The sequence below is a fragment of the Pholcus phalangioides genome, unplaced genomic scaffold, assembly GCF_987345545.1.
Source record: "Pholcus phalangioides strain wild (caught in Gottingen) unplaced genomic scaffold, Ppha-v1.0 ptg000011l_1, whole genome shotgun sequence".
NCBI lineage: Eukaryota > Metazoa > Arthropoda > Arachnida > Araneae > Pholcidae > Pholcus > Pholcus phalangioides.
In genome coordinates this window covers 21,997,836-22,142,014 of record NW_028301604.1, presented here as the reverse complement: position 1 = coordinate 22,142,014, position 144,179 = coordinate 21,997,836, and the positions used below count along the sequence as shown (strand labels likewise).

The 144,179-nt window shown below is 36.1% G+C and overlaps 4 protein-coding genes across 7 annotated transcripts; 2 read left to right on the top strand and 2 right to left on the bottom strand.

The window, feature by feature from the left end:
• Window positions 1-40,211: 40,211 nt before the first annotated feature.
• LOC149080225 (uncharacterized) lies at window positions 40,212-41,420 on the bottom strand. Its single transcript, XM_089238618.1, has one exon. It carries the CDS (start codon window positions 41,418-41,420, stop codon window positions 40,212-40,214), a length of 1,209 nt encoding a protein of 402 aa, XP_089094744.1.
• A 508-nt stretch (window positions 41,421-41,928) lies between these two features.
• Window positions 41,929-43,212, bottom strand: LOC149080224 (uncharacterized protein F54H12.2-like). Its single transcript, XM_089238617.1, has one exon. The coding sequence runs from the start codon at window positions 43,210-43,212 to the stop codon at window positions 41,929-41,931; it is 1,284 nt and encodes a 427-aa protein (XP_089094743.1).
• Window positions 43,213-45,609: 2,397 nt separating this feature from the next.
• Window positions 45,610-49,206, top strand: LOC149080223 (uncharacterized). Its single transcript, XM_089238616.1, has one exon. The coding sequence runs from the start codon at window positions 45,610-45,612 to the stop codon at window positions 49,204-49,206; it is 3,597 nt and encodes a 1,198-aa protein (XP_089094742.1).
• A 17,987-nt stretch (window positions 49,207-67,193) lies between these two features.
• On the top strand, window positions 67,194-138,290 carry LOC149080222 (homeobox protein Dlx6a-like). 4 transcript variants are annotated; one of them, XM_089239287.1, is made up of 4 exons: window positions 67,194-68,050; window positions 71,594-71,701; window positions 102,578-102,759; window positions 136,927-138,290. In XM_089239287.1, exons 1-4 carry the CDS (start codon window positions 67,702-67,704, stop codon window positions 137,338-137,340), a joined length of 1,053 nt encoding a protein of 350 aa, XP_089095413.1. In that variant the 5' UTR covers window positions 67,194-67,701; the 3' UTR covers window positions 137,341-138,290. The 4 variants fall into 4 exon arrangements, with proteins under 4 accessions (XP_089095413.1, XP_089095415.1, XP_089095416.1 ...); XM_089239288.1 differs by having other exon boundaries at window positions 67,424-68,050; window positions 71,594-71,695; XM_089239289.1 differs by lacking the exon at window positions 71,594-71,701 and having other exon boundaries at window positions 67,423-68,050.
• Window positions 138,291-144,179: the final 5,889 nt, after the last annotated feature.

The window sequence follows — 144,179 nt, the reverse complement described above, 5'->3', positions numbered from 1 at the left end:
TGCTCACGATTAGAAAAAAGTTGAAGGCTTCTGTGTTGCAGAATATTGCCAGATGTGAAATCGTAATTAGTCCTACTTATCTGTAATCACACATATCGCAAAATTTGTTCGCATCTGAAGAGGGGAAGATAGTTTAGTTGAGATTTATAATGCCAAATTAGAAGAAATATGTTTATTTTTCGTAGTTTTCAATAAACTTACGCAATAATAAACTAAGTAGATACAAGCAGGGTCGTAACTAGGAATTTTGCCGCCCCCACAACTTTAAAATTCGATAATTTTTATGATGTTCTTTGTTTCCACCTAAAATTGCTACCCCTAAATTTTGAAGCCCGAGGGGCAGTCTCCCTTCACCCTCTAGTTTCAGCCCTGGATACAAGGGGTGTATAATATTATGGTTTATTTCTATTCTACTATGGATGATCCATCAATTTTTATACAACATCCCTCAACAAAGGAAAAAATATCATTTAGAATAAATTTTCACTTGTTATTGCGCGTGAAAAATAATTTATCTCACGACATCTGAATAGAAAAATTCACCGGGATTTCTTACACTGTTCAAGTTCTGGATTTTTTTTATTTGATACATGTTGAAAGAAATACGGAAGTCTGAAAAAATAATAAAACTTCGAAAAGTGGCAGAATGTGGTGGCACAAAAAGTGGTGCTCGAAATGGGAAGAAATTGAATCACCGATATCTCACCGAATTTTTGTCCAAATGTTATGTATACAAATGTTATATAAATCTCTGCTATATAAAATATTATGCATATACTGTATGTTATACATAAATCTTTTTCTGTGAAATAAAAAGAGGTTCAAATTCTAATCATTGAAATTTTTCGATTAGGCTTCACCATAAATTGTTATTTTATGAAAATCAAAACGGAATATTGCTCTTTTGGCTGATAGATTTTTTTTTCATTTTAAAATTTGGTTTTATAATTTTGTTCCTTTCGAACACACTTCGTGCAACAGGATCATAACAAGACAAGGGCAGCCTAGGCAATGACCCGGGGCCCTGAGCTTTAGACATGGCCCCACATCCTGCAGAGGGGTCCCTAAGCTGGAACCTTTATCGGTCCCAGATGTTTCACGGACCATTCATAGTGAATTTAATGTGAAAAAACAAAAATGAAAAGAATCATTCGATGCCCCTCCTTCCGGGCTGAAACCCTGTCAGCTCCAACCTTGTGGAGGCAATGGCTTTAGGTCGCCCCATGTAAGCAAAGTAAAAGTAAAAATGTTAACATCAGAGCTTCAGATGTTAAATCTGTGTCGGAAACCCTACAGCCGTGGAGAAACCCCAAAAAATTCATGGATCGCTTTTTCTAATATTAACTAATGCAGTTACAGAAATGATGTGACGTATAGCTTTTATTATAAAAGTGTCCATTTTTTTTATTATTTTGATGAATCAAATAAAAAAATGTTTTAATCCGATTATATATCGGGTATTTTCCTTCTTACAAACAAGAAACAGCGGCGCTTTTCTCACTGCAATTTTCTTTTTTAATTTCGATGTTAAGTAAACGCTTGCAACGTGGCATTTTTCTTAATGATGCAAATAATATTTCTCTCCTTCAATGATCTCACAGAACCCCAAAATCTTAAAAATGCATAACCACTAAACAAATTTGATTTTGTTTCGGTCATACAAATTTTCACTTTTTAGCGATTAATCAACTTGACATTTTGAATCCTATGCAATGCACGAAACAAAGGAAAAAAAATGTCGTTTTTATTCGACTGCAAGCTCAGATTCAACGAGTAATTTTCATTTATAAGAAAAAAAATAGAACAATGCTTTTATAGTAGATTTGTCTTTTTGTTCGTGTACTTGGATGATAGGATTTTGATGTAGCCGGAATCTTGATGTTTTTGTTTCGAGATCAGACTTGACCCTCTCTCTCACCCACAGAAGAGGAGAACTTGGAATTCCTTTAAAGAAACGATTCACTGCGTCGAAATTGTTTCCACAACAATAACTTTCCCTCAGAATAGCCTCTGTTCTCTCTATTTTTTTTTTCTTTCTATGTTTTTTAGCCGATTTTTTTTTTCTTTTGTACGGAATATGTTTTTTCGGGGTGGGGGTGTCCTTATTCTTTCTTTATCAAAGAAGGGCCTCTTGCGTCACCTGATGTTGACTGAATCTTTTCTTGTGTAGTCGATGCAGAACTGAAAGCTACCATAAGTCTCTACTCCTCCCCGTGAGAAAAAAATGAAAACTTAGCTGCCATGGGGTGGAAGGAAGCCGAGTTTAAAGGAAAAGATCTTAGACAGAGGGTGGTTGGGCATTGCAATATACGTGCTCACGCAAGACCATCTCTCTGTCTTGTACTTTGGGCCACGGTAGGGCTGTCCTTTGCTGGCGCGCTTCGTTGACTTCGTTCGAAGTAAAGCTGCAACCATTTACTATCAGAAGTAGTGTCGGTGGAGAGGGTGGCACACATAGACCATCGTGGGAAAAACAGTCTCTTTTCTCGTCTATCTCTCTCCCGGAATTTATAAGTTCTGTGACATGATCTTTGTTTGCCTTCATGACGGACGGCAAAGTCGACTGAAAGCCGACGGGAAAAAAACTATCCAGCTTTGACAAGACGGTGGCTTTCCGTAGAAATCGTTAAACAATCCGCAAACCGCAATTCTTACGCATATCTTTAACAGTGAACTAAAACAATTTTGTTTCAATATATCTATATGTTGGAGGTAAAAGGCACTATGTTCATTTGTTTCAATATTGTATTAACGCTATTAATTTGCTGTACTTTTGTTTCACTACACAGAAATATAAGACATTAAGATCTATTTCAACAAATATAACAGAAATATTTTATTTATAAAGTAAACAAGATGTAAATAAAGATACACAAAAAACCTTTAAATTCTTTCCTCTTATATTCCACTTTTGTGACATTGTGCCCTTTACCTTAGGCAAAAGAGATATGTTATGCGTTAGTTGAGGAAGTGCAGAGAAGAGCTACGCGCGTGCTCTTGTTGGCACACAAGGCTTGAGCTATGAAGAAAGACTTGATCTCTTGAATATGTTTACATTGGAAGAACGCAGGTGTTGGCGGGGGGATAGGATCGAAGTGTTTAAAATTTTCAATGGGATGGATAGGATGGACCATGAGTTATTAATACACCGTCAATCAACTGCTTCGAAAAGGGAACACCAGTAGGCCTATCGTTTAGTAAGGAACAACTCCAGGTTGTGGTGTCGCAGAGAGTTTGTTTCTAATGGGGTTGTTAATAAATGGAATAGCTTACCTCCGGGGGAACGTGAATTCTAATACAATTGATACGTTTAAAAAGAAGTATGATAAACGAAGTGGGATAAATCGAGAAGCTATTCATACTCAGATAAGACAACCATAATCGTTTTTATGGGCAGTGAATTATATAGTATTAATTATTAGCTTTTTCTTTCGTGATATATGCTTTTATATTGGGTTACAGTATTTTAGTTATATTTTGCATCCATATTTTTATGAGCATCTTTTTCAGCCACCTCGTTAGGCAATTTGTCTGCTGTGGCCTTTGTGTTTGCATTTATATATGAAATAATTTGTCATTTCAATATAACATGATTTTTTCCCCTTTCGATCTGTGCATATTCCTACTATACATGCACATCGGCAATAGACTAAAAGATTCTCGAGTCTCTGTTTATGTCGATTCCCGATTTTCGATTTAAAAAAAATTATATTTATAATATTATTTCCTATATATTGTGGTAGTGAAGTGGCTAATGCGGACATTAACCAAACCAAACCTGCAAACGAAGTACGAGTTCCTCCAATACGATTTATAATGTGGCAGAGAGTGGTCGATCGAGAAGTTTGGGCGATTTTTTCAGGCAAAAAATATCACTGGTGAATGGCAAATGTAAGCGAAGTAGGTGTAAGTTTTGCGCACATTTCCCACAAAAATGAGCCGAAGACAAAAGGATGAGAAATAGACAGACGCACTTACGAAAAAAGCAGAAATGCATTCGCGGGTTTTGTAGACAGCCGTTATGTTCGAAAAGAATCTTCGCATTTTAGGTGTTTCCTGTAATGTCGGAGGGAAAAGCTTACCGAGCATTTTCCTTAGGCGTAAATGCATTCAAGAATGATGGAGAAGGGCTCGGTGCAAGAGAATAAGAACAAGATATGGAATCGAAAGAACAATCGAACGAATAAGTGGGAGAAAAGAGAAGCGATGAGGCGATTATGGAGCAGCAGAACCAATCGCAATGTGAATAAAGTAATAGCTAGCACCAGAAAAGAGACACACATTTTCTAAGCGTTACAAAAAAAAAAAAGAAATATGAGAGAGAGCGAGAGAGAGAGAGAGAGGAATAAATCTCTCTGTGACGGCGAAAGAGAAAAGATGGATTGGGAAAAGAGAGAGAGGGCTTTTGATCACTAATTTCGTGTCCTTTTGGACATCGGGTAATTTGGGCCATTTCGGGAGAAAATCGTAGCTCAGGAAGACAATCCTTCAGGCAAACGCCGGTAGTTAGAGCTTGTTTGGGTGACATCCCTTTGCTGCGCGCCCGGGGCCAATCATTCTCACATATTTCGGGAAATTGCTTAAAATTAGCTGAGATTAGAGAAAGAGAGGCGGATCGCGTTAACGACCGGCAATCACGTTTGTCTGCTGCTGCTGCTGCTCTCTAAGCTCTGTTCTGTCAGAGCAGTCGACGACCACGAACTCTTGCAGAGCCTTTGCCTTGGATAGACAGTCTTTTCGCCGGCTCTTACATACTTCTTGTTTGCTCTCTTTTCTATCTCTGTTGTGTGTGCGTGTGCTTTTCTTACACCCGGATAAGGATTATTTCTCGGACTCGGGAGTTAGTCCCACTTCTTTCCGACCGTTCGTTGCCTTACTTGCTCCGTAACGCTCTTCTTGATACGCCACGCGTCTTTGTTGTTGTTATCAGCTGTCACAGTACGATAACATCACATGTGTTATCTTCCGTTGTTTGAAGAATCAAGTTACTGTGCCCAGTGAAGTATAGCTCTATTTGCTTAGCGAATTATTCATTATAAGGCCGCTGATATATCCACGTGTTTTAGCCTGCATCGAGTGTAGCTGCCGGCAAACACTCTTTCGCTGCGTATCCTTGTACGTTTCTATTTTCCTGACCTAAAGTTACGAAGGTGTGTTTTTATTAACTTGCTTAAACTTTTTCGATGAGAGAAACTTAAATTATATGCCAAAAAACTTACTTCTACCGGAATGACTGATAGGGTGATGTAGTTGTTGGTATTCTCGACCGCGGTTCAAATGGATGTGCTACAGAATAAAACCACCTACTTTTTCTAGGGTTTATGCCTAATTCCAATGTAATACGTACTTTCATTTTTGTTCGAACGAAAATTTTATAACATGATACTATCTACATTTTTAGTATTGATTTTATTACGTATTTACAGGTTCCGAGGTATGTCGTTCACTTCTACGTTGCAATCTTTCCTATTGTTTCGATCTTCGAAATGCTTTTTTGTTTCGGCTCTCTTGATTTTTACAAAATGTTGCCGCTATCACGAAAACAGGATCGTCCATCGATTAAAAAAAACATTAATTTATATTTTAGATACTTGAAATCTCATATTAGATCTTATTGTTTTAGCATTTCTATTTATATTCTATTATTGATCAAACAGGCTTAATATTGCCTTATTTCACAACAAGTTACAGTTGCTGTATTTGCTAAAATACACTTTTTAATTGATGAAATCGTGAGATCTAACAATGTGTATGCAGAAACTCTAACTTTATTTTTGAAGTATTATTTGCAGGTAATATGGTACGAGAAAACCCCCTTCAAAATCATGTTCTATGAAATTGTTGCAAGGGAAAGACTAAGGCTAAAAATAAATTTATCAATGACTCTAAAACTGATATTTATACGTACGTCAAAGATCGAGCTGAAACGGAATAAATATAGTAATTAATCAAAAATAAATAAAAATTAATAAATTTTTTTTCTGAGCTGGTGGATCTTCGGTAATTCATATTGTAACATATCTTTTTTTTTTAATATTTCTACACCTAGTAGATCAATTTGTTTCAATGAACCAAAGAACTAGCATTTTTCAATGATTTGTGAAATTTTGAAACAAGGCATAGGCCTACAGCACAATTGAAATAGTATTTATTGATATAATACAAGTTCTTGTCTTTTGAAAGAAATGTTTGAAATTGTATAAGGCACGTGATGAATGATTATCGTCATTTTGAGAAACATTATAACAGAAATACGTATAGACAAATTTTATTTCAAAAATTTGTTCTTTATTTGAGATTTGCGTGTTTCTCTAAAAGTCATTTTGTGTTTTACAGACACAGGGTCAACTTTAAAACTACTAAAACTTAGTTTTTTTAACGCTTCCAAATTTTAAATTGCGAACACGGATATTTTGGTTGCAAAGTGGCTGTAGAGAAAATAATTTTAATACAGCTCAGCCTGAGCTAAAAGTCTAAGTTATATTTTAGGATTATGATTTGTTTACACAAGATGTACGTGAATTGAAATGCATAGCTGCTGAGTCCCAGCAACAAAGATCCGAAAAATTATAGTTACTTAAATAATATATATATTTTCGTCAGTCACAATAATTTATTTGTCATCAATTGTTGGAAGCTGATTTCAGTTATTGAATTTTGGTGAGTAAAAATATAATAATCATTTTAATGTTTTTAATTTACACAGGTTATTTTGAAATTGCCTATTTTTGAAACTGCCTACTCAGAAATTGCCTTGAAGTGCCATGTCTTGAAAACTACTTCAACATTATCTAAAAAGTTATATTTAGGGCGAGTTTTGTTTAAACTTCAGTGCACGAAATTGTATTTTTTGAATTTGAAATCTGCCATGTTTATAAACAATGGAAAGTTATATTTTTTACCATGTTTGTTAGTTTCAGATTTACCATTTGTTTCTTCTGACTAGAACACTAAAACATTAATTTTTTTTTGTCAATTAAGTGGAAAAAACTGATAATGCACACATCTATCGTCAATTATTAATCTATGCCTTATCATCATCGATCACAAATAATCACTCAATGCATTGAAGAGATAAAATATAGTCTCATGAGAACGCAAATTAGTTGAAACAAATAAGATATCAACAAATAAAAATGAAACAAATCGCAATTCCGTTTCCCTAAAAAACAGAAATTAGTTTTCGAAAAAATTTCAAGTTAATAAGGGAAAGTGCCCGAAATCCGTCCCTTGCCATTAATTCGATATCTTTAATTTGCATGTACAGAGCTGCTATCTTGCGAAAGTGGCAGGAAACTTTTCAGTGCCATTCAGTTGACTACTTGCAGTGACGCAATTGCTTTGCTCTCTTCGTTTACGCTTTAATTTTTCAAAAATAGTTTTTGTTATAACTTGTTACAGTGCAAAATTTTTTAACAGATATATTTACGCCTTACCGAAATTTTTTTATGAATTAGCGATTGATAATTATAGATCACTACTTGAATATTCCGTTGCATAGTTGTCATAGTATAGCTGTAGTCGTTTAGTCAAGAGCAGTCACAATTTTTGCTATAGCTGAATTTTTAAATCCGTCCCCTCTAAGTATCAGAGGGAAACCCATAATATTTATTTTTGTGATATATACAGGGTTCGTAACAAACAGGGGGTATGGCATTTTACTGGCAAACCGTCGATCCTAGAGGTATACTTGCAATTAGAAAAAGTTTTCAAACAACGTGTATTACTCAGATATGGCATTAATGTTGCAAGAGATTGTATAGTTATTAAATACAAAACTTAACATTTTTTACAGTCTCCGTGTGTCCCAAAATCCAGTTAAAAAGTTGTTGCTCCGTCTCTCCTGATGCCAACTAAAAAACATCATGTTTCTAAGTTCAATATTCACTGAGATATTCGAATTTGAAAAACGGATGAAAATTGGTAAAAAACCCAGTGTTAAATGCGGGTAAAACGGTTTCTCCGCATTTAGAGCTGTTCTTTCCCAAATTTCCTCCGTTTTTCGAAGTCGAATATATCAATGAATATTGCACTTAGGAACATGGAATCATTTTAGTTGGCATCAGAAGAGACAGGGCAACAACTTTCTTATTGGAATTTGGGGCACACGGGGACTGTGTAAAAAAATAATTTTTGTATTTTAATAACTATACAACCCGTTGAAACATGAATGACATATCTGAGTACTACCCGTTATTTGAAAACTCTTTCTTGTTGGAAGTATACCTCTAAGATCAAGGTCCGCCACTAAAATGTCATACCCGTGTTTGCTATATAGCCTGTGTATATTTTTTCCTGTGACTAATTAATATATATTATAAAACTAATAAATATAAGCAACTAAAATAAATGAGTAGATAATAACTGTAATGAGGGGGAAACGGAATTAGAACACCTTTGATGAAAATCCAAAATTTGTGTTGTTTTGATTATTTGTTTTATTTATTTATTTATTTTTTTTAGAAAAAATTATTTTAGCGCAATCACACTTGCAGTACCACTATTAGGTTTAGTTACTTAAATCCGTTTTTAAATTGTTTTAACTGTAAAGATGTTTTCAGAATTAACGATTTTGCTTGTGGGGGGGGGGGGGAATATATGGGCTGTCCCTTACAGCTTTTTATCACATCAGAGATAGGTTTTTCACAACAGTTTCACTATTTTCGTCATATTAATTCATAATTCATTTCTTTTCTCAGATGATGATCGAAAAAAGCACAATTCTTGTTTTTTTTTTCTAGCACATTAGCCTACCAATAATGGAATATGATTTATGAAGATCCACCCAGAGAAGAGAGACTACCACCAATCATTTTTTTTTTTATAAGAACAAAACATACGAAACATAAACGAACAAAATCATCTAAGATACAAAACAAATGATCGCCGGCTACAAAAAAAAAATTACGTTTGGGTTATCAACCCACACGGATGATATTTGATTCACCGTATTCCCCGCATCAGCCGGCATGCCGTAAAAATCAGGGGGCACCATGCCGGGAAATATGAGATTCAAAAAGATTCAGAAAGGGAATGCATTCAAAAGACCGATATCAATTCATATTAAGAAAACAGAATAAATAAACGAATCAAACAAAATAATAATTTTCACTGTGGCAAATGTGTTTTGCCAAGGAATTTGTTAACGATGATTAAAACTGATCATTTACTTATTGATCTAATTTAGTTATCGTCAACCTAATAGTACAGTGGCTCTCAAATGGGGGTGCCTGGATCTTCAGAGGTCCGCTGAGTTTTTACTAGGGGATCACGGCCCCCAATTGTAAAATTATAAAAAAAAATATTAATGACTAGTTGAAAAAGTAAATAATATAAATAAATTTCTTTTTAAAAGAAAGGTTTTAGTTAAATTTACTCACAAAAACACCGATGCAACGTTGGTAGACTGCAGTAGTAATATTGTTAGGATTTGACAAAAATTGTAACTTGTGGTGACAACTCTCCATAAGGGTATGAAACGTTGTTTTAGTTCTTTCGCACAGTCCAGTAGATTGCATTGCTATCGCATCACGTTTACTAGTAGGCCGGCCTACTGGATAAAATGCCCTCCATTGTTTCAGAACATTCTAACTGATAGATGGCTGTATTTTCTGCAGTTATAAATGAGGTTCCATGCCATGACAGACACCAATATTTCCGTTGGTCCACGACTAAAAGTGGGGATCCATGGCAGGCAAGATTTCTTAAGGGCTCCTCGACCAAAATTATTTGAGAATCCCTGCAATAGGAAATGGTGTTTCGGACTCTGCCACGAAGCTGGGTTGGAAGAGAACTCGGCAGACAAGTCCAGTTGCAAAGTTCTGGCGTTCATTAATCATGCAATAGGAAATGGTGTGTGATACAATGTTCTGCTCATTTTTCTTCCCGTTCGGAGATTGAAGAAATATGCTGTCTCTTTTGCATTAAAAAATCCTGTTTGTGCATTTTTTTGCGTTGCTTATTAGACACATAATCAAAAATTACAGAATACTTTGGGATCTATATAAATGTTTCCATTCCACTCGTCTAATCTACGCTAACGAATGTGCTTATAGTAAACGATACTTTTAATAAATTAAGATTTTTAATAGCAAAAGCAATATAAAGCTGAATATCTGAACGTAGTTCGTAAAACAGAAAGGATCCTAAAATCCAAAGAACTGATTTGGTCCTAATTAGCCAATTGGAACGATTCTTAGAATCCAGATATTCAAGAATTATCCGGAATCTGTGACTCGAATTTCCCGGCATGTCGGTTGTTGCTGGAGAATATGGTATTTATGAATCTCTGTATCTGTTTTTAACCCTCTATGGTTCACTAACTTTAAAAGATATTGAAGTTTTTTCTTTTACAGCAAAGGATGAGAGAAAATGGGTGCTGTTAACTTATTTTAATTGAAAAAATACATCAACACAGCAATTTAATTAGTTGGAGCTGATTTTTTATTCAGTTAAAATGGCCAATCAAGGATGACATGTACAGCTTGCCTACATTTTACTGTCATCTATAAACAGATAACATTTTGCTTAGCAAAGTTGAATAATTTGAACTGTTTGATTGATTATTTTAAATTAATCATTGTTTTCTCGAATTTTTTCTCCACTTTCCCCCAGAGGCGACGACATGAAAAAAATATTGAGGGGGACTGAAAGTTGTCAGTCGTCCCTTACATACGGGACTCAAGCCCGTATTTAAAAGGGGGAGGGTGAGTTGCATTATATATTCATTAATTATTGGGAGGTCATCCACATTCCTAAATTTATTCGAGGGGTTCTCATCCTTCTTCCAAAATTTATTGGGGAGGGGGCTGAAAAAGCCTCAGTTCCCCAGGCTGCAGCGCGCCTATGATTTCCTCATATTAATGCGAAATATCTGAACACGTAAAATTTCAGCAACTCTCAAAAAATGATACTGACAAGAAATCAACCCCATCTAGATAAAAAAAAGTATTGTACTTAATTTATATAACCACAATTTGGATCGAAATGGCACTAAAAGTTTACTTTCTAACTTGACAAAGAAATTGAAAAAAAGAAAGTGATATAATGGGGGTTTGAATTGTGACGGTAAATGTCACAATTCTGATGATATTTCGAGTGAAACACAGTCGAACTTGATTAATTTGAAGTCCAAAATCACTGGAAAAAAGTTCGAATTATCCAATTAATCTATCCTGGATCCGTAAAATGACAAATTGCAACTTAATCATCAACATTAGCATAAAATCATAATTATCAATTACTAAAATTTTATCATCGGTTACGAAACTGTTTCTCAAATTTTAATATTTTATAATTAGAATAATTGGTCGTCGGTGCTATATTTTTCCACTGATCTGGAATCAACATGACTGCAGTATTTCTTGACCATGTTCAAAGCTTGATTTACGGAAAGTAGTTAATGATCATCGGGTATGAAACTGATTCCCAAATTTTGTTTATCGTTCTTTTTTTTTTATGATATTAAGGAAATAAATATACTTTCACTAACGTATTACAATCTGAACTTTCCGATATTTTCCATACTCTTAATTACGACAAAAAGATTTAGATTTTAAATGTTAAACTTTGATCCCATAGGTTAAAATGCATATTCGGTATTAATTGGCACACAGTCTCGATGCACTGCATGGGCGGAGATAGAGGGGGGGGGGGCATGGGGAGGCATTGACCCCCCCCCCCCAGCGTCAAATGTGGAGTCGACGGATCTAATTTATATGAACTGACATCATTATCATCGTGCCCCCCCCCCAGCAATAATGACCGTGCTCCCCCCCCCAGACGTCTAAGTCTATCTCCGCCTATGATGCACCGTAGTTGAACAATGTTAAAATAGGCATCATCAAAAAAATCAAAAAAAGAAAAAAAGTAGAGAAAACCGAATTTTCAAACTTTCATTAGTCTTTAAAAATTTGTTGTTTAACAACTTGACCGAAAAAAGCAGTCTGGCTTCTTGTAGAATTTTTCCAAACTAAATTTGCTCATACGAAAATCATGATTTTTTTCCTCCAACTTCGAATTATCTAGAATATTAATTCGAATATTTATCTAGAATTAAAGAAGAAATTTTAACATTACCCAATTACCCAAAATTTCGAATTAACCAAGTTAAATTAACCACACTGTATATGAAAAAAGATAGAGAAAACAAAAGAAACACGCCGTTAAAAATTCTGAATAAAAATTTCAAGATAACCAGAAACGTCGAAAGAGATTCATATAGTATATGGCCCTATACTCTCCTGTAGAAGTTGACTCGGAGTATTTTCCAATATCATACCGGGGAAAAGTGATTCCACTTTTCTATACGTTCACATAACGGAGAAAGATGAGCGCTCACCACAGCCCACTTATTTGTGAAGCAGCAACAGAATAGGAGGTAAATTGCTTTTGAATCTCGGCCGGATAGCAGCCTGATTACTTCCGATTGTGGGCTATAAGGGAACGAACTTTAGGCTAATGGAAGCAAGGATTCGAGTAACATGCACGCGCGCGCCAAAGGGCCATGTATGCATGATGATACTCCCTCGTTTTAAGAGATAGATCACTCACTCCCTCTCTACTTCATTCAATCTCCACTCTTCTTTTTCATTTATCCTCTTTTCAGTAGCTCTCTTTCATGACGAGAGCTATGTGATAGCGCAGCGACGTTACGCCTCGGGTCTTTATATACGTACGATCCCGAAATACATATTTTTTAGGATCTTTTTTTCCGGATTTTTTTCCCGTTCTTTTCTAGCTTGACTCGAGTGGAATGTACGTAAAAAAAAATTTCAAACCATTTTGCCACCATTTTTTTTTATAAAACGTAGCAAAAAAAACTTCACAGTGGAAACACTGTTGTATACAATAAAAAAAACAATTGGATTCTCTCGAATCATGAATCCTGGACTGTAAACTCTATTTTTGCCGTTTAATTATCACTCGGAAGAAAAATCAAATAACCCAGTTGATCTCAAACTTTGGCCACCGACGGCTCTTTTTCGTCAGTCAACGTTTATTCGCGGCTATTCGGAATAGTCTACCATATTCCCTGCATCCCGAGATGAAGCAAAAATCGAGGAAGACTAGCTTTTTGAATGTTGGATCCGATATCAACCGCTCACCGCTATACCCCTGACAGGTTGGCATCGCTCCTGGGAACCTCGACTCACACTTCGAGAACCAATGAATTAACTGTTATTCACGATGAAAATGAACCTATCTTGAGAGTGAAAACGTCATATATTAACGCACAAAACAGTCGAAAAAAAATGTCTTAAATGCTCCAACGGATAATCACCAAGAGAATTTGAAGAAAAAACAGAATCTCGTGCTGGAAAAACAAAAGTAAGAACTGTTGTTAGTAAGCTTAATTATTACTTATGCTCAGCCGTAACTAGGATTTTTCCGCCCGGGTTAAACATTATTTTGGCACCCCACAAATTAAAAATTCGATAATTTTGTAATGATATTCTTTGTTCCCACCTAAAACTGCCGCCCCCTAAACTTTTTCGCCCGAGGCAGGCAGTTGCCCCCCCTCCCGATCCCCTGTAGTTACGGCCCTGACTTATGTAATAATCATTTCTTCATTCGATGTTCCCAAAGGCAAAATCCACCTTATGCAATAATAATTGGAAATGGTCGGAGAATATAAATAGAAATCACTCGCCACGTGTGTGTAAATACAAAATAATATTTATCACTCTTACCACGAAACAAGAAGATTACATATCTGACAAAAAATAAAGTATATCACTAGAAATACATAAAAAGATTGAAAAAAAATGTACCAATCATTTTAGAAATGGCTTTTTATAATGAAGAGTGATTGCCAATGTACTATTATCGACAGCAACAAAGTGCGAGGACAAACATTTTGACACTTTTTAGGGGTAATATTTGTCCTAGTTGTAGGTAAAATGTAACTGACAGGTTTCTAATCTGGTTTTTCGTTCAATCAGTCCCCGCATCAAAAATGCACTTGCATGTGAAGAAGACACTTTCTTAAACATGCATAATTCATAACACGCTCTGTTGTCAGACAAGGAAATATCTCCATCCGTCTATTGAAAGATTTCTAAACCTGACACCACTACTCTCGATTAACATGCGCATACATTCATCAATAGGCCGTCTTGCATATTACGTATATTACTATCAAAGTTACTCGAGTACACTGATGGAGAGAAAAGAATCATTCATCACTCATAAAGTATAATTTTTTTAATTAAAAAAAATGCGCAAATTAGTCTTACGCCAGAAGAAGAAATATCTTTTAATAGGTATGTATTATGTAGCGAAATATACGAGTAAAATTAAAAATAAATATCTGTTTCCATGTATGTGAGGAAAAAAAGTAATTTTAAATTAAAGTGTGAATACCGTTTTTCAAGGTTCAACTCATTCCGAAGTGAATGGATTTTTTTTACTCCATCATTCCTTTTTCCTCTTCATTTCCTGGTTTTTCATTCACAACATTAGTTGATAGTATTTCTTTTCTAATAATGTTCTGGATGCTATTATTATTATAAGGATCTAAGTAATGATGCATGAAGTTCAAATTGAAATTAACATTAATCAGTCTTATTCTCGTGGTTTTTGTTAACGCAGTAGGATTAACTCGGAACTGTTTGAAAAAATGAAAATTGAACCAACAAAAAAATTTTTATACGCACGTTATTTTATTGGAGTTCATGTAATTTTTTTAATCACGATTGTTAAATTTTGTGCTTGCGGATATCTGAGAAACGTTTTTGATCGCGGTAGGTTCTTGTTATTTTTTGTAAACAATAAATTTATTTCGCAATTAAGAAATACAGCCTATGCAAATATTAAAAATGAATTTAGTGAAATTTTAAGATAAAAACTCTCAGACTTGGACAAAAAAGAGTTTGCAAAATGATGTTCCGAAGTATATAACAGTGTCCCCTACTTCTTTTTGTGCGACTAATTTCGTGGTTATATATATATATAGTGCAAATATTTACAAAGCTGACTTGAAATGTAAAACACACTAATAAAGTTCTAATTATTTTCAAATTATTATGTTCTGTTCCGAGGACGATAATAAGGAATGAATTAGACCTACTTATTATTTATCTTTATCTTGGATAAATCAATAAACAGATAATAGGACCGAGGTAATAGGAACCAGGCCTATACATCGGTGCTGTTCAATCATATTGAGATTCATGAAAGCGCACGCGACAGAATTTCGCACGAGCAAAGTTATCTCATTCATCAATCTGTTAATACAATCATATTTTTGAAGAATCAACACTAATGATATTTAATTAATATTATCCCTCTATGGTTCACCCCTACAAAATGTATTGACATTTTTTCACGAATACGGATGAAACTAGTTTCTGTTAGCATATTTTTAATTGAAACAATACATCAACACAGAAGTTTAATTAATTGGAGTGAAATTTTAATTAACTAAAATGGTTAATTAAAGGCAAAATATACAGATTGCCTTGATTTTAATGTTATCTATAAGCAGATCTTTCTTAAATAAGTTGAACACTGGTTTCCTCGCATTTGATTTTTCTGATTTGATTCCCTCAAGAAAAGAGAGAGTTTATGCGATTTTATAAATCTCGAAACACGTAAAATTTCAGTAGCTCTCAAAAAATGACACCTATAAGGAATCAACTCTTTCCGGATAAAAAAAAGTATTGCACTTATTAAGCCGTATTTTGTACTGAAATGACACCAAAAATTTACTTTCTTCAACACCAAAAATATTGAGAAACGGAATGGGAATAACGTTTTTTTCACCATATATTTTCCATATATATTAAAATATACAAGGAACCATAGAAGGTTAAAATCTCTCTATGAATTATTTATTTTGAAGTGAGTTTTTTTTCATTTTAATTTCTTTTCATTTCAAAAATTTTTGTTGATATAAATTTAATATAAATTTCTTTTTAAATTTCTCTCGATTACTTTCCACGAAATATTTCACATTCTCGTTCCCGATAAAACCTAATAATTGAATATTATGAGCATGCATGTAATGTCTTGTTTCAATGTGATGATAATAACATGTTTTTGTTTAAACTGCGTTTTATTTCGTATTACAAGATTATATCACATGTTATGAGAAAAAAATTGCATCCAGATTTGAAGATGGGAGCAGGTAAGCCGATTAAGACTCGTGTTTTAGTAGACTATGGGAAAGAAATGCTCTCATGAAGAACGAAAGCTCGCCTTCAGGCTGCTCAGCGAAATAAATACGTAAAATAGCTTTTTCCTGCATAACCGCTACAATTTTCTCACGGCAAAAAGAAAACTTATTGAAATTTCTTACGGAAAATCTTTTCTTCTGACTTTTAAAAAACAAGGATGCCTTAAACGGTGTTCTACTGTCCGAGCCAGGGCCGTAACTAGGATTTTTGCCGCCCCCACAACTTTAAAATTCTGTTCTTTGTTCTCGCCTAAAACTGCCGCACTCTGAATTTTGCCGCCCGAGGCAGTTACCCCCGTCCTTCTCTTATTCTGGCCTGGTCCGGGTCACGTCTCACGATGATCTAGAAATAAATAACTTAGTAAGGCGCTGGAAGGTCATACAAGTGATGGAAGATCTATAGAAAGTGAGACATGATCCTACTCTGAGGCAGAGCCACAACTAGGGTGGTGCAGGTGGATCTGGCGTAATAAAGTATCAACTTATATTCGCACCAAGCCAGCTCATGACACTTGACTTATTTCATTAGCTAAACACAGTTGACACAGATGGTCACAATAATGTGACTCGGCTGTGTATGTAAAAATAATATAATTCTGTCAAATTTATGGATAAATTTAATTTTTTTATCAATTAAGGCCTATTTCTCCGTTTATTTCGTAGTTGATATGCTTTTAGCACGTACGTGTGAATTTTTTTCACGAGAGAGAGAGAGTTTAATATATATTTATTTAATTTCTTCTCACATATTCTAACTTAGCTAAAATTATTCCCCCCGACAGAATATACGGTAGGGTTCCGAGATTCTGTGTGATTTTCCCATTTTTTTTTTATTTCTTTTAAAAAACTTTCACGCTTTTTTTTGCGTGAAAAATATGATTCTACTGTTATATTCAATTTTATTCAAAACTTTGTCATGGTTGTGGAAATAATATAGTGCATTCCCGTTATCGATTACAACTTTTCAGACCATCATTTTTTTATACTTCTAAAGTTGCCGAAACAGTTCCATATTCTCCATTTCGAAGTGCAGTAAATACGCATATAATCTAATACTAACTATCGTCGGTAAAATTCAATAATGCCCCCCTATGTTGTTCTTTGGGAAGAACCCAAAGTGCAGCGCCCTAGGGCCAAAACTCTTGAGATTTTATGGATGGGAGGGAATGCGCGTGGAATCATCAGTATATTATCTTACCCATTAAAAGCTCATGGGATTCCTCTTACACTCCTAGCGTCGGAAAAAGCTTCTCTTCCATTATCATCTAATGCTCGAAAATTGCGGATCTCATATTTAAGGGTACTTCTTCATTACAACAGGAAATCTCATCACCAGGAGCCTCGGGATACTATTGAGACCAACCACCCACCGTTACATGCATATCATAGGTACACAGCACTTATGGTATTCTTGAAAGTGAGTATTCTGAAAAGCAACGAACAATGGCTTAAAAAGATGTAACAAACATGAAATATGTATCTTGAGGCTCGGGGAATATATCCTTGTTTTGATAAACAAAAGGAAATGCGTTCAGGGTAAGATGGATGATACGATAGCGTTATATTTGAACAGTCTCTCTCTCCCCATCTTTGTGTAATTTTTGTTGCAGAAAAATACGCTCATTCCATGGAAAGAAATTGTTTCGCAATATCGAAACAGGTGTAAAAGTTATATATATTTAAATATTAACCCTTTAAGTGGCAATGAGACGAAATATCCCGCTTCGGTAAAAGCCTCTTATTTTAGCATTGATAAGCCAAGATTTTTGTAAAGTTGATTTCTCAATGGAAAACTTTTCCCTACACCTCTTAGTTTGTCGAAGAAAGCTTAATTCATTGACAAAGATAGCGCGTTTTGAATGGGGGTTCAGTGATTTCTAATTGCCGCTTAAAGGGTTAAATTTCGAAAACTTCTTATTGAATTTGAGATTCTCCGTTCGTATCAAAAATGATTATCGTTGTTTACATGGATTAGATGCATAATATTTAAATTGCTTGGTACAATGCATACGCAAAATAAAGTTGAATAAATCAATTTCCGTCAAAATATTTTTTTTATTACATTCTTTTTCCTTATGACAGCATCGGCTAAAAAAATTCAGATTATGTGTATATTTTTTTGGAAAATGTTATCCTAGAGTGTCGTTTTGTGTAGTTATTCAAGTTAATCGTGACATATGATGAATTATAGTTGCATATCCTCAATTACGTCAACGGTACGTACAGGCATCGAATGTGGTTGATGTTCGGAGAAAAATAGAATTCGAACTTTTTTGTTTAAATTTCGCCACACAAAGATTATGAAAATTATTCAGGTGGGCCAGGACAGCCCAAATAAGAAAATGCAATGAAAAATTCAAAATAAGTATCGATATTAAGGAAATTTACGGAGCAACGTAATTTATTTACAGATAGCGAATCTTCGTCGATCATCATGACGCTTGACAGCATCAATAAGACGCTTGCTTGGTCTTGCTTGTGAGAAGCGTTTCCTTTTTTTGAATAATCGGAACACAATCGTCGACAATTTCACGCGGACGCATTTTCTAATCGAAAGTTTTATCCAAACAAAGAGATCAATCACACGTAATACGTCACATTCAAATTTAGTGTACATTTGTGATTCTGTGTATAGCTGTAACAGATAAACAAAGGGATAGCATAATTTTGGATTAATAGTTGCGTGATATTTTTTTTCTTTCTAGGAGGGTCGTTGACACGAATATTTGCAACTTGGCGATATCCCACCTATGTTATGTTGTTGCTGCATCTTATGGGTAGGTCAGCGCGCTCATGCTCGACTGATTCTCTCCCACACCCACCATCTTATGCCACTGTAAATGCCTTTAAGGCCCATATTCGTTCTTACTCCTTCGAAATAATTCAGCCGCAGCCACTCCACTCACTCGTCTTGACAAGAAATCACTGAAAAATGGTTTTTTCCCTCTTTCCCACGCAACACAAACATGACCTTCGCGTAATGTCACTGTAAATGTCAATTCAGATTTCATTCTACTTGTACAATACCTCAAAAGAAACTACGATACGTCCATTCTTTTTATTAAAGCCTCCAGTGCACACGCACATTCTGAATATTTTCTTACGCAATAACATTTTAAAAGCGCAGTCAGGGGGGCCTATTTAGTATTACCACTAACCTAATATTTAGCGGGACCATCTTTTGCTTTCGATATTGCTTCGATCATTCCTCTCTGGCATGTAGCGTATTCTAGGGGGTCTGATATGTGGCTTGAGAGGTCCGACATTTCTGGATTCAGCTAACAGTATCATTTTCGAGTAGGTCCAATAATTACTTATTTAGATCGAGATTTGTATGCGTAGTCTAATGGAGTATGGCAAACTATTCGTCATGCTCGTCAAACCATCTGCGAACTATGTAAGCAGGGATGTCGGAAGTGTTTGGAACTTGTGGATGCTCGTCTTGATCTTTACGTAGGAAAATTTGATTTCTGAATCAATTCAGTTTGTGCTCAGATTCATGCCATAAATTACCGTGAGTGCTCGAGCACCCACATCACCCACCCCACTGTATATAAGTAGTACTGTGGCATAGAGTAGACCAGCGTTTTTCAACCTTTCTGAATCTAAGAACCAATAAAATATCTGAAAAAATTCGATGGACCCCTCGTAATTTACAGAATATGGGAATCAGAATTAATTGTTCAGGTGTGTTGTGGACCAATCCGTGGACATCATAGATTGAGAAACTCTGGAGGATACCATTATCCTGCTGGAAATATCAACCTCCAATGCGCGGGAAAAACATAGACATCACTGGATGTACATGGACAGCGACAACACGTGAATATTATTGAACATTCAAATTTTGTTCTACTCGAATCAAATAGCCAGTCCAGTGGTTCTCAAAATGTTAGACCCGCCTCTTAGGGTTGTCGGAAACTTAAGTCATTGACGCTGTGGAGATATTGCCTGCTTACTGATGTTATATAGTGGTTCTTTTTTAGACTATTCTGGAGGGCTTCGAAAAAAAAATGATTAGGGTAAGAGACTCGCGATTGGTAAAAGTCTTAGATCCACTGGCCTCGTCAATGCCAAGTAAACGTTCCAACTCCCATATTCCCTTCGAACAATTTTTGCAAGTTTAGCCGTATCACTGATGCTCGTTCCACTGGTTCAAGCCCCTACAATCATTCCACATTCAAAAATTCACTTTTTTTCCCTACCAAAATAGAATTTGAAAGATTCTACTAACAATCTCGATAATTATAATTAAATTTAAAAGTTTTCGGGGTTTTTTGGCCGACGTGACGTACAGTTTTTCTTTTTTTTGTCTTTCGGTGGCCAAAAAACCCGAAAACTTTAAAATTTAATTCTAATTTACATGATGGTCACGAAAAAGCCTTTCTTGTTTCATAATATATACAATCTCTAAGAATAAACTATATATCTGAATTTTTACGAAGAACTTACAGAAGAAAATAATAAAAATATTCATTTATTTTCTATTGTGTACAATAGTAATGCAATTGTGTATAATACTGTTCTTATTAAAGTTTCATGTTATACTTCTGTATCATCCAAATTCTTAAAACTACGAAAAAGAAAGAGTAAAATTTTTGTATAAAAAGATATGTCATAGTTTTTTATGCACATTAAACTTAGGAATTCACGAGCTCTTTATTTCCAATATTTCTGAATGCAGAAAAAATGAATATAATGAATATGAATGAAATATAATGAATAATATTTTTTTCGGAAAATGACTTTTCTAGCAGTGATATCAAAACACAATTAAAATATTTGATGATATAATTGATGTATTTTATCAAAAATAAATCTTGGTTATTGGCTTGGTTATCATTGATTTTTTTCATGTATTTTTTTTCAACATGTAAACCTCTGGAAAGGATAAAACAAATTAATTTTTTTCTATTACATAACGACTGTGAAGGATGGAGGTAGCCTAGGTAATAAAATAGGTAAGCACGTTTCACAACGTCATCCATTCATTGTCCTTTCGTCAAAACAAATCATCGCGGAAGAGAAATTTTTTTTAGCGGTCTTTCTCTCTCGGTTTGATTTCGGTTGTTTGGCACAATTTGAATTTTTACGTTCAATTTCACGCCGAGATTACGTTTCTCACGGAGGTTTTTTTCTTTGCTTCCTCCTTTTTCTGGTTTTTGTGCCTGGTGCTGCTGATATTAGCTATTTACTCGATTTTCGTCAGGTCCGAATCCCTTGGATAATCGCTTCTCGGCAGTAACGGGAAAAATACTGCTACTACTCCAAATATCCTCGGGCTTTTTCTCATGCTCTCGACATTGTTTTTTGACTTTTACTCCGTACTGTGGGAAACTAAACAGACTTTATTTTCCTTTCCTAGAGTGATCCACATTCAAACCACATGGCCATGAGAAAAAACATAACTATGAAACGCTACTCGTTGAGGCTGATATCGGCAACTTATTCAATCGGACGAAGATGCGTGCATTAATTAGTGATCTCATGCACATAATTGATCAAAATAAATAAAATAATGGAAAAAAAAGTGATAAATGTTTTTGTTTAATAACTACGGTACACCGGAGTGAGTGAAACCCCGTAAATTACATTGGTTCAAATTCAACTTAACGTCTATGCTGAAGAATTCTTGAAAATATAGGTGCAAGAGTTTGTAAAATCATGTTCATTCTAGGGTTAGTGCTTAGAACATATTTTCTTCGGTGTCCCCTTCCCAAAATTTTTTAGCTGGCCGTGGGCTCTATTTAAATCGATGTGGGGTAAGTGGAACCAATGGCTAATTGTGCTTTACAATCACTCATAAAATAGTGATCACAAATGATTCACAAATGGAAGTGAAAACAAAGAAAAAAATTATTTGAATCATAAAAACAAGTTCTAACTCTTTACTATTCCTCAATTACAAAACTTATTTACAATCTTAGTATGTAGAAAACTCACAACATAAAAATCCTTCTAAACGTTGGTCGACATTATATGAGGCAAATAAAAAAGGAAATATGAATTTTTGCAGTCTGTCAAACTTGAGAGGATAAGATATAATAATAATAAATATGTCAGACCTTCATCAACTGTGATGATAGTCTTGACTTGGATGTTGGATCATTGAAAGGTAGATGTAGTAGCAATTCTTCCAAATTCTGCTTCCAGACGAGTCTTCGGTTATTCGCCCAACGAGCATTTTCACTGATTTTTCATTTGTGAGTTTGATAAGAACCCAGTCACCAACCTTCTTTGCCTCTGAAATGGTTTTTTTGTCACTAGGTCTACGAAATTCCGTTCTGTCTCTATTTCTCAACACTTATCTTTTAAGTCTATAGAAGAAGCCAGTGCTGGCATTCCTTTACTCAGTTTCGTATCGCTACATGGTAAGTGTAAATTCATTGGGTTCCTCTTGCCACAGTATATGAGAAACGCGAGGAAAAAAATAACCTCCTTAATTCATATTTTATCTTAACCTTTTAATTGACAAATATTGAAATATCCCGAGTCGAAAAATTTTAAGGAGTTATATTAAATAAATGAGGTAGGGACTATATATATCCTGAATGCTATTACGTGACAATAAAAAATTATAGTCAATATTTTAAAAAATATGGGTTGTTGCACTTCAGGGAAAACACTGTTTACCAACTTACTTTTCTATCATTGTTGAAGAATGTACAGACTGTGTGGAGGAGATATACAGCTGTTCAGCACAGCAATATGTGTCCTCCACACGTGGTAATTCCCTCCAAAATGAAAGGATCAAAAATTGTTCTTGCTTGGCTTGTCAGGAAATAGGAGACATGGATACCTTTGAGCCATTCTGCTGGTAATTATTGAAACTTAATGAACAGTTTACAAATAAAAATCGAATCTTTAGGAATTGTTAAGAAGTATCAATACCGAAACGAGCTCAAAATATACAATGTCTTTATTTGAAAATACAAGAAACTCATATTGCTTGAGAACACTACTGTCAATGATTAAGAAATGTTATAATTTTGTAATAATGATGCATTAAAAATAAGAAAGGCTGAACTTGACTATGAAATATCGATATTAGGCTGACTCTTACTTTTCAGGGGAAAAGTTAAAAAAAAAACAGGTAGTAACGCGATCAAAAACCTAACCTCTCCAAGTCCATAAGCTTAGTTCCAATTATGTCGAAGAGTGTCAATGATTCACTGTAGTAGGCCTTGTGTTTTTTCCAGAGATTATTAAAAGATAAATACATAAAACCACGAGCAGCTCAAATGAAAAGATTTTCTTAATAATCTTTAGATGTTTTTTTTTCTAAATGGCCTCACATGCATTATTTACACGGGGAAAAAAGAATTTCGTGCGTGGTTATTTCACGTTACTAATTCTTCAGCCTTTCAAGCTACATCGACAACGGCTGTCACTCTTTCATCGAACCTTTATTGTTCAATATGCATCTTTATCAAATGTGAAGCCAAATGACCATAGTAAAACGTACATGACGCCATTCATCATCGACATCATCTCTCTAGGTTTCATATACTTATATGTATGTAATTTTTTTTTGGATCTTTCTCCCATTTTTTTTCCTTGTTGAACTTACTTTAACTTCTTCTCATTCTTATTATAGTTTATCCTAGAAGCCTGGTTCATTTTATGTTTCTCAAGCAGGATTCCCACGAGCACAGTTGAGTTGTGAATTGAAGGCTGTTGTCAAAAATGAAAGAACGTGAAGAGTCGGCAGTTGTTTTACGCATATCCTGTACAAGTTGCATTTTTCGAAGAGAGAGAGAGAGAGAGACAGAAAAGTTTACTTAGGTTGGGTGAAGTCTCACTGAGTTAAGTGATGAGTAGACGACAGCTCATGAAAGAGTCAACCTTTCAATTTTCACGCCTGAATTCCACAACAAGCTTTATATGTTTTTTTTTTCGTTCCCGAAGACGCATTCATAGTACATATAGTGCTTCATTTCTCTCTGCCCCCCCCCCCCATTACTTGAGGCTAACCTTTCGTTGCCCTTCCTTATGCATTTACTTTCCACCTTTTATTTTGCCTACTTTTCTTTATTCTTTTTTTTAAGCATGTTTTCTTTTCTTCACATTTTCTATATCCTTGCATTTCCATCCCTCTCTCATTTCCCTCAACTCATCACATCACTTGTTGAGAACACACAATAGAGTTGGTTGCTGTTGCTGCTACACATCCTGGTGTAGCGATGTCCTTATTCAAACCCCCTCGTTCGTCTTCTTTTACGATATTTCATGCACACGAAAACACAACAAAGTTTATGTAAGCCGATCTTCTCGAAAATCTCACCTGAATAATGATGGAAAAAACATCACGTCAACTTCTATAAAACATACGAAGGATCCAAATCCAAAGTTTTTCATGAATTAAACATATAAATCTATATACAGTCATACCTCGGTTAACGAAGATTTTTTCGTGATTTTTCTGCCTCGGCTAACGAATGCGTATTCGGCTAACGAACATTTTCGTGGATATGGGTGCACGTGCTAACATAAAAGTTCTTGTGAGCTGAATTATCAATATTCATTAGAATTACTATCATTTAAGTCCGATTAACTCAGTCCACATCGGAATTTTTTTCCAGATGTGCCTACACTTCTCTTTATGAAATTTTTTGAACCATTTCATGTAAAATGAAGGATTCAGCTAATGCAAAATGCATTGAAAAAAAGGAGCCTATGTTTTCGGAGCGCGCTTTCTTTGAGTATAAGACTGAGCATCAAACTGAACAGCCTGGACACATTCTAGGAGCTTATCTTTCCTTCCTGCATGTATCAAACACAAAAATGATCTGATCAAATCACAAATGGATGGAGCACCTACGAACCCGACTGGGTTGTGTCAACACCAGACTAAAGCTGGTAATTGTTCAGTAGGCTACATAGAGTGAAAAATGAAAATATCTTCAATATCTCTCATCTTCCTGTAGATTCGCATTTATCCAATTTTGAAGCTGCCTGTTTTAGCCTCCAGTCAATTTTTTGCCTTTTTTACAGCGTCCCTCGGTATTTTAAAGAACTTATCTTTAAATTTTGGGCAGAACCTGGAACGAATCAAACGATTTTTCATAGAAACCAATGGGAAATCACGTTTCGACTTACGAAGATTTCAGCTAACGGATGCGATTCCGGAACGAATCATCTTCGCTAGCGAAGTATAACTCCGTACAGTGATACAAATACAAATAAATAGAAATACAACGCCACAACAGGCAAAATGCCCAACGAGGTGGCTGAGAAAAACCATTACAGTACTGGCTTACAAATTTATCGGCCAGCGAAGATTTTTTTCGTGATTTTTCTGCCTCGGCTAACGAACATTTTCGTGTGTACGTAGTATTCAAAAACTTACGGGCAAATTAAAATTTAAACCTTGAAACAAATTTTGGGCCGTTTCTGGAACGAATTAAACGATTTTGCGTAGCAACCTATGGGGAATCACGTTTCGGCTAACGAATAATTCTAACATAAATATTCCATTTATTAACATATAATATATACAATATTATAATTTTAACATAAATATTCTATTAAATATATTAGTATTCAAGTAAACAAAAATTATTTTCCTTCAGAAACAATTACAGTTTATTTCAGTGTTCGGTCGTGGGTAAAAAAAAAGGCACTAAACATGTATAGAATATAAAAATGAATCATCTTCGTTAGCCGAGATATCACTGTATTGTTCACCTTTCAACCGTGTTCAGAACTCCTTTTTTAGAGCATGAACTCTTGAAAAGCTTTGCTCAAAACCAATGTATCATAAAAATACCGCGAGACTGAATCTCTACAACGTAATAAAAGCTCTCACGGAACCCTTGATGGTTATGAGTAGGGTGGCCAGTTGTTCAGGTTTTCCAGGACAGTCCCAGTTTTGTGCTATTAAATTCACTGTCCCGAAAAAGGCTTTCGGGATGCCTGTTTGTCCCGGTTTTCCCTTGCGCAATAAAATAGAATTATTTTCAATAATTATTTAGGCAGAACCATTCATTCCAATTCAACCAATTTCATTCCTTAGTTTTTAATTTTAATTGATCATTTTTGTCGCAAAACGGTCATTTTCTGCACACGAGGGCTAATTAGACCGGGACCTACAATTTATTGCCGATTCCGAACGGCAGGCTTGTTTTTTATACTCATCGAGAGGTTGGTGCGCTAACCGCTCGATGGGGACGGCTCAGTAGATGACGATATGAGTCCCAATATGCACATATATTATGTATATACAGAGGAACTTCGGTTAACGAGCGAAAATTTTGAACAAATTTTGATTCGATTAACGAGCACTTTTATTTATTTTCACGTTATCAAAACTGAACTTATGGGTTTTTCGCTTTCGTCCACACACTACAGTCAAATTGTGGGTAATATTATCCCTTACAGTCTTCGGTCAGCGTGCCCAACTCGAAAAATGCACACACCCGTACAAACGTGACCGTTTACGGTACGAAACTAATACAAATATACAACGCCACAACAGGCAAATTGCCCAACGTGGTGGCTGACTTAAGAACACCATGGATCCCCGATCCATTTTTTGGAGGCCCTACCTACTACTGCTACACCACACATGCACCCCGCCCACACCCCCCCCCCCCGCAGAACCCCTAACGAATCGGTACATGCGGGAATGTGCGTGTACGTGTAGTGAAACCTGCCGTGAAGTTATTTTTTGTTTCTCTGTAATGCTTGTTATGTGTAGTGCTGCTATCTGCCACCAGTTTTTCTAACTATGAGTGAAGTGTATGATTGAATGATTTATCGTTGTAGGACTGTTGCTCTCTGTGGCGAGACATTTTAACGGGGAGATCGGCTCGCATTTGTGCCTTGTAGTTGGGAACCACAGAAAACCTACTTCAGCCGACCACCACTGTGGGGTTCGAACCCGGATCCTTGCAGCGCGAGTCCGTCACTAGATGTAGCATTGTGCATTGTGACCACACGTACGTGCACTTGAAGTTTTTTTAAATTCTGCTTGGGGAAAAAAATGTGGGCTGATTGCATTATATTGAACGTGACTTTGAGGGGCTAGCTCATTAACAAAGGTCACCATTTCTGAAGAGATTGTGTCCTTGTGGGAGACTATGGGACTGGAGGTACATGAGCCCGACATCCATGAACTAGTGGAGGAACATAGTCATATCCATAGACGAACAGATGGATTTCCATTGCACGCAACAGCAAAACCTTATGCAAAAGATCTCGTCTGAGAAAGACGAACAGAGAAATAAGGAGTCCCTCACTTCAAATGAGATTAAGAGATGTGTGGCACGTGGGAATCTTTGTAGAAGAGAACCACCCCAAATAAATCTGTAGCAGTGCGAGCAATAGATCTGTTCAACAATAGTGTGGTTTCTCATTTCCGAAAAAATAAAAAAAGAGACAAAAGCAAGTCATAGACAGGGTTCATAGACATAAGGCATATTATATTCTATGATAGAGGGTTCATTTTTAAAGTCACACACGCACATATACACAAAAAAGTTTACAGATTGTGAGAGCAGTTGCGTAAGTCGTCTTAAACGATAGGCTTTATTATTGATTATATTATCATTGTGTTGCATTATTGAATGAATGACGTTTTTATTAGGCATTTTCATGTGAATGAATTATTGTGGAACAATTATACAAGTTTCCATTATTTCCTATGAGGAAGTTTGATTCGAATAACGAGCAGGTTGGCAGAACGAATTAAGCTCGTTAACCGAAGTTCCACTACAGATATATTATTTTTTTTTACGTATATATTGGAACTCAAAATTATAAAAAATTTTATATGAATTGTGAAACAAATATTTTTAAGTTATTTCCTATTTCCAATTTAACATTTAGCTCGTTAGATATTTTGCTCAGAATTTATTATTTCACTGTCAAATTTGCTATGGTAACATTGTATGTAATTGAAGAATACCGAACCAATTGCAATCTATTGTATGTGAGAGTTTAGTTATACCATACGCAGAAGCACAGGCGGTGGAATATGAATATGGGACTTGGAGTAGGCTACTTGAGTTCCAACTCCCTCCCGCGAGCAAATTGTGAATTATAGGCTAATGTTGCGACTCCCCCCACTTCCTTCATACACCAGTGATTCTCAAAGTGTACATCGCAGTGAGCTGGTGATAATTATGTGTGCTTGTTCGATGCTTAGCAGTTCTTAGTTACTCTCCTGGCGCGCCGCGGATCAACGTTGACAGCGACTAGTACTAAACCGCACAGGCACCTCGTCCTGTACTTAGGCTTACACATATCGGAATGTGCGTGTATAGTGAACCTAACGTAAAGTTTGTTCCTATGAAATGCTTGTTATGTCTTGCTTGTCGACGGACGTCCGGTGACCATAGCCTCATCCTGATTTGTTACTCGTTTTGGTGCCTCTGTGTTGAAGTGTCATAATACACACGCACACAGTATTTTAGGATTGTAGGTTTGCAATTTTACTCTGTAGTTCCTATAAAATAAAGGTTTTGAAAATGTCCCAGTTTTTATTAATGGATTGTCAATAACGAATTCCGGGATTTGTCCGGGTTTCTGAGTTATGAGGCTGTTTCGCCTGAATTCGTTCGTTTTGAATATTTCTTTAATATAGGCGTACAGTGTGGCCCGTGAAGCCAGTGAGTCCAGTTTAAAAACTCAACATCCAAAAAAAAATCCAAAAGAATTATTCAGTAAAAAAAAATTGCAATGCAATGCTTCTAGAATTCCGTGGTTGAAAAGTCCACAGTGTTTGGGAGACGAGTTCGGGCGAAGAAACTACGGGTATTAGCTTTTCTCGGTTTTTATGTCCAGCCAAAATGGTCTGCATTTGGTTAAATAACACTGTTTTGTCAAAATTAGAAATTAAGAACAGCTGATCAGTAACAGTCATCAATAACAACAAAAAAAAAATTTTTATTTGCAAGTTCTCTGGGCTCCGGGATTTTTAAGGATTCCGTGTCGTTTGATTCCGCAGAACCTCAAAAAAAACTCTCGTGGAACACCCTGTGTTCCGCAGAACACCAGTTAGAAATCTATGTTCTCTAGAGTCCGGTGCCTGCTCCAAGTGGATTCGGGCTCTGGACAAACACGCGAATTTTAAGCCCCACCTTATATATAGCATTCTTTAGAGCAGTGGTGCGCAAACTATGCGTCGCGTCAATGAACTAAGGAGATCGCGAGAGATTCTCCAAAATAAAAAAACTTCCAAATAAAAAATTCATTTTTATTTAAAAATATATTAGAACTACAAAATGTCGCTATTCAGTTGAGCTAATTACCATGTATCGTACAATATGATTTTATCATATTCTACTTGTACAATAAATAATCAATATATCGGCTCCGTCATGCAGAATCACGAACGTGCAATGTCCTTGCAAAAAAAAGTACGCGGGAGAATCACCGGATTTCAAAATTGTATATTTCTTAAAAATTAAAAACACAGAATGGAATGATAAGTAATATGTGAATATATGGGGGAAATGTGTCTACGTTTTATGAATTTTTTTTAAATGATCTATTTCAAGTGTAGAATCATTTTGAAATTGGATGATTCTTTCTTAATCACCCTGTATACGAAAATCAAGGACCATACACCTCGCTACACTTCCATTTTACATAAGGGATATCAAGTACATCAAAAAACAAAGTATGTATTTATGATATTTAAAAAAGTGAATATCTTTGGAAGTGAACACCGCCTAATTAAAATCGGAACAACGTTCCGAAAAGGGCTTTCAGGACAGCACGTTTACTGGCAAAAAATCGAAATGTCAGCTTATGTAGGGCTCGCCTATAAATTTTTTGGTCAAGAGGGGGGTGTTGCTTTAAAAAGTTTGCGCTCCACTGCTTTAGAGCATAGCCATAGAATAGGCTTATTGTGTAATATTTACGTATAATAACTATCAAAACAAGCTCTAAAGTAGGCCCATACTATGGCCCTGACCTTTGCTTAGTTTGTACATTCATAAATTAAAAAAATAGAAAGGTAAAAAACGCGGCAATACTCTACAAAAAGGGGAAGGGGAAGACTAAAAGACAGCCAGTTTTGGGGCCGCTGAAAACTTGTGGGCTTTTGGCATATGCTCCGTTTGCCTATGCGAGAAACAGGCACCGGCTTGGGTGGACTATCGATAGTTGCATGTGCATTGGGTAGCTACTATTGAAAAAATAATTGTCTTACTCAGAAATAACGTTTGTCAGGTTTAAATGAATAACTGCAGATGTGCAATACTGTTTTCAAGGAATCGAAAACTTGAAACATTTAAAATTTTTAATGCGTTCAAATACACAAGCGTAAAAGAAAAATATATATTTGTGAACGGATGCATGGTTTGAAATAGGCTACATTTACGGCTATCGACAACTTGGAGCAGAAACAATTTGACCAAGTTGAAGAAAATTTGAAATTTTGAAAACTTTACTCGCAGCGAAAGAAGGGTCAACATCGTAGACGGAGTTGGAAAGAACCGCTTTTTCTAATAAAGAAGATCTCGACTAGATGTCGAAGGAACAAGTTGTATAAAAGGGCACAGTTTGTGTTCAGCTCCAAGATAAGAAAGGGCAATAAAAAAAGGGGGGGGGAGGGCAAAGGGAAGAAAGATCCCCCGTTGTATTTGCTTGATGCAAGGGTGGCTATTTGTAAATGGTCTTTCAAGAGAAACCAATAGATTGTCATTGAAATCTGATACACTCCACCTATGTTTGAATAGCTTACAAGACACTTTGAAAAGCTCCTCAGAAAGTGGAGTGGAGAGGATTTGTTTCTGTTTTGTTAGCTCCCGTGCTGTGAGTCCCCTCCCATAGTACGAGAGAAAGGAGTCCTTTGTACCGATGCTCAGGCGCGAAATATGGGCTCTTTGCAAACCTCACAATAGCTTTGGAGGGTAAGTCACAATGGGCGCTCCATCATTGCATTCAGTGGATCACTCCCACCGACGGTTAACCCACTTCATCATTGAACTGCCAAACATGCCAACATCACTTGAAATAGACGTTTAGCCGCTGGCGAACCTAAAACGACAACACAAGCAAACTGCGTATGATCCTTTTGCTACTGTTCGACGTGATTCTTTCGAGAAGTTTTATACAGATACTGTATATACAAGCATACTCCTTTCGACTTTTTTCGGTTTTTTAACAGTAAATAATAATAATCAAATCGCATCCAATGAAAACGATCACACAGATTGGACAACTGTTAGACAATTTTGTGCTCAACTTCATACCCATTTATTCATTTAAAAATTCAGTTCCTAAAAATTATAGGACGAAAAATAAGAAAAAAAAGATATTCTTTTTTTGTTAATTGAAGGAAACGCGAATCTTCAAGAAAGAAGGTAATCTTCAAGGTGATGGCACGTGACTGCTAAACAACCACGGCAAAGTAAGTTCAATCGCGAGGTGATGACCTTTGGTAATCTCCCCACCATCGGGTATATAAATTATGACTTCGTAACTCAGTCGCATTCGAGGTTCCTTTCCCTCCCCCTTCGTGTATTTACTTAAGAAGGTGACATGCCGATTAATTGCTCTGCAACACAGCGATTTTCTGGGGTCATCAGGATTAACTTCTCCCGTTGCTTCTATCAAAGCAGAAAAATCTCTTGTCTTCATGTTCCACGAGACTATTAGTAATAATAGAAGTCTTAAGACATACATACTTCGATCAAAGAATCCGTCTACTTATTTCTCTCTCACGTAGGAAAAATTAAAAAATCTTCAAAGCTCACGATCTCGGATCAAGGGGAAAAATACCCAACAATTATGTAAAATGTGATTTTTATCTTGAAGATTTTGTCGCTAGGAGCGATGACCATGCTTCTTTCTTCAATGAAATTCACAAAAAGTGAGAAGTCTGCCATCTGGTAATGTAAGATACCAATTCAAACTTTTTGTTTTTCTAAAATATTGTAACGTTAATTGTCATAGCGTTTTTAGGTCGATATAAAAATTTGATTCAAGAGTTCTTTTCAAAATTATCTCAAGTTTTACGAGTAATTTTTTTTTTGGGTTCTGCGAAACCAAAGAACTTACTGCGCCAGTAAAGAAGTTCGTGGATCGCTATAGAACTTCGCAAGATCAAGGTTGTGTTTTACAAATCGTTTTGCAATTATAGTGCTTAAAATAACGAACGTAGTCCGAAGCAAACACGGATACAGATCTTATAGGTCTTGGAATGAATAGGCGATGTATGTTAATACTTTAGAAGAAATCGAATTGTAAATATAATGGCGCCAAGTGTAATGCACCTGCCGGAAGCCTAGTTCCACTTCACCGACTATTCGTCCTAGTCTATGCGTGTGCATACGTTATGTGTAAGGATTGTATTTGTACGTGCTTTTGTTCTCGCCCAAGGTATTTTCTAGTTCTTGTGTCGGCGTAACAATCGCAGCTCACGCAACTGCACTTTCACTCTCGCCGTCACTTTCCCGACACACACAACATGCCTCTCTTCTTTATTTTTTCAGAGCAGCCAAAATATACTCTGCTGCGCATACACACACATATCAATTTGCGCGTGTACAGCGGGGTCAAATGTCATCATATTTCGTGGAAAGTGCAGCCCATCGCACATGCCGCTCGAGGTTGATATTTATGTCTATTTTAACCCTTATTTGTAGCTTTCTTAGAGCATACGCTCGCTGTTTTTCTCGAGTGTGAGAGCTAAACGTAATTATGACAAAATTTAATTGCAATATTATAAAGGAAGACCTCCTCGGTATAATGTCACCCTTGAGAACCGAATAAAAAGCATTTGAGTGTGGAGTGACGGTTGGAAAAACCTTTTTCTTCGCTATGAATTTACTGAAAAAAATCAAATTATTAATTAAAAAGGGCCTCTTAATTAAAAGGGAGAAGAAAGTGGGTTACAAATGGGTGCATGGGTAAAAAGGGTTGAGAAACACTCGTCTACAGAAGTGTTTCTCATTTTGGACTTCCGATTATTTACCGTTGGAGAAATTTCAAGGACTGTTCAAGAAATTAAAAATAAAATGTATATTACATATCATTTTTGTATTTAATACTTTTAAACTTATCAAACCTTTTCATGCTGCAAGACCATAATCAGATATAATCCTATATAATTAACCTATTCTCGCGTTTATACATTGACGTTTTATGAAACTGTTCTCAGTTGGAACAAAAATAAGCACAAATGTCTCTCTCATTTCAGAAAAGCAATTCAATTCACAAGGAAATATTAAAAGGATTTTGTTATATCATCTTTGTAGTTCACTAGGAGTGTGGTTCACAAACCTTTGTCAGCCGCGGCTCTCTTACCCATTTCATGGTTCAAGTGCGGCTCCCCAGAATAGTTTGATAGATATTTTTTCATATAAAGAACCACTTTAAAGCATCACACTTTGAGAAATGCACACAAATCAATATCTCCAGCTCACCGCAACGCCCTGGCAAAGGTTGACGATGCTCCTAAGAGCCGCGGTGCACACATTGAGAATCACTGCACTAGGGTTTGAATAATTTAAAAAAATGAAAATGTATGTCAGTCCAAGTCCACACGAGTAAAACTATATCATCAAAAAATCAGCAAAATTGTCGAACGAATCATCGAAAGACGTGATCTCGCAGGCACCGATTTTTATTTTTGATTTATTTATTTGATCTTTTTACTTTGGTTGTTACCGATTTACGGTTGGCTGCTTACATGTGTTATGGGCCAGAGAGTGAATACACTTCCATTTATCTATAGCTATGATCGTTGCTGATTTCATTGCCAGTATATACATGTTCGTCTCAAGATGGTGCATACGTCAGAGTGGAGAGACGACACGTCCCTCTTCCTTCCATTGTTATTTGATGGTTGAGAAGGGGCACAGTCCATCCAAGGCCAAGTTCTCGCTCGATACGAAATTCGTTGCTACAAGCATACGTGCGTACCTCACATCCGTGTGAGTTGTCTCAGATAAAGTTTTATCCACTTCCGTTCTCGCAAATATAAATGAAAGGAAACCCTTGCAAAGTCACGAATACTGTGTGTGAATCTCCCCAACACTGAGGACCCTCCATCGTCTTTTATAAAGAAGCTAATACAGTGCTTGCATAAACGAATCGCGAGTCATAAAGAAATCTCGCCAGAGTCCGTAAATAATAGATTTTTCCTCCTCAATCGTTTCAATGACAACTTTTGCCTAAGCTTTATTTTTCCGATGTCTCTCGAGAACAAAGTTGACTTTTAGTATCAAATGTTCCCGATTGGGAACACGTGTTTGATTGTTTAATGTAAAAAATACTTTTCTTTTCAAAGATTCGATCTTGACCTTTTACGGGCCGATTTCTATCAAATTGATTTTCATTATATTTTTGTTTTTATTTTCCTTTCTGATTTTTTTACTTTTGATATCAATCGGTAATATTAACGAAAAATATTTTCGTGAACTTTAATAAATACAGTGGTGCTCAAATGTTTTTCGACAAATGGCAATAATGTTTGTTGCACCAATTCATTTTTTCATGCACTGTCCTGACCTTGACATATGGTAAGGAAGATATTTATCAACACCTGTAGCTGAAATTTGTTTGTTTGGGGTTAATGAGCTTTTATTGTTAAACTTTTGTTTTTGGATCGATCGAAAATGTTTTAACAAATATAGTTTAATCAAATATGGAAGTAATTATTTCTTATTTAATATGAATTTAGTAGGATCATGCAGAATATACAAAATGAAAACTCTAAAACTTAAAAATATCCGGTGGATTTTTTTTCCGTAAGAAAGCGTAATTAAGGTTTTAAGTAAGAAGTGAAGTCAAGCTCAATGTGCAAGTATTTTTGGTATTTCAAGACAATTCATAATTTTTAGAACCGTGTTTAATAATCTCGGGAACCTATAGAAAGGTATTTACTTTCAATGCTACCAAAGAAGACAACAGATAGGATCGATAAAACAATAAAAATGCAAACAAAAAGATAGATCCCAAAATGTTCACTAGGCGAAGAACATGATGAATTTTACTCAAAACACGGACTGGATGCAAGTGTACCACTTGTAAAACGTTGGCTGAACATTATGGGTTTGTTTGGTTGTCTTCTCTCTCCAGGTGAAAAAAAAAATCGTTAACACTTATTTACAGAAGGGCAAAGGAAAGGGAAAATTATGCCAATCGTGTCTTATTGACGAGAGAAACAATCCTAGGTGAAAATAGATAATATATAATAGACCTATGAGGCCCTTATACAAATACAAACACCACAACACACAAAAATGCCCAACGGGGTGGCTGAAATAAGATGCCCATAAAAAATATGGATGTCGAATATATATCTAAATTACATCAAAAATACAGCAACCGAATAAGAGCAATAAAAAACCAATAATTATGATTAAATATAAATCTACATACTGCCCATAAAAAAAGTATGGTTGAAAATTCGAATTCAAATTTCGCAGACACATTTATGGTTGTCAAAAGATTTTTGAGCACTACTATATGAACAGTGTACATATTCCTATTCAAAAACAAAATATTGGATTTTTTCCCTGGAAAATGGGTGAGACTTCCGAAAAACAGATTTCTATCATAAAGAAAAATTAGAAATAAACCGCCAACATATCGACGATGATAACCCGATTTCTTGTTGGATCGAGTTTATTGCGATTTATCAGGTTGGGGAACAAATGGGAGATAACATGCCAACATTTACGGCGCGGCAAAATTTGTCCGATTTTGACCCTATTTTCCTGTTTGTCCACTTAACCCACGTCCAATTTTGCACCATTGCCAACTGAATGACATTTTTGTTTTCTAAATCAAGTTCGTAACCTTATACTTCGAAGAACAAAATTGATGACTTTTTTAATCAATAAAACATATATTCCCAATTAGAGACATTGGGGAAACAGACATGGGCTAATTTATAAAAAAAAACAACATTGTGTTGTCCTGATTTACTATTTATGCTTGAAACAAATAAATAAATAAGTTCTTAAAAAAATGTGACAAAACCATTAACGCAGAAAAAAATACTGCATCCCTGCTAGATGCAATGCTATGAGTTGAAATTGTTCAAAAGAGATGAGGTTTCACTGCTTGATCAAAGTGAAACATCACACTTGTCCAGAAACAACAGTCCAAAAATTACGCTGTTTCGAGATCTTTTTGTCACCCACAGACGCATAGAGGGCAGGGCACAAGATATCCGTGCTCCCCCGCTTCCAAGATGATCAAAAATTAGAAAAATGTTAAATAGTTATGTAAAACAATTAAAATATCGAAAAACAAGATATATGTACTTTTATATGTTATCTTAGCTACCTTCCATTAACTTAAAATGCTTTTTGAAGGTTAGTAGATCCTACGTACGCTCTGCTCACCCACCATACTCCTGAATTCAGAACAAGTTTTGGTAAAAGGTTCAACAATGCAGCAACCGTCACAAATGTCTGAGTTTCTTCAACTGCAAGACTTCTGTAACCTCTTCACACTTGAGCCAAAACTGACTATTAAAAGAAATTTTTTTTTATTGGTTTGTGATTATTGTGTGTCAAAACGCCCTTTGAAAAAACATTTTTTTAAATAAATTGATTAATCAATTAATTTGGGTCGATATCTTTACTAAAACCATTTGAGTTATTAAACATCTTAACTTGAAAAAATAATCATTAAAAACCATTTAAAACCGTTAAAAATAAAGTACACATATTTATACCGCTGGATCGAAGAGAATAATGAATGCTCTTATATCTAAGATGAAGCATATATATTATCTCTAATATGATCTATTTTTATTAACAAAAAATCTGTTTCCACAGAATTGATATTATTATTGGAAATTTCATCACAAAATTTTCATTAAAAAAATTCAATTACAATAATCTAAATATTACATAGGATATTATCCGAGTAATTTACACAAATTATCCAAACGGAAAAGCTATTCAAAAAAAGCACCCATTATCTCTATTTTATGCCACTAGAAATTTCATGTATTTTCCTTTTGTTATATATTTTTGCATGAACACACTTTTCGCCGTTTGCAATGACAAACTTTACTCACAGCTATTCAAATGAGCTATCGAAAATCGTGTGGCTCCAAAAGAATAATGGATTCACTCATAGACTAATTGCCGAAAACGCAACGCGTAAATCGCGCAACAACAGAAATCTAGTAAAAAGAAAAGTCTCTTTCATCATTCAATTGAATTAGAACTCGTCTCTCTCATTTTGATGAATGACGATAATTAGGAAATTTATTTAGGAAAAAACCATCTTAATCATGATCATCAACACGATCACTCGATCATCTCGACAGCTTGTAAATCGACGAAATGTGACATCTGTAACGGTTTCGCTTCACAGTGCAAAGAAAATGATGAGCGTTTACATTTGCAGTTTGCACGCGTGTCTCTTTCTCTCTCTCTCTCTCTCTCTGTATCACTCATATAAATTGTGCATAACTATTCACGAAGCAAATAAATGTATTTCGAATTTGAGATTAATTGTGTATAAGAGAAGAAAATCATTGACTTCTGTAGTGAAAACGAAAACTCAAATTTTTGAATTCATAAACAACGGTCATAAAAATAATGAAACTTAGTGACCATCGTAACCGTAAGGCAAAGAAGCAACATTCTCGATCTTCCACTACTGAGTAGCCTATTTAATTTATAGGAATTTTTTTAACCTCATGAAAGACATCCGACTGCTATTTTACAGATCCGTTTTCTGAGAGTAACTATTTTAATCCTTTATTAGCAAAGTTGAGTTGAGCAGTATGAGTTTCTTATATTTTTCAAATAAAGACATTTTATGTTTTGATCTCGTTTCGGCATTCATGCTTCTAAGCAACTCCTAAACATTCGATTTTTACTTGTATGTTGTCCATGAAGTTTTCACAATAACCAGCAGAATGGCTCAAATATACATGTTTCCTATTTCTTGACAAGCCAAAGCAAGAACGATTTTTGATATTTGCATGTTGGAGTGAAATGCCAAGTGTGGAGGAAAGATATTGCCCTGAATTCTTCAACAATGATATAAAAGTAAGTTGGCAGGTAATAAATGGCATTTTTGTACTATACTAATCTAGCTAAGTCATATAAATACAGTATGTTGCTAAAAATTCAAAACGCCCCATATTTTCGTAAATATTGACACAATTTTTTTTTTTGTCATGAAATGACATTCAGGGTAATGGCATTCAGGTTTTTTCACATTTGCTTTAATATAACCCCACAATTTTTTTCCCTGCAGGATAGATTTATGCTTGCCGATTAAAGGGTTAATAATAATAATAATTCCACTGCCATCAACAACGAAAGCCTTTCGCTTGACAAAAAATATAGCTGGCAAGACAAAATATGTAATTGTGGAAAATTCAATTTTTGGTACCCTTTGTGGTCCAAGGACGGAAATAATTTTTCTTGTCTCTCTCCGAAGCGAAACAACGAACGCAAACACGATTCATTTCAACCAGATTTAACTGGAAGGTACAGTATTAAATGTGTTAACACTTCAGTATGCAAAAAAATTATACTTTTAGGGAAAAAAAATCGCTCCCAAAACTTTAAAGTTCCGGCCTTCCCATACACACATTACATAGATGTTTTAAAATCAGAATCTCTCCAATATCGAAAATACCCTAACATACGGCACTCGTATGCGTCCGACAGTAGACTATCGATCTTGGACGATGATCAATACAATGATTAAAATCAGAAAAATTTGTCTCTAAATCATACATACTCAATTCATGGCCGCGGGCCAAACGTGACTCTCGGATTTAGAGGCGTACGCAGGATCGACTTTCGGAGGGGGCACAAAGAGCTTGGGGCAAAAAAAAAATTTCCCCAAGAAATTTCAAGTTACCACCCTTCAAAAAGCATTCAAATTAACAGAAATTTGTTTATATGGCATACAAAAGGCACATTTTCTTTCGATATTTAAATTTTTTCACCGAAATACTGGAGGGGTGCTCACAGGTTCTCTGAGCACCCCTCCTGCGTACGCTTCTTCTCGGAGTCATTTGATATGGTTCGCGACAAATAGCAAAATCATTCAAGTAGTCAACGAAATATCTCATCAATTAAGTGGCTCGTTGCGCATTTCGAGATTACTTCAATGTCTCACGATACATTTCCAGATCACTTAAACGGTCCCACGTACATTTCCAAATCTATCGAGAGACCCGCAGTACATCTCCAGTTCACTTAAGGTGCTCGTGGTATATTGGAAAGTAGGGGAGATTTAGCGGTTTTGGTGCACAATAGGACTGCGCATTTGCTGCGCATCAAACAATAGGGCTCCCCACTTGCTGCGCATCAAACAATAGGGCTCCCCACTTGCTGCGCATCAAACAAATGGGTGCTTCGCACTTGTTGAGGCTCGCTAGATGGCGCTTCCTATGACGTCATTCCTAAATTATCGTTCTTGCCTATGATGTCATTCCCAAATTATCGTTTTTCAGGGGGGTCATTCCTAAATTAAACTTTATTTCCCAAGTGATGATTTTTTTCAGGGAACATTCCTAAATTAAACTTTTGAATTCATTTTCTGACTTAGAAAAAATTTGCTCCTAAATTAAACTTTATTTCCTGACTTGTTTTTTTTTTTTTGGAGGGATGCTCCTAAATTTTTTTTTTCCATCCCAAGTGATGAGATTATTTCAAAGAGGGGTCATTCCTAAATTAATCTTTTCTTCCACAAATTATTGTTTTTTTACTGACTTAGTTATTTTTCTAATGATTTTTTTTTTTCATTCCTAAATTAAACTTTTTTTTTCACATATCAAGCTGTAAAATAAAATTCCCTCAAAAAGAAATGTTATTGACTTTTCATCATACTCAAGCTGAAAAAAAAAAATCACACGTAACTCAATTAATGACAGAAGCATTGATGATAAAGAAAATTAAATTTTAATGATACACAAAATAAATGAGAAAAAATATATATACAAGAATAAATGGAAAAAATATATATACAAAATAAATGGAAAAAAATATATACAAAATAAATGGAAAAAAATATATACAAAATAAATGGAAAAATATGTTAAAATAAATGGGAAAAAATATGTACATCAGTGTCCATGTAGCACTGTTCATCGAATGGCATAGTGGCCATACGCATATGTTTTAATGCCATCACCGAGAATATAGCGTTTATCGTCGCGAGGGCACAGCGACGTTTTGCGGAGGGCGACCGTTTGAAGTTTGTGGTTACTGGAGGAGATTTTTAGCATAGTATTTTTGATCGAGGAGTTGTTACGGAGGCAAGCCAGATAATCTTGATGTTTTAGTTGTTTTTTAACAACCGCACGAACGACCCCTTTGGCGGTCTTTTTCTCCGCGACTGCTGTGACCATGCTGTACATTTTTGATCTTAATCCGACGAATTCCACAACGGGTTCGCCGCCGTTCTCGTCCTTCATGACGCCCACCACTTTTTTATTCTGCAGGCTAAACAGAGGATGATCACCGGGGTAATTTGACGTGTCGAATCTGTGGAGCTCCTCCCTCATGTCTTTGTAAATGTCACCGGTTTTTATCTCGTAGAGGAATGAATCTGTATCTGTGAACAAAACTTCCACACTGGGTCCGTATTTTTTCTTCATAAAATTATAATGGAAGTCCGCCATCAAGTGTTTGGACAGGTCCAAAATCGTGACACCGGTATATATGGGCCTGTCCAGATGGATTTTCGTCTTCAACATCTTGATGACGGCTAACTCACCGGTGATTATCCTGAAGCATTCGAATGCCGGGGATGATATTAGCTTCCTCAAGCTCTTCTGATTGTTGGCGAGACGGATGTCGACGTGCTTCCTCAAATTTTCTAGCGATTTCCCGTACACAGCGTTGTTGAGGAGCTTATAGAAGTCCTTTTCGAATTCGCACCGGGCTTGCTTCCTCTTTTCCGTATTGAACGCTATGTACGGGCGTATCCAGGGCTCCTGTGTGAATTCGACTGCACGCCGAACACCCGTCAGCTTCATTCCCAGCGACGTGTATAACTTCAGGCACCGGTAATGGATCACATAGGAAGTTTTGTTCATCAGATTTGGTGAGAGCTTTTTGGATGGTTTATCACCGGGTCTTCTGATGAATGGAGAGAGCATGTCACCAGTAATTTCAATGTTTTCTGCCGCCAAGGGGAAACAATTGTGCTCGTCGTGCAACTTCACCGGGTATTCCATGTCCACTTCTAAAATATACCCCTTGACGGCGTTGTCATCGATGTTGAGAAAATCGATGCTCTCAAGTTCACTGGGGGACAACCATCTGAAGTCTCTCACCGGGAGGGGCTCCATCATACACTTTCCATATAAATTATTCACATCATAGTACATGATATATGATGTAGGTTCACTGGGGTTATAACCGGGTATTAACGGGTTGTTGGCTCGCGCATATCGTTTTGCATATTAAAACGCGATACAATATTATTCATACTTTTGCCGATACATCGAGAATAGATAAAAAAAATCACATAGTGACCGCACACGGTTGTCTTATCTGATTGTAACATGACGTCATTATAGTCGACGCGCGAGTAGCGTCGTAGAAATCTGTTTATGTGTCCCTTCTTGAAATAGGTGGGCGGGTTCCCGTAAGAGTCGAAGAAATCAGCTCTCGCTTCGTTTTCGATGTAAATAGCCAACCAGTGCGTTCCGGGTTCATTCTCTCTGTCCGTGTTCACAACCAGTGCAGCGGGATAAGCGATCACATTTTCGGGTAAATTGTCACTCGCAAAAACACCTAGGAAAGCCTTTCGAGTGTGGGGGTGTGTCGAGAGGGCGTGCTCTATCTGTTTAGTGTTCATCCCGCAAAGTCACACAAGACGCTTCTGGACTTTGTTATTTCCACCAACGATTCGAATTCGGCAAATATGATAACCGACACGGTCTTGGTCAAGGCTGAGGAAAACTTGAGTTCCACTCGCAGATTACCCTGCTTTTGTAGGTGCACGTGTCCGCAGTCACTCATGTCGGGTATCAGGTTGAAGGCGAAGAGGCTGTAACCGCCGGCTTCATATTCTTCTCTGCTCACGTCACATCCTTTATCTTCTCCGGGCCTTCCGGTGCCCACGAAGAGTGTGTTGTAGGCTCTGATGACGTGTCTGTTCCTAAAGTCTGGTTGTAGCGACGTGTGGGGGACGGGTCTTCCATCGATAGAAACAGAAACAAAGTTGACGTTGTTGTGCTTGAAGTCGAAGGGGTTCAAACCGAACGTTCCGTTGAATGCTTCCGTGTCCACCATGCCCATAACCAATCGCTTAGGCATGACACCCAGAAATACGTTATCTTGCACGAAACTCATGCTTCCCATGGATATCGAATAGACCTTGCATATCACGCGGTTAATGCAATATTTGGCTGTTGTTTTCTCGAGCGCCATGGCATGCGCTACAGCCACAGCAGGATTCATTCTTACTTTACGCACAAAAATACTCGCTTGCTCGATAACCACGTCGCAACCCTGAGCAGCAGTGATCAGAAAGAACTCGGGTTTCGATCGAACCAGTCTCATCTTCAAGTCCACGAGAGAGAGCATCAGCTTCGGTTGATAGAATATGTCGACGTGAGGCACGCCCATCATTTCAAAAGAATTTTCCGCGAGTTTAGCTCTCTTCTTGGCCCCTTCGTTCTTGGTGAGGTCAGACATGTGACCTGCAGTGTCCTTGTAGTAGCCCTCGGCTGTCAGGGGTCCTCTCTTTGCATCCGATCCGTAGTTAAGCAGTGTTTCCAGGTAAGCTCGATACGGATAAGTGTGTGATGAGTTTGTGAGCGTTCTTCCATTCAACGTGACGTCAATCTGAGAGAAAAGGGTATGCAAGAAATTATTCGCCGTCGATACGGCTTCGGCGGTTTCTGGTTTTGTCACCTTTACTCTGACATACAGCTGAGTGGCAGAAAGGTCTATGTATTCTTCGGCACTACCGGCCACGTGAAATTCGATGGGGGCCCCCGAATCACGCACTTGAGATATGGGATGGTACTGGACCCATTCGGCTGATTCTATAGAGGTTTCCGTGGGTGGCACCGTGAACAGATCGGCTTCGCTTTTCAAACATTCATGAGAATTTTCGTGGATTAAAGCCATCGCTGAATATATCGGATGTCGACAGCTTTCTAGCTCTCTTCTTACTGACGGTTTTCTTGACGAGTCTCTTCCTTTTATTCTTTCCTCCGAGCATGGACTTGATTTTATTGGCCCCCTTATCCGTGAGAGACCTTCCGGCTTCCTTGGCACGATCGCGAGCTGCGATCTTTGCGTCTTTTCCTTGAACGATGTCGTTGGCGAAATCCACACCAGAGCGCAACAGTTGAGAACCGACTGCCTTGGCACCGCGTTTCAACAGGGGCACGGCCGATCTGAAGAGAGAGCTGAATATAGATCCGAGGCCATAACCTCTTTGCAGAGCGCTACCCTGATAATATCCGAGTCCGTTTCCAGCCTGAGCGAGATAATAATCGTTGATGCTGTGGGCACAGCTCCGGTACGGTTTATAATGCATGTCGCAGTCTAAAGTGTAGTTTCACTATCACCTTTCCACGTTGAAATGTGAAAAACTTGCCCATGTGCGTCCTTAAATACATGTGAACGATGTCGAAACTCTTTCTGGCCAGCGGCACGTAATGGGCGCGTTCGAAAGACACGCTGACGATATCCCCGTCCTGACCGCTAGTTTTCACGATTCTCAGTAGCGGGGCGTAGGTGTTACCCACGACCTGAGGTTCGACCAGGTTGCAGTACACGTACAAGAGATGAAAGTCTAATTTAGGATCGGCTGTGAAAGGACCCTCGACTATGGTCGGACCCTCTATCAGGCCGGGTTCGAAACCCAGGTTTTCGGCTATACCGTGTCTGAGACTGAGCTTGGTGTCTTTCTTGAGGTTCACCTTAACTTTTTTCGTGATTTTATTGTACGTCACACCAATCTTGTCTTGAAAATTTTGAGTGGATATGGCTTTGATCAGTTCGGGGGTCGTCTCGTAGAAACCCGGGGCTATGCGACCGGTCTTCATTATCTTGTTTCCGACATCGAATTCGAAAGTGTTTGTCTCTTGAGTGATGTTGTGGAATGAATGGGGATAAATTATCTCCGACAGTGCGACTTCCATCTCGGATTCGAATTCCAGGGTGTTTGGAAGTTTAACCACGAAACTCGAGAGCGTGTTGTCGGGAAAAAAGTCTCTGGAAGCATCGCTGGGTAGAGTGAGATAGAAAGAAGCCATCTCTGAAATGACAGATGCGCGCACTGTTTCCGGGTTTTTATAGGACCACCCACGCGTTGAATTTTTTCGGATACCCCCGAAATTTCACGAGGTATTGAATAATTCCTTTTCTTCTCCTCTTCTTTAAAACTTTTTCAATCGGAAATTTTTCTCCCATCTTTACACCTACCATCTCTTCAGCGTAGAATGTGCCCTTGATTTCTTCCCCCATCAGGTCCTCGAGCTTGTAAACGGGAATTTCCCTTTTCACGCACTCGGTCACCACGAATATCTCTTCGGTGAAATTAGAATCGTACCCCCTCTCGAAGGTGTGTTTTGATCTTGTGATGCGCACGTGATCACCCACTTTAAACTTGCAATCTTGTTTCTTGGGTGTATCCCCATAGAGATTGTTCCACACCTCCGGCTCGTTTCCGGGGTTCACGTCCACGGGCCTCATTTTTATAGACCTGTGATACCTGTGATTGTAACTCCACACGAGGTCTTCGATCATGTCGATGTAGCGATACGTGTTCTTGGCAGTGAAGTACTTGTACATCCAGTTTCTGAGAGACCTGTTCCATCTTTCCACCACGCTGGCCTTTATCTGTTCGTTCTCCGTAGTGAAAAACTTTACACCTTGACGCTTGAGGTAGCGCTGGACTGGTGACGCTATAAATTCGCGCCCCTTATCGCTCTGTAGCGCCACTGGTTGACGTTGTTGAAAGATGCTTTCTAAAGCTTTGGCCACGCTGTCACCGGTTTTCCTTTTGAGAGGCACGACGAAACCGTACTTGGAAAAGACGTCGATGCACGTTAAAAGATAGTTGTAACCATCGTTGTGAATTGCTAGATTACGCATGTCCACCAAGTCGATTTGAAATTGACTGTTTAGACCGGCCACTATTGTTTTGTTGCGGGGAAACACTTTTTTAATGGATCTGTGTAACGTGTACGCTCTCTCGCCAGCCAACCAATCTCTGATTTCTTTTTTCTTTGATGACTTGAGCACGCGCTTGAGGGCGGATACGCCACCGAAACTAGCGGGAAGACGTGGGTTTCTATACCTCTCATCCATTGCTTGTGTTAGACTTACGTGTCCTACATTCCCTTTTTATTTGTTTTTCAGGAGCGACACCTATGCGAGACGTGCGGCAAGGAGTTTTCCTTGCGTAGGAATCTGAATCAGCACAGGCTAACGCATGGCGAGCGTCGCCACAAGTGTTTGGTGTGCGATGCAGCGTTTCACCGCAAGAGCGATTTGATGCGCCACCAGCGTGCCATGGGGCATGGTGCGCCACCCCAGCATGGTGTGCCCCCACAGTGGGCACAAGGAGCACCACCACAGAGGCCATCACCGAGCCATCACCGAGCAGGACCACCCCAGCATGATGCGTCCCCACAGTGGGCGCAAGGAGGAGCACCACCACAGCGGCCATCACCGAGCCATGGGGCACAGCAGCAGCTTGGAGCACCCCAAGGAGGAGCACAGCTAGGAGGAGGAGGGCAAGTCAGGCGCGCACTCGACATGTTGTCGACGCACGAATTGATCCCCACCCCAGACACCGAAATGGATATGACCACCTTCCTCGACAGCGTGAGAGAGGAGTTGACGCGGCTGTTGAGGGAGGACATGACCACCCACAGGTCCCTTAAATGGAACATCGTCGCGACTGCTGTTTTTTCCAGGAAAGGAAGTGACGGCGAGGACGAGTTCTGCAACGGGTATCTTCGAAGTAAAATGCTCACCACTTTAACCGCCGACCAGATAGAAGAGCACCTACAAATAGCCTTCGTAAAGGTAAAGCAGGCGACAGAGGATTTTGAAGGCAGCGGAAGTGGTTGGGTGCTCGAGCGCGTGCTCTTGCTTGAGCTAAACACGGCGCAATACCAACCACTAGCGGCCGCCACTTATATTCCGCTGCCAAAGGGGGTAGCCAGCAGAAGAGCAGTGGTAAATGTAAAGAACGATGATGAGAAATGCTTTCTCTGGTGTGTGTTGGCTGCCCTACACCCGGTGAAGCAAAACCCCGAAAGGGTGTTCAACTATATTCAGTATGAGAATGAATTGAATACCAGTGAATTAGTATACCCGGTGACACTTAAACAAATCCCACGGTTCGAAGCTGCGAATTCAGTGCGCATTAACGTCTTTGGGTTGGAGGGGGGAGAAGTCTTTCCTCTCAGGATTAGTGAGGTGGTGTCTGGTACACCAATCAACCTCTTGTTCATCAGCAACGAGACAACGTCGCACTACTGCCTCATCCAAAACATGTCTCGTTTGCTTTCCTACACGACCAAGTATGAAGGTGCATCCCACTTTTGCAATTATTGCTTGCAACGCTTCTCCTCCCTCGAGCAGCTGAATGCGCACGAACCACTTTGCCAGACACACGGTCTGCAACGAGTGACGTATCCCGGTGTAGACGACAACGTGATGTTCTTCAAGAACAACCATTACCAGCTGCACGTTCCATACGTCATATATGCGGACTTTGAGGCGATCTTGGAGAAGGTGGACAGCTGTAAGCCGAACCCGTCTCTCTCTAGCACAACCCAGAAGAGCCTTCACCGCCCCTGTGGATTCGCGTATACGGTCGTGGGGCCCGATGGTGTATACGTGAAAGAGCCCACAGTGTACAGGGGTGAAGATTGCGTGGACGTCTTCTTCCGGTGTCTCGTCGAAGAAGAACGAGTGGTTATGGGCAAGCTCGACAACCCGGTGCCTCTGCAGATGACAGCTGAAGATGAAGAGAGATTCGGGAATGCGACCACTTGTATGGTGTGCGACCGCCCACTCGGTGACGACAGGGTTCGTGACCACTGTCACATCACCGGTGGTTTTAGAGCGGCGCTGCATCAGAAGTGCAATCTCCAGCTCAGGTTAAGACGTCACATCCCGGTTATATTTCACAATTTACAAAACTACGACGCTCATTTCCTGATGCAAGGACTTTCCCGGTACCCCGATCGCAGGATCCAGGTGATCGGGAGGAATATGGAGAAATTTATCTCCTTTTCTCTCGGTCGCCTGCGATTCCTGGATTCCAACCAGTTCTTGGCGGCGTCGTTGGATTCGCTCGTGCAAGCGATGAACCCCGGTGACTTCAACAACATGAAGAAATGTTTTGGAGCTACGAGTCATCTTCTTCAACGTAAAGGATGTTATCCGTACGAGTACGTTGACTCGTTTGAGAAGTTCGAAGATCCGGTGCTGCCCCCACGAGAGGCCTTTTACACCTCTCTGGGGGATCAACATATAACCAGTGACGAGTATACATATGCGCATACCGTTTGGAGAGAATTTCGGTGTTCCAACCTCGGTGATTACCACAACCTCTACGTGAAGACTGACGTGCTGCTTCTCGGGGATGTGTTCGAGAGTTTTAGAAAACTCTGCGAAGAAAACTACAAGATCGACCCGGTGCATACGTTCACATCCCCGGGATTGGCCTGGAACGCATGTCTGCGAATGACCGGTGTCAAGCTCGAATTGATCAACGATCCGGACATGCATCTCTTCATGGAGAAAGGTATCCGAGGTGGGGTCTCAGTGATCTCCAAGCGGTATGCGCGAGCCAACAACCCGTTAATACCCGGTTATAACCCCAGTGAACCTACATCATATATCATGTACTATGATGTGAATAATTTATATGGAAAGTGTATGATGGAGCCCCTCCCGGTGAGAGACTTCAGATGGTTGTCCCCCAGTGAACTTGAGAGCATCGATTTTCTCAACATCGATGACAACGCCGTCAAGGGGTATATTTTAGAAGTGGACATGGAATACCCGGTGAAGTTGCACGACGAGCACAATTGTTTCCCCTTGGCGGCAGAAAACATTGAAATTACTGGTGACATGCTCTCTCCATTCATCAGAAGACCCGGTGATAAACCATCCAAAAAGCTCTCACCAAATCTGATGAACAAAACTTCCTATGTGATCCATTACCGGTGCCTGAAGTTATACACGTCGCTGGGAATGAAGCTGACGGGTGTTCGGCGTGCAGTCGAATTCACACAGGAGCCCTGGATACGCCCGTACATAGCGTTCAATACGGAAAAGAGGAAGCAAGCCCGGTGCGAATTCGAAAAGGACTTCTATAAGCTCCTCAACAACGCTGTGTACGGGAAATCGCTAGAAAATTTGAGGAAGCACGTCGACATCCGTCTCGCCAACAATCAGAAGAGCTTGAGGAAGCTAATATCATCCCCGGCATTCGAATGCTTCAGGATAATCACCGGTGAGTTAGCCGTCATCAAGATGTTGAAGACGAAAATCCATCTGGACAGGCCCATATATACCGGTGTCACGATTTTGGACCTGTCCAAACACTTGATGGCGGACTTCCATTATAATTTTATGAAGAAAAAATACGGACCCAGTGTGGAAGTTTTGTTCACAGATACAGATTCATTCCTCTACGAGATAAAAACCGGTGACATTTACAAAGACATGAGGGAGGAGCTCCACAGATTCGACACGTCAAATTACCCCGGTGATCATCCTCTGTTTAGCCTGCAGAATAAAAAAGTGGTGGGCGTCATGAAGGACGAGAACGGCGGCGAACCCGTTGTGGAATTCGTCGGATTAAGATCAAAAATGTACAGCATGGTCACAGCAGTCGCGGAGAAAAAGACCGCCAAAGGGGTCGTTCGTGCGGTTGTTAAAAAACAACTAAAACATCAAGATTATCTGGCTTGCCTCCGTAACAACTCCTCGATCAAAAATACTATGCTAAAAATCTCCTCCAGTAACCACAAACTTCAAACGGTCGCCCTCCGCAAAACGTCGCTGTGCCCTCGCGACGATAAACGCTATATTCTCGGTGATGGCATTAAAACATATGCGTATGGCCACTATGCCATTCGATGAACAGTGCTACATGGACACTGATGTACATATTTTTTCCCATTTATTTTAACATATTTTTCCATTTATTTTGTATATATTTTTTTCCATTTATTTTGTATATATTTTTTTCCATTTATTTTGTATATATATTTTTTCCATTTATTCTTGTATATATATTTTTTCTCATTTATTTTGTGTATCATTAAAATTTAATTTTCTTTATCATCAATGCTTCTGTCATTAATTGAGTTACGTGTGATTTTTTTTTTTCAGCTTGAGTATGATGAAAAGTCAATAACATTTCTTTTTGAGGGAATTTTATTTTACAGCTTGATATGTGAAAAAAAAAGTTTAATTTAGGAATGAAAAAAAAAAATCATTAGAAAAATAACTAAGTCAGTAAAAAAACAATAATTTGTGGAAGAAAAGATTAATTTAGGAATGACCCCTCTTTGAAATAATCTCATCACTTGGGATGGAAAAAAAAAATTTAGGAGCATCCCTCCAAAAAAAAAAAAACAAGTCAGGAAATAAAGTTTAATTTAGGAGCAAATTTTTTCTAAGTCAGAAAATGAATTCAAAAGTTTAATTTAGGAATGTTCCCTGAAAAAAATCATCACTTGGGAAATAAAGTTTAATTTAGGAATGACCCCCCTGAAAAACGATAATTTGGGAATGACATCATAGGCAAGAACGATAATTTAGGAATGACGTCATAGGAAGCGCCATCTAGCGAGCCTCAACAAGTGCGAAGCACCCATTTGTTTGATGCGCAGCAAGTGGGGAGCCCTATTGTTTGATGCGCAGCAAGTGGGGAGCCCTATTGTTTGATGCGCAGCAAATGCGCAGTCCTATTGTGCACCAAAACCGCTAAATCTCCCCTACTTTGGAAGATTACCAAAGTGACTGGAGGCACATTTCCAAATCACTCGAGGCCGCAACTAAGGGAGAGCTAATTGGATCTGGTGCCTCGGGCGCTAGGCCAGGAAGGGCACTGAGTTTACTCTTTTATTCAAATAACATAGGGAGGCGCCGAAATGAGTAGGTAGCCTGCTGGCCCCGAGTGAAAAAGCAAATTTTCGTTTTTAGTTGCGGCCCTGCTCGACTGGCCCGCGGCCACACTTCGCTTTCGGATCACTTGAGTGAATCTCAACACACTTACTGATCATTTAAGCTGTCCTCAACATATTTATAGATTAAGCCTACTTTAGTGGCTCTTGGTCCCTTTTATAGATCATTTAAGTGACTCGAAGCGCATTTCCAGGGCGCTTCAAGTCAGTGGGCGCTGACAACTCAAGCAGCCTAACTCGCGTCACATTTCAGATAACTCAGGTGGCCCGCGGCACATTTTCATATAATTGAAGTGGCGAAAGGTTGAGCACTTTTGCTTTAAATCAGTGTTTCCCAAAGTGTACAATATCGCCCATGGTGGGTGATGGGTCCGGGGGGCAATAGAAGCTACGAGTATAACATTGGATCCTATGGGTTCGCTGGAGTCGGGGGGCGATGAGAGAAAACGATTTCTGAAGAATGGGGCGATGGAACAAAAAGTTTGAGAAACTATGCTTTAAATCAGTGTTTCCCAAAATGGGCAATATCGCCCCCTGGTGGGTGATGGAATGGTCCAAGGGGGCGATAGAACCTACTGATTTAACATAGGTTCTTATGGGTTTACTTGAGTTGGGGGGCGATGAGAGGGAAAAATTTCTGATGAAGGGGGCGATGGAACAAAAAGTTTGGGAGACTATGCTTTAAATGAACAAAAGTCGTTGAATTTTTCTTGAATCCCACATATATGTAATATAATCGTGGCTATTTCGTATGCAATCTTGACAAGAGTAGGGGCCTAATCGTATTTAAATTTATAAATATATACTTAGTTTATTTTATATATATATATTCTTATATTCTTAGTTTATATTTAACCATATTTGAATATAAGGCAACCATAATTTTTTATATTAGTGTAATTCACTCTATATAATCATTAAATTTTATTAGTTTTATTTTAGTCTGTATAAGTCTTTCGTGATAATTGCTTTTATTTTCGGTTGCTGTATTTTAGTTAAAATATATTTAACAGCCATATTTTTTATAGGTATCTTTTTTCAGCCACCTCATTGGTTATTTTGCCTGTTGGGGTCTTTGTATTTGAATTTGTATAATGCATTTTTGGTTTACTTTAACTTTTTGAGTGAATACGGGAATGCCAGAAAAATCCCGAAAAACTAGAACCAAAGCCCTAAAATGCGTTTCTGGGCATTCGAACATATGTTGTTTTCTTTCGTGTGATTTATTGTCCAGCGAAATTACAACAATTTTCACCAGAAGAAAAAATGAAAATGTGTATGAACAAACAATATCATTCTCACTCCAAAAATGTGTGATCGATTTGTTTATCGCAGTTGATAATTTGAAATAGCATTAGTATATATAGTGGCATCTAGGACTTTTCTCGCTTTCGTCTAGGGGCAAAAAAAAATTATTTCACTATTCACAAGGTTTTGTAGATCGATGCTTCGAGCATTAGTAGATGTAGCGTTGTAGTAGTGGTGGTAGTAGTAGTAGGTAGTAGTTGTTGTATACGTGCGTGTGAGGAGCAGAACTTCTTATTCCTCTGCAACGATGAATAATCATCAACCCACCCAAACAACTCAGCCTCCCTTCGAAGCACTTTGCTGCTGCAAAGGAGGTTGTCGGTGTTATTCTATTTTGAGTGTCGGGTAAGGAAGGAGGGTTAAGGATGAGTCGCGCATCTCTTCTTGTTCTTTATGGATGAGCTTAACGCGTTGAGATGCTGGTCACGTCGTTACCATGCCAACTATACGTCCACTCCTCCTAGCATCCATACCACATGCATACATGCATGAAGGGTGGGCGGACGGACGAATGGATGCGCTTGCCATGATCGATGGCCACAGTCCGGAGAAGGGTGGGCTCCAAACACATCGCGAAAAAGACAAAGGACAACAACAAAAAAAACTCCCTCGCTCTCTCTTCTTGCACACCAACCAACCATTCCAGAAAAATATGGAAACAAGATACGGTGGAGAAGAAGGAAAAATCAAACGGAGCAATGAATGCTTCTTTCTGCTTTGTTTTTCGAGGCTAAGTACGAAATCTGATGGAACACGATGAGGAGGAAGCATTTCGTGGACGTGTTTCACACACTTGCCATTTTAGCATATACCTAAGTTTTGAATCAAAATGGCAGCGGCTCCATTATGTCTTGAAACTCCAAGAGAAAATGTGTTCTCTCTCTCTCATTGGTGTGATGGGCCGGAGAAGACCCTTGTAATTGGGATCGATATACACTGAAGGAGCTCTGGAGCCCTCGGAAAAATACTTTTTAGAGCTGTTGTTACATCTCGGAACAAAGATTAGCACTACGCAAATTGAAATAAATATCTCTGATTCGCAGAAATGAAATTAATTTTGTGTTAAAATTCCTTCGCGTCTGATAAAGTTTTGAGACAGTTATTTATTTCGTAAGTAAAACATAACAAAAATCAAGAACTTAAATCATCGATGTGCCGGCAAATTTTCATTCAAACGTCAACGGGCAAACGTTTCTTAGTATAATAAAGAGAGAAGCAAATGTTACTAGTTGACATTGTGTGAGGCAATAATGAGTCTGCTATAGGTTTTTAAAAAGAAATAGTCCTAAGCTTTCTCTTATTTATGTTGGGACGAATCGAGAAGCTATCCATAATTAGATAAGATAACCATAGTTTTTTATGGGCAGTGTATCATAATCCTCATAATAATTAGTTTTTTGCTTGATAAATTGTTCTCACTTTGAACTGCTGTATTTATAAGATATATTTGCCACCCATATTTTTTATTTCACCTCGTTCTTAATCGCATTATTAATCACCTCGTTAGGCTGCTATATTTGTATTGCATTTGTATTTGTTTCATTAAAGGTCCTGTCAAATTTAAATTTTTATATTTCCCCTAATTCTAATTTTACGCGGGTGAAACTATCACATCTAAATTTCCTTCACTCTTTGATATTTTTTTATTTTACTTCGATTCTTATATTCTCTCTCAACCATAGAATTTCCTTCCAAACACTTCATGAAACACCGTACGAGAGATGTGTAAATTAGATTATTGTCCCCCCCCCCATTCCGACGTACAAAGAAATATTGAATTATGATCAAGTTTTCTCTAGAAACTCCAAATGAGAGAAATACCTTTAACAAATTAAAAATGCGGAAACGTGTAGCCAGAAAAAGATCGATGTCAGATGTCAAATAACGTACAGTATATCCCTTTACCGTTGCTGATATAGATTATCGTTTTAATGTGAATAAAACGAGATAGGCTTACAATATGTATATATTATGAAATACAGGTAATATAAAATACGGTAATATGAAATACAGGGATTATTCTGCCTTCAGGTATGGCCACCAAGTAGAACAGTCACAAACTAAGCGCAATGTCATCAAAAGAATTGCATCTTATTATGTTGTGTTTATTTTTTTCTAGCGATTTTTTCTGGTTAGTTGAAACTCTATTTTTTTAAAGATAAAATGTCGGGTTGTATGGAATAGGCTACTATAAGAATCATCACCGGTCGGCTTTGTACCACATAAAGACTATGCAGAATATCTCTTCAAGACGGAAAGTCTCAGAAGACAGGAATAATGTGCGTCCTTTAGGCTGCTCCAAGGATTTTCAACCTGTGCTGCATATGCACATTCCAGAAGCTCCGCGTTCACTCCAGGACAATAAAATAAATAAGTTTGATAAGTAAAATACAAAAAAGAGGCCAACGGGGATCCACCATAAAAATTATCCTGATTTAATTTACCCGAAAGTATAAGGCTCCGCGATTAATGAAAGGTTAAGAATCGTTGCTATAGACCTACTCCGTGGATTCATCTTGACCATGGCCGCAACTAGATACTTTGTCACCAGGTGCAAGCCGGAATTTTGGCTCCCCTTACATGTAGAAAAAGCAGTTAAAGCGTAAATTCGGTGCCTATTCTGGTCCAGCACCGGAGCTTCAGACCCGCCTGCCCCCCACCCACAGTTGCGGAACTGATCTTGACTTTTCTGAGGCATGAAGGGAATATTGGATCTGTGACTTTTGTAAATAGATTATGACACAACCACATCATCAACTAATAAAAGATCTAAGAAATATTTATTCTTCAATGTCATAGACGCAATAAATCTTGTTTTTGATTGTTATCAACAGTGCCGTCTTAACCCTTTAAGCGATTATTAAAATTTTCCTGATCCACGTTATAACTGCCACATTGAAAATAAAAGCGTGTCAAGAACCAAAGATATTTCGGAGTGACCGAAATAAAGCAGATCCAGTTCGACGAGATATCTCGGGACTGCAGCTGTAAGGGTTAAGAGCATCATGAACTCCGTGCTAAGTAATTTTTCTGAGGCCGTACTAGGCAAGTTCTCAAAAATTTCATCCAGATCTCATTTTTGTGAGGGGCCCTCTCTTTTCTTAAGGCCCGTACCTCAAGACGGCACTGATTGTTAACCCTTTCCCTATTTTATATTAGCCGACTATCTCACATATTACCCATCAAATAAAATTTTTCTTAAATACATTTTTTTTTCAGACCAAGTAGGCTATTCATTTTTGATTACCAAACATTTGTCAATGAAGTGACGAAAATCCGATTTTTTTTTGACAAAAATACAGATTGCAAGTTCCTATCACCTTTTAAATTGAAACAATCAGAATAAAATAAAAATTACATTTCATAATACCCGCTCTTTCCCTCCCCCCTATAAATAGAATCGTACAATTTCTCATTCAGTTCAAAACACTAATAGAAATGAATAGTGCCGATAACGAACGCTATTGGTACGTAAATATTTCGCAAAGCTCTCCAACTACGCGGAAATCGTTCATCGCGAAATTAGATCAATTTGAGGCCGTTTGTGTAGGGTGACTCTTCCAAGGCGAAATAAATTTACATGTCCAGGAACTTGGAAGCTACTTATTTCTTTCTATTGAAAGCAAAAGAAAAACAGTTATCTCTCTTTCGTGTACAGAGCAAGAAGCAAAAATAACTTTCCTGGATTTTTCGGCTAACTTCAAGGTTCTTTAACCGTTTCAAAATCGCACCATCTTTTGTTTGTTAAAATAAATCGGATTTTAGTTGAATCAAGAATGACGCTAAACGCCTCTCGGTGAAATATTGTATTACCTGTTATGTAACACCCCTCGCAATATGCAAGCAGTCTTTCTCTCTCTTTTTTGTGCGTGTGTGTGTGTGTGTGTTTGGGTCGCCGCAGAGCGTGCGGCCTCCCGCAGGGTGAAGCTTGATTTTTGGATTTAGAACCAGCACTATCTATCCCCACTACCCGCTCTTTTTTCAGTTTTACTGCCAGACCGAGCTCAATTTCCCCCTGCTTCAACATATAATACAGAAAGATCTTCACCACCTCTCACCGGTAGCTATTTGTCATCAAGAGACGAAATATGAGGCGACGGCCGTCACTAATCTGCATAACCTGCTGATAGTGGTGGCGGCGGCAATTCAAGTGTTTGTAAAAGAAAAAAAAACACACACACACACAAAATGCTATACGGTCCATAATATAGGCTACTTTCTGCTGAAGGCCTTTCCTTTTTTTCGTTTATTACTTTACCACATCGTTATTTTTTGAAATGACGTCTTCGTCTAAATATCGCGTGTTAAAAAAACAATAAATTTCAAATTTTTCAGATGAAACTATAATTAGATCAAACCATAACTAAATCAAATTATTCAGTTTTTCGATCGAATTGTAAAAACTCCCCTCTAGAAAATTGATTAGTTTCGGCCTTTTTTTTCACTTTTAAACCTTATTGAGTGTCTACAGATTTTGGTCCTTTCAAATGACTAACAGTCATCTTCAATACGTTGCTTGCGAGCACCATGGTGCTCCCTTAAGGACCCAGAGTGCTCGATGCTCGTGCCCGATTTCGTGATCGGAAGCACTTGATTAACGTCCCAATTAAACATCTTCTACAAATTGCATTAAAATATATTAAAATCATATTGATTTCAGGCATATCCATGTCTAACTTGCTGTAAGGGTGCTTGCTCTTCTTTCGATGATGGATACTGGCAGTTCTCGCGACTAGAAAAATGGTGAAGACCTCTGCATTAGCTTGTCATAGAGATAATATACCTATATTCATAAGATTATCCTCAACTTATTCTCTTTGAATAACGAAAATATTTACCTTCACGTTGCCTACTGTGAATCAATATTAAAACTCGTTTTTAACTCGCGTTACGTTTGCGCAATTATAGTGAAATATGGGGGCCCACAAAAAAGTCGTACAAATCGGGAAAATATTCAAGTGAGAACGTTATAAGCGGGATCCACTATAAATGGTGATGACATACAGTGTTTTATACAGCTAGCCTTAATATCAGAACTAGGGGGGGTAGCAAATTTTAGGTGGAAACAAAGAACATCATTATAAAATTATCGAATTTTGAATTGGGGGTGGCAAAATCATGTTTGCATCGGGTGCCATATAACATAAAAATCCTAGTTACGATCCTGTTTAAGATAGATTAGTAGTGATTGAAATTGCAAGGTAGGCCTGCATACATTTTATATGGTGGTGGTTCTGGGATATGCGAGAGGTCCCGGGAAATTTTTCTTATGAGGCCACTAAAATAACAATTGACGAAAAGTGTACTTTCGCTCCAGTTGTACATTTGTTTGAACTCTTTCCTTCAACAGCTCACTTTCCGTAATTTTTTGCATACAATTGTTTCAATATTCTATCACTAGCTACCCTCACCTTTGTTAAGTTTCAAATTATACGCATACTCCTCGTTTGCGAATAAAAATTTTGGCCTCTTAGGTGTACGTTAGCGAGAGGTACCACTGCATAACTTTGCTTTCGGACGTGAAGATACTGCATCACAAGAACAACCGTGGCATCTGCGAGAGTTAAAGAAGGTTGTTACGTGACTCAAAATTGGAGTAAAAAATTTTGTTTTCTTTTATTTATATATTACATTTGCGATGACTCTCTCGAAGCACAGGGCCCAAGGCAGCACCAGGTTGCCCTCTAGGCAGAGCAGCTACTAATTTTATGAACCAACGAACGCGGCTATCATACGATTTATTACTGTTTTCTCCTTGATAAGTTGAGATCGGAAGAGAGAAAAAAAACCACTCTGTATATATATATATATATTCAGAGAGCAGTGTTTCTCAATCTATGGTCCGTGGACCAGAGGTAGTCTGTAGGTGCCAGAGTGGCGTGGTGGTAAGATGCTCGTCTACCACCGTGAAAAGGTTGCTGTCACGGTCTCAAGTTCAAACCCGAGGGAGGATGTAGATAAGATATTTTCCCTAACGAGCTTGAGGCGACCACCGATAGATAGCGCCTCCATTTTTGACCCATCTCATTAACAGTTTAAATTCGGAACTACGAACAAAGTCACTTATTGATTTGGAATTCAAGGCCTATTTACATGCCTACACATAGATCAACTTTGAAATTTGAAGAAAAAGTTTTTTACTTTGTTTTTCAGGTCCATAAATGGAACATTTGCAACTTGGTGAGGTGAAAACGGAAACTGGTATCACCTATATTCTCACGATTATTTGCTTCTGGAGTACAATTATCACACGAAATTTTCTATTTTCTACTACAAATTCAAATTCACAACACATACCGCTATTTTCAACACAAAAATGTGCACTGACAATGCAAATTTTTTTCTAATGTCCGGGAGAAAAGAAGGAAAACATCTTTGATGGACCCGTTTGTCACATTGGTCGTATTTATACATAGTGTTTTTTTGGCAAACCGCATACCGTCCTTGCATCGTAGACGCAATATAATGACCATCAGATGACCTAACATCTTTTTTTCAGTTGACAACGTGGACCTCGACGAATGGTTAACTCCTCCTTCGTTCGTAGAAGGGTGATAGTCACTTCTCTTCGGAATTCCAAATGCGAAATACGATCCGCTTCTAGCAACTCTACATGAATTATCCAACATGCTTAATATATGGGGTCTGTCTATACATATGTGGTCTATAATGGTCATATGGCAAATCTTTTTCCAGTTGAATCCACAGCCGTGGTTTTGATTGGGTTCTTGAAAGATTTTTTTTTATCCCATGCAATAGTTTTTTTTTGGATTGCTAAAAACCTTTTTGCCTTTTCTTGAAATTTTCACATGACTGTTGCAATTACTCTTACGTTTTGCAACTGGTTTCTGTTCCACACCTTTTGAAGAACTCGCTTCGAGAGTTTCTAACACCCCATCCTTGTTGTTGCAAAATTAACTACCATTTCACATACATCAGTTTTGGTACTGTTGTCATTAAATCATTTTCTACAATATTCTCTTGATCCATGATGTTCCCAGGTTCATTAGCAGGTAATTGGCATGTATCTACGTCCTCTGATTCGGAATCTGGAAGAGTTTCTAAATATCCTATAGCTTTTCTAATGGGAGGATGTATCTTTTTGGCATGGTTACACACAGCTGAACATAACAAGAATATCTAGGATTGTCGATTAAGGTTTGATTTGTCTGGGATTTCCAAAAACATGAATTTCTAACAATGCTAGAATAAAAAATTTACTACCAATATAAACAATCCACCCTAGAAAGCACATTCCTCTGTGTCATATTGCCCAGAATTCGCCCTTAAACACATGTCGAATGAACGCACATTTTTGAACGCACGTAGCTTGTTGATTTACTTTGAATGATATGTTAAGTGGTAGAAACAAACAAACTAATTTTTAGTTTACTTCAAAATTGAAATTTTGGTGAACTTTAGTCGAAATGGGGAAACAATACTCAAAAAATGTCAAATTTCAAATTTATGTAAAAAAAGTTTATATGAATGAACTTGAAGTCTCCAAATTTATTTCAGAAAATACTTCGAACTCTTCTCTATATACGATAAAAACCAGAAATTTTTGAATTAATTTTATCTGATATTTTTTGCAAATAAGAACTATGTTCCATTGGCTTTTAAATGGTTAATGGCAGTAAATTGCAATACAGGGATATGGCCCGAGTTGGTGTTTGGTGAAGTAGTAGAGGTGGTCTGTGAAGATGAGACAGGTGGTCCGAAAGCATTCAATATAAATGAAAATAACTCAATTCTATGCAACTACAGTAGATCCCACTTATAACGTTCTCACTTACAACGTTTTCCCGCTTAGTACGACTAATTTTCGTGGTCCCAGCTGTTACTATTACTGATTACGGATTTCCCGATTACAACGTTTTTCATAACGGTTTTTTCAAAAATGTCATAATTGGGATCTACTGTATCCTACTACTGATGACATTTTCACATGGGTTCAAATGAAAAAAATTAGGTTCATATAACTGTAAATTAGCGGTCCGTCGACTTTCAGATAAGGCCCCTTTCACACGGAGCGGATGCGGATGCGGAAGCGGGTCCGCATACCCTTTCACACGAGCACTGAAGATGCGGGTGTTTCGCCCGCATCTTTAGGTTGAAATTCGTGCATAAAAACTATTTTTTCGCAATTTTTGTAATTATTTTTCTCCTTCACCCCTGATTCAGTGGCCATAGGCAGCCTAGAGGCATTCTTTGGTGGTTTAGTCTAGAGCCACATAGAATATGGGAATAAAGATGTCTTAATTCCGATCCTCACAAGTAGTCGATGGGAGAAAATGTCTTCAAATATTTTCAAAACATTTTGAAAAAAAAAATCCGTCTTTCCGGAAAAATATGAAAGAAAAATTCCAAAAACATCCAAAACTAATATGTTCCTAAAAAAAAAATTCAGGAGATATCAAAGAATTTGCAAGTACAAAAAAAGGGGAGGGGTGGGAACGTTCAAAATGTCTGTGCTTAGAAATATTCACATCACAATTCTGTCTTAGGCCGGGATTACAGTATAAAAGTTTTATAAAAGTTAGTTTATAAAACTTGAAAAATGCAACCGATAGGCCGATCAGTTAAGTTCGCTCGAATGTAACAGATGTGTTTATTGGTTACATTTTTCAAGTTTTATAGTGTAATACCAGCCTTAGGCCGGGATTACACTATAAAAGTTTTGTAAAAGCTCTTTGATAAAACGTGAAAAATTCAACCAATATTATCTTATTGGTTGAATTTTTTTAATACAAAATGTGTGTGTGTATGTGTGTGCACCGGTTGCATTTTCTTGAATGCAACCGATGCGCCTATTGGTTGAATTTTTCAACTTTCATAAAAGTTCTTTTATAAAACTTTATAGTATAATCCCGGCCGGATTACACTATAAAAATTTTATAACAATTATTTAAAAAAAAGCAACTAATAAATTTATCGGTTGCATTAGAGCAAATGCAACCGATAAATTTATTAGTTGCTTTTTTCAAGTTTTATAAAATAACTTTCATAAACCTTTTATAGTGAAATCCCATCCTTAGATTAGTCATTTCTGAAATATAAAATTTCATTTTTTAAGTTTATAGACTGAATATCGAGTAAAATATACTTGTAGGTATGGGGGGAACCACCAAAAATATTCAAGTGCTAGGGTCTTCAAACGTCTTAATCCGGCCCTGAGTGAACACCGTACGTGGATAACGTTGTTTAATAAAAGTATTTTTTTTTTAAGTTTGAAAAAATTAAAAGATTGAAAATTTAAAAAAATAATAAATATTTAAAAAAATAACAAATATTTAAAAAAATAACAAATATTTAAAAAAATAACAAATATTTAAAAAAATAACAAATATTTATAATTTTTTAAATAATTTTAAAAATTTAAAAAGAAAAAAATTAATATTTTTAAATTAAATTTAAAAGTTATTAAAGTATGTAGTCAATTAAATATTCGTAATGAACAGAACGGCTTATAATTTTGGTCCCGTCAGTGGCCCTTGTTGGCAGGTTTTATTGTATAAAATTGTGAAATATGGACAAAAGGCAGTTAAAGTTGCTATATCTCCATCTCAGAAGGAAACGAAGGGATACACGTATGTGGGTACATCGTATTTGATGAACAGGGACCCTCACATGGTGTTTTTAAGGGTATTTATGGCAAATAATTAAAAGAATTCCGTGCAAAATCACCTTCAAAAAATAGCCAACGATGCGGACGAATTCGCTCCGCATCCGCATCGTCTGAATAGCTCCGAATAAACCTATTGTCAAAACTTCTATGTGCGGATGCGGAGCCCGCACTTAGGTTTTGACACATGCGGACGACGTCCGGACCCGCATGAACATTTCCTAGGTGCGGAGATTTTTCGGCTCGTCTGAAAGGCGCAGTATATTCCAATTGTTAAAACTTCTTCCGGACCCGCATCCGCATCCGCTCCGTGTGAAAGGGCCCTAATTTAGTGATCCTCAGTCTCAGAAAGGTTGAGAAACACTGATATAGAGTGAAATCGCGTAAGATTAATTTTTTCAACTTAGACATTTTTTTTTTTTTCATTTCATACCGTGCACCGCCCAGCTCTCTCGACCATTGTCAATTTTAGCCATTTCAACTTAGGCAATATATGTTAAATAAGAATGCCTTAGAACAGCGGTTCTCAACCTTTTTTTAACTCCCGGAGCCCTTTTTGATATTTAATTTCTATGGCGGAGCCCTGCGTACAGGCCTATTTTCTTATTCATTCATCAAAGTTACTCATTTATTATTATAATTTAAAAATATTTATAATTATTTTTTTTCACATTAACTGTTTTTTTTATATTTTCTTCGAGCGATCGCGGAGCCCCTGGGGAGTGCACACGGAGCCCTAATTATTACGAAAAGAGTAAAAAACCATAATAATCTCCTGAAAATAATCCCTATCTTCGAAAAAAAAACTTTTTTCAGGTAGAATGTTTTTCGCACGCGAAAGATTATCGTGGATTCAGAGATCCATCATAAACAACCAGTACTAAGAATCGGGGTCTTAATATAAATAGTTATTACAGCATGCCTTTTCATAACTGTACCAGTGGTAACGAGAGTCGAAAGTATTTTGGGGATGAATAGTATTACCTATTAGGATTTATTCCATTTTACCCTTGTCTCATCAATGTCTAAAGAGTGGATATGTATATCTGGCAAAGGAAAGTGCCTTAATTCTTAGACCTTTATTCAACATTCAACGTGAAATGAGATGGAAGATAAGAACGGGCTATAATGAATCGGATTCATTAGTTTGCCACGAGATGTGGGAGGAGATTCGGGAACAGGGTGATTTGTCATGAAATGTATCTAACAGCAACGTTCAGAAATTCTGGTTCTGAGAAAAAACACGTCTATATTAGGAAATATCTGTTACGTATATAGAACTACTGTAGCTTGAGGGGAGAAGTTTCGGTTTCTTCATTGATTTTGTAACTTATTACAGAGCAACCCCGTTTATACGACTTTTCATATTTATACGAAACTTATCTTCGGCCTTGACTCCTCTGTATATGGCCCCCGCAAGGGTGGGGCTGACAGGGTTCCAGCCTTGATTATACTTTCTTCTTTTTTACGCAAAAAATTCACTATAAAGGGGTCCATTAAAAATCCTGCTTGATGTTCCGTCAAAATTCCCAGCCTAGAACCCTGCTGCAGGATGTGGGGTCATGCATTTTTAAACACACACACACACACGTACGCACACATATTTTAATATTGAAATATTTAGTTTATGTACATCGCGCAACTGTGATTGCACGACATTTTAATTTCGAATCGAACGTCAAGTTTTGCTAGAAATATCTTTTCTATGAATCAAATTTCAATATTTTTTTGTATATATATATATATATATATATATATATAGGTGGCATAAACACGTCATGTCATTGGATAAATCTTCTAGGAATATTATCTGCGTAAAATCCATAATGATTATCAACAGTTAAGAAGATACATAAGCATTCATCAGTCTGATGACAACTTTAAAGTGGGCCCTAAAATGATTTGTTTATTGTCTCTGTCCAAGAATTCTAAAAATGTGGTGAGCCAAAGCAAACTAATTAAATCTTTTTTGAAAGGTGACCATACTAGGTGTCCCTTTTGAGTTTTTTCTTGCATATGTTTGTGCTTTGTATCCCAGCGTTTTTCCTGGAGTGTTAGAAAACCCATCTGTACCTTTACAAAGGTACATGTTATTATGAATGCTGTGATAAGAAACATGTGCAGTCAGAGTCCATATTCTTTCATTTTCAGTAGAATTTTCTTCGATCGTGTTATCTTTCATTCACCGGTTAAACCATAGTTTCCCAAACTTTTTATTCCATCTCGCCCCCTTCTTCAGAAATGTTTATCTCTCATCGCCCCCTGACTCAAACGAACCCATAGGAGCCAATGTTATACTCGTAGCTTCTATCGCTCCCCTGGACCATTCCATCGTCCACCAGGATGCGATATTGCCCACGCACTTTGGTAAATACTGATTTAAACTATAGTCACAGTTTTTCGATAGAAGATCGACACGGATTGGTTAAAAATCTGAATTTAACCAATTCGTGTCGATTCAAAAATTGTGACTATATCTTAAACCAGCGGTTCTCAACCTTTTTTGACTCGCGGAGCCCTTTTCAGTAAAAAATTGTTTATGGCGGAGCCCCGTAGGCCAATTTTTTAATTATTCATCAAAATTACTAATTTATATTTTTACTATTTAAAAATATTTATAATTATTTTCTTAAATTTTACTGTATTTTTTATTTTCCTCGAGCGGCCGCGGAGCCCCTGGGGAGCGCACAAGGAGCCCCAAGAGCTCCGCGGAGCACCGGTTGAGAACCGCTGGCTTAAACCATAGTTTCCCAACCTTTTTTTGTCTCATCTCTTCTTCTTCAGAAATTTTTTCTCCCATCGCCCCCCAACGCGATCTAACCCATAGAATCCTATGTTATACCCGTAGCTTCTACCCCCCCCCCCCGGAACATTCCATCGCCCCCAGGGGGTGTTAACGCCCACGTTGGGAATCACTGGCTTAAACCATGTCGGTGAATAAACCCTAAGCAAAATATACAATAGGCTTGTAAAAAAATCTTCGGAAAAAAAAAGTTTGTATATATTTTTTTACTTTTATCTTAAAAAAATATATCAGAATCTTCAGGAAGCAAAAAGTAAAGGTAATAATGTATTGCTTCAATTATGATATTTTGGAAAAATTCAATTCTCAATTTCACATGATTTCTCCCCAATTATTCTTTATATGCGGATCATTTTAAAGCAGAATCCGAAAATTAAAAAGAAATTTAATTTTTGAGAATTTGGAGGTGCTTATTTTTTTTAAACTAATTTTCAGTTGTGCGTGTTTCGCATTTATTTGACGTTTTGGCGTGGTCTCTTGAACTTCGTATAAACACGTTCTCTCTACTGTAATTTGAAATAGTTATAATTTACTCTGAAGTTTTTTGCAAAGCGAGAAAGAGCTATAAACCTTACGATGTTCGTCTATATGACATGAATTCGAAACCATTTTTAGAAGCAACACGTGAGTTTAATTCAAAACCATATAAGCAGGGAAATGGATTATTAATATTTGGAAAAGAAAAGTCTAACAGTGCATCATGGTTTTATTTCGAAGAACAAGTCGTTTTACGATCAACGGTTGTTGAATTTATTTGAAATCCTTGCCACATAAATCTATGCAAATTAGCTGGATCTTACGATTGAAGATTATTTTAATGGAGCTTGTAAATATAACTCACAAATATTCATTTAAACTAGTTTCCCAAACTTTTTCTTCCATCATCCCTTCCTCAGAAATTTCTTTCTCTCATCCCCCCCCCCCCAACTCAAGTGAACCCAATAGGATCCTATGTTATACCCGTAGCTTCTATCGCCCCCGGAACATTCCATCGCCCAACAGGGGGTGATATTTAATACACTGATTTAAACCAAACATATTGGTTAACCGTCGACTAATTTTCATCTCTAAAAAATCCAATATCAAATTTTCACCCTAACCCGCTATGGTACCGTATATAGCTTATTTGAATATATATGGCAAGTACATGGTCACAAAAAAAACAGCTTTTTATATATATTTCTCTTTTATTTTATTTAAAAAAAAATTCTCAATTCATTTTCCCAATTTTTTAGTTTGAAAGCACATTTTAGTGTCATTTCAATACAAAAAAAATGGCTATATGGGTACAAAAACATTTTTTCATCTAAAAAAAGTTGATTTCTTGATGATGTCATTTTTTAAAACCTACAGAAATTTTATGTGTTCAGAGATTTATGAAATGGCACCAAATTGAGGAAACGAAAATAAAATTCAAGCAAACAACTATCAACTTTTCTAAGAAAAATTTTATCTCTTCATAGATAACATCAAAATCAAAGCAAAAAAAACTGGATATTTTACTCTTAATTAACCATTTCAGCTATTCAAAAATCAACTGTTATCAATGAAATTGCTGATTGATGTACTTTTTAAATTAAAAATGTTCTAACTGTACCAATTTACATCCGTTTTTGTGAAAAAAAAAAATCTTCAGTACGTTTTTATGGGAGTGAACCATAGAGGAGTACAATATTTGAATCAAAAAAAAAAATATGTCTAATAAAAATTAGAAAAATGCGATGATGTTTTATAGAAATCATCGAATATGAATGACCACAACCACTCTTTTCAAACACAGTCAAACTGTTATAACGACATCAAAGATTCTTTGAAATTTTGTCGTTATAACGAGGTGGATGTTTCCAAGGACGCGTGGAAAATATACACTGATAAAATCAAATACAAACAAAAATTTAGTTATTCCACTATGATTAGTTTGACCATATATTATAAAGAAATATACGGAAAATTGAGGTCGTAAACACGGTGGGACCTTTCCTTGCAAAAACTTGTCAATTTTCGGAGATATTGTCAGTTATTGCATATACAACTATTGGCTGGAAATGAAGTGCTACAGCAATTGTGCAAGAAATTGAAAATTATTTTCTGGGGGAGGGGTTACTTATGATATAATTTAGAAATTATGCAAATTATTGTCATCTCTGATCTCAATATGCATTTAAATTAAAGCAAGCTTCTTTGAAACGGGGCATTTTTATAGGAATTTCTTGGGAAACTGTAGCAAAGTGAGGAAGAATGTGTCCTTGTATCTGAAGTCGTTACATTTTCATCGACGTTGTAAGCAAGGTTCATTAACATTATTCCCAGAGCCGCTGTTCTGGTAGGGATGTGTGACAGGTGCGGTCACACCGGATCCTGCACTTACAGTATTTATTTATAATAATACCTTCTCCCATAAATTCTGAATTTTCATCAATTTTATTCTGGAATTATTTCTTTCATCAGTTACAAATTTTCTTCAGTTAAAAATGTTCATTTATTATTATTATTGTTAATTAACATTAAAGCGTGTCTATGTATTTTTTTTTTGTTCGGATATTTTTAAACTTTCCTGAATATTTTATAATAACGTATGAATTTCTGGATTCTGATTCCCCTCTCCCACAGAATATATAAAATCGGGGCTAACAGGCCCCAGAATTATTAACACACCCCAGGCCCTGCGTCTGGTAAGGGTGGCCCTAATTATTCCCAATGGGAATCAGAAGAGGTCGCAAATTATGGACGTTATAACCGAGGTGTCGCTAGAACCGAAATCGTTATAACCGAGTTTGACTGTAGTATTGAGACATACACGACATGAGAAAAAACTTCACTTCTAAAATTTTCTCGCAAATATGCTTTAAACCATTGTCTAATCGAGGAAATCGGTTAATAGCGAATCTCGAACAATATTTGTAACTGCGCCGTTGGAATATTGGAATGCAACAACGCACCATTAGATAACGCCACGTGCCTCATACATATAATTTTAGCCTCGCGATGAAAAGGTTGTTTTTTGAGATGCGACGAATAGCTAGGAAGAGAGAGAGAGAGATGATGATGCTCCATCATGATGATGAACCCTGTCGATGCCCACCCCCGGTCGAATGCACCCACTAAATAGATTCCAGAGAAGTGGCGCCTCGATTTGAAGGCGCTGACAGCTAGCGCACGACTTTTTCGCGCTATCAAGCGTGCGTGTGCGCCAAGTCTCCTTTCAGTCTACGAAGCAAAGTTCTGTGTTTCGCCTGCACAACTTTAGCTTTCGGCAATGGAAGAGGAGGAGCCGAGAAGTTTGAGTGACGCTTCAGGAGCTACCCTGCCATGACGTGTGAGTGACGTCGCGCTGCATTTCGGACCAATAGTTTTGCTGTTTGTGAGCTGGCATCAGTGGGCGGGGACGGAGGAGAAGGGTAGGGTGGTGGGGCGAGCGAGTTCATCCATATGCAGTGGGGCGAGGGGTTGTGTCGGGTGGGACAGCAGCAGCAGTGCTTGAACGAGCGAGCGTCGTCGTCCACTGCAAGCAAGCAAAAAGAGCTCGGCTGCCGCACTTAGTACTCGACCGTTGATAGTCAAGCAGGCCGGACGGCTTCGGACCGTTTTCTCTACTTAGATCTTTTTGCTTTCTTTTTTCTATTTCGTCACGACTCTCTTCTCGGATCCGCGTGTTCAGCCAAACCGCCACCACGTTGAATTTCACGGAGATCTCGGCCCCCTACCCCAGCATGGCTGGCACAGCGGACGGCCTGGAACAGGACGGTGGCGGCGGCGGTATAACGACTAATAAGTCGGCCTTCATGGAAATCCAGCAACAGGGCTTAAGTGGTATGCCACATGCCCAGCCCTATCCCATCCGATCGACCTACTCATCACAGCCATCACAACACGAAGCCGTGTTCGCAACGGCAGCGGCTCAACATCCGAGGCCCCTTGGAGCCTATCCGTTCCCTATGAACAACGCACCACTGAACAGCAGCCTGCACAACACCTACTCACACGCGAGTCACCATTATCTGAGTACCTACCCGGCGAACGTTCCTGGTGTTCCACCATGCTCCTCACCACCCAGAGAAGGTAAGTTGACGTTCATTATTGTATGCCAAGCACATGATAATTACCCAATGTCGTAATTGATACCCAAGTGTTTATGCACGTTAAACATCAATATCACGTTCAGTGCGAGAGAATTTATTTTGTCACGTGCGTCTAAATTTAAAAAAGTGGGCCTACAATGTTTAATTACATTCGATAATGATAAATAATCTATTAAAGCATGTGAAGCATTAGTTATAAAATGTGAAGAATTATTTATAAAATGTGAAGAATTATTTATAAAATGTGAAGAATTATTTATAAAATATGAAGCATTATTTACAAAATGTAAGCATGGTTTTTCATGCATCATATTTTCAAATATTTTCGAGATTAATTACATTTTTATATAATTGGAATTAACATATCCTGATTAATTAGAATCAAGTCTAAAATTAGTTCTATACATCAATATGAAGATATAATTTAATTTATTCGTGTGACATGAAGGATTTATGAAAAATTATCGGAGTTATATACTTTTTGTACGTGTCACGTGGATTGATATATTATGTGACACCACTTTGTATCAGGTAAAACAGAATAAAATAAACCTTCATACTTGTACAAGGATTAATATATTTCGTTTTGTTTTACTTAAATGTAAAGTGAGTATGTGATTTTTCTCCACTGGTGTTGCAATTCATTTTTTAGCGTTAAAATCCTTTTGCTCATAAAAACACATATCAAAAATTAACAAATTATTTACCGGATGAGAAAAGAATTAATATGCAAATATAGAGAAATTTATGTTATTTATTTTATTTGTTCATTAAATGCTCCTATCACAAAATCAATCTAATTACAATTGAGAAAAAAATGTGAGATAATAGTTTACCAAAAGATTGTGTGTACAGTAGTAAGCCTGATAAAAATTCAAAAAACTAAAGAATGAAGCGGAAGAACAAAATAAAATAAAAAAATTGGGAAACGTGAAAAAATTCACAGTTTGAACAGATTATCTTTAAAGGCGCATGAATTACACAACGATTACATAATCTGCAATCATAATTTGAAATATTTATTCTATAGCCTACTTCATTTGCATAGGATATTGTATAATAAAAATAAATATTTTGTTCAGATCTTCCAAAAATCATTTATTATAGTAAAATTCTATGTCATATGTGAAACTTCGAACTAGACAATAAATTATTTTATTTCGAGGAATTTAAATAAATATTTTCTGTATAATTGTTTTTATTCATCTATGTATACGATATTTATGTAGCAGAGGTATATTTAGGAAATGATTTCTTTTCTTCTTTTCATATTACCTATTGTTCTCCTTTCTTCTTCGTTTCTTTTTTTTTTTTCATTTGTTAAAAGTTTAAAATTTTGTATCTTTATTAACTTCCATGTGAAGCAGTCGATATGCACAAGGTTTGTACTGTAGGCTATATCACCCGTTTTTCAATTTGTGTTATAAGCTCTTGTGCATTTCTATAGTCGTGCATACAAGTGAATTTCTGTCATTTTATTTCTGGATCAATGGATGTGAATCTTCAAGTCTGTCATCATTATAGGAGATTGTTCATTGTGGATGACAACCACGTTTTTTTTTTTCTTTCACCACGTGCCCTAAGTCATTTGAGTTTCAACTGCTCCCTAGGGTTCACATTTACTACCACATTAGGAGTACGATTGTACAAACACAGCTACAGCTTTCCCCAGAGTACTGTTGCTCCCATAGATCACCCCTCCACCGTTGCCCTCCCATCACATTATAGCTTTCAATTCTTCTAAAGAATAACTACTTCCCACTGCATATTTACAATTGACTTTTCCGGAGGAAAAGGACTCATAAATTTTCCTTAATGTTTAGCTGATAAGTGTTGTATATTATTTGTCAGTCTAGAAGTATTCATACTGTTTATTCCACTTCCACGCTCATTCACACCATTGTGAGCGAATGTTCACCGAGTCTTGTGATAGTTAACGCCTTAGAAACAATCACAGAAGCGTAAGCAGAAAATTCGGTTGACATGTAACATTGATGAGCTTCAAATATTTTTTTTCTTTTTTGCCAAATTCTAGTTTTAAATTAATCAAGTTAGATTATTTTGAATTAATAATTAAATTATTTTGCAACTTATCACGAATTAATTCTCGTTTTGAATTCTTGTTCAAATTATTATGAGTTTAATCATACTGAGATTTCGAATATTCAAAGTGGAAATTATTTGAAATGAAAATATAATGAGTGTGTAACACAAAATAAAGTAAAAAAAAAAAAAATTTTTTGAGAGCGATTCGCGATTCGATCTAATTGATGTAAAATATTTATCTAAAAGGATTAGTTATTTTTGTTTATTTTTATCTCACAAATCCATTGAATTTCAATTTAATAATAATTTTTTAGAAGAGCAAAAGTATGAAGTTTATGTGAATTTATTTCAAATTACACAAATTGTCTTATTTCTCACATCCATTGTATATCATAAGAGCCATAATAACTTATATATATGCAGCTCAAATAGGCTACAGTATACATGTATGTACATGGATAAAGCATTAGGACCTACTTGTAAGACGTCACCTACTTACCTTTCTCACAAACATCACCTGCAACTGACCTCCTTACAACAACAAAAAAACGCACATTTATTTTATTTTTAACTTTATTTAAAGTGTTTGGAAGAGAGAGATAGATATTCTGGGAAACTATCTTTATCTAAAATTCCCATTGAACTTCAGAACATTTTTAATGCATATAACAATTGGTATGACATTATATCATTCATGGTAATATGTTGCTAATCAGCAAATTAGTTACACAGCTTCGAATACCAGGGGTACAATTTAACGATAGATCTACTAAATAATGATAAACGTGAAACATTTTCGCATAAAAATGTGATTTATTTCATAATGTGAAAATTCCATTACGTAAGCTAACCGAATAAAAAATAAAATAAAACTAGATTTGCTCGTTACTAACAAGTTGACTTAACTCAGCGTTTTTAAAACAAGATAGAATCTGTTTTCATATAAAACCACTTTTTGAGCGTACGTTAATATATCCGTTTCACTTGGCTTGTTGTTTCTAAACCTTTAAACTTTAGAGTAAGTCAAAATTTTACTATCATAATAACTTTACATTTTGTCAATTTACCGAAAATCTCGGTTGATTTCCATCAGAAGATAAAGTGGATTCGAAAAGCAAACTACATTAAATTCACCACAATTTTGTTAAGGAATATAAGCCTTACTTATCAACACTTATTTCTAATATAACTTAATTGATTTCATGAAGTTTGGCGTGATATCTTTTGTGTTTCAGTTTATGAATAACGTAACATCTGTCATTGAAACGTAACATCCTTTTTTTAAAGTCATTTAGAACTTCTTATACAAACGATAGAGATTGTTACGGTTAATTGCAATCGATGTTCTTAAAGTGCTTAACTGTACAGATATTTTTGCGTGTAATGATATGTGTTGCCAAGATGGTAACAGTGTTTGTATATATCATTTCGTATCGCAATTTTCACGACAGTAAAATCACGCCACTCTCAATTACAGCTGCCCTAGCCGCACTCCAGAGCCGCATGATGGGCAATACGCCTTACAACTCCCGGTCTATAAAAGACGAGCCGCAGTGGGACCTCTGTTACCATGAAATGGGTGTAGGTAGGACTTAACCTCCATCATTCATATATTATATATATGTATATATATTTTTTATTTCATTATGATGATTTGTATATTTGTCCTCAACCGTTATTGCTCACAATAGAAAACTCATTATTGCTGCTGTTGCACCTTTTTAATACAGCAGTCCAAATAGTTTTAGCCGTTTGATTCCCATAGTCTTGTCTGAGATCCGAATAGCAAAACTCATTATTGGCTCACCGATAAACTTACATTGACCTGGAATATTATTTCAACTTTCATTTTATTTTCACAATGAAATGATATATACAACCTGATCATCTGAAGATTATTTTAAGAAGGATTTCTAACTCATTTTGTTTTGCACTTAGGTTTGACTGTAATAAATATATTGAATAATATTTAAATTCTCAGAAAGTAATATTCTGGTAACTCTCACATAAACTGTTTTGTAGCGTTCCATAAATTTTTCATTAAATTTTCAGTATTTAATTTCAGACAATCTACCAATCCCATTAAATATATGCAATGCTTTCATGAATTTTTTTATTTCATTTTTCCAACTTGTCTATGCTTTCAATGATCTTGAATCGCCATATAAATGTTTCAAAATTATTCGAAAAAAAGATGTGAAGCCGAACTCTTAAGTTGCTACAGACGCTAAACATATGCGATAAGAGCTTGTATCGCTTAGTAGAATAATGCATTATTGAAACATCACTCAATTCAAGCATCAAGGTATTTACGAATATACACATAACGTGTTAAAAACTCGCCACAATAATTACTGCGTGATGTACCAAAGACTGATTTTCACTATTTTCACTTTCACTGGCATCAGCTTGTGTCTTTTTGATAATTTCTTGCCCTAATGATCGTCACTCCAAACAGAGTGTGACGCCTAATTTACGTGCGAATGCTGATTGATCTGTAATTACTTTTTCTTTTCTTCTCTCTCAATTGCTTTGCTCACTGCTTTGTTTCGGAAATTCATTTTTCCGGCTGTTTTGGCCATTTCGCTAGCTTTTCTCTGAATGACCACTGCCAATAATAATGAAGATTTTTCGATTGCACTCAAGGAAAGTAATCCAGCGCAGGGAGTAGGGCCTATATATTAGTACTCTATATTTTCTCTCTTCATTTCCATCCAATCACAAGGTCATTTTATCTATCTCGAATGAAAAGAAAATTTTATCACACGCTTTACCAGATCACCGTATATCTCGTAGACATTAAAAATCATAATCATAAATCGTTAATGTTAAAGTTTTATAATCGCTTTTTATAATGAACTAAACAGAAATATTTTGTATGAACTATTTTATTTGAATAGCAAAAATTATTATGCAATCAGGTTATTTATATTGTCTGTTATAACAAGAAGAGTATGAACATATTTTATGATAGAACGCGAATGCTTGAAAAATATTTCTGAAACATTTAAATTCTGAGAAATTATACAAAACACGGTAGCAGTTGTGAGCAGTAACGTTTGAAACAAATCTTGAAACAAATTGCTGAAATCTTGCACTTTTTACGAATATGTTTTATATTTTCTTCATTATACGCAATACATAATCATAAATATGCTATATATGTCAATATGTGATGAAAAACCCGTACCTCAATTTCTTTCGAGTTTCTTTTAAGGAAATTTCTGTCAAGTTTCTTTTTAAGAAATTTCTATCAAGTTTCTTTTAAGGAAATTTCTATCAAGTTTCTTTTTAGGAAAGTTCTATCAAGTTTTGAATGCTAATCCGAATCACTAATAATCGTAAACATATTAGAGCTATTTCATGCCGTGATATCCATGTTTATTTATTTCGTTCTTATTTATGACAAAATACATTCGTTTTAGAGTTTTGAAATCTATGGGAAAGAAAATCATCGACAGTTAGGCCTACTACTTGCAATAAAATGTATTAATAAATATAATGGAAAATTTTAAATTGTTAAATACTTTTAACGAAATTATTATGAGGAGTATATATAGAAAATAATTTTACCCTTTTCTGTCACCCAAGCTTACGATATAGAACTCGTGATCCAAACGAATATGAAATTGATTTCCCGGCCTGAAGAAAGTGCCACGGAATAAAGTGTTGCAGGCGATGTAAAAAGAAAATTCAACCGTAAATGTTTTGAAAGAACAAATGTCTTGGAAAACATTTGGCGTAGCCAGCAAAAAAAATTAAAATATTGATACTATTATAATAAAGAAAATAATTTTTTTAACTAAAAGGTGCAAGACAATATGCCTACTGATTTTCATTAATCGAAACTCGTAAATGGCTCAATGATTTTTAGCAATTGCATAATTTCACTTAGGAATATTCACTTTTTCCTCGGTATTTCATAGCTAAAGTGTTCTACTTTGATTTAAAGAAGATGAAACTATATTTCTCTTAAGTTTTCAGTCATTAGGCCTACTGTAGAACGACCATAGCAAAAGCTACTCAAAATAACGTTGATGATTGGTTATCGATGAAGCTTAATGCACTGATGTAAATTCAGATTTTTCAAAAAATTGTAGCAAAACGTACTTATGTATAATCTAAACAATGAATAATTATTCAACCAATTTTAAATTTACCAACATTCAAATTGGCGGGAAATAAACAATAGTTTTTTTACTCTCACACACAATTCATTCACGATCAAATATTTTTCACTTATTCTTCAAAAATATGGAATCAATACTATTAAAAAATTGCATAAATGCATCTTTATATTATGCCAGTGATTCTTAAACAGTGTGTTAGGGCATTTTTGGGGGCCGCCGAATTGCCCCGAGATCAAGTCGCACAGCGCCCCCCCCCCCATCATGCATTTAAAATTCTTTTCTCTTTCCAATGGTGCCGCGAACGAAAAAGATTAGGAATTCCTGTGTTATGCTAAAGCAGACTGCCGTAAAAAATGAGTATTTTTTAAATTAAAAAATGCGTGTCTAACTGCGTTTTTGTTTAGCCGGATGGCAAGCGAGATTCGTCTTCTACCAATCACAAAGGTTACTATGATCAGCCCTTATTATTGCCAATGAAAAGCTGTTTCTACTCTATATTATACTCTCTACGCTATTTCTACAATAAAAAGATACTGTATTTTCTTTTCCTTTAATGCAAGACAATGCGTATGTTGGAAGATAAGGAAGAAATAAGCCTTTTATTAATAGTAAATGGGAAAAAAACATCGAGATGATCAGAAAGCTGCATAAGTCGCCGTGATGCCACTGCATCCGATTTCGTCCTATCCCAAAGGTCATCTAAACGGAGAAGGGACAAAGCCTGGCAAATTCATGCACATATGTCGCCACTAGGGCAATCATAGTAACCCCACCTTGTAGCTAAAAACCTTTACTTTTATCTCTGCATAAAGAATAATGTTTTCTTTGAAAATATACAAAAGAATATGTTGCAGATATTTAATTATAAATAATATTGTTACACATAACAATGGTTTTTTTCCCGGGCAAAATACTCTAGGAATTTTGAAATTCGGGTTTGCTGTAAACATCCGTTACGTTGAGACTGTTGTGAGAAAGAAAAACACGCATATACATTTTGAGGCATGAAATTTTAGAGCAATGAGATTAGTATATACAGAGTAATTACTTAATTCCCCTTGCCGCATTTTACTGGCGAATCGTTGATCCTAGAGGCTATTTCCAATTAGGAAGTATCAAAGTATCTGAACAACTTGTGTAACTCATATACATCATTCAAAAATCGGAGGAAAGTTGTAAAAGAACAACATAAATAAGGGAAATAATTTTTTTCTGTTAATTTTTGCTGTTCTTTTACAACTTTCCACCGACTTTTGAAGTCAAATATCTCTGCGAATATTGCACTTAGAAACGGGGATTTTTTGTTGTCTTCAGAAAAGACAGGGCAACACCTTTCTAATTTGGTTTTTGTGGAAAGGGTGCCCACATAAATTATTGAGTTTTGTATTTTAATAACTAAACAACCCCTTGCAACATGAATGACGTATCTGAGTTCCACACGTTATTTGGATACTTTTTCTGATTGGAAGCATGCCTTTGGGATCAGCGTTTCGCTGGTAAGTTGTGGCAAGGGGAATTAAGTAATCACCCTGTATAAGTTGTCACAGTATATGCGATATTGTAATACAAATGTAATACTGTACAATTTTTTAGAAGTTAGTTCCCAAAATTAAAATTTTTACAGCTAGAAAGTTAGAAATACGTTCCGAAGTAGGCCTATATCTCAAATACTTCCGATCCAAATGACCTAGGATCAACAGGATTATAAAAAAACCCATAATCTGTCGACGATGGAAACCACTTGTGCGTTAGAGACTATGCATGCAAAAACGTGTCATATATTTCTAAAATACAGCAACCCAATTAAAAATGCAATTATGAAAAAACTAAAGACTATATATATATTCTTTAGTTTTCATAATTGCACTTATATATATATAATACAATGCCCATAAAAATATTTATGCTTGTCTTATTCTAAGGATGGATAGCTTCTCGATTTACCCCAACATGTATTTTTTTCATATCTTAATTTTTTTCATTGTGTTAGAATTTACTACTCCCAGGGCTAAGCTATTCCATTTATTTAACAACCCTCTAGAGAAAACTCTCTGCTATACCACAACCTGGAGATGTCCTTTATTAAACGATACTGGTGTCCCCTCGTTGAAGCAGTTGATTGACGGTGTATTAATAACTCATGGTCCATCCTATCCACCCCGTTGAAAATTTTGAACACTTGGATCATATCCCCCAACACCTGCGTTCTCCCAATGTAAACATATTGAAAAATGAAGTCTCTCTTCATAACTCAATCCCCGTATGCCAACATGGACACCCATAGCTCTTCTCTCTATTCCTTTAACTAAGTCCATGTAGGTATATTCTCCAAAACCTTACAGCATGCTCTAGTCCAGGTTGAACTAAGTCTTGGAAAAGCAGAATAATTACTTTAGGAGAACGCGCAGAAACCTTTTTGAAAATGAAACCGAGCATTCTATTCACTTTTTTGGCCACCGCTGAATAATGTTCAGAAAACATCATCAATGAGAATTCCCATATCTTTCAAGAAGAATGGTTGAAAAAAAATATATATTATGTATATATATTTTTATATGTATAACGCATTTTTTTTTCCTTTTTTGTCATCCTATTCATTCCTTGTGTGGTGTAAAATGCCAGAATTCTCAATCTCTTACTGACCTTTTCCTGATTTTTGAATCTTCACTCTAATTTTTTATTTGGTTTCTCTATTCTTTGTAATAAAATAGTTGCTACATACAAGTGCAACACCAATTACTAACATTTGGACTTTCAAATTCAATGGTGTTTGTGCAAGTTACGATATTAGATATGTTATCAGTTATATAGTTTTTAAAAGCTAGCTTCTGACTCCCAAAGCAGAATATGACAAAATCTGCGACGTACGTCGCAGACAATTAGCGCTACTGCAGAACAATCTGGAAGTATTTCAAAAAAAAGTACAAGAAAACACTATTATGGGAATTTTTACCGCAGAACATTGCCAGTCAGCCGAGGGTTCGTTGCAGAACAATGCAAAACATTCTGCTTTCGGGACTTCTGATACATACTAGGGCATGCTTCAGCGTATATTCCAAATACAGCATGGAAGAAAATGTTAAGCTACTGTTTTTTTGTTACAGGTATATCGATTTAGTTAACCCCCAAACTTTTATCAAATAGAATAAAAAATTTAATTCCAGAAATTACCAAAAGACGGAAATGAATTAAACATCAGAGAACACACATGGATAGCTTAATATTCCAGGTTCAAAAATGTTGGATAAGTGCTTATATTTTTCAAATATCCAGTTACAGTTAGGAGTTAAATTTTTTTCATTGAAGCGTTCAATTCTGCATAAAAATCTGGATTGTTTCTATTGCAATGACTAAAAATAATATGGGATAGATTATTTTCGTGGTGTATTATAGCGTTCGTGAAATATTGGAATACGAGCGTTATCCTGACCCAAATAGAAATTTCTTAGTTTGAATTTTTTATTAATTTAAGCTTTTTTCTAAGTTTCAAACAGCAACAAAATCAAATCTAAAAAAATATCAATGAAACATTAATAGATGTGTTCACTTAGGTCGATAAAACACTGTACGATGAACATACAATGACTACAATAAACATACATTACAGACATATTTATTTGTTTAAATATTACAATTTTTCATCGACTACAAATTTTGTCTTTTATTGTGTGGTAACCAAAATTCTTGAAATCGGTATATCATAGCTTAGAACAGTTTATCGTAGCAAATTTTCCAGTTGGATTCGAATGAAAAAGGAAGTCATAATCTTGAAGGGATTCGATGTAACAAATGATTTATTAATCACTAGTATAGATAATTGTTGGCATTATGCTCTGAGACAAAAACTCGAAATCAAATCAAAATTGCTGCTTAAAATTAAATCTTGAAACGGGAGTCGACGTTAAGCTGGATGACACTGTGCTATGATCACTAAGATACCTCGAAAAAATATGTCACTGTTGAAATTTCCCAATTTTACTTCCAAGCTTATAAAAAAGGATGTAAATTTTCTCTTGCTATTCATTTTCTCACTTCGTAATCAATTGTTATTACCTACAAAATCTTGAGCTTTCATTACATTCACGACAGACAAAGTTAGTCTGTTCACACGTGTTCAACCAAAAATAAATTTGGAAAATAATGTAGTTCACCTGACCATGTTTCTGAAATTCGATTCGATTTGGATAAGTAATTATATTATCTACCTATCTGTTAGAGTAAGCACAATTGGTTTCGTGAGTCAATAATTTCTGTCTTCATTTTGCAAAAGTGGTTGTTAGACTCATATTTATAAGAGCTAAATCAGAAGTTGCACATTCTCATATCCTTGGACATTGTAGCAAATTTAATGTTCCACAATGTTACAAAGTTTTTGAACCTATCAGTTAAAGTTTCTGATTTATTCAATTGGTTCTTTGCTTTTCATTCTTGGGAAAATATCCTGTTTAAAACGTTTTTGGCACTTTTTCGTTGATTCCAAAGTTATTTGAGGGTTTTTGTTTCGTTAGAAAATGATATGAATTGTGATGAAAGGTTTCTTCTGTCGGACAAAAAATTGTCTCTCCGTTACAATAGCTTTGATAATTGAAAGCAGCGCAATAATCTAGATTAATGGTTTCAAACCGGGGGCTACGTCGCCCCCCCCCCTCTTGTGGCCCTGGAATATTCTGAGGAGGTCACGGGTGAAGATCAAGTAAAAAAAGAGCTATGGCAGGTTATTGAAGGGGTCACAGAGACCTCTAAAACAGGCATCTTCAACACGTAGCTCACGAGCACCACGATGCTCCCTGAAGCAGCCAGACTGCTCTATTTTCGGGACCCATTTCGTGCTCGCGAGCACTTTAACTTTCCAATCAAACACCTTGTACAAATTGCAGTCAAGGACTGAAATCATCCTGATTTCATGCAATTGTATGTCAAACTTGCCGTATGAGTGCTCTTCTTTTGATAATGAGATAAAGGCAGTGCTCGCGACTGGAAAAAGGTTGAAGACCTCTGCTCTAAAACAAAATGCATTTAGATAAGCGGTTCTCAACCGGTGCTCCGCGGAGCCGTTCGGGCTCAAGGAAAATAAAATAAATAAGTGAATTTGATAGATAAATGAAAAAAGGCCTACAGGGTTCCACCATAAAATTATATACTGAAAATATGTCCGCGAGTCAAAAAAAGGTTGAGAACCACTGATTTAGATGAAATATGGTGAGATAAAGTGTGACAACTTTTAGAATCCAGAACACTCGCAACAGGGAGATTTTTTGGGTATCTGGCCCGGGGTTCTGAAGATCATTTGATCGTTTTTGTCGCACCACGGTCATTTTCTGCACACGAGGGCTAATTAGACCTATAAATTCACTCAGATCAAGTTACCAATTTATTAAGCAGACTTACTCTTTGATGTGGAAGCTCTGGTTAAGAGAGGGGCCAAAAGAAAAACTTCTGGTCATGAAAATGCGCCACGTGGGGAAAAAATTTAAGGAATTTATTTATATATAGAATATAGGCAAAAAGAGATGAATTCAAGCATAGTTCCCCAAGGGTGGGGCTGACAGCGCTCCAGCCCAGGGAGGCCGAGAAATTTCTTATCATTTTTTGTTTTTTCAAGCCGCAAATTCACTAAGGGGCCCGCCAAAGATCTCAGCCAAGGGGCCCTCATGCAGGAGGTGAGGGCCCTGAATCCAAGTGTCCGGCGCAGAGAGTTTCTGTGTCTAAAAGAACGATACAGCTGTCGTTCACGTACTCGAGCGCGCGATATCTTTCAAAATATTATTTTTTATCACAGCTACCATACGATGTTTATTACCATCGCTATAGTTCAGGTATTTTCAATCAGGTGCAACCAAGAGTTTTTGATGTTTTGCCTGATTAGCCCCCCCAAGTATTCATCAACATTCCTACGAAATCATTCTGTCTGAGGACTGTTTTAGCGTTGAGCAAGTCTAATTTTCAGCAAATGTAGACTTTGACCTGTCATCCGTCTTTTATTACTTTAACATACAACTGTTAGGACTAGTTTTTCATTGCTAGGGCCGTCTGAAAAACATCATGTCCCCGGGAAGGGTGATTTTTCTGAGGACCCTACCTTGCCAGAAATGACTGCTTACCAGTTTACATCACGCTAATTCTCGAAAATTTTAAGTAGATCTCTAGATCTCATTTCAATGAAGACCTCAGTGCACTTTAGTTCCCCCCCCCCCGGGTTATGCTCGGGTGGGCTCTTGTGTTGAGACTGTACTGTCTTGAAGACTGAAAATTTATTCTACAGATTTATCTGATGCTTGAATTTTTGGTTTGTATTCCATTAGCAAGTGATTTTACTATTTTAGGCGTACCTTCTTTAAGGTTATAGCTCCGTTTAAAAGCACGAGGCTGAAAAAAGTATCTATATGCACTTACTTACACTAATCTAATTATAAATAATATACCATTAACTAACTTTAAAAAATTGTGATGCATTTTTATGCAACCCAAATATTTGTATTAAAATTCTCGCAACTGTAGAAACTGTGAAAGAAATTTAAGGAAATTAAGGTGTTTGAAAATTATTATTTGATATATCACATACCTATCTATCGCAATTTTTGAACGAAAAGTAAAATGTGCAGAAACACTGTCCAATTTGAAAAGAAAGCATGATAAATGGTTGGGGAAAATAGTAAAATCGTTTATTTTTTTAAAATGAAATCTGAATTCATACTACAAATTATATTTGTAGTATGAATTCAGATTATAGATTTTTTTAAAACTAAAGTATAACATTGGGTTTCAGTAGCAGCAAAGTTTGATGCAAAAATTGAACACAATCAACGTAGACTTTAGAGAAGCCATTTAAACTGAAAGAGTTTAACATTTCTTTCTGATTTGCTACCCAACTTCCCACGTTTCATCCGAAAAATAGCGCTATAGAGTAATTCCGTTATTATAAGCTAAGTGAAATTTAACAATGGAGATCGACCTCAATAAAAGAAAATTCTGCTATAAATTCATTCAGAAATCCATTTGATGAGTAGAAAGGAGCTGACTCTTGGATTTGGGTGTAGAGAGTAAAATTTCCGCCTGATTAAGACAGGGAGGCAAAAGAAGGAAGCATGATTGAAAGAGAGCCATGAGCGAAAAAGGGGTTAAGAAACAGTAGTTCTATTGCAATATTTTTTCAAGCACATTCAGATTTATAAACAGTACGATTTTAAAATCAATTTTAATTTGCTTTGGAGCTCTTCAATTGAAAATTTCAATCAAAAATCATCTCGGAACATTTATAAGTTTAGTGATTTTCCGGAAGATAACTGGAAAGAATTCAAAAGAACATGACATATTTCATCAAAAGTAGAGCTTTATTGGGATTTCAAGTAGAAATAGAATAAGGTTCTGAATTCGAATCCCAGTATCATGCTTTAGAGTAGAACTCTTCAAATTTTCAGAAATTGTGGGCCAAATTAAAACTTTCCGTGAAACCCGTGGGTCACCAGCTAGGATTGTAAGATTCACGAGGTCTTGATGACATGTACGGTGGCGTCTTAAAGGGTAGGCTAACGAGCCTCAGAATAAATAATTGAAGTCTTATTTATTCTGAAATTACTTCTTTTTCATTCAACACGAATTATTCTAAAAATTCATTTTCGTAAATGTGAATTTTCTTTAATTCTGAAATCGTATCTATCAGTAATTCTCAAATTATTTTTTCCATTAATTATGAATTTTCATCAATAATGAAATAGTTCATTTAAAAAGCTCTGAAATTATTTTTTTCATTAAGATGCAGTGTATTCAAGAATTTTTGTGAAGAAATTATATTCTCTCCTTCTATGGATGCCTACATTTCTTTTCCGAAATATATGAAATCAGAGGGACCCAAAAAATTGTTTGGGCCCTCACACCTGTTTGGACTGCCCTGGGAGAGTGTATGAAATACACAGCATTATATATATACTGTATATACTGGTGAATCTGAAAAAAACATCTCGTATTTCTTTCCAAATACTACAGTATAACCTCTCAGTGACGTGTTTCTTATTGAATAATTTGTATTTATTTGTTCGTCTTTCATTGTTATTTTCAATATTTTCTCAAAATGGACGATGGGCCAGGGCAAAGCGCTCCGAGGACCACATTTAGCCCGCGGGCCATGTGTTGAAGACCACTTCTCTAGAATATCGGAACAGAAATAATATCAAACAATAACTCAACATCTGTTTGAATATCGAAAAATTATACATTTATAACTACTTAATGACACAAAAATATGAGCTGAGCATTTCTGTTTTTTTAATAATAAATGAGTATTACAGTAATTCTATAAATCTTCATTGTAGCGATTGTTTGAGTCCCCTTGATAAATTTTGTGAGAGGGCAGAGGGCCCCCAATTATAAACGAATATGCAAGTTGGGTCCCATACATAGCCTACTGTAGGAATAACAACTTCCAGCCACCTTCATTCTCTGTCAGTCCCTTTGCATCTGAGACCCTCGGGCCGTGCCCGGGTAGTCCTATGGGTTAACCTCTTCGTTTCAGTCTGTCATAACGATTTTAAATGGTTTGAAATGATTTATTTAATAACTGGGGTTTTTTTTTCAAGTTAAGACTTGAAGTACACATATACAGCCGATCTCGCTCATAACGTTCTCACTTATAATGTTTACCCACTTAGCACGCCTTATTTTCGTGGTCCCAACTCTATATATAATTCTTATTAAGATTTCCCGTTTAAAGCGTTTTCCGGCTTACAAAATTTTTCATGATAGTTTTTTTATCACTGTATCACACGGGATCCACTGTATGTGCCTAACTCCAATAGTCCTAGTAAAGATATCGTCCCAAATTAATTAATTAATTAAATTTAAAAAAATGAATTTTTTTTTTTCAAGAGGCATTTTGACATAATTGTAATAAACACAAATCAATCAAAAAAAGTTTTTTAATAGCCAACTTTTGGTCCAGGGCAGAAAAAACTAAGACGGCATCAAGTGAAACCGCTCATCCGGCGTTATTGAGACCGAGATGGTTTAAAGAAAATTCGGATAAATTAGGGAGATATTGATTATGTATGTAAATGTACTCTACATCGACTGTATATTCTGATTCAATTCTGTAACAATTAGTGTACATTCATGATTATTGTTATAGAATCACTTATATCATCAGGTGAGAATCCGGATTTTTAAGGCCGGTTTAAGCGGGTCTCGTGCTTTTAACATGGATGAAAATCCTCAAACGCTATGCTTTAGTAATTTGATTAAATTTGTTATTTAGCCACACTGATTCATTTCAAATTTGGTGCTCATACTCACTATTGTATATGCTGTGCCAATTCGATGTTCTGCATATCTCCAATACTTATTTTTTGCAAATTTTCACTTTAACCGCTTGACTACCGGGCTATATTTCGGGGTTGTGCGGCTATATACCAGGCTGTGTGAAAGAAAATGTTTGTGTCTAATTTTTTTAAACACTGAAATTTTTTTAAATCATACCTATACATCAATGTATTTTACTCTGACCAGAACCGTGTTATTTCAGCTTCATATCACCGACTAATCAGGTTTAAACACTCAGGTTTTCTATTAAACATTAAAGGCGACGCACCTCCTGATCACTAAATATATAAATCAGAGTACGTCGTGGGAGTTAAGAGAAAAAAAAATGTATTGCTAACACCAGCGAGCATGATATCCATGTAATTGAATAAAAATTGATTCAAAGCAAAATATCGATATTTCATTGACTCAACCTTATTCAGAATTTGACATTTTCGAAATTTAAAATAATTGTTTCATAAATCAAATATTTATGAATGGATATTTACACGGTGGTTCAGAAAAGGGTGGAAAACTTTAAGAGGTGGTAGTACACACCAATACAAACAATTGTCATCAAAGAATGCATGGTCTAACATGAAACGCGAACGGCCGCTCCGCAAACGTTAAAACGGCATTCCTGTTGAAATTTATCGGGAGAAAAAAGAACACCGTGCATGCAAATGTAATCTGGGGAACAAAAAGAAACCTTATGCAAATCTGCGTCACAGTGAATAAAAGGCGAGGACGCCAGCCCTGTAAAGTTATTCCAGCGTGCAACCGTCCTAACAGTTGTAACGTACGAGATAATGGCGCACTTTAATAATACTGAAAACAGACGGAGCTGAAAGCAAACGGAAGTACCACAGAGGCAACACGAATGTACGGTGAGCGTTTTACCCTCAGGTGGTTGCCCAATCCAAAAACATTTGCGCGCTTGCATCGGTAGCTGTGCTGTGCGAAACGGGATCTTTTCTGGTCTGATGCAGGTTATACAAGGACTGCCAGAACAGCAGGTGTGGAAGACGAGATTTTGAAAATGGTGGTGGCAGACCAGCCAACTACAAGCACGCGAGCTGTGGACCGTAGCCTTGGTGTGCCACAGTCCACTATGTTGCGCCCTGTAGTACGTTCATTTCATTTTGGGCAATACATTCTTTGATAAAAATTGTTTGTTTTTGTGTGTACTACCACCTCTTGAAGTTTTCCCATATCACCCTGTATGTAGATTATATATAGAGAATATTTTGCCCAATTTGATGAACCAAACAGTTTATATTATTTCGAATCAATTTTTGTTCAGTTCAATTTATTTCATGCTATTTTATCATGCGCAAGGTGTTGACATTTAATTTTTTTTCCGTAGTGTTTGAAGATTTGCAAAGAAATAAGTATTAGAGATTACGTGAAACATTATGTTGGCATAACATATATGACAGGCTATACAATCGTATCAAAATAAAAATCAGTGCTTATATAATATATTTTTTAATATTTTTCTAGAGTGCAGTTTTTGAGTTTTTTTGACTGTATTGGTTAAAAGGTATGAGGCCCCCTTAGTTCACAAATCGAAATCTCTAACAGAGAGTTCGATGTGAGCACTCTCAAATTTAAAACATTTCCCAGTCCCCTTGACCCCCCCCCCCCCCAGTGGCATTGACGAAATATCTCACTTTTTTAAAACCTATTTTAACAATGAAAATCCCAGATGTTTTTGCAACTCTGATTTTTCTCAATGAAATACATTTTCCTACCCGCCCCCATTTATTTTGCCCTTGCTTAAACATAATAGAAAGCTTATTTGGTAAAAAGAAAAAGATCTGCTATTTTATAGGGGGTTTAGGTATTTCTGTTATGCCGGTTGAAAGGAAGATCTGGAGAAGCAAATAAATACTTCGTTCTATTGCATTTACTTATCTTTGTACAGTAATACCAGAATTTGGAAATCAAGTATTGCATGTTTGGATGGAATTGCTAGTCCCACACACAACAAAAAAACTTAACTCACGATGCCCCAAGTTAAAATTTTGCTCGAATCATTATTTTTCCTCCATAAACAGATTTGAAATCACTTATTATTACCTAGCTGTCACCCTCGACATCCCTCGCGTAGATTTCTTAATCTGAAAATTCTTAATGTATAAAAACAACCTAAAAATTGAGTTTCATTTACCCCAGTACCTCTTTGTAAAACCTCATTTGAGGTATTGCCTTTTGGGGCTAAGATGACCAGGCTACACTGGCAGCTCTGGCAACTGGCTACGCTCTGGAACATGCGACGTACAACTTTCCATGTAGGAAACAATCCTCTGTCGGATTTTCCATGTTGGTCATTTCCAGCGACTGTGCTCGAGATTTATTTGTTGTCATGGCAAAGCACTCCCCTTGAGAGGGAACTCTTAAACTCGAACAGATATTTCGTTGGGATTAACAGTATTCTTAGAATGAAAACTATCTCTTCCCGAGCACACCCAGTGATCACTCTGTGGATCTACATTGTTTTTATGCAGAGCTTTTTCTTGTAGTCTAGTTATATTGAACTATTTGGGGGGAATTAAGGTATTTCTTAGTAATGTTGCCGGTGTTCCGATTTTTAAAATGAGTTTATGTGATAGAAGACAAGAAGGATTCAGAGTATTAAGAAATTCTGCGGGGAAGTGGACGACGTCCCCCGTTTGGACCACCACTAGTTTCGTTTAACATACTACAAATTATATTTGTAGTATGAATTCAGATTATAGATTTTTTTAAAACTAAAGTATAACATTGGGTTTCAGTAGCAGCAAAGTTTGATGCAAAAATTGAACACAATCAACGTAGACTTTAGAGAAGCCATTTAAACTGAAAGAGTTTAACATTTCTTTCTGATTTGCTACCCAACTTCCCACGTTTCATCCGAAAAATAGCGCTATAGAGTAATTCCGTTATTATAAGCTAAGTGAAATTTAACAATGGAGATCGACCTCAATAAAAGAAAATTCTGCTATAAATTCATTCAGAAATCCATTTGATGAGTAGAAAGGAGCTGACTCTTGGATTTGGGTGTAGAGAGTAAAATTTCCGCCTGATTAAGACAGGGAGGCAAAAGAAGGAAGTCAACGTTCACCACTAGTTTCTGGTGAACCGTTGATACTAGAGTCTTACTTTCAGTTAGAAAAAGTATCCAAATCACGGGTGGACCTCAGACAGGCATACGTAAAGTTAAATTAACTTATTATACGGACGCCCTGTGCTTGAAAGCTCAATTAGAAAGATGTTGTCCAATCTCACCTGAGGCCAACGAAAAAAATCAGCGTTTCTACAAGCAATATTCGCTGAAATATTTTAATTCAAAAATCAGAGAAAACTTGGGGGGGGGGCATAAAATGAGGGGAAAAACTTTTTTCCCGTTAGTTTATTCTGTTTTTCTCAACTATTCTCCGATATTTTAATTAAAATATCTCAATGAGTATTGTACTTATAAACGTGGAATTATTATTATTATTATTTTTTTTTTGCTGGTTTCAGGAGAGACAGGGCAACAACTTTCCAACTGGGATTTTGAACACAGGGTGTCCATATAAAAGTTAATTTTTTTATTTTGATAACCATGCAACCCTTTGCAATATGACGTATCTGATGTGCACACGTTACATGGATACTTTCTCTAATTTGACGTATGCCTCTAGGATCAACCGTTCTCCAATAAATTCGAGGTGTTAGCTGTGCACCCTATATATAGATAACAGTTGGTTAATTATTTTTTTCCCTTGTGACCCATTGTTGCAGCTCAAATGATAATTAGTGATAAAGTTTTATTAATGAATATCATAAATTCAAAATCACAATTTTAAATGCTTTTTTTTCTACTCACTGTACATATATTTTTTTCATAAAAAATATCGTGTTCACAATCGTTTCGTGTGAGCGCGTGTCTCAGCAACATTTTTTGTGAGCATCATTTATCGATTTCTTCGTTTCTTTCTTTTCTTCGAGAGCTTTATTTATTTATTTATTTACTTCTCACGGTTTTTACACGTTGTAACGAGATTTCCTGTCCATTCGTCCCGCTCCGTTCACGAATGCATCACCAATCTCTTCTTTTCTACGCTATTGTACGCTTGCCTTCGCGTATAACGACGGCATTTTCATCGAAAGAGTTCGGCTTGACAGTCGAAGCATGTAAAATCTCGTTTCGTTTCCATGGGCTTATTCAGGAATTCGCGTGTGGCGGAATCTCTTTTTATTTTTATTTTCACATAATGACACGTGCCTCTTCTTTATATTTTTCTATACCTGACCAGTGCAATGCCGCTATTTAATTTGTCCACTCGCTATCATAATGATGTTCATTTTGTGAGTGAGCAGCTCGTTCACGCAAACGAGCTTCGCTAGCCGCACTCACGCACTTTCTGTTAGCTGTACCTTATCCGTGTACTACGAGCTGGACATTTAGACCCGCTTTTTTTCGCATCGTTGGAGCAAACGAAAATATACACACATCGCTTCGACAAATATTTGCCCTCTAAATACATCAATGCAAGTATGACGACGTCTTAATAAATTTCACTTTTCACGCGAGCTATGTTTATTTACTACTTTTTTGTGGTTCATTAACTTCGCAATACTCTTGAAGATTAAACAAAATAAATTTTCTTTTCGTGAAATCACGTAGTATCTTGTTTCCAAAACACGCGTCATTATATTATAAGTAATATTACAGTATTATGTACCCATCCCACTCAGATATTCTTCTCATATTTACCTTAAGCATCGAAATGCTCATGCAGCGAAGAAAAGAGAAAAATCTCAAACAACTGAAATGATGACAGTTTGAAAGTTACTTCTATATTTTGACCCATTTATGGTGGATGTGAAGCATGTTGAAATGCAGAGACACATTTCTAACATTTACTTCAATCCAAATTATATAATTTTTTTCACACAGGCACATCAGTACTTACTCGCATTATATTTTCCTAGTTTGTACAACTTTAAGCACACTGTATTATAATTTTGATTTTAATATGATGAAGGGCTACTCCAATAATTCTCATATTATACCACATCTTTTGTTTTGATGTTCTAAAAGCTTTTCTTCAGAATTTTCTAAGGCTTTTACAGAATAAATCATCCACACGAAAGTAACACGGATTATTAAAGAAATTATATAATAGATTAAACGTGAAGAACTAAAATATATGATTCGAACGACAGAAAATTCAAATTGGCTTGGAAAAAATTATTTTCAAACATGATATTGTTTAATATTCCCAAATTTCAAAATTTTGTGTTCGAGAGCAATAATTACGTAATTTTTTTGTAACATATTGTCACTTTAATGTTTCATTACACTCGTATTTGGATTATTACTGACGAATTTTAGTGAGAAACGCGTGCCCATGCATGAATTTGTGCAAATACGTCACAGCTTGACATGATTGAGTGAAACGGTATAATAAGACCAAACAACTTTAAGTCTATGATAATAATTGGAACATATTCTTAGAGAATCATTGTATACATACATATATTAAGATATTGTGTTATAAAAAAATCCTAATAGTAATAACTGTGACTCGTATAGTTATACTAACCAAAATACATCTGTTATATAAGAATTGCCTATCAATAACGTTGTTAGTCTTGAAAGAAATATGCTTGACTTCAATATTTTTCTATCTATGTATCAAAGTTTGCTGACAACAGATGCCATTCAGAGCAACTTTAGGGTATAAATAGTGATTTATACACACACAAGCCATTTCTAGTTAACCCAAAACACGGTTAATCCGCTCTTCATAACTTAGTTTGGAATTGTTTCACATTTTCAGATAAATATCGGTGATTTGGGTTGAACATTGATAAGTTTCCAAACCGAATTTTCTAATTAGTAAAAAAACTTTAATGGAGAAACATCGATGTTTGCTTGGGTTCTCTTAATCAGTCTCGCAACTATCAACTATTCTCGTGGACTGAAAGGTTGGAAGCTTCGGCCTTCGATTGTGTTATTACATAACATTGCTAAAAAGCCTACTTTAAATGAACGAAACATGATAAATATTTTCGATACCTCAAAATATGTACGGCAGAATATTTAAAGCAGTATAAGTTGTTAGCATTATAAATTAAAAATAAAAGAAACATCACAGTATAATGTTTGATACATGAAAATTAAATTCGAATTAAATTAACTTGGATTATCGATATTTTCGCAGTAACCACTATGCGTATATATTATAATTTCAGCGTTTTAAACAGTTTAAATGCATCTAAATATTGGTATTTGGTGTGGTATTCCGAAGTTTCCTTATCAGATTGAAAATAAGAAAAAAAATTAAAACTAAAAAATAAACTAACTTAATCTAGAATTAAACTTTTTATTGAACAAATTATGGTTGAAATTTCCACCGTGATTACTTTCATCTTTGTTATCATCATGGTTAATTGAACATGGACATAGTTAAAATATTTTGTTTTTAATCTCATATATATTAATAAAACAAACTAAATTTAATTTTGGTACTAAAACTTGAGTTAAATATACATATTCGAGGTGTTCGTTGATGCTGGCATCCCCAAAGCAGAATACGCTAAAATTTGTGATGTACGAGGCAAGAAGAATTTTAAGAAAAGTGTAGTGAAGAAACACTATTATATGGGAATTTTTACTGACAGAATATTTCCAGTCAGCCGAGGGTTCGTTGCAGAAGAATTCAAGACATTCTGCTTTGGGGCATGGCATATGATTAAGCTTATTCTATTTTATTTTTATGTCTGACGAAAATCATTTCAATCTATGTAGAGATATTACGACATTAAGGAAATTATTGAGTCTTTACAAGTTGTAAAAAAACTCTGTGAAATTAAAATCAGTCTTGATTAAAACAAAAAAATATATAATTTTTCAATAAAGTTGAAGCAGTCTGCTGTTTGACAGTGATACCTTGACTTGAGAGTTAATTCATTACTGGCATCAAAAAATCTTGTGTCACGAACCAATCTTAATAATTTAAAATAATGGAAATCGCGTTGATTCACATCCTACACATCAGAAATGTCATTACTTATATAAACAGCAATCTCAGCATGGTACAGAGCAGTGTTAAAAGTTATTTTCAGATTAAAAGTCATTTTGCGTCTGATATAAATACGGTATACACAGCACAGTCCGACAGCGATAGACTGTGAATTTTTTGAACGTCGATTGAGCATTTACTCGTACGTTTCAAGCTCGTAAGTCAGATATTTGCATCGTAAATTGAAGCATTTTTAGCGGATTTGTTTCCACTCGTAATATGGATTAAAAAGAGACGCGTAGGTCGAGGTATTACTGTGTATTTCTATTTCGTTTATTTAATTATTAAATAGTCAAGCCACTTAGATGTGTTGACTAGAATATCTCTCTTCATGTTACACCGTGAGCTGTAGTAGCCTACCTAATACTGAATGATAAGGATCGTGTTCAGATGTACGTGATACGTTTTAAATCGGTTTTTAATTATGATATATGTATATGTATTCCACACATATGCAGCCTCTATTCTCTCTCACAACCCGATTACTGTGTAATGCTACTGATGCTGCTTTAGATCAAAATTCGGACCTAATAGTACAAGTTAGACGTTACTTGGATGTGTTGTATTTTAGCAGGATTTCAATTGTCCACTAGTATTTTGTAAATGATTAGACAACGATCAACTGAATTTAAAAGTATACACAGATATTTAAAATATCTAACTATTTACAGATAGATAGACAACATTGGAAGGGGATTCACTGGTTTAACACTAATTTTTCCCATTATTGTTGTTCAAAATGGAAAACTAAATCTACATTCTATTCAGCTACCGTGAGCCCCCTTTTTATAATTTGAGTCCGGATTATATGCATTTGCATATTTTGGCCTTTTTTAGCATTAACGCATGTGAAGGCATAAAATCAAAGAATTTTCAGTATAAGTGCATATTTTTGAAGGTTTATTTAAGCTCACTCAATTTTTTTTATAATTTTTCAAATAAATATTGTTCATAATATTTTCATAACATCGGTTTTTCCCGCAGGTGATATTTAGTGAATTAATACGTATATTTATAAAGTATTTTACGAATATTAACCGTTTTATTGTAAGGCTATTTCTAATAAAGTGTTAATTTTTTTTAGAAACAGTATAGAAATTCTTTTGTTACTGGTATTTTCGTTATTGAGAAGCTGCAACAAACTGAAAATTAAAAAATGCCTGAATAAAAAATATGTAGACGTTATTTGCATATGCGGTATATATATATATGAGGGGATATTTTTTTTGTAAATGAATACGCATGCACTAAGAAATAGAAAAGACGCCTTTTAAAACACATTCTGCTCTACACATCTTCTTTTTTGCATGGTGATTTTTTTAATGCATATTTTCTCGTTTTTTGTACATATTTCGGAATTTTTGGCTTTTTCAAGATTTCTAGTGCATATTCTAGGGTGAATGCATATTTTGGAATTTCAGTGCATATTTTGTCATTTTAAGTGCACATTTTGTATTTTAAGTACATATTTTTGCATTTTTAAGGACATGTTTTTGCATTTTTAAGTGCATATTTGCATATTTTTAGAGTATTTTGCCACTTTTTAGTGCATATAATCCGGACTCTAATGATTACTAATAAAAATGTAAATATTTTAATTGATCAATTGTAAGAATTGTTCAATTGGAAAATCGACAAAATATTTATCATTGCTAAAATAGAAAGCTTTTAAGAACGCGAGATATTTCGTCAGTGCCAGTGAGAGGATTAAATTATATTTCTTATCGTGGAAGCTGCTAAATTATGACATGGTTGAAAAAAAAATCAAAATTTTGAAAAATTTTTTACTCTGAGATATGTTACAAAATCACTAGTGGCCCTCGCTCTATAAAAATTTGAACAGCACCCTTGCATTAGATATTCAACGTCAATTTATATTAATTAAATCAAATAATTTGCACCAAAATTAATCAAGTGATATAATTTATTGGTTAGTTTTCAAAACATTGGAAAACCTTAGCAAATCTCATCTCCATAGATTTTCATCGCAAATGAAGATAAATTCATATGAGTCGAAATTGTTAGTCTTCAACTTGTACGGGGAGGTATGGATATTTTCTATTTTACTAATAGGAAAGAATTTCTTTGGAAAGAATACACTAAAATATAGATTTCATTTTGAAACTTTTTTAAAACAATTACATGAGCTGTTGTTTCAAGTTTATTTGTAATTTTTCCACAATTAAAAAAGAGATAAAACCTCCGAGTTCACAGGTATTCGGTATGTCACGAGAAAAAGGTAGGGAAAAAAAGTCATAAAATGTACACCATAAAATGAAATACCTTCCAGTTGTTAGTTTTTGAATATTTGCTCATTCTTGAGAACGATTTTCTTTTTCGATTCACTTTCAATTTTTATAGTGCAAAATGAAAAAATCAAATGTTCATGATTATAGCTTTATGCTTTTTCGGAGTTTTCTGAACTATAGGCCAGAAAACTGGAAAAACATACTACAGGCTCTCTATAACATTCAAAATCCAAGAAAGTTCAATCACAAGTTAGAAGTTTTTTTCCGCTTTCTCTCTCTCTCAAAGTTCTTTCCTTTTTTATCTATTATTTTCATCGAACTTTATATGTCTAGTGCACCGGTAACTTGACATATTTGTGGAAATGACCTTTGCAACAGTTGTGCATAATGCATAGAAATGCAAAAGTATCTAGATCAGATGATGTTGAAATATATTTTGTACATCAGATCGTCATTTTCATATTCTAGAAAAGTGAATTTACGGTATCGAAAATCACACATTCGTGGCTATTGCCGTGTTTATTAGCATTATTTCAGCCACGCCTTGTTTATTCCGTACAGAAAATATCTGGACAAAATCACATTCTATTCCATTGTTTAGATATTGTTTTCGTTTCGGTAAATGTTTAATTAGTGGCTTTCCTCCACAGTCAAGACTCATTTTTGAAAACATCTTGAATTTTTGCTGTTAGTTTTGTAAAAATCTCAACATTGCATTTCTACCCACTTGTCTCTATTTTTTCAACTCATATTTTGATATTGTCTTGCATTCAACAAGACAAATTGGAGCATATGATTGAGGACGTCATAAGCTAACTATTGCATGCTATAGGTAAGCCACAAGGCGAGGGGAGAATTTTAACAAAAATTACATTTAAATTTTATTTTAAATACTTGAAGATAAGTTTTCGATTGGAACAATTTATCCCAAATAAGGGATTGCAATATTTTTAATCGAAAGTTAAGTATTCCAAATGTGTTCTATTTGAAAACTAATTTCCCTATGGTTATAATTTTTTGCCTGCTCAATCGCTGGAGATTCAAGCACAGACAAATAAAGTAAATATTATCTTTCATTAAAAACATGGAATGACGTTTATACTTGGCGACATCATCTTTTTATTGAATTTGTCTTTATACGAGGTAGGTCTACCAGACATTCACTGCTAACTTCACTGTGATACCAGTTTGTTTCGTAAAGAGGCTATAATGGAAATACGGTAGTGTATATCCTTGGTTTTAAAAGTCTGTTATGTTATCTCTGTACCTATCTCTTTTTTACTTCTAAACAACTCGTTGATTTTCAGGCCCGTGACTATGACTAGGGTTTTGGTATCATCTCTGGCATATTTTTCTCACAATTACGTTGTATCATTAGAGAAAATAGAAAAGATATAAATGCTGAATTCATATTCTTGAATGAAATGGTTACGTTATTGTTCATAGGAATTAGATGTGTGCGACTAGAAAGAGACTTTATTGACCACTACCTTTTTCGAAAGAAACGCAACACAGCAAATTCAAAATGCATTATAGATGAAACTCGTGTCATTGTATGAAATTTCACTTGTACATCCATGTTCTTTGAGAAAATATTTTGTAGTTCCGGTAGGTCATTGCAGTCTAAGAAGATCAGACAGTTTTGTAATTTTTTATGTGTATTTATACAGCAAATGCTGTGTCTGAACGATTCCAGTAAATTACAATGCACCTCAAAAGAGCCGAAAAAAATTTCGTTTATATTTATCTTCCGTTAGGGTTTATCCTTCCATGACTAACTGTGGTCACGGATCTTTACAAATGCTGAGATCACGTTTTCAGACCTCGTAAATTCACCTGACAAAATAAAAAAAGAAAGATTTTATTTTCAACTCATGAAAAAAAAAATTTTTTCTTCATGTCGTGTTTGGCTACGAATTTTGAATGTATGTATAACTTACGAATGAAAAATGCCTTCAAGATTATTTCTAATTTTAATAATGTATTAGCCCATTTCAGTACATAACTTCCTCTTTTTATCTTCCTAATAACTCCTTACTTTCCCTTTTTACATTGGACAATAATATCTAGAAAGATCTTGTATATAATGGCGTTTCAGGTTTGTATAAAAGAGTATAGTAGCCTATATGCCTTCCAGAACCCTCTTTATTTCTAAGTATTGCAGTAAATATACACAAGTATTAAAGTTGATCAAACGAAACCCTTTCGAGTGGATTTATCAAAACGGATGAGAATGTGAGATGGTGTGGTTGAATTTATAAGAAAGCGGGAATGAATTTTTGTTCGTTAGAAGAAATCACCATAGGCATTCAGACAGTGATCCAGCTACTTGATAAGAAAGCGGGTAATGTCCGTGAATAAAGACATTGGTCGATCCGTTGAAATGACGCATTGAGTGAGTTGAATAAAGCTATGAAGAATATACAACACAGCAAGCGTACGCGAAATGTAACTTTATTGGATAACACAGTTCGTCCTCACTCCGAACAATAAAAATCACATTTTGTAACTAGGTTTTCTCTCGTGAAATCTCACACCAAAAATGCATCCAAGAATTTCCTGGTATCCTGGAAACCTGAAATAATACAAGATAGAACTAAATGATCAACAAGATGCTTATGCTTATAAGACTTGTAAGTAAAAATTATTTTCGTTAGGGGAATGCCTTTTGAAAGCTATGATTGATTATTTCAAAGAAAAATTTAAATACGGGTATTTCAGAAAGAAAATAATTTGTGGTTAATTTCAACATATAGGGATCCAGTCGAGGTAGCAGTGTACGACAATTATCCGCTGAACACTTAACACTAAAGACACTTAAAGCACTTCACTTCTACTGTTACTTGAGATTACCATTACGCTATAGACCACCCATTTCAAAAATCGTGGCACCTCTGGGAATGCGAGTAGAACTTCAAATATCTCACGGCACCCGTGTTCAATCTTGGGGGCATTGCGGTGGCACGCTAAAGTGCCGTAGCACACAGGTTGGGAATCATAACCTTACTACTACTCTCAATATAATTTCCCTGAAATACAGTAAAACCTGTCTTCAACGGAAAAAAATCGTGGTTCGGTGATTTCAATGCCAAAATACACATTAAAAACCTGGATTAAACGGAACCTGTCTAAAACGAAACGGAAAGGAATATTGTACCCTTTAACGGAAAATTTCACACACACAATGTGAGTGTTTGGCGACCAGTAGACCAAAGGATCATACAAAATGTTAAAATGTTCCATCAAAATTTTTTACGCAATATATGCTTGCAAATGTGAGTTCGTTTCTGTACTTAATATTGCGGTTTTGATAAGCCATATGTATGTGAAGTAGTGGTTCTCAGCCTTTTCGAGCCCGCGGTCCGGTTTCATTCATTTTTGTGTGTCGAAGCCCCGCTTAAATACATGACCAACGGAAAATGAATAAGGGAAAATGGAACGCTAATACTCGCGGCCCGGTATGAATGGGGTCAGGGCCCGGTATCGGGCCGCGACCCGGCGGTTGAGAAACACTGGTGTAAAGCAATTGCTTTCTGAAATTGTAACAAAAATTTTTGGGAAAGCAAGCTCTCCTACGGTAGAAATCAGTGTAAGGGTTGAATTTCCAAATGATATGCAAGACTTACAAAATTGTATGCAAGCTGAGTACATTCCGTGATCGTAAGGCTGAGCAGGGCCGGAATTAATTAAAAAGAGGCAAAGGGCACACACACACAACTGCCCTGGCAGCAAAATTCGGGGGTGTAAAATTTTAGGTAGTGTCAAAAACAACATTTTTTATAAAATCATTGAATTTTACAATGGTAGGGCGCAAAATCACGTTGCTCTTCCGTCGCAAAATTCCTAGTTAAAGCCTTGAGGCTCAGGATTACATAAACATAGACGATAACCGAACCTGACACGACAGATATTGACACCCTAATTGAAAATTTTTGAGGAAGTTGAAAAGAACGAAAATGTCGTTATTTTAGAAGAAACACAGTGTGCGTCGGAATTTTATACAGATGCTACCAAAATCTAAATACACTACAGTATCTGATAATTATAGACTAATTATTTATTTATTTATTTTACCTATATTTAAATTATAACATACATATTTACTTCATTTCCGATTAATTTATTTTTATTTTATTTCAATCGCACACGAAATCGTAACACAATTTTTAACATTATATCAATTGAACCTTTATTAAGCGGAAAACTGTTCAACAGAGAAAATTGGTCCCTCGGTCCCTTGCGATTCCGTTGAAGACAGGTTTTACTGTATCTTGTTGTACGCGAACTCACGGCACTCTGGAGTGCTGCGGCAACCGTTTGGAAATCACTGCTTTACCCTGAGCGGCCACTTTTGTAATAATATTTTGATTCAAATTCCGTATTCATTTACCATGCGATGTTATTTCTGGTTAATAGGTAAATTAAAAGGTATTAGTTCGAAAATAAATCTAAATGATATAGATAGATAGATTCGCTCACAACCCCGGACTGATGCGAAACCCCTTACTTCCGTTAAGAGGCAGAGTTGTGTCGGAAAAGTTAGCAAATATTTATAGTGGTGGATCCCATTGCCCCGTGCTCGCAAGTATCGAATCACTCGCATCGTTCTCCCCATGAAGACAGCCATCAACTCGATGCAACGTACAAGCCATTTTACTAAAACGGATAGCTGAACCCAATGACTAGGGAGAAAAATTGCACGTGCACCCAGTGACACATAAGGGCCGGAAACCGCAGCCTGGGATTTCAAAAGAAGTGTGGAAAAGTTTTGAAGTGGGAGAGATTTGAGAATGGTCTAAATACACAATGTATATAGAATATATATACAGCGCCTCCACTGCGACGGGAAACGAAGAAACAAAGCCTCCTTCCACTGTGCTGGGCGGTTTTGTTTCCCTTTCCTTTTACGGTACATGCAATATATATACACACACAGAAAATACACAGAACCTCCACTGCGACAGGAATAATCAAACAGAACCTCCGTTGACAGTGCTGGGCATTCACATTTGAATTACTAACATATATTATTTACATTACAAAAAAATTTCCCTTTTTCATACTATTGGGAATGCACACATAAACATTACTATAAAAGTAATACATATTGGGAACAAATATCACCATGATCATATAAATATTCAAGGTTACTCTAAATGATATATGGCAACCTGTGTGTGCCAATTGCTACAATCATTTTTGTTTCTTAAAGTGGCATCAGCAATCCGTACAGTAACCCCCCCCCCCCCCGTCACAAGACACTAGGCCTGTTCTGGGGTGGAACCCCGCGCGGTTTGAAGAAAGCAAATCCTTTCATTAACTAGTATATCGGTTACAACTCGTGTATTTAATCTAGCATTTATTATTATATATATAATTATTATATATATTAATTTTTTCATATTACTTAATATTAAATATGTTTTCATGAAGACATTATAATAGTTCCTTATTAAATTGCTTCTGTTTTTACAAGAACTGAATCTTTAGAACCGTCGAATATGGAATTCCACGAATGGATCGCTTTAAATCCCATTAATCCCTAGTGGTGTTAGATCGGGACTATACAATGGGTAGTACAGAAGCCGATAGTACAGAACCTCGTACCGTTTCCGCGTAAAATTATCCTGCATAATGTTCACCACATGAAAACAAGAATTGCCGTGCAACAAAATCACATCACGTGAAAATATGCTGGGTCGCTCAATGTTGATAGCTTCGTGCAACTTGCCCAATGTGTCTTTGTAGCGGACCGACCATTTCTTATTTGTGGACGTGACCCATAATTCTTCTCAAAAAATTGGATGACTGCCTATATGCCTATGGTGACTTCTAATGAACACAAATGCATCCTGGCTTCTCTTCTCATAGATTTCTTTGTTTCGATCTACCACACCATCAGATATAATACTTTTTCATTGGTCTTGATAAATTTTCTCGAATGAGTTTCATTTGATCGATTTGCACATTACTGATATACAGAAAGTGCAACTCATTTTTTATTCCACAAAAACTTTCCGCTGAAAATGATTTGACCTAACTTTTAAAGATATGACATGCCGGTAATTATAATTTTAATGGAACCGACACATAATCATTTTTTAAGCCGCGATATGTAAATGAATCAATTTTATTGGAGCCTCATGCAAATACACTTCTCTATTCTAACCTAACTAATCAATCAAATGGTCTTTGAATTCCCTAAGCTGTTCGTAATCTTATTTATGTCATAATTTTTTTATCCATTTCTGATCCAATATCAATTTCATAGTCCTCGAGATGTTCTTTATACGCATTATTTCTTTTTGGTATCTCTATTGTGTTTCCTTTACTCGATTCGAAAACTCTTATAAAAACAGATTTTTCACAATTTCACACACAAAGATTATTACAAAGGCAGATTTTTCATGTGTGTGTTTATTTCATCTCTCTCATCTTTACTTAAAGCTTCAAAAGAAACATATTGAGACGTATTTTCAGTACATTTCTATAAATGCGGGCTCTTAGATGCTGATCCATGAGTCTTGGTAAAATTATACACGTTTTCTTTCATTATTAAACCGCCAAAATAACGATCCCATCCGATGTCAAACACAGCAGAAATACAGTACACTCAACGACATATTTAAAATTCCTCTTGAAATCCTTACGTAAATACCTCAAGTTTCATGGGCATTCTCTCAAAGTTTTCATCGTTTATGTACCTGTTGGATTATCATGTTTCACTATCCCGGGCACATATAAGTTTTCATGAAATTATTCTCATTTTTCAGATTCACTAGACCACGATTGAAATCGAACGATTATTACTTCGCCGTTTAGTAATACATCATAGTGAGCTCGGACGCGATCTGTTTGATTTAGAACAGTGGTTCCCAAAGTGGACAATATCGCCCCCAAGGGGCGATGGAATGGTCCAAGAGGGCTGTAAAAGCTATTGGTTTAGTATAGGATCCTTTGGACTGACTTGAGTTGCGGGGGAAAGATGGGAATAAACATTTTCTAAAGAAGGGAGCGATGGAACAAAAAGTTTGGGACACTATGATCTAGATTCCAGAACAGCTGTTCTCAACTTTTTTCGACTCGCGGAGCACTTTCTGGTCTATAATTTCTATGGCGGAGCCCCTAGGTCTATTTTTTTATTTATTCATCAAAGTTATTGATTTATTTATATTATTTAAAAACATTTTTTTCACATTTACTGGGTTTTTTATTTCCCTCGAGCTGCCGCGGAGCCCCTGGAGAGTGCCCAAGGAGCCCCTCGGGTTCCACGAACATAGTTTCCCGAACTTTTTGTTCCATCGCCCTCTTCTTCAGAAATTTTTTTCTCTAATCGCCCCCCCCCCCCCGCGACTAAAGCAAACCCATAGGATCCTATGTTATACTCTCAGCGTCTATCGCCCCCTGGACTATTCGATCACCAACAAGGGGACGATATTGCTCGCTTTGGGAAACACTGATCTAGAACATTTGGAACCTGTGGGAAGCGTATCATATCAAGGTGCGTTACGGGCTGCTTGGGAGTACACAAAACACAGTCAGTAGGCCTAAGAGCGGAAAATCAAGTAAAATAATGATGAAAAGCAAAGCATTAGTTGATATATCGTACGAAAACTACTAACATGCTTACTCTACTAACATAAGTATTCGCAAAAGGATACTTGAAGTATTTAACTGATATGATCTAATATAAAGTTATGTAAACGGATGCGCAGATCTTTGGTGTTGCTTACAACTATCAAGTGGTATTGCGGTATCTGTTCCTTACACAGAAAATATTGATGTCGGAACACTGGGGGGGGGGGGGATCATTTCTTTTGGAATCAAAGGATCGTCGGATAGGATAAAATCAAAGGATAGTGTTTATGATTGTAGTGAAATGAAAGATATCAGCGAGTTCCAACCACAGTATTTACCATGAGAATTTGTGGAGGATATCAGTTAAGGAAAATCATGGAACTTGAAAGTAAATTTCATTTCACTGGGGTCCCGAAAAGAGCTGTGTTCAAATACGCCACTGACTCAGTTTAGAGACGGAAGGTTGAAATCTCCAATTGTCATGCACTCAGGGTCGTAGAACTGAAACGAAACACGAACAATAAAACTCCATGGAAGGGGCAAGAGAAACGTTATATCACGCCAATGATGACACGCAAAGGTGCCGACGTAAAAAAAACTTTGAGGGGCTAAAAGTTGCTAGTCGTCCCACATATACGGGACTCAAGCTTGTACACAAGGGAGGAAGGGGTGTGTTGCATTGTGTATTCGTTAATTATTGGTGGGGGGGGGGAGGTCAGCCCCTTCCCAAAATGTATTGGAGAGGGGCTGAAATAGCCTCAGCCCCCAGGTTCCGGTGCCTATGATCACACAGTAATTGATATTTCAGATTTCCACAAAGATACACTATTCAGAATCCTCGTCATGAGTTTTATTCTTTTTATAAGGAAATCCCTCTTCTATACTAGTTATTTGTCAGCAAAAAGTTTTGTCTTGCCTAAACACTATTACCAGAAAATTCGAATTAGAAATGTAGTCTTGGAGCCATGTTTCATTCAGACAGAGGATGTCATAATCATTTGATAAAACATAGTAAATCATGCGTTTTTGCTTCATAAACCGCACACATTCTGACAATATAAATCACATACACGATAATATGTCCTCTATACTTCAGCCGTTAAAATGATCTTGAGAGTTCTCTATCGTAATCCCCCCTTCAGTAGCTTCGGCAGACAAACCGTGCGTGTGGAGATCATTCTCCTGCACAATATAGTGGAGTATAAAATTTAATTATAATTGCTTGTAATACAATCAAACTCAGTTATAACGACCTCGGATATAACGACACATTTTTCTTTTCGTCCGTGTTTATGGTGTTTTCTCAAGAAATTTATAGAGTTAGAGCTCATCACATTGAGGCAATGTGATGGATGTGGCAATATTAGTGCATAAATGTTAAAAAAAAGAGATTTATTACATGTTTGGCGCTTCTCATTGGCATGACTCGTACAGGAACATTATTGTATTTCCCCCATTATTTTTGCCCTCAGATTTCCCTGTAGCACGCACACACAATGTTTTCCTCGATTTTTTCAACGTACTGCATTTTAATTCCTGATCTTTACTAGAAACGTGGATGGAGGTGATTCGCCCAATTTATATATTATGCTGTATTGAACATGACTATAACAATTTCATCTCACATATTTGCCATGTTCAATTTTTCTCCTCATGAAGTATATTTGAAATCACTGCAAATTACTGCATCACTATATTTCTCGCCAAGGGTTGTTTAAAAGCAATATTTGGGGTGATTTCGCCTATAATTGGCAGCAAGTTTGGCGATATCTCGTATTCATGTTATCCTAATTTCCCTAACTTTTCTTGATCAAATACGGTCATACAAATGAAATAATAACTTTATGCACAGCATTCGATTATTTTGCGTCAAAAAAATTCTTGAAAACGTCAACCTCGGTTGTAATGGCAAAATCTCGTGGAATCCTCGATGTCGTTACAACCGAGTTTGACTGTATAAAGAGAATTATTATCGTTAAAACCGAAAGGAGGGGACAAGCCTGTTTGTCACAGTTTCAGCCGGCGAATTGAAGTTTTGTTATAAAAATATTTGAAAAGTTAGAAAATCATGTTGATTTGATCACAATTGAAGATAATGTTATTTACTTTGTACATGGCATGGGATAGTAAAAGCTTGTTCCCCTCCTTTCTACAGAAAAGTCACAATTAGAGGAGAACCTGCGGGTGAACGGCAAGGGCAAGAAGATGAGGAAGCCCCGAACCATCTATTCCAGTCTTCAACTACAACAACTCAACCGGAGGTTTCAAAGGACGCAGTACCTGGCGCTTCCGGAAAGAGCCGAACTCGCCGCATCACTGGGTCTCACCCAGACCCAGGTAAGAAACGAAAGTCAAAACCACACACAAACAGTGGCGTCGGAGCCGACGGTGCTGTGGGTGCTCGTAGCATGGGTTTGAGTACTCGGAGAATTAATTTAAAAAAAATCAAAATTTCCTACATAAAGCTCAATACGAACATCCTCAGTTCTAAAAACGTTTCCGACGCCTCTGTACAAAAATCACTAAATTGTATGTTCACTAAATGACGATTCTAACGGATTCATGATAACGGGTAAGTTTTCATCATTCCTATAGAAAACAATTCTATTCGGCGATTGGCAGGTAAGTGTCTGAAGGCGGTACATTTTAAGTGACAAATATAGATGGTGAGAATACCACTGAGTATAACTTGAATCATTATACTTCTGAAAATTTTCATTATTTGTACTTTTTTACATGCAAATTTTATAATAGATTTTTAAAAAAATGTATTTCCTTGTCTTTTTGACACTTTTCCTAATTACTGCAGTTCCATGAAACTTTAAACAATGTTTTAAAATGTGTTCAAATTTATTTACTTTTTTTTGAAAGAAATCACATTGTTTTTTCCTCAGCAGCTTAAATAGTGGATTTTTAATTCACCGCCCGTTGTTTCGAAGGATAATCAACTTTGCTGCCAGTCGTTTTCGCTATATTTTTTGTTTTTTCTATACTTACCCTTGCATGACAGGTAAGGTTCGGTTTTCTTGGCCGGTTTCACTAGAGAAAAAAAATAGCTAGTGTTACACCTAACCTAATAGAAACACGTTATATACAGTACCACCGACCAAACTGTCCGCAGTAACAAAAAAAAAGAAAAAACGAAAAAAAAAAAACTGATGAAAAAAATAAGAAAAGATAAGAAACCAGACCTGTTCTCCAGGGTTACTGCAGTTGGTGTAATCGTTCGTTTTCTATATCTCGCCAACACATTTATTTTATCTAGTCCGAGATATATGTATGTGTTTAGGTTAGCGGATATTATATAAAAAAAAAAACAACAGTCACAGTTATCGTCAGTTACAATAATAAAATATTCTTACTGGAGTTGGTCGTAATTATACAAGACTCGCGTTGTATTACGATATCTTTTTGAGATAAGATATAAGAACCGCCAAAACATGCTTCACGAGATAAGTTTCCAAATTCAGCAAAGTATTTTATTTTTTATTTTTTGTGATTTTTCTCGTGCATCCGAAGGACAACTTGAGAGACGGAAGAGGAGGGACTCTACTGTCTTCTGACTCACGTCGGCTAAGATAGGCAATGCGTAGTATGTAGTAGCCCCTAGTCTATGTATGTCCCCGTCTCTTTTTGAAACTTGCGGACGGCAAAAGGAACGCCCCTCTCTCTCTCTCTCTCTCAAACCCGCCATCATGTGCATGGGAGAGAAATAATACTAAATGAAAAAAAAAATAGAAGAAGAAAATCAGCGCTACATGAAAAGAGAGAGGATGTAAAAACCGAATTCAGTCGCCTGTGACACAAATTAGTGCTTGTTAGGTGGTCGTTTCCCCTTGAGACAGTAGAAAGATCTTTTGAACAATGGGTTGGACCGAACAAACCGAAATGCCCCCCCCCCCCAACCAACGAATTAACAGTAACAAAAAACTAAATTTATTATATATATTTATATATACGGTTATAAATATTTGAGCCGAAAAACACCAAAATATTATATATAATTTCAAATGCAAATACAGAATCGGAGGCCACAATAGGCAGATTGCCCAAAATGTTGGCTGGGGAAAAAAAAATACTTATTTTGTTTTTTAATTACTTACACTACGTCATGCGGCAAAAAATGAGACAGTTCTCAACTCATTTGCAAGATTCATGCAAAATTATAAAAACAAAACAAAAAAAAACTATTGAACAATTGTAGTAAATATGTTATAGGGAGCAAAATTTTTCCGCTTGGTTAGGGTAAGGTGCTGTACTTATTATTAATTTTAAAAAATTAATAATAAATCAACCAATATATTGACATGAAAAGGTGCGGTTTGCACTAAAACACTTGTTATGAATTTTTTTTTTCTTTGATAAGTTTGAAAAAAGTTAAAACTTCACTCACAGGTGGTGCTGTAAAACGAAAAACTCGACGTAACATATTATGCAACATAAACAGTATATAATTAACGTTTGTGACAATTTGCGTTACATAAAACTACCATATAGAAGAGGCGCGGTAGCTCGCCTAAAGTACCAAAGGATGTTTAGAGGTGTCGCGAGTCCGATATCCGGTTCGTCCTTGTCAGAAAACTTTCCTGACACAAGAGTGCAAGAAAAAACGGCGACTTGACCGCAGCAAAAAATTGATACCGCAGGGAGTCCCCCATCGAGGGGTTAGTGCACCAAACTCTCGATGAGTATAAAAAATAAGCCTGCCCCGTTCGGAATCGGCAATAAATTGTAGGTCCCGGTCTAATTAGCCCTCGTGTGCCGAAAATGACCGTGGTGCGACAAAATGACCAAATGACCATATAGAATCATGAGCATCCTCACCCCATCACATTTCAATATCAGAACCTGGGCTAAAAATGGCTCTGATATTGAAATGTGATAGTTTCATGTAACGCAAATTGTCATAAACATTAATTATGCACTGTGTTGCATTTTATGTGTTATGTCGAGTTTCTCGTTTTGCAGTGGCACCTAGGAGTGAAATTTAAACTTTTTTCCTTTAATTTGTGAAAATAAAAAGCTCTAACGTATAAGTATTTTAGTGGAAACCGCACCTTTTATGTAAATTGGTTGATTTGGCATTAATTTCTAAAATGTGTGCAGGACTTCATATCCACCGTGTTTTTTCTTGCGATAGCAGTTTATAAATCCATAGATCCAAAAATGCTTACGATTCGTAATAAAAGTCAACACCAAATCATATGTGCCGAATCCTCCCTCACGTTATGAAAATCGGCAAAGCGAAACAACGGAGAGAATTCTGACGTGACATTGATGGAATGGGATCGCTTGCAAATAGTTTCTAGAATGATTTGGTTGCATAACCAACAAAAATAGAGAACGTAAAGGGGAAAAAAGCTAGAAAAAAGAGAAAAAAACAATTACGCTGTGAACGGAGGAGTGAAATAGTTGAAGTGTCTTACGAAACGACTTGATATGTTAGGAACGAATAAAACGTGTTGTTGAAGTGTAGTTGCATGTGCCCTACATAATCCAAGGAATAGTGTCTTGGTTTAGCCTTAGTCACAAGACAAGTCATCTCCAATCATTTTTCTTTTCTATTTCATTACTTCTCTTTATTTCATCTGCACATCAATACAGAAAACTGACCGACCCGTCACCCTTTATCCGAGCTTATCTCCTTAGAGATGACGAGAAAATAATAGTCGAAGGCAATCCTTTTCTAGACCGCTTCATGATAACTATCTCACGATTACGCCAAACTCGTGTGAATTTATTACTTACGCTAATATCATTATTTTATAGATACAGCCTACTCGATAGACTCGGTTTTAATTAAAATTATTTTTAGCGATCTTCATATGTTCTCCTTCGAATATTTATTCCCCCCATACGCCGTGAGTATTTTGAGTAGAAATGACAAAACTGTGTATATTAATTTATTTGTATCGAGTTAAAGAATGTTTCTATTATTTTAAGAAGATCGGGTGTTGAAAAAAAAAGAAAAATATTCAAGTCGTGAAACTCAAATAGAAGAGTCATATTTATACAAAGAGAATAAAGATGAAAGATAGAGATAGATACAGAAGCGAAGGCCATGAAAGCACTAAAAGTCAACTGATAGATCGTTCATCCGTGTTTATCTTTGTTCAGGTAAAGAAAAAAAGTGCCCTTAACGCTAAAGCAAACACCAAGACATACTCTAATAACACAAAGAGAAACATACACGATAGTGAATTATGAGTCATAATGGGGTTCGTTTTCCAAAAGACAATTTGCTGAAACACTTTGGACGTTTACACATCACAAACTAAATCAAGAGCTTCATTTCTTTTTCTTTTTGTGGTTATTGGCGATCCCTGAATAAGAAAATAACACCTAATGTTGATATTAGTACTGTTATATGCTGAAAAAAAACACCTTTGTGATTACAATCACCCCGGAAAGATGAGATAAAACGAAGATATCACAACTGAGTCCTGTAAAAGAGAATTAATTCAGTTAAAATCTTCATAAAAAATCAATTATACTTTATTTCACTATAAATAGTTTAACCAGAAATTGATAAGTTTTTGTTAAATAATAAAGAATGAAAGATGGCGTTCAACAAAATCATTTTATTTCTATATATAAATCTGATATAATAAACTACTATATGAATTTTACGTGATCACAAATACTTTACTTATCTCGCTTGTAGTGGATGGAAAAATATTCATCGATGTAAATATCATTATATTTCAATCACTCTTAATACAGTGGGCCTATATTTGAAGTAAATAAATTGGTAAATTTTATAGTGTTATTCGTTTTTGATTTTAATAATTCTGTTTCCTCACTGAATAGAATTAAAAAATGATCCAATTTTTCAATTAGACACCAAATGAATTTGCGAGCGTTTTTTTAATTAACGTATCGCGGACGTCAATCAGTTGTATCTTGCTCTATGGCACACTCCAGTTTAATTCTAAATCGAGGCGTTTCCTTTGCGTTGCACAATGAAAAGAACGAAAATATTATTTTACTGTAAAAACCGTCAATTAGACGATGTCGCATTATATTTCCAAGCCAACAGCTGTCATCGCCGATTACTTTCTTTATTCGCGAAAATCATCATCTCATTTTCTCTGGTTTAATTCTCTTACAATTCAGTCATCGCCCTCAATTAATCTAAATACAGTTATTGCTACGCAGATAATAGTAATTAGGTGTCGAACACAACCGATGCTCACAGTCACTGAATCATCTCTCTTTTCACTTTTTCTTATCGAATGGGGAAAAAACATGCATAAAATCCTTTTATTAAAGTTACTGGTCTTGCGCTCTTTTCGTCTGCACTTCATATTATTTAAAGCTTTATTGATAGTATGTAACTACAAAAAAAAAACACTATAACCGGAAAAAAATGAATTCTTATTAAAAACATTGCTTATAACAATCCTGCATACGAAATTGTCTACTGTATTTCCTCTTTTCGCATTAACTTTACGAAACTTTCGTTCTGGGGGAAAAGAAATTAAATTATAAAAGTAATTTTTAATTTATGAATTGTAGGTTGATAAATTGAAAAAAGGATATGAAATGAAAGTACTAAAAGTAAAAGAGATTTTCGCATTATCGAATATGTTTTCAATTTTTTCAGAATTCATATAACGCCATCAAAAGCTGAGAGAAAAGTTTATTTATTAATTTATTTTCAAGATATTTATATAGCTTCAGAAAGCAAGCGGCCGTCACCAGGGGGGCGTCAAATAAAAAACCCACTGCATGAATTATGAAAAAAAGCAAAACATAAATATATAAAAATGAAATGAATCTGAATATTTAACGCAAAAATAAACAATGCGGATTTAATGCAAAAATGTAAAACAAATTTAACCACAAAAAGCTCATAAACAGCCGCACTTGGCAGAAAGAAGTCAAACTTCGATTTAATTAAAAGCAATGCGAAAGCAGCAAGTCATACAGTCCCTCCCAAAAATTTGATAGAAATGACGAAGCCGTTCTAAAAAAAGTAATAGTTCAAGGGCATAATACTTTATTTGACCAAATTTCTCGTCTACATTACTGGAACGAAAAGTTTCAATGATATTGAAACAGTTCTCAGTTAAGGATTCCTCATCTTCAATAGGGGTGTTCAAACTTTCGCGTTTCCTGGACAACTTTGAGAGGAAAAAGATTTGCCCAGGGCCATATTTTATGCACAAACGGTGATAACTGATAACTTTTTCACAAACGGTTTTTTAAATAATTTGTTAAAATTATATTGAAGTTGTAACAACTTCGATAAAAATCTTGGCAATTAAAACAGTTTCTGGTACCTATTTGGCATGCCCAGATGAGGACTTCACGCAAAGATAGCACTTAATCGCGCCTGAGTAAGAACTACAGGGAATTTTTTGTGTGCTTTTAGCCAGTGTGCATGAAAGAGCCAAAGCAAAGCCTATCAGTCTCTTTATGCCAAATAAAAACGAGCCATTTAGCCGAGATTTTTCAATTTCTTTTGATGGAAGATATCCATAAACTAAAAATCAGAGGGAATTATCTATTTACCTTAGTTTATAAATACTTATTGGGCTGCATTCACAACCGTTCTCAGCTCAGCCACGTGCTGACCAATTTAGAAAAGTCGACTTCAGCTAGATACGTACTACGTACATATTATATACATATATACAAGGTGCATAAGTAACTGGGCACATGACAATTTACTGGCGAACCTTTGATTCTAGAGGCACACTTCAAATTATGAAAAAGTATTCAAATAACGTGTAGACCTCAGATAACTCATCATATTACGAGGGGTTGTATAGTTATTAAAATAAAGATGTTTATTTTTTATACGGACACCCTGTGCTAAAAACCCAATTAAGAAGTTGTACTATGTCTCCTGAGGCCAAAAAAAGCCCACTTTTCCGAATGCAATATTCTCGGAGATATTTGAATTCAAAAAAATGTAGAAAAGTTTAAAAAAAAAAAACAGTTTTAAATGCGGGAAAAAAGTGATTTATCTGTATTCAAAGCTGTTTCTTCCCCAACTTTCCCCCATTTTTCTAAATTTTCGAATATCTCCGTGAATATTGCACTTAGCAACGTCAAATTTCTGTTTGTTGGCTTTGTTGTGTATAGCCCTATATTCAGACTGCCGCTGGGCGCTCGTATGGTCGAAGTGACGAACTGGCATCACGAGGACCGTGGTTCAAACCCCACCGAGGGCAAAGTGACTGTCGACTGGAGTGGTTTTTCTGTAGTTCCAACTTCGAGCCGATCTCTCAGTTAAAAGTCTGTCTCGTCGTAGAGAGCAACACACCTGCAATGATACAAATATTCATTCATTATACTTCACTCAGTTTTAAAAATAGATGGCAATACTAATAATTCACGTACGATACTAGATTCTCACCCAGACTGTTAGATAAACATGCGCACTTCCGACACAACTCATTCGGTGGTAAATTGGCCATGCTGATAGACCGGAGTTGAGCTCAGTTTGAAAGGAAGTACTGTATATTCTCAGACTGACATTGTGCTTTTCATTTTTTCAATCCAACATTATATTTAGTTTGTTTATAATTAAGAGTGCGAAAAAGATGTAAGTTTTTAATGACGCGTCTCTACCAGCAGCCACCTTCAACCTTCGCTCGCGATCACCGTGGGCTGACTGTGTGCCCAATGCTTGGGATAAGTTTAGTGCTCGCGAAGCCTTCCTTGATAGTTGTCATAAATGCCACAGTTGCCATATGGATACTCAATTTTTGATGCTGGGTAGGCGATAAACACTGCTCGCGACTCCAAAAATGTTGAAAACCCTTGGTTTACAGAAATATGAATTCATTTCTTCACGGATTTCCAATATTCGATGAACAAAAAATTTCAAGCGAACTTATGGGTGGTTCAAAACTTTTTTTAATGTCATCAGGTAAATCGCCGTGTTCAAAGCGGCCTTCCGCTTTTAATTGCAAGGTTGCTTGGCTGCAGGTATAGTGGATAGTTCTGCCGAGCGTGTCCTTCTAGCCAGCTGTCCAGTGACTTTAACAGAGTGTGAGGCCGGTTCGCTCTTGCTTGGGAAGCGTAGTTCCTGTAAGGATCCGGAGCATTTTCACCCTCTTTATCTGTTGTTGCGCACACAACCGTTATTTGGCATGGCTGCCCGCCTGACAGCTGCACAATTTATACATATGTGTATAATGGCTGCACCAAGACTACCAAACCATTTCACGCTTTCTATTCCTCCCGTCACTCATATTTTATGTTTTTCTTTTACTCTCATTTTATCTTCTTTTTATTTCGAAAGCTTTTTTTTTTACGTACGTACGTACGGCGGCGCACGTATCAATGAAAAAACATAACAAATATATATAAAAAAATCTATAAAATGAAATAAAACCCAAGTAAATTTTTCTTAGCACCATATAGCGAAATTTATGCGAACAAGTAGCCTTTTCTAATTCACACAAACATGCACGAATTACTTTTTCCCCTTATATTCAAAATCATATATCATATCACAAAGCTCTTTGTTTTTATAAAATTAATAAATTATTTTTATAGCAATGATGGAACAGATTTGTGGTGTTTCAAAAGAAATAGTTTAATTTTCTTCGTCCTAACAGAGTAAGTAGGCTATATACCGCAAATAATAATTAAAAAAATGAATCTCAAAGCCCGTGGCATAAAAATAAGATATCCAGCTAAGATAAGATGCGATGTAGAGAGTTTATCTGATGTGATACAAATTAATTATTTCTGACTTCATTCACTATGATACTTTCAGTTTCATTTATGTTGCAAATTAGGATGCAGTTTAATTATCACTTCGTCAATCAGGCAGAGCGATGACCAGTCAACTTGTCAGTTATTAATCTTTTTTATAAAGACTCTCTGCTTCTCTTTTCTGACGCATCAAATAACGTGCTATAATAGTAGGTGCGCACTCAATCAAAATAAACGAGGAACGTCATTCCAGCATCCGAGGCTATTTCATATGTGTGTGTGTGTGTGTGTGTGCAGTCTAAATACAGAGAGTTCAAAGCAGGCCAGAGGAACCTCCACAACATATGCCATTCCACTATTGGGATAGCAACCGTGTTCCTGAAATCAAAAGTGACATTTCAACATTGTAAGTTTAAAAGAGCGAGAAATGATTCTGATTTATCTTTTGTTGAACTTGAAATCTAATATTTCAAGAATATGCCCATTAATGCAGGGTGATTCAGAAGAAGCATCCGATTTCAAGATTATAGTATAGGAAATTTTTTAAAATTAAAAATATATAATTATAGGGAAAACGTAAATGTAAAAGAGGAAATGCCTAAGTTTTAGGTTCTGAACAATTAAAATGACGCTGGTGAATCGTTTATGAAGCTCTTTTGGTGCAGAATTAAAAGCGCGCCTAGTTATCAGAAAGCTTTCTGTGTTCATCCATTGTTATCATCAGAACCGTCTTACGAGCATCATGAGCCCCCGGGCCAAGTGGTTTTTCTGAGGCCCTCTACCTGATAAATTCTAGAAAATTCCAACCGAATCTCATTTTTGTGAGGCCCCTCTTCTCTTGAGGCCCTCGGGCCGTGCCCGGGTGGGCCCATGGCGCCGGATATCACTGGTAAGATGGCACTGGTTATCATGTCAGTCGATAATCACCATTCAGAGTGTTCCTGAGTTTACTCTTTGATGTGTGTTGAGAAAAGAAATGTGTTACAAGCCACATATGCAGATTGCAAAACTGCAAAAGTTCCAAAGCTCAGTGATGAACTAAAACGACTGAATTCTGCCTTCACGTGCAAGATCCTACGGAGACGGTAAATTGTTGCATCTGACTTCCTTTAGGACAGTGTTTCTCAAAGTGGGCAATATCGCCGTCTGGTGGGTGATGGAATGGTCTGGTGGAATGGTCCAGGGGGACGAGAGAAGCTACGGGTATAACATAGGATCCTTTTTGGATTCTCTTCAGTCGGGAGCGATGGAAGAAAAAATTTCTGAAGAAGGAGACGATGGAAAAAAAAGTCATTTTATAAAACTATCGACAATAATCATATTAACATTTTTCAACAGAGACAAACTTCGTGAGGTGATATAAGACACCTAAACAAGAGCATTTCTTGTTATAAAATGCACTAGCAAACGAGATAGAAGGTGCTTTCAAAGACCACAATAGCACTTCTCAGTAGCAAATGTTACATTTTCCCAACAGATTTACTGCGATATGTGCTATCGTGCTAACATTCGAGGGTGCAGGGGTTGTAATGTGGTAGGTTTCCTAGTGATGCAACCTGGGTAACGCAAAATCTACCACAAGTCATTATACCGTTTCTCCAAAAAAAATCAAAATTCAATCGGAGGGTGCATGTGGTTTCAGCATAATGAAGTAGCGCTCGAGTGGCGTGTTGATAAAATGCTCGTCTTCCACCCTGAAGGTTTCTGTCACGGTCCCGGGTTCAAACCCTAAGGAGGATATAGGTAAGATGTTTTCCCTAACGAGCTTGAGGCGACCACAAATAGACAGCGCCTTCATTTCCAACCGATCTCATTAATGGCAGTAAATTGCGATATGGCCAGAGTTGGTGAAGTAGGCTCGTTTTTGCAGTTAAATACGGAATTACTCAAACACTACATTTCTGCTACAATTGACTGAATACAGCTAATCCAGCGTTTCCCAAAGTAGGGCGATATCGCCTCCTGGCGAACGACGGAATGGTCCAAAGGGCGATAGAACCTACGGGTATAACATAGGATCCTATGGGTTCGCTTGAGTTGGGGCGGTGAGAGAAAATAATTTCTGAAGAAGTTTGAGGTGGAACAAAAATTTTCGGAAACTATGGGCTATATAGTGACTAGCCGCTAGTCTATTACAGTACATGTCACCCGTCTCCCACGATCTCTCAATTTCTTTTTGTGGGTTCATCTCCTGGGCATTTTTTACGGGATCCCTATTTAAACCTTTAGAGACCTTATCGTCAAAATTAGTGTCATTAATGTGCCATCAATGTGTTTTACTCCAGTGCTTCATTTCAGTCTTTCATATTTGACCACATATTCCATGATGAAAAATGCTTGTTTAGATGAGTTTTATCACCCCTTTTGTCCAATGAATTTTGAATCACCCTGTATAAAAAATCTCTGTTATCATATTTGTGAAACGATCGTAAGTGAATGCGATCTATGCTATTGATTCTCTTCCCGTCAACCAAAAATAATTTCCGTAATCGCATAGCTGGTTGAGGACAATTTTTTTTCAAGTTCTAGTCAAAAAAGATGTTTTTCGACGAAACTGGAACAAACTAAGCTTGGACAAGCTCCTTCCTTAACTTTCTCCAGAAATACGGAAGTAGACGTCGAATAGAGTTCTTCGAAGTGAACTTTTCCGTCACACTACGTTGGTCTGGGAGCTTTCTCACGCTCATATAGACTAAGATTTTCATTTTATGCCCGACGTCGTTATGGTTTTTTCCTCGTTGTTACCCCTAGGTCCGTTTTTCTGAAATCGACATTTTTTTACGTAGTATTGCATTTTCTCGGAAAGTTAGAACGTGGGAAAATGCCCGTGACACACTAACAAGATACGAGATTTACCTATAATGGCGGTTGGGTGAACGGTAAACAACCCGTACTAAGAAGGTAGCAGTGCCTCTGAGCGAAATTCTACGATGCTATTTTGTAGTGAAATGAACTGTAGCACTGAATGAAATCACACGTAATGGGTCCAAGTCTACACCCGTACTTTTTAACCACTGGCGGCGAAACCAAGACCAGTAAAAATAGAAAAAAATAAATAAATAAAAAATCAGAATTGATAAGTGAGTGGCCGTTTTCGAATTTGTGGTTTTCGGTGAAATTGTTTTTGAAATTCTAACTGACACGTCAACGACACATAGCTGTAGTCTGCTCTTATCTTATAGGTCGGGTACAGAAAACAAAAGAGTGAAAAAAAATCTTAGCGGTGGTGTTTTTTCGATTACTTCCCGCTAAGTTCGCGCTCGGACAACACTGTCAATGGGCAAAGGATAAATAATAACCTACATCAAGTTATGTCCCTGAAAACCATTTTTATGGGATTTGTTGACGTGAACTCATTTTCTAATGAAGTGTATTATGTTCACAACGTTTCGCACACCCTGCACGTACACCTTAAGGGTTTTCCCCCATACCGTATCGATCTGGAATGTAAATTTTCGAAATCTTTTTGCCCTTGTACCTCGGTAACATGATTTAAAAGTTAAAAAAAGTTTTAATTTCTTCTAAAGTAAACTATACTCTCCCAATTTCATAGATAAGTTGGATCGTCTGCGGTCGTAGTAGTAGGCTAGTAGAATTCCTCTGGTATGGAAATTGAAAACTAAAGTTTATGAAATAAAGTTCAATAAAAAAAAGTTCATGGGTGTAAATTATAGGCTCGGATATTTTAAAATAGAAATATCCGAATATATAAAAATTAGCTGATTGTGTTTATTATTTTGAATTTAATTTCGGGGATTCAGTTTTTGGGATTCTCCTATTTTAGACATATGGATGCGTTTTGGTGATGTTAGGATTTTAAGAAGAACTGTTCAAACATTTTTCTTTTCGTGTAATTTGAATAGGCCTATTCTATATTTCGATCGAAAATCAACTCAAGCTTTGGTCAACGCTTTTACCACCTATGAATAAAAATATCGTTACTTGCAAGAAATATGCAGCTTAGCACAAGAACTCGCGCACTATTCTGCGAAATATTCAGAATGCTAACGGAAATAAATTAGGAGGAGAAAATTCTGTGTCACAATAGCTTGCAAGTAAATGAGAACGTAATGTATTTCCAACATTTCATCAATTATATACCAGTCTAAAGCAACGAATTAAAATTATGAAAACATCAAAACATCAATTAAATCACCGTTTATTTATTACACATTCTATTGTTTTGTTATGATTAACCTCTTCAGTCCTCAAGGTTATTTTGAATTTTGCATTTTCTACGTTTAATTTTAACTGTGCAACTGCTTAAACTTATTTCTTGCCGACAGATGAGTATGAATTTGCCACCAAAGTTTTTACAATATCTAGAGCTGATTTTGAGGTCTTTGTGAGCATTTGATTCAACTAGGCGGACTTTTTTTAAAGCGCTGTTCAGTGTCTCTCATTGGTCTCGCAAGGACTGAGGAGGATAAATTTATAAAACAAATACTAAACAAAAATTGAGCCATCATCGAAATCTACTTTATTAATCTCCAAAAGTTTCAAATCACGAAAATCCTTTCCACTTAATGTAATGAATTCTACCACGGGTTCATTCTGTATGAATTATCCTCACATGGAAATACAGGTATATATTTTCGTTTGCTCCTGAGTGTTTAGCTTTATTTCTTTAAATTTAAGTTTCGTTTTTGTTGACCTCATGTCAAAACAGGTTTAGGTTAGAAATTTTTTACTTCTTCAGATGTCATCCAAATGACCGAGAGAGTTTCTATTAGTATCCCGGTAGTCAATAATGGATCGAAAAATGCTTTATGGAACGAAAGGGTTGAAAAACTAGTCAAAAAGACGATGAAATGTTGTTTTGCCTGCATCGATGTTCTTATGGCCGACGAAGCGTTTCGACGACGAATAACAAGTACATAAAGACACAACAACTACTACTGAGAGAAATACGAAGAAATTACAAGAAAAAATATAATAATAAAGAAACTTTTAAAGGTGGGGGGGGGGGGAAGAGCTTAGATGTATCTTGTCCTTATTCCGGCAGGTGGCTCAACGTTTCCGTCCTTGAGAATAGTTCCATGGTTCACAAGCGAATCGTAGCCTTTCGGAGGACACATTACAAAGACAAGATTAACAGAAAAAAGAAAAGAAAACACACATAAATGAAAAAACTGTCTTCTTTGTATCTTTTTCCTTGCTCTCCTTTATAATTATTGCAAAAAATAAGTACCATTTTTTTATGTCTTACGTTCGTAGTCTACGATGGAATTTCCTATAGGGCAGGAGAAATCGCATTATGTTAATCGATACGTCGTGCTCGGTGAATATGCATTCGAAAAGCTTCCCGAAACCCTTCATCTATAGCCATTTCGAGGTAATATTCGAAAACATTATTACAAACGATCGCCATGATAATTTCTCCCTTTTTTCCGTCTGGATTTTCGGACTAATTTTCAGATAAATGATATAATAAAAAAAAAAGTACGCGCGATTGTGTGATGCTTAGAAAATTTATAGTTATTAAAGATTATGACCATTATCGTCACCTTACAAACGAAAAGTTGATTATTTACTATACAATATGAAAGTAGGAATTATTGAATTAACCCTTAAATACAGTGCAAAGGGTAGTTTAAACGTTCATGATTGCAGCCAATTTGAAGATAAAAATTCAGAATTGCCTTTGCATATAAGGTGAAGTAATATTCTTTCCTGAGTTTGCTGGTAGATGTCCCAATTAACAACAACAAAATTGTTCGTTGCGGAGCATGTGTGGCTGTGATTTCGCTAATTTGTTAAAATTTTTTTTTTTTTTTTTACCTTGAGAAGCTGCATTCCGAAGCAATATTGCTTCAACACATTTATTTAACGTGCGACTTTTGAGGCTTTGCACGTCTTCGGTAAGGCCTTGTATAAACAGTAGCCTATACCATTTGGAATTTTGCAAAATTTTTGTTCCACAATCGTCCTCTTCTTCAAAATATTTCTCTTATCATCGCCCAAACTTAAGCCAACCCATAGGATCCTACACCGAACCCAAATCTTTATCGTTCTGGAAACTTATATCGCCCCCCCCCCCAAAGGACGACGATATTGTCCATTTTCTGAAGGGACAATTTTGTAGAAAATAATGTCCATCACCTTCAGTTTCGTGATCAATTGATTGCTCTATCAAAGCATTTTTGTTGATAGTCATGAAATTACGACAGAGTATTTTGATGCTCTTTTAAAAGATGATGAACGGATATTTTGGTTGTGGGATAAGATGTAACATATTTTGGTTATGAAACTCGTTTTATGATTTTCACACTATCCCCAAGTATGAACTCGTGTTGTCTCATTTTTCATCAGTGAGTACAAGCAACTCTCTCTGAGCGAAATCCGATATTCTGAAATTTTAAATATCGTCAAGTCATTGAAGGGGGCGCGCTTATCTAATCTCTCGTGATGTAGGTTAACACGTTCTGCCTCTTGTATCTTGTGTGCAAGCTCTCGTTATTCACCTCCATCTTTCATGGATGAGCTCAAAGTGGGGTATTTTGAAAAATGGCTTTTCATGGAAGATGAAGCTCTCTCTCTCTCTTTCTCGCTGGTGTTCATTTGCATGCTGCTGCTCCGTGATTCGTGAATACGCGTGTTCACTCCTTGTTAAGAGCACAAACTATACATGTTCGGGACACGAAAGCCATCGTTGATGAACGTCGCATAACTCCTTTCATGTACACCCTTCGCCTCTTACTTCTTCATTTTGGATAAATTGTATGTAACAAAATATTGGTTGTCTTTCGTTTGCCTAAATACATCGGTGTTGCTCGAGCGATCACAAGTGAATTCTATTTTTCGGAGCAAAGCCGTGTGAGCGTATCTTGTTGAAATGCAAAACGCATGGTTCACAATTGCAGTAGAGCTTCGAGCTATCTCTTTAAAAAGTATTTTTAATTTTATTTAAAAAAATCTACATTATCCAAAAGAAAACTTGCTATCAACAAATATAAACTATGATTCTGAAAATTTTTCTTTCTGTGCCTGAAAACGGTCTAAGTGTCTATAATATGTAGTTTCGAAAATGCGTTAATATGTACTTTCAGCGAATACCGTTGTATGGAATTTTAATTTTTTTGATTTTTTTAAAAGGAGGTGCCTAATGAAAAGTCAGTGATTAAGAAAACTTCGCAAGTCATGTTTAAACGAAAACTAGCCATTAATTACCTCATTCCCGAAACATTTCAACATACGACGGTCATTTTATGTCCACGAGAATTAGTTAGACCAGAGTCTCCCAAACATATTCATCTAATTGGCCCCCTTCACAGAATTTTTTCTTCATCGCCCACTTGTTGAGCCCACCCCGAGGACCTTATATTGTATCTGTGAGGCCATGGCCCCTAAGGGCGGGGCTGGTAGGGCTCTAGCCCTGGGGCCCGGGACAAATCTCACAACTTTTTGCTTTTTCACGCTATAAATTAACTATAGAAGGGCCCGTGAAAAGTCTGGCTGGAGGCCCGCAAAAGATCCCAGCCTAGGGCCCTTCTCCAGGATGTGGGAGCCATGTCTGTAGCGTCTACCGCCTCTTGGTACGTTCCTCTCCCTCCAAGGGGCAATATTGGGCATTTTAGGAAACACTACGTTAGACCAAAATGTGTAGATGGATGTATACACGAAGACTGTCGTATTCGAGACTTGATTGGAACCCAGACTCGTCGGACGTAAAGTTGATGTTCTAACATATAGCTAATAACAATGTGGTGTTCCTACTTTGATCAAAAATATAAAAAACACACACAAAAAAAAGCGAAGGAAAAACCACGAATATTTTTAACTGAAATAAATGTCGGTAATGAATTTACCTACTAACAAGAAGTAGACCACGTTTGAAGAGAAATTCTTTCAGCATAGACCACGACTCCTCGGGTTCACGTGTATACTTGCGAGCGATGAGAATTTTGTTTCCTAATCTCGAGGCTTGTGGTGGCTTATCTCTTAATTTGGTACAACGTGCGTAGCTCAATGTCTGACTAGTAAGGTGAGGCTTTCTTATCAGCAAAAAGATCGACAAAGAGGAGCATCAAGTCCCCACCCCCGCTATCAACTATCAACCTGATGAAAAATTACCTTCAAGAGGGCGTGGTTCATTCTGGGGCCCCCCGTATATCTCCCGAACCCATCGGCGTATGCAAAACTTTAGATGGCAAAGGGTGAAACGATTAGGAAAAGTGCGAGAAAAAAAATTTAAAAAGCGTCGACGCCTTCTTCGCGCAGAAACAGTCACTCACATGTCTGTCCTCTGCTGCGGTCATTCGTTTTTTCTCGATTATTTTGGTTATGTTTATCAGCGATCCTCAACGCATTTTTCGAGTCGCGAGCACTGCGTAAAAGAGCGCCCTTTCGCCAAGTTTGACAAACGTATGCTTGGATCATAGGACAATCAAGATAATTGTAATCCTTGAATATAATTTGTACGGGGGTTTGATTGGGATGTTGATCAAGTGCTCCTGATAATGAAATCAGACATGAGCTTTGAGTACTCTTGGTGCTGCAGGGAGCACCATGGTGGTCGCGAACAACAGGTTGAAAATACCCGATATACAAACTCGTATGCTCGCTTCTGAATATGATGAAAACTCATCTAACATGTATTGCTTTACAAATGCGTATCAATAGGCCAGTTCTTGAATGTACGAGCATTAAACTGTCTAAGGTGCCCTAATCTAGATTTCTGCATCTCAGTCCAACGTGATTATCAGTTATATCCTATAATGATTTCTCTACGTTATGACATGATCTCCCGCATTGTAATTTTCAGGAACATTTGTCGGAAAAAAATGCCATTTACAATGTTTCACTTCGTATTTTCAGAAAACAACGCTAACAACAATCGACAATTTAAATATAATTCATCAAATGAATGAACTTTGTAAATTTCAAACTGTTTTTCATGACTCTTGAATGACCATCGGTATGCGAACTGAACCTAATTAGTATCATTTACTTGAAAGCAGACTAATTATATTATATACCAAATAAAAAGTTAAACTCCAAATCAAACAAACAAATTTCCATAATCACAAGAAAGTCGAAGAAATAATGGAAACTAACTTATTAAATATTTCGATAAAATAAGTGTATAGTTTTGAACTGTATTTAATTTTTAAAACTACTCGAATAAGAGTTCATTATTTTATCCGAGTTTTTAAGGTTTTTATTTGATTCATATGCTGTATGGAAGATATTATGATTTTTAGTTATTAAGGCTTTGGTAGTTCATTTGGTTTCACATATTTCTACCGCCCGTTCATGGAATGTGTCGATGTTTCATATAAATTTGGAGTTAATTTTATCATAAAGCGATATTGAATATTCAGATGCTTCCTTTTTTTGTGAATAAAAGTAGTCTATTTGGGGATTTTTTTCAATCTTTGAATTTTTCAATGTTCGACCAAAACTTCGGTCGCTTCTTTATTCCTTTTCCAGGATGGTAGAATTATACAGCCAGATCTAAGTCGTATATCTTGAAAAAAAAATCAATTTCCCAACGTTTTAATGAAGCCAAATTATCTAAACATCTCTTTACATATTACTGTATTACCTATTTTTTTAAAAATATTCTTTTATACTACCTTATACATTCATTATATCTACACAGTTTCAATCTTAATTTTCTTTAGTACAGCGGAAATAACGGACAAATAAAAGACGTCTTCGAAAGAAAACAAAAGCTGCTTCAGTCGACTATCGGAAGCCCAAATAGAATTTTTTTTTTAAAAATAGAAAGATTGTGAGGGAGAAAAAAGTTTTTTACCTGTATGTATAAAAATAATAATATATACAGTATTTTTATTTTATTTTGATTGTGCGGTGAAGTGCACCCAAGCATTGAAGGATGTCTTCTTTTTTCTTTGCAAACTTGATTCTCAGCCTTATTTATACGAATGAAATAGCGAGTTAATAAACACAAATTTCTCTCTAAAGATCAACTTTCGCGTGTCGTTGTAATGAGATCAAGCCGAAATCTGCTTTCTTTTCTTCCACCGTCCAGAGTATTTCGTCGCTGGAAATTTAAGAAAACTATACAAAATAATTGTTTTTTGTTTCATAATATCACTAAGTTTGTAACGGGCGTAGAAGACTCGGTTACGTTTTATTCCATTTTTATACCTTATTATTTTACAACCGAAGTTTTAAAAAAATTTTATCAACTCTTACCAAGTTGATGATAAGCCCACTTGCGTGCTTTTTATAGCGATTCCTTGTCTTGCTGTTGATCTTTAGCTCGTCAAATATTATTTTGGACAGATAGACAACAGAAATTAAAATTGTGTCATTCGAATTAAAAAACCATGATGCTTGACATAATCGTTCTTCTTTTCATACACCTCGTGAATTAGCAGGTTCCGTTTTGAAAATCATTCAACCGACTTTTTTTTAATTTAAGAATCTTGAAGAAGTTTCTGATAATCTATTTTGTGCATTTCTATCCAAGCTCGCTTGAAACATTCTATTCTTTATTTTTTAATTGCATCTCCGTTCAGGGGCGGCTCAAGCTTACCTGCCACCTATGTTCGAAACCTCATGTGCCGCTCCTAAAAACGACCCTGGCGGGAGGACGACCATGCTTTAGCCTAGGTGACTCTGGGATAGGTACTACCCGATTTTTTTAGCCGCACATTATTGTTTATCAAACAAAATGTCCACGACCATACGTCCCACTTTTAAAGGAACTGCCCCGTGTTTTGATTCAGACCAGACTTATTTTACTGTTCTTAATTACGCCAGATAACCCGATCCACATTACAAATATATTGATGTGAGCCATCATTACTAACACTTATCCTGTAAAGAGAAAGTGTATATAACTAAGCGACTTCTATTAAGAAATTTATATAAAATTCGTTTCTCTGGTAATCCAGAGCCGGACAAGTAAGAAGCCGAATTTTTCTTTTGCTTTTATTTGAACATTCCAGAAAACGTACTGGGTTTGGGGCGCTAACCAGGGTCGCAACTGGTGGAGCAGGCGGGTCTTGCGGTTGCTGAACGGATGGGGGCGCCGAATGCACCTTTCAATTGCTTCTTCTACATTGCATGTGGGCGCGAAAATGCGTTCTTGTCCTGCTGAAAAAGTATCTAGCTGCGGCCTTGGCGCTACCATCCTCACTTGCCCCTTGTGACAGAGTACATTCTTGTTTTTGGTACAGTATTGCGACCCCAGTCTGTTCCCTCAAGTTTTCTCGGCATCTTCGTTATTGAAATATGGCTCAAAAGCATGATGTCATGTGAGTTTTTACTATAGAAAAATTTTAAAATTTTGGTATCTAACTAAAGCCTAAGCTGCTATCTATCCCTTACAATCTGCCGCGCAGGTGCACCGCACCCCTTGCACCCTCGCTTGAGGCGCCCCTGCCTCCTTTCCGTACATTACGTTCTTTGCTTGATGTGTCATAATGCATAAAAAATTCTAGGAGTTTTATCTTCATTTTTATTTGGCTCTATATTTAATATTCTCTTCTTTATGAGTAAAGATTAAAAGAAAAAATCAATTAACCTATCAAAGATTATTTCCAACACGCGACACACAATACATGTTATTATTAATTTCAGTTCAAGTAAATCGATATCAACTGTTTAAATACTAAAGAAATGAGATTGACGAACCTTGTTGTGAAGATCATTTTCCATCGAAGCAGCTTAATGTTACCGATTCCGCTATAAGAAATTATGTATTCCTATTGATACGCCAAAGCAAAACTTCGGTTTTTTTACGTTATGAAGAAAAAAAAAATGAAACACAAAATCAGGGGGAGTGGGGATCACCTTATAAATATTCGATGAGAAAAAAAGGAAAGTATAATTTCTCTCTGCAGAATTAATGATGCATATTCAATAATAGCCCGAGGCTCCAAAGTTATTCATCTACTTATCAAGTGTTAATCCCGCTGAATTTCGAATTTAAAAGATGATGAAGGAGCAACAACATAGCCCATAAAACAGGAAACTCGACGATAAATTAGCATTCACCACCTCGTCCACACAAAAAAAATTCTCATTTACTTTCACTTCAAGTCTTTCTTGCGTCGAGAAAGAGTAAAGGCACAAAAACACGCTATTGCAAAAAAAAAAAAGTAACTTTCTTACTTTTACAGTCATTTATTAATTTCATATAAATTAGCAATATATATATTCGTATCTCCCTCAATTCTACAATCTAATTCGTATTGTTTCGTCTTCGTAATTGTCATTATTCATTAATAATTTTTTTCTGTTCTTCTGTTGATTATCATTCGACATTCACGCGAATACAGTTTAAAAGTACTTGCCTGTTTCTAAAAAAAAATTATTTGTGTCTGATAGTCTACAATTACGAGAAGAAAATGTGTATGTGAATAGTTATGCTTTTTTCTTGCGTTTCAAGCATTTTGTATGATCAACAACGTTACTTTAATTTAATGCCAATAAAAATAGCAAAAAAAAATCGCATCGTTTTCCGAGTGATGTAACAAATAAATACATGAAAAAAGAACGAGTGTATATAAATAGACGAATTGATTATTTGGCGCTTACTCTGGAAGGTTTTTTCTTTGTTATGGTCTCTTATGAAATATGAGTAAGAAGAAGGTTCCGTTCGTTCTCTGTTTAGCATATGGGAAAATCGTCTCCTGTAGCAGATTGTCAACAATGTGAGAGCGACAAGAATTTTTGCATGTTTCCATCTTTTCTCAGACAAGCTTTTATATATGAACAGGAGAGAGAATAAAACTTTCAAAGGAAGGTGTGGTAGAGAACATAGAATGGGAGAGAAGGTTAAGGCATATAAGATGCATCTGGAGAGAGGGGGAGCGAAGAACACGATGATCGTGCGAAAACTCGCGATATTTCTCCCGCTATAGGAAACCGATATTTTGCTGGTTGCTCAATTCACATCACGAAACACCCATCAGACGCTACCACTCTTCTTCGCCGAGGCTGCTGCTGGCCAACACTCTTTGGCTGTCGAGCCTCTTGGCGCTTTTGCATCACAGTTATATAAAGTCCTCTTCGACTGATAATCAACAAATTTTGATTATCGCTCATCGTCTTGCATTTGATCATTTTTGTCATTTTAAAAATTTTCGTGTTAAAAAAATTCAAAACTGTGCATAAAAAAAACAAATTTTCAATTTGTACTTCTATTTGAACTTTGTCTTTTTTTGCCATATTTATTTATGACCTTTTATTGCACAATTTCTAAACCACACTGAACCGACTCAAAATGTAATAGTTTTGAATTACTTTTAAAGAAAGAGTTTAAAAAATTTGGTTATTTCCTCTACAAAAACTAAAAGTGGTAATGTTTATCAGACTGAATTTCTATGAATGCTACTTCTAAAATTTGTTATTAGGTAACATTACCCAGCGCCGCAACTTGATGTTTCATGAGCCGGTAGAAGAACGCATTTTGGTGTCCCCTTGTAACATTGAAGGAGAAGTTAAAGGGTGAAATTTGGGCTCCCTCTAGTCCGCCAGACCCATCTCCCCCCCCCCCACACCCGCAGTTGCGGCCCTGGCAATAAACATACTAATAATCCAGTGATGATAGTGTTCAGATATTGTCATACACTTTCCATTAAAAACCTCAAAATACGAGTGTTTGCGGGGGTAAGATACATAGCTCTTCATGAAGTCTCGGAGAATAAGATTAAGTAATTTGGTTTTATAGATCAGAATTCTTTTTTATTCCGTCATTCTCTATCGTAATGAATGATAAAATGCCTGTAGTTTGACGAAACAGTCTGTGCTTTTTTTTATTTTCTTTGGCGCTGTTTTCACAAGGAATATCCATGAATGTTTTGCTGTCTGGTAACCATGTACATAGAATTTGAGATACGAAAGTAGGTGGAGAAAGCTCCCATACACCTGCCAATGTTCAAATGTCAAAACGTAGTTTAATGACGAAGCAGGGGGGTCTGAAACACCCATTCTTCATTGCATTCACATTATGAGCACTTTGTGTCCATATCCCTCTCGAAATATAACGCTCAACAACATGCGAATTCATTTTTTTTTTCTTTTCCATCCTACGTATATAGGCTAATATTTGATTTTTAATACAGCGCTATCCATAAAATGTGTATATCTGAAATTTTTGAAACGCACTCTGCTCTAGATAAGGACAATATATCTGTTCCAATCGATGAACAAACTTCTCGATTGACCACCTGAATTTAACTCAGAAACCATTCATAACACTTGTGCGTGTCTGAATCACATGCTGTCATCTGTTAACTGTTCCTATACGACAAGTCAATCACATGTTTTCACTGAAGTCATATGGAGAAACGAATGTATTGCTACAGTTACACGCAGGCTGGAGAAAAAAGCTGAATGTGCGAACGCTTGCTTTATTATGCTTATAGTTTGACGTTCGTTTATTTTTCCAACTGAACGTACCTCGAAAAACGCAGATGATCCTGACATCGATCACTGTACAAGAGTAGCTAGTTTTGATTGCAGTTATCTTCGAAACTTGGAGAAATTCTTACAGGGATAGTTATACAGGGTGTTCTAGAATTCATGGTACATACGTTAGGGGCTGATAGAGAACACAGCTAGATAACACAAATCACACTCCATACAACCCATACCCTCAACAACTCAAGTGCACCTTCCCAGCACTTTATCGACGGTGTGAAACCTTCGTCACTGTTGGCGGTCTGAGTTTTTAGCAGTTGCTGTGATGTCTCTGTATAATTATAAGTCGTTTTTCATTAAATTCATCGATGCCCTTTCATTCTGTCTGTCTATCTAGTTTCTTATCCATTTTATGACACAGCACGTAGTCTACTGCTTAACCACTTTTGCTCCGGACATGGGTTGTATGGTGATTTATGGATGTCGAGTTGTGTTCTATCATCCCCTAACAGAGGTCTTCAACCTTTTCCAGTCGCGAGCACTGCCTGTACCCATCATCAAAAGAAGAGCACCATTACGGCAAGTTTAATATACGAATGCATGAAATAATGATTTTATTCCTCGAATGCAATTCCTCCAAGGTATTTAATTGGAACGTTGATCAAGTGCTCGTGAGCATAAAAATGGACACGAGCATCGAGCACTCTGGGTACTTCAGGGAGCACCTTGGTGCTTGCGAGCAACGGGTTGAAGATGCACCTGCCCTAACACGTGCGCCAGGAGTTCTGAAGCACCCTGTATGCAGTATTTGGCATTACTACGTATTTAGTAGCATCAGTGCGAGTTGGCTTGGATGTGATAAAAGAATTACAGGATAATGATGTCGGAACGGTAACACCAAAACTTTCCACTCAATGAAATGCAATTTACTGTTTCCCTTTAAGGACTGCCTAAAGAAAATGATTTCTTCAATTTTCTGCATATTGCGCTCGTATCTATGGAAACGGCGATTTCCATAGCCACGCTCGCGAAATATTGGTCTGAAAAATAGATTCGAATGCTGTATAAGTGTGCGTTCTATTTTTGTTATCCTTTCGGCCATTCCATATAGTGTCTTTGAAAAAAAATCTTTTCTCTTCACCGGGATAATATTTTTTGTCTAAATTACGTGCTCCTTTTGTTTTTATTACAGCGAGCGATCCGAAAACTATATTGCCGACATTTTTAAAATTACAGTAACTGACTATGACAAAAAATTTAAAAAAGTTACGCGATTGATCCTTTAAAATACGACCTTGTTATTATATATAAAATCATTTTATTCGTAATATTTTTTTCTGGAACTTAGCGAGAGCAATAAGTAGCATTGACCCAATCATTTATCGCATCACGTTCCGTACGACATCCAATTTGTGCGGTAGAGAAAATTTCTAAAAAAAAAAAAAAAATCACGATTTATGAAAAAAATTAATAATAATAAAAAAAGAAATAAATCGCGATGTTATTTATCGTCACGTTCAGGCAGAATATCATTTTGTACTCATATTAGAACAACACATTAATGATTTACGTCAGCCACCGGTTTCCGTACGATTGCTCCAAGAACAAGCGATTTGCTTCAGTAACACCAGTTTTACGACTTCTTTATTCTTTATTCCATTCATGATAGTGAATGTAGTATATCCAGGTGCACGTTTTCTTCGACTCGAGAGAAAAGAAGAATAAAATAAAATGAAAAATAGAAGCTTGAGAGAGTAGTAAAGAAAATAAACTGGTTTTGTCCTGGAGGTTGCGAGAGTCACTTTGCGCCCACTTTTGCTACAGGAAACACATTCATCTGTTTCTCTCTTTCTAGAAATCCTTTTTCTCTTGTCGATGGACGGACAGATGGTTAAAAAAAAATACACACAGAGGCCGCAGAGTTCATGAGAACCGGTATGGTCTGACGCCTAGAGGCTTCCGAGCCACTCTTGACGAAATCGTTGCATCCTCAAATTCATTTTGGGAGGAGTCAAAAACAGAAAAGCAATCGCAATAGAAATCCCTATAAAGAGAACCGCATCACTCTATGTGTGTATGTGTGAGAATGATGCTAATTCAATGACGATGTGACATTCTTACCAGCAATACAAAATCTACCACTAGCTGTCGATAAATTGAAAATTAAAGATGTCGTTCCTTGTTCACCTTTCCTTTCATCTATCAGTTAACCAATCAATCAATCGATCGATCAATTGCGCCGCTTCAGATAACGCTGTAGAAGTAGTCGAACGTCAAAATCGACTGAAAGGTTACGAAGCGAAATGATAACACCAAATAATTTGTAAGTGTCCTCTCTCTGCAGATCAGATGTGGATAGCATTGCCAATGAATCACTGACGTGGCTGCGGAATGAAATGTACATTATGGAGGGTTGAGAATCAAAGTGGTGTTAGTCACTTAATAAAAAAGCACTCTTTCCTGAAAGTTCCCAAAAATCAGTTTTCTTTGAAATGATTTTTTTTTTTCTTGTAATGCACATTAGACTCTGAAGTGACGTATAAACAAAAAAGCATTTTAAGGAAAACTGATTTTTTGTAGCTTTCAGGAAACAACGCTTTGTTATGAAAAATTGCACTCCAGTGACTTAAACCACTTTGATTCTCAACTCCTCAAAAAATTCTCTAGCTTTTCCAGTCAAGTGTCCAGCTATTTTCCTCGCGTTCCAATAAATTTATAATCGAAAGTGCCATTTCGATCGATGTTTCTTTCATTTTCGTGACCGTCTGGTAGTGAAATATTGAGTGGAATACCTGGTACAAGCTTTCACTTGTGAACCGTAGCGACACCTTATCTATCTAAACGTAGCTCATAAATTTACGATGCAGTAAATACAGCATACAAATACAGATACATATATACAGTCGATCCCGCCTATAACATTCCCACTTACAACTTTTTTTCGCTTATTACGACTTATTTTCGTGGTCCCTACTCTAAAAAATTATCATTAAGATTTTCCGTTTAAAGCGTTTTCCCGCTTACAACGTTTTTTCATGACGATTTGTTAAAAAAACGTTATAATCGATCCACTGTAAATACGGTGGATCGATACAGATACTACGATACGGATACACAGCCAATCGCAATAAAAATCCCAATAAAGACAACCGCATCACACTCTATGTGCGTATGCGTAAGAATGATTCTAATTCATTGACTATGTGACATTCTTTATCAGCAATACAAAATCTACCACTGCCTGTCGATAAATTGAAATTAAAGAGAAGGACTTCCTTGTTCACCTTTTCTTTCATCTATCAGTTTACTAATCAATCAATCGATCGATCAATTGCGCCGCATTAGATAAATACGGCTGCAAAAGTAGGCAAACGTCAAACTCGAATGAAAGGTTACGAAGCGAAATGATAACACCGAATAATTTGTAAGTGTCCTCTGCAGATCGGATGTGCATACTATTTCCAATGAATACTATTTCCATACTATTTCCACTGACGTATCTGCGGAATGAAAGATATGCATAATAGTCCTCTAGCTTTCCCAGCCAAGTGTCCAGCTATTTTCCTCGCGTTCCAGTAAATTTATATTCAAAAGTGCCGTTTCGATATTATCGATGTTTCTTTCATTGTTTTCTTCACGTGACAACCTAGTAGTGAAATATTACGTGAAATCACTGGTACAAGCCTTGAACTATGAACTATGGCGACAACTTATTTATCTAAAAGAATAGATTTACGAAGCTCATAGATTTACGATACAGTTAAAGTACCTTAATTCGTTCGGTTGCTTTTGTTGTTTAGCGTTCATTTTTTTATTCACACATAACTAATTAAACCTGGACTTAGAATTGCAAATCGGTTCCAAACTACTGCAAACATCTTTATCCTTAGCTTAGTTGTCTATTTTGGACCTATAAAGCAGAGTGGTTAGTGTACCAACCTTGAATCTCACAGGTCTCTGGGTTTGAGGGCGTTTCTAGAATTCGAGGTCTGTAAATTCTCATTGTGCTGCCTTCTTTTGCATGAAATGACCACAGATTCGTAAAATTATCAAGTTGGATCCACCGCATTCATTCGTTTTTCCACAGATTATATTTTTTCTATAATCTTTGATAAACTAAATTTATATTTCATGTTAGCAAGGACCTTCAAGATCTAATTAGCGGCAATCACTGATGATCGTGTCTTCTTATCAGTTACTACTACATAGTGCAAATATTTTTCGGAAACTTGTACTTTTCATGAAGATAGATTTTACTTGTCATTTGTACGAGCAGGGCTTCAACTTGAGGAGGGTGGATCTGGTGCCTCGGGAGCTAGACCAAGAAGGGCGCTGAGTTTACTCTTTTTCCGTCAAAAATTACGGAGAGGACGAGCAAAAATGGATACTGGCCCCGGGCGAAAACGTAAATTTTCATTTCTAGTGGCGGTCCTGTGTACGAATATGTCTTATCATTTCAGTCTGGGAAATCAGTTGGTCTGGAAAGTATTAACGGTGCTTCTCGACAGACTCACAATTCTCCGCCATTCCTTTTAATCAGCTTAAAATGTGTCTCATTGAAAAAACAACCTTTTCCCAATGAGAAGTGGTTTAATTTTGATAACACAATGCAAATCGAAATCGTAAATACCGATGCAACTTCGTAATCATGGATGTCCTAACCATCTATTTGTTTAGAGCCCCATACACAACAGAGTTCGCTGCACTGAAATTTTTGACAAAAGTCAGGTGGCTTCCCGGTTGATTTGGACAGTGAATTGCTAAGCTTTATGCGCCGGTCCACTCTCATTCACCTTTGCAAGAGACCTTTCACATCAATTGCAACTATACGCTACTCTGTGTGTCCACTTCAGTTACTCTCAGTGGTGCGATTTGTCTAGCTGCGATACACTTTAACGATAGCACTACGAGGAAATTCCACTAACTGACCAGTGTCAGAGATACTATAAAGCTTGGCTGGAAAACTGACAATCATCCTTATTGAAAATCTCATTTTCACAATCAAATCACAATCTTGTTTTACCAGAGATAAACGATTGATACGTTTATAGAATGCTTACATCTCATATAAAATCACATTAGTACAGTTCACAAGAAACGCACTTCATTAAAACTACACGCTGTTGATGTGAAAAGTAAGAAGTGGTCGCAATAATATGACTGCGTAGAAGCACTGGAACGTAAACATCTAAGAATGTATTTATCGTTTTCAGAACTTGGTACCACAAATGTGGGAGGGAGGGGGGGGGGCTTCTCCCCACTGTAGAATTCTTTCTTTTGACCTCAGGGAGTTAAGCCCGGACTTGAAAGATTGTGTAAGTTTTGAGTTAGAAACATGGTGAATTTGAATTTTTGTGGCTTTCATCAGAGGGCAGCAATTAAATTAAAACGTTCAGGAGTTTTTTAAGATGATTTCCAGAAGAAAGTGCCTCCGGGAAAATGTGATTTACTACATAAAATAAATTAATTTAATAGTTTTACATAAAATTTAGCAATAAAATTCTGGGGGAAAAATTATACATAAATATGAATATACCCTGCATCATTTTGCCCTGAAAAATTTGAACGAAATAAATTATTTCTCAAAAAAAAAAAATTCAAAATTTGAAAAAAAATAGATTTGCATACTTTGTTTTTTATACATTTTTTGAGTATCAAAGATGCAAAACCATTTTGGAAATTCTAAAAAATGAATGCTTGGGTCTGAAAGGGTTAATGAAAATGCTATTGCTTCATATCAAATGATTGGGAAATAGGCTGGTGTGCACCACCATCAATACCAGAGTAGTATTGCCATTTAATAGCCATATTGCCACACCTCTCCCAGTTATTTATTATTCTTTCTACTGCAATAAAACAGTATAGTACGTGTTTCATAAAAATCATAAATAATATATGGAAATTTTCAAAATTATTTTCTAAAGAGAAATCGATGTGAATTAATTGTTACTAAATAGATAAAGTACGATGTATAATTAGGAACACAATAGGCTTTAAGGTATATAGTATGATATATAATATACCTTACATGATATGATCGATATATTTTACCTTAAAATTAATTTTTGTCAGCGTACTGCTGAAAGAAGTTTGAACTTACGATCAAATGATTAACCCTAAACTATGCGCCTGATTTTGGCGTAGACAAGTAGGGCAAAGCCCTCCATAGTTTTTGGTCCCTCCGATTTTAAAGAACGTACATTCACTGACTAATGAGAAAGATCTTTCACCCAAGTCGACGAAGGCCCCTGTACTTGTTTTGCTCATTGTCCTGGGCAAAGACATACTTTGCCTAAACTGACTAAAAATATGTCCGTTCGAGCAAACTAAATTGTTGTAACTATTTTTAAACCAATTCGATTCTCGTGTAGTTTTTAATTCCTGTAGACTAAAGGTGCTGAAATGAAAAACATTCAGGGGGCTGGAAGTTGGCAGTTGTCCCGTATATCCGTATATATGAAACTCAAGCCCTTACGCAGGAAGGGGAGTGGTACGTTGCATTATATATTCATTAATTATTTGGAGGCTCAGCCTCCTTGTAAAATTTATTAGTGGGGGGGCGGATTAAACTGCCTCAGCCCCCAAATTCCAGTGCCTATGCTGTAGACGTTGAATTGGAAAAAATACATATGGCGTTATATATATATATATTCTTTCAAAAAAATTTGAATAAGTTAACATTCAAGTCAATGATGGACGTGAAGTAAGCCTATTCTAAAAGTATCCTGCACGATAATAAAAGTTTTTTTTAATTATCAAGTGGACCGAAACAGGATGGATCTGTGCTCAGCTGATAACCAACCTTAGGTGGTGTCGGTATCATTTGTGACGTAGTGACATGAGAGCGGGCGCTATTCTCCGAGAGTTATGAAGACTTCTGAAGGAAATTATGTTCAACGAACCGGTGGTTTCTGCAACAAAAATTCCAGTACACTTCTCGTAGTTCAGAACAATAACCTACTGCTCTGGGGTGATGATTGGGAATTTCGGCTAGAAAATTCAATGAACTTACCCTAGTGCAGCCCACCACAAAAGAAATAGGCCTACAATCTTCTTGGCGTCTAATGATGACTGCTTTCCAACAAGCAGTGTCTTGAAGCCTACAGGTTCCTGTGATATGGATTTTCTTGAAAATTTTCAAGTGCCTAGATTAGCAGCTGTCCCTTGTGAAGGGTCCGAGTTTTGTTCAGCTTTTTCACCTTACAACCAAAACCCGAACAATTGTCTTGTGGTAGACACTTACGGATACATCTCTGCCACAATCTGACGGTGTGTTTTCAGTAAGTATGCTTCAATCATGTATTCAGCAGACATTTCTGAAAAACTGTAGGAGCTTGGCGACCACATGCTTTATTTTGTGAAAATCTGTATTTTCACTTCAAAACTTCTCAAACCATCGACAAATGGTTTATTCATCACCAGTATTCTCCCCAAAACTCATTGCAAATGTTTTCAGTAGCAACAACCACAGAATTATCTATTCAATCATGAATTAAGATAACTCTCTAGCCGGAGTTCTGTGTATTTTTACTGGGCAAGCTTCGAACAAAACAATCGAGGCTGAAACATGTTTTCCATCAACATGATATATTTCTCTGGAGCAACTCTATCATATAGTACCTACTTGGGAAATCCATATGTGCTTTTATTATACTGGAGATGGATTTGTTTCGAAGCAATTTTAAGCCATGCATTGCACTCGCACAGAACATTAAGACATTTTACGGACATATTGGCTAAAATCGTTGGACATAAACGAATACCAATCTTTTTGCATCAGAAAGTTCGTGCAACGAAGTTTCTCGTTTTTACGCTCTTTTATATTCATAATAGAAATTTCGTTATTTCCAGTTTATACGCTTCTTTACATTTGAAAATCTTTCAGTTTTGTTTTCAGTGCTTCTGTTCTGGTTTAAAAGTTATGAAGTTACATTTTCGCAGTATATTTTCCATTAATTATTATTTTATTATTAATCATTTCCTTTTATTATAACGTTCTCGCAAATAATTATAGTTGATTTATTAAATTTTGGAAAGCTAAGGAAACACATAAGTAAATTAACCTATTACCATCACAGTTTTTAATAGGCCTATAGCTAAAATATAGATTACGGTAAAAAATAATTTCTCATATTCTCCGTTGAGGTGCAAAACCTAATTTAAAATTTATTTAGATAATTGTTGTCTTTTTTAAATACAACTCAAGGTATTTTTTAATATTAACGGATTTTAGCGTATCTTAAATTGGATTTTGTAAAAATCATTGGCAGCCGTAGATCTCCATATTATCCCACAAGTATTAACAAGAGCGGATTATGCTGGGTTCATTTGCTTATTATTTTTTTGAACTTCTTTACTTCAATGCAAGATATTTTCTGGTGCTTGAAAATCAATTCCCGTTTCTCGTACATGCGCACGCGCACCTGAAATCTATCCAATTTTCAAAGGCGAATGACGGCTCTTGAACGTTGTAACGCTTCAGAAAATTTTACGGAAATTTATTGAGAGAATAAATAGAATGTTTTAGGTTTAATTGAAAGAGAATTTGAATCAAGCAAGTGTTGAAGAAATGTGTCCAGTGATCAAAAACGCACAAATGCTTCTAATGACCGAATACCTTTTTCTTTTCCAAAATAGCTTCTCTCCAACGTCTCTACCTACTCTTCATGTAATCCGATCTATTCAATGGACAGATCAGAAAATATATATTTTGTTACAATTTTAGTGAATAGTTTCAGTGTTATAAGCAAATACCAAAAAAAAAGAGAGATTTTTTTTCCTCTTTGCATTTATATATCCCCGGACATTTTTTTTTAATAGGAATAACTGCCAAATAGGCTACTGCATGGAATTTTATCCGGTGGACTAAGCAGAATCAATTTCTCTTTTACTGATGTTGTAACTTAGATGCTATTTATTCTTTGTTACGTAGTAAAAATAAACCGTTTTCCTATAGTAAAAAGATACGATGATCGGAGAAAAGACGAAAATGAACTTGGGAAATACTGAATTACAGTTATGATTCTCTTCAGAAAGTGTCGATCATTGTCGGGGAAGAAAGTTTTTCTTATGCGACGATGTTATCACATCATTATGTTAGACGTGAAAGAACAATTCCAGACCACATTCATATACTATATAAGGATCAGGTTGAATTTAAAAACAGACCTAACTGTTTTTAATGTACCTAATTTATTTCTAATGTTCTCTTTGAGACATTTTTTCTGCATTAAAGCTAGCGTACAAGAAAAGTCGCAAGGGATATTCGTGTCAGATTCATGCCCTGACCCCTTAACAACAGACCATTGATTGCATGTACCAAATTGTTCGCGAACATAAGTATGAAATCACGATAAAAAGCGCAAAAAACGTGTCATTTAATTATTCAGAGATTAGGAACTATTAGGATTGTTAAGCGAAGCATTTTTTCCCCTCGTATAATATAATCTTCACAATTTATTTGATTGTTTTTATGGATGTTTATTATTGCCGTGAAATCGTATCATTAATTGCTTGTGAGATCAGAGGCTGTGTCCGTCGTACTCGGTTGCGTATTGTCTCTTTTCTTCTTTTCGCTTACTTGAGCGCAAAAGAACCGATTGGAGGAAACAAACGAGCGAGTGGTCATACATACCTACACAATATGGACCTTTTTCTTTTTATGTTGGAATCAACAAACTAACATGGATGGACCATTGAGGCTTGGCATACTTGGCTACGCTTATTGCTCTAAGTTATCGTTATGCAATATTAAAAAAACTTCTCATCGACCACTTGTGTGCGTCGTATCTTCCTGACACGGTGTCACATTCAATAATGACGAAAGAAATGTTCAAAGTATACGTAAATGACATCAGAAATCACCAAATTATTCTCAATAACACCTACATCATGCTATGATTTTAGTTCAGATTTTATTCACGATAACACTTGCGGTGCAATGTTTCGTCGCATCGAATAAGAAGGGTATGGTTATCCAAAAAAAACAAATATTTTCTAAATTTATTAATATTCGATTAGAGCAGTCTACGTGCCATTCGAAAATAAGATCATATTTACGTTTTTCTATTGCATAACTATTAGAAAAAATGCGTAATTGATCTGCATTACTATTATAATCGTCCCTTATTTCTCTATAACTGCTATATGATTGTTTTAGATTTTTATAGCCATGTTCGTCATCAGATTAGTGTCTCCCGCAGAATGAATTTTTTTGCACGAATTAAAGAATTAAATTATAATACTAAAGTTTCAATATCATTTTCTCTATTAGAATGGCATTAACTGTCATATTTATATAGCTATGAAGAAAATAACTAATATAATTTTAAAAAACTACGTTAATTGGAAATTTTCCCATAAATTTAAAATTTATTGATCATAATTTTATTGTCTGGCGTATATCCCTTCATGTGAAAAATTTTCTGTCAGGGTGAATTTCTAGAACAAGGAAAACATTAAAGTGAAAATAAAATCCTACTGCTATATAAAAGGTGGAAGTGAGCATGAATTACACAAGATCACTAACTGAAGAATGGACCTAGACAACACATACGTATTGAGCTATTGAAAGAGGCAAAGAACAACTAGAGAGGAAAATGATAAAATGAGTTGTAGTTTTCACATGATGCATTACTAGTTGAGAGTAAATAACGGTTGAAATTTTCTTAATTGATGTAAAACTTGTAACAAGTGTTCAAAAAATTTATTCAGTAAGTAACATTAAAATACAATATATTAAATATATATATTAAAATACAATATATTAAATATATATATTAAAATACAATATATTAAATATATATATTAAAATACAATATATTAAATATATATATTAAAATACAATATATTAAATATATATATTAAAATACAATATATCATCGTTAAATTTGATTGTCAGTACCATGACAATGGAAATATTTCAATTACAGTTATTTAATATTTATTTGAATCAATTGCATAATTAAAATTCAATATCAATCATTTAAAATTACTGATAATTTTATTTTTAATTAAAAACACCCCAATTTTATGTAATTTATAATTGTGATGACTTTTGAGAAAATTGATATTCTCTGCCGCCGAAAATATTCGGTATTCGGCCAAAACATTCACCGATCAAATACAATTTCGTTAAATGTCACAAAACGTTTCACACACAGTAAAAATGATTAAATTATTCAAACGTGAATGTAAACTGATGAAATTTAAAATGCCGAATAATGTACGATTAGTTTTCCAGTAGGCCTCTGTATCGTAAAATATTAAATTCGTATGTTGCTAACGATTTCGAAAAGTGAAAAATAATATTTATTTCATCAAATCAAGCTTTTTAAGTGTTAAAACATTAGTTCTATTTTTAATAAAATATTGAAATAAGTTTTCAATATTTCCACGTTTCATGGTTCTGCAAATTTTCAATCATTTTTGAAACGACTTTTTTTGTTCTCACAATTTACTTATATTTACTAATTTGCATTTTAGGTAAAGATCTGGTTCCAGAACCGACGTTCTAAATACAAAAAGATGATAAAAGCGCAGCAGCAACAACAAAACAGCCAGCAACCACCTCCACAGCAACAGCAGCCGAATGCAGGCGGAACGCCGGCACTTCAGCAGCCACCTAATCCAGCGTCAACGCCGCAAACTCCGCCGGAGACGTCTCACGATGTTCATACACCACCATCGGTGCCGATGCTTGGACCGCCATCTTCGGCACAGGGTTTGCCGAACGCGGCCGTCAGCCCTCCGGCCATGAGTCCACCAATATCTTCATGGGACACGGCTTCCTCCAAACCGGCCGTCATGAATTTCACGAACAGCTACATGCCACAATATTCTTGGCATCCCCAAACGGACCCTACAATGAATCAACAGATTCTCACCTATGGAAACTGACAACTTGCATTAGAAAGAGATAACAAAAAAAATACTTTGTTCGTTTTTTAAGAAAAAGAAAATGACTCCTGTGAAAATATAAAAAAAAAGTTTGTGTATTTTCCACTTTTTGACTCGAATGCGTTTGAAATAACGCGTATATCGTTGACGGGAATTGTTTGTAGAGATCATCTCGTCGGTCCACACGAAAGCTTTCTACTCCATCTGGTTGAATTACGATTCGGCCAGCGAGATGGGTTCGAAATGGTCAAGAGTGTTTGTTCACCTGAGTGCCTCGTACGAGAAGAGGTACGCGAATTACCGTGATTACTACGAATTGTGTACGCCCGCTGGAAATCTAACATCTTGCTACGGCTATAATTTCGCGGGAATTCGGAAAATGTGAGAATCGAATCAAAAGGAAATAATAGCGTCGAGTCGATGTGTAGTAGCTTCGATGACAAAAAGTGGCCTCGGAAAAAGTTAAGTTTTTGAGTGTGACGAGCTGAAGTGAATATTGGACTCATCTGGCGAGCCATCCATCGAGCAGCGGCACAAGAGGACTCTTCCAATGCCATCATCTGTCATATCACCACCCATCCACAATCGGCTTACTTCAGGCCAGTAACTGCGCTTACGTTCAGCTAAAATGAACGGATGTTTGCGTCGGATCAAGAGAGAAAAAATAAAATATCAGTTCGCCGATTTTATATAACAATAATGTTCTATACAGCTTAATCTTTTTTGGACGTGTTTGGTGTTCACATTGTATGTAAATTAAGAAAAAATAAGAGGTCAATTTATTTTAATTCGATGTACTTATACGGGAGAAATAAAGTAAGTAACGAAACATCAAAGCGAGCTAGACAGCGAAACTGCACTATTACAGCTAGAGGCCACAAAACTTGGAGTTTTTCCAAGAGACCCTCTACATCATGTCATTTACTTAATTAAAAATTGTACTATAATTACTTTGCGTGAACTGTTTTTTTTTTTCAATATTCAAAATATGTTTTACACATTAACTTCTTTTCACATTCACTGGAAATTTTCTTATTAACGGTAATCTTTTTGCCAGTGGTCGAAAAATACGTCATGATTTTCATTTATGTGAAATTCTTTCATACACCGATCCGATATTTTTGGAGATTCACTTTCTAGATATAAAATTGGCGAAATAATTCACTGATAGGAAATTAAGAAATCCGTAAATTATTTATTCTTTGAATACGAGACCCGTAGTATAAGAAAGGCTTCACTTGAGGCTTGGATAATAAATCTATTTATTATGGGATTGGATAACAAATCTAAATCTATTTATTTCAATGTCTGTAAATGAGTTGAAATTTTATAAATACGTATATAAACTAAGTGCATATTCTATACGCATCTGAACTAAATTCAAAAACAATAAAAATTTGTTGTGGATATGCTTTAATGAATACATATGCTGAAGATTGAAAAACTCCTTCTGATGCATAAAAAAATTTTCTGCTGAATAGATTTTCCAATTTCTTAAATCGTAAGAAAAGCGTTTATGTGGGTATAAAAACTAGATTAATAACATAAAAATAAATACCATCCCTAAAATATTAGAATGTAAATACAACTTTTTATAAAAATTTACTGCAATTTTACGCTCTCTACAAATAACAGTTCCCAGAAAGTTTTCTCATACGATTCAAAACACCTTTTCATCTCCAATTCAAAATTCAAAACACGTGATAATAACTTACTTGATTTATCTATCTCATGTCTTGCTTTTTCTATTTATCTGATCATGTATGAATTGCACAGCTATTTATAAATTTCCTTTCAAATAATATTCTTCTTTATTTCAATGCTTTCATAATTGACGTTAATATGAGTTGTCACACATTTTTTGCGATTTTTTGTCTTAAAATGAAATTCAAAATTATCAAAGTGTTAGAAAATTTGTACCGCACAGCAAGACGACGGATATATTGTAGAGTAATAGTTGTGAAGCGTGACTTTTTTTTGTCCCGTTGGGAAATTCCCACTATTCTGTCAACTCTGTACAAGTGCCAAACAGAGTGTGCAACGAATGAATGTATCCACTTGGCTACACTCAACTTCTTTCTATTTCGTTTCGTTACTCAATCATAACGAGCAACTCCATGGGAACAGTGTCTCATTCGCTGCATAAGCACCATTTACTCTACGATGCGAATTTTTACACGATTCCCCTCTCTACATAACCCTCCAGGCTTAGTATATATTGCTTCCTAAACTTTTCGTAATTTTTCGTATAAAAAATACGATTTTTTCTCCTTGAAGAGCATAGTTGAAAAGCATCATTTACCTAATTAATTTTTAAGTATAAAAAACCATGAATCCGATAAATATCTTTATCGCTTTTGCTCAAGTTATGTATGTATAGTATGTATAGTAAGTAATAGTTTTTCCAGTTCTAAATTTTTCGTAGTAAAGAGATAGTCATTATTCAAGACCCGGATATTGTTGATCTAAAAAATCCTGAAAAATGACCATAAAAATAGCCCAAAAACTCGTAAAAAATGCCATAAAAATTTTTTAAAATGCCTTAAAAACCTAAAGAAATATTTCCCAAAAATATCAAAAAATTCTATTAAAATAACAAAGCAATTTTTTTTAGGAACTGCACTAGTCATTATATTGACTAGAGGTCAAAGGAATAAAAATTCTTATAGTATCTATTGAAAATCACGCTCATTCACAACATTAGATTTCATCAAAAATTGCCAATGAAATTTTTCAAACAAATAATTCATAATTTATGATTGAGTAAGGAAATCTAAAGGCAAAATAGAAATTTCTGAAAAAATAAGATTCTCTTCAACTTCTCTCAACATCAACAGATGTTATTAGGGATGTGTTTGGGGGGAATCTCATCTCCATTCACAGTGTTAATTTCTCTTCAATTTCAAAATTTTTATACACATTCCCGTAAAGACATCAAAAAATTTTCTACAGGCAAAGTCCGCTTTTTATATTATTTTTCAAATTTCATGATAGCAAATTGACCTACCCCACTTTTAGCGCACTGAATTTATCGATAGCATCAATAAGCTCCATACTTTTCTGCAAGGACTGAATGGTGGAAAACAGATTGCTAAAGATTGATCTTATGTACGACACATCACTTCTTCAATATTCCCATGGGAAAAACAAAGCTTAAGAAATCTTCCTATATGCAGCATTCTTACAGATCAAAATCATTCAACACTAATTTCCGTTTTCAAAATTCCTCATGTAGTACATGCAAGTACTACATCATGTTCACACTTTAATAAAATGAAAATTCCTTTCTCTCTCAACATCCCATATAGGATCAGAATTTCTTGAATTCACTTTCATTTATTGTTTGGTTAAACGTGGTCAACTATTGGAATTCTATACTAATAAAGGAAGATACAAGTTTAAGTAATGAAAATGTCTTTTTTTTAAATAATTTTAGCCTACTTCTTATTTTGAAAAAAAAATTTCAAACTAGGAAAAATAGCCCCTAAGAACGCCAAAAAATACTCTAAAACCTGAAAAAATGCCTTAAAAATGAAAAAGTATTGAAAAACGCAAAAAACAAAAAAATGGAAAATGTCATCAACATCCGGGCCCTGGTCATTTACTTTATCAGGATATGAAATGTATATATAGGGTGGTCGTATGCTGTTTAGAAAAAATTGGACGGATGATAGAGTAGGCATACCCATCAAGACGAACAATATTTACAATGAAACCTATGGCAGTTTTCCCCTCAACTTTTTTCCCCTCAAATTTCACATGGATTTGCACTAGGAGTTTACGATACATTACGCCAGTCTTTCAGTCACCGATGTTTACTGTGTAACGATAGACACCCTTGGATGTCACTTTGAGCATGTCCTTTGAGACTTTCGCTGATCTGCATGAGATTGTGCAACTTAGGATTTCGTTATGTCTTTTTTTTTTCACAGTTGAAACTTCAACGTGGACTTTTTACTTCACGCTTTTCTGACTCTCTGAGTGTATTGCGGCCATAGGGTCCATTGTAAATAATTTTTGTCTTGATGGGTACCATCACCACTACAATTTTCCCTAAACACTTTACGAACACCCTGTATACAAAGCAATTATTCAGTTCATTTTTAATAATAACATAACAATAGTCAAATGATGTTTAATTTATTATAAAACTTGATATATTTTTATTTAAAAAATAATTTTTTTACAAATTTTTTGTAGTGATGAATGGGTTATATAATACCGAGCTTGCCTTATTTTCAAACGCTCGTAAATAATGAGCTAGCATGACTCAAGATAAAAATGGTCTCGGTGTATTAGAGAGAGAGTACAATTTATAAAATAACTTTATTACCATGGAACTTCAAATATCTCGCTGCACCCTTACTCGACCTCGAAGAGCTTCAGCGGTAGGCCACTGAAGACCTTATATGTGGGCCTTATTTTTACCCTAAATCACCGATACACGCTGTATTTCAGCTCTTTGTAGTGCTTTTGATAGAATCCTGTGTCCTTTTAAAAACTAAAATTCTGTGGGATACTTCTAGCGACATGCACTATATTTAAAAAAAAACCAACATTTCAATTGTTTGTTTTCTTCAGAGATGGTAAGTCTGATTAAAAGGGACATCTATCTATGAAAAGCAGTTCGAAATTCACAGTATTTTTGTTAAAAATATATATTTTTTTCGATTTTGACTGCAGTGCAATTAGAAAAAATACCAAGGCCAGCCCATTTTTCTTATGTGTTGCTCAACTTATTTAAATATTTGCGTTAATATCATACAGTAAAACCTCGGTAAGTCATTACTGAAGGGACAAAGATATTGTGACGGATTAAGCAAAGTATCGTCAATTTATTTCAGTTACAATACTATAAATATTATGTACAATGTGAAAATCCTGCTACCCTCTATAAGGATAAAATCACCTAATATAACGATACTTACTTGCCTTGGTCCCGGTATACTTTCCGAAATGTTAATTTCCACCTGTATTGATATAAATCCTGTATATATATAATGATACTTTTTTCCGGTTCCTTGAATATCGTTCTATGAGAGTTTCACTGTAATATACAATGTATTCCAGTTATTTTTTTTTTAATTTAGAGTAATGAGTGCAACTGTTAGAATAGTTATCTTTTTTCTCCAACACATTTAGTGCTTTACATTCTTCATCGCTAGTTCATGGTACAGATACAAAGCAATCTCGAACACCGGGCAATTTTTGATTTGGGGAGGGGGCACAGAGAAAAACATGCTTTAAGAGGCCTCCTCAACTTGGAGAAAAATTTTGGTTTGTCAATGAATATATTTTGTTCAAATTCGGAGCCCAATTTAGCGGGGGAAGTCTGGACAAATACCTCACTTGCCCATGCAGAAATAAGCTTGACCAGCCAGTCCCCAATGCTCCAAGAGTATTTGTTTTCTAGTCATCAAATGAATTTTCTCAGTGTTACTTTCGTCACTTGTTTTATTTCGTTTCCTCTGCAGAAAGTTTTGTTCATAAAACTTTTATAATCACTTTTGAATATATGACAGTGCTGTTACCAAGCTCTTTTTCACTTTAATTGTAACCATAGAAATATTTTCCCGTCTCTCAAACTTTTCTTTGGTGATGAAATTACCAAAACTAGTAACGAGTAAACGAGAATGTAATAACACCGTTATCTATAAAAGACCTACGAAATATGAGTGCTTACATTCGTTTCACTGTATTTACGACTTTGCGAATCATTCAAAATGGTTCATTTCGGTAAAGTTTGGAAAAATTTGACGAGAACAACGGCCATTTTAGATCGAACAATGTAAGGTCCCGTTTCAAAATGTATGGATTTACTTATCGCGAAATCAGAAAAAATATTAACAGGACTAAGAAACATGAACGTTAGGATATTGCCACTGAACTTATCCCATTGCCGAGATCTTTCTAATCCGACGTTAATGACAGGTCTAAAACAGTGTGATAAACAAATTTTCTTTAGAAAAGATCAACAGAAGAACATTGTAATAAATCGACCTATGAATAAAGGAAGGTCTGCGAAAATTGTGAATGATTTGATCCCTTGTATCAGTAAAAATGTGTGTAACATAAGATTAAAAGAGGTCTACTTTTACAAAAAGACGCAAAATGATGATATTTAAGTTCACTAAAAAGTACGTATTATGAGGGAATAAATGGCGAAATTTTGTCATTTTTTATGTAGTCTGTTCAGCAGACTATATTCGACGACGTTTTTAAAAAAAATTAAATTCGAGTTTTTATCTGAAAAGACGATTTATCGCCCTTCATCACCTCACAATACCTGCTAATTTATCGGACTCCAATCTCAGCATTTTGTGTCTCATTGTAAAAGGCGGTAAGAGCGGTCTTAAATTTTGAATACATGACATGCAGACTTCTTAATCCCATATTTCACACAGTTTTACTGATACACAAGGGAGTTTCAAATCGTTTACAATTTTCGCAGAAAGGCATTTCTTTCATTATTCACAGTTCAGTTTGTCACAATGCTCTGCTTATCTGTTAAAGAAGGCTACTGTTAAAGTAAAGACTATCCATCGCTGTCTTAGACTTACTCTAATATTATTTTTCATCCCTATAAGATAACCTTTGTCCCCATCCCATCTTCAAAAATCGCTCTTATAAATAATTTTGAACGATTCATGAAATTTTAAATGTGATGCCAAGGGATAGAAATATTTAAATAAGATTAGCGACGTAAAAAAAAACAAGTTAGCTTTAAGATTTTTTCCAAAATCAAAAAAATAGAAAATTTATAATGATAATATTTTGTGAGTTTTTGAATGTGGATTTCTTGTAGATATTTCATGAGATTTATCACCGCTCAAGAGAAA

Bases quoted from the DNA above. Each gene is read 5' to 3' on its own strand.
- LOC149080225 (XM_089238618.1), bottom strand. From the start codon at position 41,420: ATGGAGCCCCTCCCGGTGAGAGACTTCAGATGGTTGTCCCCCAGTGAA.
- LOC149080224 (XM_089238617.1), bottom strand. From the start codon at position 43,212: ATGGCTTTAATCCACGAAAATTCTCATGAATGTTTGAAAAGCGAAGCC.
- LOC149080223 (XM_089238616.1), top strand. From the start codon at position 45,610: ATGGGGCATGGTGCGCCACCCCAGCATGGTGTGCCCCCACAGTGGGCA.
- LOC149080222 (XM_089239287.1), top strand. From the start codon at position 67,702: ATGGCTGGCACAGCGGACGGCCTGGAACAGGACGGTGGCGGCGGCGGT. The intron at 68,051-71,593 runs GTAAGTTGACGT...TCTCAATTACAG, and splicing joins CTCCTCACCACCCAGAGAAG to CTGCCCTAGCCGCACTCCAG. The intron at 71,702-102,577 runs GTAGGACTTAAC...TCCTTTCTACAG, and splicing joins TTACCATGAAATGGGTGTAG to AAAAGTCACAATTAGAGGAG.